General features: G+C 45.3%; 1 protein-coding gene across 1 annotated transcript; it reads left to right on the forward strand.

Moving 5' to 3' along the window:
• The first annotated feature begins 2,489 nt into the window (after positions 1 to 2,489).
• Positions 2,490 to 92,659, forward strand: LOC129696241 (ras-related protein Rab-31-like). Its single transcript, XM_055633947.1, has 7 exons — positions 2,490 to 2,991; positions 34,316 to 34,395; positions 34,495 to 34,576; positions 50,837 to 50,908; positions 60,097 to 60,203; positions 61,294 to 61,403; positions 88,484 to 92,659. The coding sequence occupies exons 1-7, from the start codon at positions 2,905 to 2,907 to the stop codon at positions 88,579 to 88,581; spliced, it is 636 nt and encodes a 211-aa protein (XP_055489922.1). The 5' UTR covers positions 2,490 to 2,904; the 3' UTR covers positions 88,582 to 92,659.
• The last annotated feature ends 21,137 nt before the right edge of the window (positions 92,660 to 113,796 follow it).

Here is a 113,796-nt window from a genome sequence, read left to right on the forward strand (position 1 = left end):
GGCATCCAGGCCATCGCGGACTATAGACCCACCAACACCACCCCCACATCCAGCGACGCCTCCTTCCTTGAGGAGCTTAACCACTTCTATGGCCGCTTCGACAGGGACAATCTAGAGACAGCCATCAAGGCTGTGCTCCCTGCCGATCACCAACCCCTCACACTCACCCCCTACGACGTATACGTGGCACTGAGTAGGACTAATGCACGTAAAGCTGCTGGCCCTGACGGCATCCCCAGGCGCGTCCTCAGGGCCTGTGCTGCGCAGCTGACAGACGTCTGGACTGACATCTTCAACCTGTCACTTGCCCAAGCAGTTGTCCCCACGTGCCTTAAAACCACCTCCATCGTGCCGGTGCCAAAACACTCCACTGCGGCAAGCCTCAACGACTTCCGCCCAGTTGCACTTACTCCCATCATCACCAAGTGCTTCAAGAGGCTGGTCCTGGCACACCTCAAAGGCTGCCTACCCCCACACTGGATCCCTATCAGTTTGCCTACCGCAAGAACAGGAGTACGGAGGATGCCATCTCAACGGCACTTCACTCCGCCCTTTCCCACCTCGACAACAGAGACACTTACGTAAGAATGCTGTTCATCGATTACAGCTCAGCATTCAACACCATTATACCCTCTAAACTGATCACCAAACTCGGTAACCTGGGCATCGACCCCTCCCTCTGCAACTGGATACTGGACTTTCTAACGAACAGACCCCAGTCTGTTAGGTTAGACAAGCACACCTCTTCAACCCTCACCCTGAACACCGGCGTTCCACAGGGCTGTGTGCTGAGCCCCCTCCTCTACTCCCTCTTCACCTACGACTGCACACCTGTACATGGTACTAACACCATCATCAAGTATGCAGATGATACAACGGTGATTGGCCTCATCAGCAACAATGATGAGTCAACCTATAGGGAGGAGGTCCAGCGCCTAGCAGCATGGTGCGCTGACAACAACCTGGCCCTTAACTCCAAGAAGACCAAGGAGCTCATTGTAGACTTCAGGAAGTCTAGGGGCGGCACGCACACCCCCATCCACATTAACGGGACGGAGGTGGAACGTGTTTCCAGCTTCAGGTTCCTGGGGGTCAACATCTCCGATGACCTCTCTTGGACCCACAATACCTCAACTCTGGTCAAGAAGGCTCACCAGCGTCTCTTCTTCCTGAGGAGACTGAAGAAGGTCCATCTGTCTCCTCAGATTCTGGTGAACTTCTACCGCTGCACCATCGAGAGCATCCTTACCAACTGCATCACAGTATGGTATGGCAACTGCTCTGTCTCCGACCGGAAAGCACTGCAGAGGTTGGTGAAAATTGCCCAACGCATCACCGGTTCCTCGCTCCCCTCCATTGAGTCTGTCCAAAGCAAGCGCTGTCTGCGAAGGGCGCTCAGCATCGCCAAGGACTGCTCTCACCCCAACCATAGACTGTTTACCCTCCTTCCATCCGGGAGGCGCTACAGGTCTCTCCGTTGCAGGTCCAGGAACAGCTTCTTCCCTGCGGCTGTCACACTACTCAACAATGTACCTCGGTGACTGCCAATCACCCCCCCCCCCCCCCCCCCCGCCCCCCTAGGACACTACTCCCCCATTGCCGTAAAACACTATGACTGTATGCATGGAAATAGATTTATTTATTGAAATCATATTCTATGTCGCTCTTTCAGGGAGATGCTAACTACATTTCGTTGTCTCTGTACTGTACACTGACAATGACAATTAAAGTTGAATCTTAATCTCAGCCAGAAGACGCGTTTGGTCCACTATGACCCATCAAAGCCGATCTCGATGGCTGTCGATGCATTGCCGTTAGCTCACGGAGATGTGGTCTCACAAACGGCGCCGAACGGCAAGGAAGAACCAATCGCGTTTGTATCCAAAACGCTGACGACCGCCGAGAAAAACTGCAGCGAAGTGGAGAAAGAACAGCATACAGATAAAGCAAATACTGATATCTCTTCAAAAGAGAACTGAGGAAAACTCTGTTGATTCTGAGCCTTTAGCAAGAGTTGTGAAAAGAAATAAAAAGGCTGAAAAAAAGAGAAGCGAGGTCCAGCTAAATGGAGACATACAGACCGAGAAAACGAACACAAAAGGTTCTGATCTGAAACGTTGCCTATCCATGTTCTCCAGAGATGCCATCTGACCTGCTGAGTTATGCTGGCACTTTGTGTCTATCATACTTGGGTCCTCAAGGTATGCCTTCTATGAAGAAATTCGCTCTCCAAAGGGAAATAATAATTCCACCTTCATTAGAGTCATAGAATCATAGAGCATGGAAACAGGCCCTTCAGCCAGACTTGCCCACGCCGACCAACATGTCACATCTACACTAGTCCTACCTGTCTGTGTTTGGCCCATATCCCTCTATACTTGTCCTATCCACATACCTGTCCAAATATTTCTCAAGCATTGTGATGGTACCTGCCTCAACCACCTCCTCCGACAGCTCATTCCATACACCCACCATCCTTTGTGTAAAAATAGTTACCCCTCAGGTTCTGATTAAATAATTTCCCCCTCACCTATACTCGTTCCCCTTGCTTCACAATACACAACGCTTCCATCCTTAACACCTTATCACACACTTTTTGTCCATTCCTCTCTGGCCTTTATCTGCTGAGTTACTCCACCACTCTGTATCTTTTTTCCCCCCTGTAAACCAGCATCTGCAGTTCCTTGTACCTCTGCTATTTGCAAATATGGGTTATCCGCAGTTTGCTTCTGTTAAACGACCTCAACAGATTTATTAAGATGCTCTTAAGTTAACTTAGGAGTGTGTCTGGGGTTGGATGAGAACCACGTGACCGCTTGGAGTTATTGCCGAGTAATTTCCGTTCGCTCTGAGCAAACTAGCTGGTTGGAGGAGGTTAGTTTCGCAGAGAACGCACTTTGATACATGTACTGGACAGATCAGAAAGAGCATGACACAAGCCTCGTAGATCTAATTATGGCGATAAGAGAATTAAAAATCTGCCTCCTTGGGGTAAGTAAGATTAATATAACGGTTCCTATTATTATTTATGTGTAGTTTTATTTGAGTTTAAGTGTCGTTCCTTCCTCTTAGCTGCCACCGGGAGTAGCCGGGCAGAGGTTCAATATGTTTCATATATTCAACGTTTCTTTGTGATCTTTCCCGGTAATCTCCGTCTTTCCTTGTTGTGCTCTAAAGTTACCCGAGCCAGAGCCGTCGGTTCTTTGCTTTCAAAGACTTTCCATTTGGCCGAGACCCGCTGCTCGCAGTTGTAGAGTCTGTTTGAGTTCAATCTTTCAGGAATGTTTGATTCTCCAAGGGGACATTCCACAGAGTCATTTTTCTGCAGCATCAGCTCTGAAAACAGTCACTATCCAGATATTATTTTCCCTCGTTTCGTTCACTACTTCCCGAAAAAAACAGTTCGTGATATATTTTTTTACATGAAGTACGGTTCCTTAAAAAAAGTACCTCCTCTTCTGCCATCCGACCCAGCTAGAGTGGTTGACCATATGTCACAAGTCACTGGGTTAGACGTCAATTTATACTCTGGTGTAACAGATGTGATTTACCTGAACATTTCAATGCAGAAGTGGTGGCCTTAGATTGATTGAATGAAAGAGATAGCCTTGAAACAGGCCCTTCGGCCCACCAAATCCATGCTAACTACCCGTTCACACTTAGCTTTATGTCATCCCACTTTCTCATCTGCTCCCTACGTAATAGGGGCAATTTTACATTAGGAGTCCAATTTAGCCTATAAACCAGCATGTCAGTTGGATGTGGGAGGAACCCGGAGCACCAGGAGGCAACCCGTGCAGTCACAGGGAGAACGTGCAAACTCTACACATAGACATAGAAATTAGGTGCAGGAGTAGGCCATTCGGCTCTTCGAGCCTGCACCACCATTCAATATGATCATGGCTGATCATCCAACTCAGTATCCTGTACCTGCCTTCTCTCCATACCCCCTGATACCTTTAGCCACAAGGGCCACATCTAACTCCCTCTTAAATATAGCTAATGAACTGGCCTCAACTACCTTCTGTGGCAGAGAATTCCAGAGATTCACCACTCTCTGTGTGAAAAATGTTTTCCTCATCTCGGTCCTAAAAGATTTCCTCCTTATCCTTAAACTGTGACCCCTTGTTCTGGACTTCCCCAACATCAGCAACAATCTTCCTGCATCTAGCCTGTCCAACCCCTTAAGAATTTTGTAAGTTTCTATAAGATCCCCCCTCATTCTAAATTCTAGCGAGTACAAACCAAGTCTATCCAGTCTTTCTTCATATGAAAGTCCTGACATCCCTGGAATCAGTCTGGTGAACCTTCTCTGTACTTCCTCTATGGCAAGAATGTCCTTCCTCAGATTAGGAGACCAAAAACTGTACGCAATACTCCAGGTGTGGTCTCACCAAGACCCTGTACAACTGCAGTAGAACCTCCCTGCTGCTATACTCAAATCCTAACATACCATTCCCCTTCTGCACTGCCTGCTGCACCTGCATGCCTACTTTTAATGGCTGGTGACCCATGACACCCAGGTCTCGTTGCATCTCCCCCTTTCCTAATCGGCCACCATTCAGATAAAAGTCTACTTTCCTGTTTTTGCCACCAGAGTGGATAACCTCATATTTATCCACATTATACTGCATCTTGCCATGCATCTCGCCATGCATTAGCCCACGCATGCCTCCGCACTTTGCATAATGACTGTTACCCCATGACACCCCAGGTCTGCGTTGCATCTACTCCTTCCTTCTGCCAGCCAGTTCTCTAATCGGAACCAATACCGTGTGCTGCTAAGTTTGTATACTAATCCTTATGTGGGACCTTGTCGAAAGCCTAAAGTCCAGATACAACACATCCACTGATCCACTCTAGTTACAGAAAAATTTAAGATTCGTCCATGATTTACTTTCATAAATCCATGCTGACTTTGTCCAATGATTTCACCACTAAATGTGCTGCTATCCCATCTTTAATAACTGATCTAGCAGTTTCGTACCGACGTTAGACTAACTGGTCTCCCGTTTTCCCCTCTCCTCCCTTTTTAAAAAGTGGGGTTACATTAGCTACCCTCCAATCCTCAGGAACTACTCCAGAATCTAAAGAGTTTTGAAAAATTATCACTAATGCATCCACTATTTTTGGGGCTACTTCCTTAAGTACTCTGGTATGCAGCCTATCTGGCCCTGGAGATTTATCAGCCTTTAATCCATTCAATTTACCTAACACCACGTCCCGGCTAACCTGGATTTCACTCAATTCCTCCATCTCATTTGACCCCCGGTCCCCTGCTATTTCCGGCAGATTATTTATGTCTTCCTTAGTGAAGACAGAACCAAAGTAATTATTCAATAGGTCTGCCATGTCCTTGTTCCCCATGATCAATTCACCTGTTTCTGACTGCAAAGGACCTACATTTGTTTTAACTAATCTTTTTCTCTTCACATTATCTATAAAAGCTTTTGCAGTCAGTTTTTATGTTCCCTGCCAGTTTTCTTTCGTAATCTATTTTCCCTTTCCTAATTAAGCCTTTTGTCCTCCTCTGCTGGTCTCTGAATTTCTCCCAGTCCCCTGGTAGGCTGCTTTTTCTGGCTAATTTGTACTCTTCATCTTTTGTTTTGATACTATCCCTGATTTCCCTTGTTATCCACGGATGCACTACCTTCCCTGATTTATTTTTTTGCCAAACTGGGATGAACAATTGTTGTAGTTCATCCATGCAGTCTTTAAATGCCTTCCATTGCATATCCACCGTCAACCCATTAAGAATCAATTGCCAGTCATCTTGGCCAATTCACGTCACATACCCTCAAAGTTATCTTTCTTTAAGTTCAGGACCCTTGTTTCTGAAATAACAATGTCACTCTTCATCCTAATGAAGAACTCAACCATATTATGGACACTCTTGCCCAAGGGGCCAAGCACAACAAGACTTCTAACTAACTCTTCCTCATTACTCAATACCCAATCTAGAATAGCCTGCTCTCTCGTTGGTTCCTCTACATGTTGGTTTAGAAAACTATCCCGTATACATTCCAAGAAATCCTCTTCCTCAGCACCCTTGCCAATTTGATTCACCCAATCTATATGTAGATTGAAGTCGCCCATTATAACTGTTTTACCTTTGTTGCACGCATTTCTAATTTCCTGTTTGATGCCATCCCCAACTCTGCTACTACTGTTAGGTGGCCTGTACACAACTCCCACTAGCGTTTTCTGCCCCTTAGTGTTTCGCAGCTCTACCCATATCGATTCCACATCCTCCAAGCTAATGTCCTTCCTTTCTATTGCATTAATCTGCTCTCTAACCAGCAGCGCTACCCCACCTCCTTTCCCTTTCTGTCTATCCCTCCTGAATATTGAATATCCCTGGATGTTCAGCTGCCAGCCTTGGTCACCCTGGAGCCATGTCTTCGTGATCCCAACTATATCATAATTATTAATAGCTATCTGCACATTCAACTCATCCACCTTATTACGAATGCTCCTTGCATTGAGACACAAAGCCTTCAGTTTTTACAACACTCTTACCCCTTATACAATTATTTGGAAAAGTGGCCCTTTTTGATTTTTGCCCTGGATTTGTCTGCCTGCCACTTTTACTTTTCAACTTGCTTCTACCCTCATTTTACACCCTTCGGTCTCTCTGCTCACAAATTTAAGAAACCCTTTCCCTTTAACTCCATCCTCAGCTATCCCATTTGACACCCCACCCTCCTTATTCAGTTTAAAACCACCCGTGTAGCAGTGGCAAACCTGCCTGCCAGAATGCTGGTCCCCCACCTGTTAAGATGCAATCCATCCCTTTTGTACAGTTCCCCCTTACTCCAAAACAGATCCCAGTGATCTAAGAATCTAAATTCCTGCCCCGTGCACCAGTTCCTCAGCCACACATTCAGGTCCCGTATCTGCCTGTTCCTGCTCTCGCCAGCACGAGGAACTGGAAGCAAACTGGAGATAACAACCCTGGAGGTCCTGCTTTTCAGCATTTTTCCGAGCTCTCTAAAGTCACGCTGCAGAATATTCATCCCCTTCTTTCCGACATCTTTTGTGCCGACATGCACCACCACATCTGGCTGTTCACCTTCGCCCTTGAGGATTTTCTGCACTCTGTCCGTGACATCCTGGATCCTGGCACCAGGAAGGCAGCACACCATCCTCGAATCTCGTCTGTTGCCACAGAAACCCCTGTCCGTACCTCTCACAATGGAGTCTCCCACTACAATGGCGTTGCCTGACTTTGGCCTTTTTGGTTTTGGCTCAACAGCCCTATTCGCATCGCAAGCCAGTCCGCCGCTCAGTGTAACAACGTCTTCTGTTCCAACAGCTTCTAATTGGGTGAACCTGTTCACAAGAGGTACAACACATGGGGATGTTTGCATTCCATGCTTCCCTCCCTTTCTCACCGTCTCCCACCTTCTCTCTTCCAGTACCTTAGGTGTAACAATCTTACTGTAGGACTTGTCGAGGAACGACTCCGTTTCTCGGACGAACCCAAGGTCATCCACTTACTTCTCCAGTTCCCCAACACAGTCCTTCTGGAGCTGTACCTGGATGCACTTCTCACATTTGTAGCAGCCAGAGGCACCAGCGGTGTCCTTGACCTCCCACATACTGCAAGCATCACACTGAATCAGCTTGCCTGACATCTCCTTCTTTTGTCTCTCCCTCGCCAGTGTTTTGCGTAGCCTCCTCTCCTAAGACTCGCACTTTTCTCACAAGGCCGCTCACTCACTGCCGCTCTCTAAGAGCCGTCTTGCTTATATTGACTGATAAATTGCCTAATTTACCAATTTACAAACCAAATTCCTCAGTTTTCAACTGTTTTCCCCCCTCTGACTCACTTCTCTCCTCCCACTTGGGCTAGAGCCAATCAGTGCTATCTCTTGCTTATCTGCTCCTGCTGTTGCTTCCAAATCTACAGCAGCTCTGAGTAAAGTCTGCCTGTGTTTGCCTCTCCTTTTCAACTGTTTTCACCCCTCTGACTCACTTCTCAACACCTAGGGTCAGGATCGAACCTGGGTCTCTAGCGCTATGAGGCAGCAGCTCTACCAGCTGCGCCACTCACCACTGTACTGCCCTGATTGAGGGTAGTCTGGTTTAACTAGATTAAGGCATGTTAACCACGTATCTGCACCAACAACTATGGTTGTGGACCTCAGACCAAGAGACTTGAGTCCCACCATGGCAGCTGAGAATTTTAATTCATGTTATGGAATAAATCTGGAATTTAAAATAAAATGCTAGTTTTGTTAATAGCAAGCATGAACCTGGTGGATTGTTTAAAGTTTAATTTAGAGATGCAGCATGGAAACAGGCCCTTCGGCCCACCGAGTACTTGCCAACCACAATCACACGTACACTAGTTCAATCCTACACACCAGGGAATATTTACAGAAGCCAATTAATCTTCAAGCCTGCATGTCTTTGGAATGTCGGAAGAAACTGGAGCAACTGAAGAAAATACATGCGGCACAGGGCGAATGTACAAACTCTGTACTGACTGCACAGGATCGAACCCAGATCTCTGGTGCTGTAAGGCAGCAGCTCTACCGCTGCGCCACTGTGCCACCCAACTCCACCCAGATTCACTAATGTTCTTCAGGTGAGGATATTGACAGTCCCGAGACCTACTGCCAGTATATGATTCCAGCTCCACCAATGTGGTTGACCTCCAGTTGCCTCTTCAGTTCAGGGGCAACTAGGGACGGACAATAAACACTGGCATTTAGACTTCAGTTCATAAATGATTGGAGCAGAATTAGGCCATTCGGCCCATCAAGACTACTCCGCCATTCAATCATGGCTGATGTGTCTTTTCCTCTCGACCCCATTCTCCTGCCTTCTTCCCATGTCCCCGGTCACATGTACTAATCAAGAACTTATCAATTTCTGCCTTAAGAATGTCCATTGACGTGGCATCCTCAGCCTTCTGTGGCAAAGAATTACACAGATTCACCACCCTCTGACTCAAGAAATTTCTCCTCGTCTCCTTTGTAATGGCAGTGAATGGTCTGTTAATGAGTAAACAGAAAGATGATATGTTGAATGTGAATGGATCCCTGTGACAATTTTCCTAAACATCATTGCATCATGAAGTCAATTTGCCACTTGATTTTTTTTAACATGTGGGACTGTTGTGTTTTGCTTTTGGCAGTGGTTCTCATTCTGGATCTTAGTTGCCCAGACAGCCCCTTGCTGTGTGAGCTGGCAGTGCTGTTATCGCACATCTATTTGGACTTCAATTCTAGTTGGCTCCACAGAAGACACAATGTCAGCAAGTCTTGTATGGGAAAAATTAACTTAATTCAACTTTGTATTTGTCTATTTAATGTCGTTCAGACCATGATGTCTCGTTAAGTGGAGAGAATTCTCTGCAGTCCCTGAAAGGGCACAAAAAGGAAATGGGATTGTCTGTAAGCTCAGCGGATATATTCATTGTATGGTAGAATGACATTCATAAATTCATGTGATAGGAGCAGAATTAGGCTGTTCGCCCCATCATGCCTACTCCGTCATTCAATCAAAGGAACGTACTTTAATTCTGAGGCTATGACCTGTGGTCCTGGACTCTCCCGCTAGTGGAAACATCCTCTCAACATCCACTCTATCCAATGAAGAGCAATATTAGCTTGAAGGACACTACTGCCAATAGTAGCGAATCCTGGATGATGAGGGATATTGAGTCTCTGGTCAAGAAAAAGGAGGATAGGTAGACTGCTTTGATCATGTGAATCCCTTGAGGAGTATAAGGGTTATAGGAGTACACTATGAGGAAAATCAGGAGGACAAAAAGGGGACAGGAGATAGCTTTAGCAGATAAGGTTATGGAAAATCCCTAAAGAGTTTCTACAAGTACATTAAGGACAAAGAAGAAAGTAGGAAGAGAGTAGGGCCACTTAACTGCCACTTAAAGACCAAGGCGATTGGCAATGTGTGGTGGTCCAGGAGATAGGTGAGGTGTTAAATGAAAATTTCACATCTGTATTTGCTGTGGAGTATAACGTGGATGCCAGGGAACTCAAGGAGGTTAATAGTGGTGACTTGAAGAGAGTCCACAGTACAGAAGAGAAAGTGCTGGAGATCTTAAAATAAAGAAAAGTTGATAAATCCCCAGGACATGACCAACTGTATCCTAGGTCATTATGGGAAGCCAGGAAAGAAATTGCAGGACCCCGGTGGAGATATTCATACTCCAAAATGCTGGAGTAACTCAGCGGGACAGGCAGCAACTCGGGATAGAAAGAATGGGTGATGTTTTGGGTCGAGACCCCTCTTCAGACTGAATCAGGGGAGAGGGAGATACAGAGTTCTGAATCACCCTCTCCCCTGATTCAGTCTGAAGAAGGATCTCGACCCAAAACGTCACCCATTCTTTCTTAGTTACTCCAGCATTTTATGTCTATCGTCGGTTTAAACCACAATATGCAATTCATTCCAACAATAGAGATATTTGTACCATTGTTAGCCATGGGTGAGGTGCAGAATGTGTGGTGGTTGGCAGCTATTGAGCCTCTGTTGAAGGTAGAAAGCAGGGTGATGTTGGAGCTTGTTTTTCAGACTGGAGGCCTGTAGCAAGTGGTGCACCACAGGGATTGTTGCTGGCTCCACTGTTTAGATTATTGGTTTGAATGTGAATGTAGATAGTATGGTTAGTAAGTTTGCAGATTTTTAGACTTTAGAGATACAGCGTGGAAACAGGCCCTTTTTGTCACCAAAATCCAAGCTGACCAGCGATCACCCCGCACACTGGCATTATCCTGCACATTACGGACAATTTAAAATTTTACCAAAGCCAATGAACCTACAAGCCTGGGGACCTGTCTTTGGAAAACAGAGCACCCGGAGAAACCCCACAGCCACAAGGAAAAAGTATAAATTCCACACAGGTGGAACCTGCAGTCATGATCAAACCTGGGCCTCTTGCGCTGTGTTGCCTGAGACTAACATTAGTGGTATGGTGGACAATTAAGAAGATTATCTATGATTCCGATGGAATCTTGATCAACTGCACCAATGGGTTGAGGAATGGCAGGTGGAGTTTAATTCAGATAAATGCGAGCTGTTGTATTTTGGTACGACAACCAGGGTAGGACTTGCAGAGTAAATGGTATTTATCTGGAGAGTGTTGTAGAACAGAGTACAGGTGTACATAGCTCCCTGAAAGTGAATAGTGAAAGTGGACAGGTGGATAGTGTGGTGAAGAAGGTGTTTGGCATGCTTGCATTGATCAGTCAGGGTACTAAGTACAGGAGTTGGGATATCCCGTTGCAGCTATGCAGCTTTAGAGGGCGGCATGCTGGTGCAGTGGTGGAGTTGCTGCCTTATAGCGCTGGAGACCTGGCTTTGATCCTGACTTCGGGTGCTGTCTGTACGGAGTTTGTAGTTCTCCCCGTGACCTGCGTGGGTTTTCTCCAGGTGCTCCGGTTTCCTCCCACACTCCAAAGACGTGCAGGTTTTGTAGGCTAATTGGCTTGATAAAATTGTAAACCATCCCTGGTGTGTGTAGGATAGTGTTAATGTGCGGGGATCGCTGGTCGTTGCGGACACGGTGGGCTGTCGGACCTGTTTCCGTGCTGTATCTCAAAACTAAACTAAAAACTAAACTATACAGACGTCAGTAAGGTCACAATTGGAGTATTGTGTACAGTTCTGGTTGCCCTGCTATAGAAAGGATGTCATTAAAGTGGAAAGGGTGCAAAAAAGATTTACAAAGATGTTTTTGGGTGTGGAGGTCTGAGTTGTAAGCAGAGGCTGGATAGGCTGGGATTTCTTCCCTGGCACATGGGAGGTTGAGGGAAAAGCCGTATATAAAATCATAAGGGGCATAGATAAGCTAAGTAGCCACAGTCTTTTCCCCAGGGTACGGGAGTCTAAAACTCAAGGGCAATGGTGAGAGAGGAAAGATTGAAAAGTGGCCTGTGGCATCTTTTGGGTGGTGTATACATGGAACAAGTTTTCAGAGGGTGGTAGAGCCTTGTACAATGATAACATTTAAAAATTGCTTGGACAGATATATGAATAAGAATGGTTTGGAGTGTTATGGGCTGGGTTCACTCAAGTGGAACTAGCTCGGTTAGGCATTGTGGTCACCGTTGGATGTTGGGCCAAAGGGCCTGGTCCCGTGCTCTATGCCTCTTTTGGCCCATCATGCCCATGCTGGTTCCTGACAGAACTATTCCATTTGTCCCTGGAGTTCTGCATCTTATTCTCTCCCTCCTATTCATCAACTCCCCTTTGATTCTTTTGCTGTCTATCCAAAGTGTGAATAATTAATGGTAACCAATTAACAAGCACATCTTGGAATGTGGGAGGAAACCGAGGGGCCCGGGTAAGTCCATGTGTTCATGAGGGGGACATTTAAATTCCACATGGGCAGGACTGAAAGTTAGTATTAAACCCGAGTCTTGGAACTTGGAGTTTGTCATCATATGTTGTCTTTCTGACTGGTTGGCATGCAACAAAAGCTTTTCACTGTATCTCAGTACACATGACAATAAGCTGGAACTGAAACAGTGAAGCTGCAGAACACTGACAATATGTACTATACGTACCTTTCTTGGACTCCTGGGATTATTATCTTGCATGCATCTTTTAAATGGTGTTATCTTATCTTGCAGAGGGAAACAAAGAAGTTCCAGAAGAACTCCAGAGGAGTATACAGTTATTGACTGCATGGTGTCTTCCTCTGGAACTTCTCTGCTTACTACGAGGGCCAGAGTGATTGTTTCACCAGGTTTTCTCGCACCTTTTGGGAACTTATCTCTTCACTGTTGTTTATAAAATTGATCTATATTGATATTACCAAAACAGGTATCACAGCCTGTTTCTGCATCTCGGCAGCCCAGGAACAAAGGAGATTACAGAGAGTGGTAGACGCTGCCCGATCCATCACAGGTCCTGACCTCCCCACCATCGTAGGAATCTACAGGAGGGTGATCTCAAAAAAAGCAACCAATGTAATCAAAGACCCGCACCACCCTGGCTACATTCTCATTTTGCTCTTACAAATGGGAAAAGGGTACAGGAGCCTGAAAACCATGGCTACCCGATTCAATAATAGCTTCTTCCCAATAATAGCTTCTTCCCACCAACCATTGAACGATGAGGAAAAACCAGAGAGTTGTGAATCTGTGAAATTCACTGCCTCAGAAGGCAGTGGAGGCCAATCCTCTGGATGATTTCAAGAGAGAGGTAGACAGAGCTCTTAAAGATAGCAGAGTCATGGGATATGGGGAGAAAGCAGGAACGGGGTACTGATAGTGGATGATCTCCAATGATCACAGTGAATGGCGGTGCTGGCTTGAAGGGCCAAATGGCCTACTCCTGCACCTATTGTTTATTGACTACATAGACTACATAGACAACCTCAACTATGAAATACTATTGGTTGTTGTTGGTTGCACTAGGGATTTTGTTTTTTTTGCATGAGTATTCCCAGTAATTGAGTTATTGAATTTGTGTTTATATTTATCTGTGTGTACTGCATTTACAGGCCTGTTAGCTGCCGCACATACAAATGTTACAATGTTGGTACATGTGACAATTAAATACTCGTGACTGTCTTGTATCTCTAGAGTGGGAGATGGAGTTAAAATATCTTTTGCAGGTGAATTGGATATTCATCTGCTGAATCACTCACTGTAATTTGGTTCAGGAGGCCAGATTTATGTGTTATTATTCTCAGTCCAAATCTAAACAGCAGTACATCCTTTACACATGGATATCACTGTAATGTTGAAAGCAAATCAAATGCTTGATCAACAAGACTGTGTGATATTACAGTGATGAGGTTTCTGTAACGGGAACCAGAATGGAGAACAAATTGTTTGTGGTGGGAATAAGGTGCAAGAATTGGTATGAGTGTGTTGAGTGAAGCATAGCATGGTCTCAATGGTTCAATGGTGTACTGTGCACTGCATCATAAAATCCTTTTTGCATAGACCACACATGCTGGAGTCATTGACTTAGATAGCATGGAAACCGGTTCAACTTGCCCAAGCCGACCAAGATACCCCATCTACATTAGTCTCACCTGCCCGTGTTTGGCCCATATCCCTCTAAAACCTCCCTATCCATGTACCTCTCCAAATGTTTTTTAAATGTTGTTATCATTTAACAACCGGTGGGCGGCGCGACTCTGGTCAGCAGCGGCCTCTGCAGTCTGTCCGAGTTTTATTATTTTCTGTCTGTGTTTTAATGTAGTTTTTGTATATTTTTGTTGGGGTGTGTGTGTGTGGGGGGTGGGGGTGGGGTGGGAGGGGGGGGGAAAACTTTTAAATCTCTCCCCTGCACTGGAGACCCGACCTTTCTCGTCGGGTTTCCGTTGTCGTTGGGGCCGCAACGAGGAGCGGCCTCCAACAGCAAGAAGCCGGGGACTCTGGTGCTACGACTCACCGTCGCCGTCGCGGAGCTGGCCGAGTCCGGAGCGGGTGGAGCGGTGGAGGACCGCTGCTGCTGCTGCTGCTGCGGCCCGACCGGAGAGTCGGAGGCTCCAACGACAGGTCTGTGGACGGCGGCACCGGGAGCCCGCGGGTCCCTGGAGGGAGACCGCTTTTCGGGGCTCCTGCAACGGCGGCCTCCCCCGCCCGAGTTGCGGGGTCGAAGAGCTCCTGGAGCGGGGCCTGACATCCCTGCCCCGCGCGGCTTGGAATGGCCGCGGGACTCTGCGAGCGCACACCAGGGGCTCTAACATCAAGAACCCGGTGTGCGACCTCGCACCACCCGGCGTGGCTTTAATGGCCGCGGGACAATCGCCATCGCCAGCCGGGGGCTTTGACTTTGACTCTGACATCGGGGGGGGGGGAGAGTGCAGTGGAGAGATAAGTTTATTAGGCCTTCCATCACAGATGGATGTTTATGTAAATTATGTTGTGTCTTGGGTCTATTTGTTTGTAATGTATGGCTGCAGAAACGGCATTTCGTTTGGACCTCAAGGGGTCCAAATGACAATTAAATGTATCTTGTATCTTGTATCATACCTGCTTCAACTACCTCCTCTGCCAGCTCGTTCCATATATCCACCACACTCTCCGTGGAAAAAGTTGTTCTCCGGTTCCTAATAAATCTTTCCTCTCCCACCTTAAATCAATGTCTGCTGGTTCTTGATTCCCCGACTCTGTGTAATTCTCCCAATGATCTTATCCACCTTTATGCTTCTCAAAGTGAGGTCACATGCAAATTGGAGGAGCAGCACTTCCCAATCAGCCTGTCAGGGACCCTCCTTGGCTGTTGTTGGCCCCAATTTGTCTTGGTTTCTTTTTTCACTTCTAGTCATTTTCTTTAGATTCTGGAGTAATTTTCTTTACATTCTGGAGTAGTTCCTGAGGATTGGAGGGTAGCTAATGTAACCCCACTTTTAAAAAATTGAGGGAGTGAGAAAACGGGGAATTACAGACCAGTTAGTCTAACATCGGTAGTGGGGAAACTGCTAGAATCAGTTATTAAAGATGGGATAGCAGCACATTTGGAAAGTGGTGAAATCATTAGACAAAGTCAGCATGGATTTACGAAAGGTAAATCATGTCTGACGAATCTTATAGAATTTTTCGAGAATGAAACTAGTAGAGTGGATAAGGGAGAACCAGTGGATGCGTTATATCTGGACTTCCAGAAGGCTTTCAACAAGGTCCCACATAAGAGATTAGTATACAAACTTAAAGCACACAGTATTGGGGGTACAGTATTGATGTGGATAGAAAACTGGCTGGCAGACAGGAAGCAAAGAGGAGGAGTAAACGGGTCCTTTTCAGAATGGCAGGCAGTGACTAGTGGGGTACCGCAAGGCTCAGTGCTGGGACCCCAGCTATTTACAATATATATTAATGATTTGGACGAGGGAATTGAATGCAACATCTCCAAGTTTGCGGATGACACGAAGCTGGGGGGCAGTGTTAGCTGTGAGGAGGATGCTAGGAGGCTGCAAGGTGACTTGGATAGGTGGGTGAGTGGGCAAATGCATGGCAGATGCAGCATAATGTGGATAAATGTGAGGTTATCCACTTTGATGGCAAAAACAGGAAAGTAGACTATTATCTGAATGGTGGTCGAATAGGAAAAGGGACGATGCAACGAGACCTGGGTGTCATGGTACACCAGTCATTGAAAGTAGGCATGCAGGTGCAGCAGGCAGTGACGAAAGCGAATGGTATGTTAGCTTTCATAGCAAAAGGATTTGAGTATAGGAGCAGGGAGGTACTACTGCAGTTGTACAGGGTCTTGATGAGACCACACCTGGAGTATAACGTACAGTTTTGGTCTCCTAATCTGAGGAAAGACATTCTTGCCATAGAGGGAGGACAGAGAAGGTTCACCAGACTGATTCCTGGGATGCCAGGACTTTCATATGAAGAAAGACTGGATGGACTCAGCTTGTACACGCTAGAATTTAGAAGATTGAGGGGGGATCTTATAGAAACTTACAAATTTCTTAAGGGGTTGGACAGGCTAGATGCAGGAAGATTGTTCCCGATGTTGGGGAAGTCCAGAACAAGAGGTCACAGTTTAAGGATAAGGGGGAAATCCTTTAGGACCAAGATGAGAAAATCATTTTTCACACAGAGAGTGGTAAATCTGTGGAATTCTCTGCCACAGAAGGTAGTTGAGGCCAGTTCATTGGCTATATTTAAGAGGGAGTTAGATGTGGCCCTTGTGGCTAAATGTATCAGGGGGTATGGAGAGAAGGCATGTACAGGATACTGAGTTGGATGATCAGCCATGATCATATTGAATGGCGGTGCAGGCTCGAAGGGCCGAATGGCCTACTCCTGCACCTATTTTCTATATTTCTATGTTTCTATGTTTCCCCCTAACCCATCACTACAATCAGTCTGATGAAAGGTCCCAAAGCGAAATATCCAATTTCTCCAGAGATGCTGCCTGACCCGATGAGCATTTTACTTCGGAGTCACGCGAGTGACAATGTGAAGAACCCACCAGGACGCATGCGTGTCATATCGCTACACGCATTGCGAAACGACAGGCGGGGTGGAACGACGTTCCCCCGTGGCGGCAAGTTTAAAAGCCGAGACCGACAAGTAAGCGAGTTACTCTGCGGTCGTTGTTATTTCCCATACTGTTTCACAGGTGGGAAAACGATGGATAAAACCAAAAAGTCGACTAGAGCTGCGACAAAGCTGGCTGGGGAGGACCGCGGAGTTGCGGGCAGCCAGCAGCGGCTGATGGCACTAGAATCACCAGTAGTGGGATCAGCTGTGCCCGACTTCGCCCCCGCGCGCCGGCCAGAACAACACCGCGGCCGGGCGGGAAGGCAAAACGGAAAACTAACAGAGCCGTTGACTCTGATGAGTTAGACTTTGAGGAGATGCCGTGAGCGGCCAGTGACCGTGAGCGCTGGAGCCGAATGTAGCGGCTTATGGAGCAGATGCTCCAACGTGACAGACTCCGGGAGATGGAGTCTAGTCACCATGGGTTATACAAAACACCCACAGCAGCACCTTACGTAGGGCTGCACAGTGCATCTCCCTCGTCAGAGGGGAGTACTGGGGGTCAATTCTGGGCTGACCCTGAAGAGAGGTTTGCTGAACAAACAACAAGTGTGCAGGGGGTGCAGGAAGGAGAAAACCTACTGGACATGGTGTCCAAATACATACAGCCAGATCAGACTGGAAAAAATCTAGAACAAAAACTAGCATCCAGCATTGATTTCCTATCATTCAGGCAACTACAGGAACAGGCTGTGATGGACACCACTGCCAAATATTTGGCACCGGGAAATTGTGTATCCCTGAATGTTCCAGTGGTGAACAATTGTATTTGGAAACACGTCGGAGCAGGAGTTAGAAGCCTGGATGTAAAACTCCAGAAAGTACTAAAATTACTGACATCAGGGATCACAGCATTCGATCGCACAGTGGATGAGAAAGAAATGTTGCAAGAACAACAGGATGCACTGGCACTCTTCTGCAATACGCAGTATGAGATCAATAGTATCAGAAAGAATGCCATCCGACCTGCCTTAAATCCAAAGTTTGCAAACCTGGAGACACAAAGCCACCAATATTATTATTTGGGGGCAACCTGTCCAAACAGGTTAAGGAACTCTATGAGGAGGCAAAAACCATGGGGCTCATAAAGGCGACAACAGGAAGGACTTCCTACCCTCAAAGACAGCACCCTTACGCACCCACCAGCAGAGCAAGACAATCAGAAGCTGGTGAAAGCTCAAAGGCCGGACATACAGGACAGCGGTCTTTTTTAGGCCATGGCCCAGACCGGCCTTCGTGGAAAATGCACAAACCACAAACCCCAAACCCAGACACCGGCGCCTCAACCTCCTTGAAGACTACATAGGAAGAAGTAAACTTTCCACTGGTAACCATGGAGGTAGGTGGGTCTGGTCCCTTACAAATTATAGGAAGTGCGGATAATACACATATCAGTGGGAGATTACACTTCTTTTGGGAGGCATGGAGTGCATTAACAACAAACACATATCCTAAACAGTATCCAGTTCAGCATGTACCGAACCGAACTCGTACTTTCACGAAAAGAAATATTGGAAGCACATGCTGAACTGGTGAGACTCCACGCTAAGGGGGTTATTGAAAAAACCCAACACGATTCTCTGGAATTTGTGTCTAATATCTTTACCAAAAACGAAAAAGATGGTGGTTGTCGCATCATCATAGATTTGACCAAATTGAATACATTTGTGCAGTATATTCATTTCAAAATGGAAACCTTTGTTACTGCCAAACAATTGATTTCCACAGGCTACTTCATGGCTAGCATCGACCTAAAAGATGCTTACTATTCAGTGCCTATACGGACCGATCACAGACGTTATTTAAAATTCAACTGGATGGGGCAGCGATGGCAGTATAGAGCTCTACCCAATGGATTAACATCAGCCCCCAGGCTATTTACCAAAATTTTGAAACCAGCCCTAGCGTTTCTTCGGAAACAAAAACATATGGTCATGGCCTACCTGGATGATATATTAATTGTGGGCAAAACTTTGGAATTAGCTAAACTAGCTGTATCAGCCACCAAACAATTGTTTGAGAAACTGGGGTTTATCATCCATCCAGTTAAATCTAAACTAACGCCTTCCACCATAATGGATTATTTGGGGTTCACAATTGACTCAGTTCACATGTCGGTGACTTTACCAAAGGACAAGGCTACAGTCTTAACTGAGGCCTGCAACAACCTCATTGACATCAGTGGACCATCTATTAGATTGGTAGCAAGGGTAATTGGCAAAATAGCGGCTGCTTTTCCAGCCACACATTTTGGACCTTTGTATTACCAAAATTTACAAAGGGCAAAAATACAAGCACCCGATGAGCATTTTGTGTCTATCCCAACTTCTACACTCTCTTCATCTTGCAATGTAGCCATTCCTAATGATGCTGGGTTCCTGTTTCTTGAAGCCATGGGATTGAGAGACTTTGATCACATCCAATGAACTTTGCAAGACTTACGTACTTTCCTGTGCTGTACTCTTCTACGTAGTGCCCACAAGGCACTATTGTTCAAGCAGACTAAAGAGTAACGGAAAGGGAACAAGAGGAGTGATCATGGACACAACAGTGATCACCGATTTATAGGAAATGTAAGCAGAGTAAAGGAAGATGTGGGCCTTCCTATAATGGCAGAGAGAGCAAAAAGCCACAAAGACGTAGAAAGCAAGAATTTTTTTTTCACTCTCAGGATACAGATATCAATAGTGTGGCCATTGTTTGTAGGCTATGACAAAATGAACACTTTGTTAATTCATCTTTAGAGGACAGTTAAAAGTTTATACCTCACGCCGCAAGGACGGCGAGGAGGAAAAACTTTTTAACCCGGAGAGTTGTGAATCTGTGGAATTCTCTGCCACAGAGGGCACTGAAGGCCAATTCACGCAATGTTTTTAAGAGAGAGTTAGATATAGCTCTTTTTTTCAGGGGCCTCTGCCACCTGCTAACGTTAGTTGCTCAAGGGAACCACTGGGAAGAAGGCAGGGATTATCCAATCTGGTTTTTGTCCGCTATTCGGGCGCCTTCTCCCGAACAGGCCACAGCAAAAAAACAGAGCACTGGCCACCACTGAATGGTAGACACTGCACAGTAGGGGTTGACAGATATAGATATAGCTCTTAGGGCTAACGGAATCAAGGGATATGGGAAGAAGGCAGGAATGGGGTACTAATTTAGGATGATCAGTCATTGATCATTTTGACTGACGGGGCTGGCTCGAATGGCCTATTCCTGCATCTATTTTCTGTGTTTTAATGGGTCGCACCCTGGCCACTCCCTCATCTCCCCACTCCCATCAGGCAAAAGGTATTGAAGTGTGAGAACGCACACCACCAGATTCAGGGGCAGTTTCTTCCCAGCTGTTATCAGGCAATTGAATCATCCTGCCACAACCAGAGAATAGTGCTGAACTACAATCTATCTCTTTGATGACCCTTGGATAATCCTTAAACAGACTTTGCTGGCTTTACCTTGCATGAAACTTATTTCCTTATCATGTATCTATACACTGTAAATGGTTCGACTGTAATCATGTATTGTCTTGCTGCTGACTGGTTAGGACGCAACAAAAGCTTTTCACTGTACCTTGGTACACGTGACAATAAACTAAATAAACTAATATACTGAATAAAAAAATCAATGTGACAATAAACTAAGTTAATTGTGCGGGAGGAATCAGGATCCATATGCGGGCAAGACCAGGCAGGTAGGGCAAATTTCCATCCGTGATAAATTAGTAAACCAGATGAGTAATTATGACAAAGATAGGCACAAAAAGCTGGAGTAACTCAGCAGGTCAGACCACTTCTCTGGAGAAAAGGAATAGGTGACGTTTCGGGTCAAGACTCTTCTTCAGACTTAGAGTCATGGGAAAGGGAACAAGATATGTAGACGGTGATGTAGAGAGATATAGAACAAATGAATGAAAGATATGCAAAATAGTAATAATGATATGATAAAGGAATCAGGCCATTGTTAGCTGTGTGCCAGGTGAAAATGAGTTACTGCCAACTTTGAAGCTGGTGCAACTTGGTGGGGGAGGGATGGAGAGAGATGGAATGCAAGGGTTACTTGAAGTTAGAGAAATCAATGTTCATACTGTTGATCTGTAAGCTGCCCAAGCGAAATATGAGGTGTTGTTCCTCCAATTTGCATTTGGCCTCACTCTAACAATGCAGGAGGCTTACACCTCTAGATTCAGGGCAGTTTCTTCCCAGACATTATGAGGCAACTACAGAATGGTCCTGACCTTCCCTTTACCTCATTGGAGACCTTTGACCTATCTTTAATTGGACATTATTGGACTTTATTATACCATTTATCCTGTATCAGTGCACTGTGAACGGCTTGATTGTAATCATGTATAGTCTTTTTGCTGACTGGCATGCAACCGAAAGCTTTTCACTGTACACGTGGCAATAATAAATCACACAAAGCTAACAAGATACCTTTGGAGTGTCAATGCTGTTGCATTGTTGGAAGTGTGGTGTACATTGTGTACATTGCAGATGCCCACAAATATGTGTGACAACCAAACAAACTGCATTAATGAATGATCTTGGATGATCGAGAATGAAACATTGGCCAGCACACCAGAGTTAACTGTTTTATTCCACTTTGTAAAACGTGTCATGTAATTTCAGGGCTGCCAACATTGGGTGAGAGTTGGGAGTGAGAAATTGCGAGAGACCAAGCCCGAGGGAGCGTGGGGGGGGGGGGGGGGGGGGGGGGGGGGGGGGGTGTCCCCCTCCCATTGGTACAGGGCTTTTGCATTTTTCAGCTTGAAATTGTGCAATAATGGTTACAATCCACAGGAGAGCCCAGGCTGTGATCAACATGTGCAGCACATGGCTGACCTTAGTATATTCATGTATGGAAATCAGATTATAATCAAACACGGCCCATGTTGACCAACCTGGGTCCACCTTCTCTCATTCCTGACCATGTGTTCCCCCCCCCCCCCCCCCCCCCCCCCCCCCCTATTCTACCCTGATCATAGCTGCTTACATACTTAGATTCCCAGTGCTGAACACTCCCATTGTCCCAGCTTTGACTGCACACCTCGTACTATTCCAGACCTTGACTCTGGATGCACACTTGGTTCCTTGTTATCTAACATGCTAGTTACTTTGTCAAAGAAGTCATCAATTGGTTGAACACAATTTCTCATCCATAAAATTATACTCACTCAGCTGCATAAGTATTCTGCTACCATTTCTTTCATTTTCCTAACAAACTGTCCTGGTCATTTTCACCCCCAATATTTTCAGTATTTTGCTGTCTTCCTCTCAGTTGGGACTTTTCCGAAATGCCAAGTCCAATAACTATATATTTAAGCTATATTATTCTATTAAATGTGACATTGAGAGTACATCATATTTTCTGTGGTATTCATAACACAACAGTGATAAAAAGATCTTTGTTTTGATTGCACCTACCAACATGCATACATTATTATATTACAGTTAATATGTACTGAGGGGAAATGTTTGTTTCAATGCTCCCCATTCCCAATTACTTTTACATTGAAGTGATTGAAATCCAAGTGAAGATTAAATGGCATCATAAAAGTCAAATCCGGAATGGATAATATTCATTACGTGGTTGGTTGGGGTCAGTATCAGCACAATTACTATATTAAACTTTGAATCTTCAGATGTCCTGGTTCAAGCTAGAACTAAAGACAAATAATGATCTCCTCACACATTCCCCTGCAAGTATCTCTGTCACTCCTTTAAAATATTCCCCTTCTATGAACAAGCTCTTAAATATCACATCTGAATCAGTTTCCATCTGATTACACTCCTTGAGGATGTTCATCTACGTGTTCAATTAATAAAACAACAACGAGATTGGGACATTACTATTCAACCTGTCAAAGGAATTTAGGGGGGGGGGGGATTAGAAATAGTCAGTGAGGTAAACAAACATAATAGTTGAGTGGCAAATGACAATAGTGCTACCTTCCCAATATTTAACTGAAGGAAATAATGGGTTATCATGGCTGTATGTTGTGACAGACAGGGAGCCTGACACCTTGCATGTCATTTTAATATTACACTTATCCCATCCCCCTCGGATATTCCAGATTAATAAATTAAGGTTTTGTCAACTAATTACAAATCAGGCTAATTACAAATCAATAACATTAGCCAATTCCAAAACATGAAGCGCTGAGCATTGGGATCCAGACATCACGGACAACTGGCCTCAGTTCCCCGCTCACATCTGGCAGTGCTCTCCGTTTGAACCACGGGTCTCGGAGCATTTTTGAAAGCGGGGAGGCTGAGCGATCACTGATCACTGGCTTTGGGGGAAACCCGGTGAGGGAGTGGAGCAACCGAGTGGGGAGAGGGTGTGGAAGAAGGGTGTCCCCCCTCCCAGGGTAGGGACTTTTTGAAATTTGATGTATTACAATCATGTTTTAGTGCATTGTAGAAGTATGATTTCAATGTTTTTTGTATGAATTATTTTTAAGAGGTAACTTTTTAAGGGGTAACTTTATCCACAAAAAGGGTGATGGGTGTATGGAACAAGCTGCCAGAGGAGTTAGTTGAGGCAGGGACCATCCCAACATTTAAGAAACAGTTAGACTGATACATGGATAGGACAGGTTTGGAGGTATGGACCAAAAACAGGTAGCGTAGCTAGGACATGTTGGCGGGTGTGGGCAAGTTGCACCGAAGGGCCTGTTTTCATACTGTATCACTCTATGACTACATTATACCTCCACCATGCATGAATGCTTCAAAATCAAGTGATTGAGTTTTATTGCCATATACTCAAGAATAGAAACATAGAAAATAGGTGTAGGAATAGGCCATCGGTCCTTCGAGCCAGCACTGCCATTCAATATGATCATGGCTATTCATCTAAAATCAGTACCTATTTCCGGTTTTCCCCATATCCCTTGATGTCATTAGCCCCAAGAACTAAATGTAACTCTCTCTTAAAAACATTCAGTGAATTGGCCTCCACTGCCTTCTGTGGCAGAGAATTCCACAGATTCACAACTCTCTGCATGAAGAAAGTTTGTCTTCATCTCAGTCCTAGCTGGCCTACCCTTTATTCTTAAACTGTGACCTCTGGCTCTGAACTCCCCCAACATTGGGAACATTTTTCCTACAGTTACAGTAAGTGAAAATCTAGCAGGCAAGCAGGATGCTTTCTCCAACCACCCCCATTTGAAGTCCAATATATTCCACCATTTCTACCCAGTGCTTGGTATTTACTTACAGCAGCCACTGGTTGTCCTCCAGGATGCACCAAGCCGCAGCCTGGTCCATGCCGATTACCTGGGCGAATTCGACGCAATGACTCTCACGGCAGCGGCGCAACGCTTCCAGCAGCCCAGGACTCTTGCACTGAGGGTGCTCCATGGCCGGAGCGGCAGTGAACGACTCGCCAGCCCGGCAAACACTCGCCAGCCCCGCTCCCCATCCGCATCTGTCCCCGCCGCTGCTTCTGCTTCCAACTCCCGTGGCCCATGCAGTTGATATGAGTTTTGAAATTTTCGTTGATCACTGAATTTCTCACAACAGAGCGTGAGAAAATTTGTGATCAGCGTGAGAATTTGGCGAAATGCGACATTCTCACGCTCAATGCATGGATGTATCTCCCCATCTCTCCTCTCTCTCTCGCCTCTCTCTCTCTCTCTCTCTCTCTCTCTCTCCCCCCTCTCCCCCCATCTCTCCCCACCATTTCTCCCTCCCACCTCACTCTTCCCCTTGCTCTCTCTACCCTCTCTCTCCCCTCTCTTTCTCCTCTGTCGCTATCTCCTTTTTCTCTTTTCCCCCCTCTGACCCTCTTTCCCCATTTCTCTCTTTCCCCTCCTCTCTCCCTCTTCCCCCTCTCTCTTTTACCACCCCTCTCTCTCCTTCTCTCCTCCCCTCTCTCCTCCCTCTCCACCCCCTCTCTCTTCCCTCCCTCTCTCTCTTCCTTTCTCCCCCTCTCTTTCTCCCCCTCTCCCCTCTCTCCCCCCCTCTCCCCGCCTCCCTCTCCCACCTCTCTCCCCCCTCCTCTCCCCCCCGTCCCTCTCTCTCTCCCCCCTCTCTCTCGCTTCCCCCTCTCTCGCTTCCTTCCCCCCTCGCTCCCACCTCACTCTCCCCCCCTCTCCTCCTCCTCCCCTCCCTCCCCCTCCTCCTCTCCCTCCCCTCTCCCTCCCTCTCTCTCCCCATTCTCTCCTCCTCTGTCTCACCCCCCCTCTCTCTCCCCCCACTGTCTCCCTGTCGTGAGAGTTGGCAGCCCTGTAATTTTTTAAGCCCATCTGAGAGAGCTGCTGACATAACTGAAAGAATACAGCTTCAGTGCAGCTTTCATAGAATGATACATTGTGGAAACAGGCCCTTTGGCCCAAACTGCCCACAGTGGCCAACATGTCCCAGCTACACTAGTCCCACCTGCCTGCGTTTGGTCCATATCCCTCCAAACCTGTCCTATCCATGTACCTGTCCCTAATTGTTTCTTAAACGTTGGGATAATCCCTGCCACAACTACCTCCTCTGGCAGCTTGTTTCATACACCCATCACCCTTTGTGTGAAAAAGGGGTTCCTTAAGTGTCAGTCTAGATTTTTGTCGTGTGTTCAGAGGGAATTTTGAACTTGCATTCTTCTGCCTCAACTGAGGCTAGCGTCTACTGCGGCATAGTTGATACAACGATCATATGACATGGTAACAACACAAGTGCTGGAGTAACTCAACGGATCAGGCAGCATCTCAGTAGAACATGGATAGGTGATATTTTGGATTGGGACTCTTCTTCAGACAGAAGAAGGCTGCCAAGCTGAAACGTCACCTATCCATGTTCTCCAGAGATGCTGCTTGACCTGCTGAGTTACACAAACACTTAGTGCTATCCTAAATTAGGACCAGGGGTTCTAAGTAGGAAATCGGTCTAAAGAAGGATTCTGACCCAAACCACGTTACCCATCCATGTTCTCCAGAGATGCTGCCTGATCAGCTGAGTTACTCCAGCACTTTGTGTCGCTTTTGATAAACCAGCATCTATAGTTCCGTGTTTCTGCATATGTCATGGCAAATCGGTCTGAAATAATTGAATTCAACTTTATCTGGGAGGAAGACCTCTTTACCACAGAAAGAGCCTTCATTGATAATGTAATTTTCCCAGAAAAGGGATGACAGGCACAAAAAAATTGCAAATCTTTTTTACCCATCACTGTCTCTAATTTTATCTCAGTAACTAAGGCTGTCTCCCATCCGCAACTGACCACAATATTTATCAAAGAAAACAAAGGAACCAAATTATAGAATATACAAAATGGTTCTGAGATACTATAGAAATAACTAATGCCACTTTGAGAAATTGATCCCAAACAAAAATATAGGCATAATCCCCAGAGACAATGTACCATAAACCCTCGTTATTGCTGATTTGGTTATAATGGGATGCCTCTTTAAGAACCCAGGCTGCAAGTTACACTGTGGTGGCAAAAAATCAACACTTAACTCTATTCAACGTAACAAAGAGCCTTTAGTATTTTTAGCTTGCAGTTAAAAAATAATTGTTAAGTGTAGTTTGTAAATCAATGGCGAAGTCCATTGCAAAAATGTATCAATGTATATACGTGAAACATAATGAGTTCAAATAAAGTACCAGTGGTTCATTCTTTTTGTAGATATTCCTGGTACTTCCTTCAAACCATTTTACCAGCTGTTAATGTGACTCAATCTTTAGTCAAAGTCAAAGTCAAAGTAAACTTTATTGTCAATTCAATTATGCAACAGTAGTTACACAGAGGATCAAAATTACATTTCCCCATACTCTAAATGTGCAAGTAATATTAAAAACACAGACAGACAACATACCAATAAAAATAGACAATAGACAATAGACATACATTATTTAAAATATTAAAATATGCACAGTATGCCAAAATGTAGCAAAAACTTTGAGGTATTTTAAAAAAGGTGCAACAATGAAAGGTGCAATATAGAAAAAGTGCAAATTTCGTACTGGAGACATTGAGCCGAAGTTATTTTCACAGTTTGTTTGTCTTTGTTTGGGTAATGTTCATGGAATTTTCTTAAGTGTGTTGAGTAGTCTGATGGCCTGAGAAAAGAAGCTGTTTCTGAATCTGGTGGTTTTGCTCCGCATGCTGCGGTAGCGCTTACCGGAAGGTAGGAGGGTGAACAGTTTGTGTGCTGGGTGAGTGGTGTCTTTGATAATATTGCTTGCTCTCTTGTGACAGCGAGATGGGTATAGGTCCTGGATTGCTGGTTGGGGTGATCTGGTGATCTTCTCCGCTGTCCTCACCACTCTCTGTAGGGCCTTCTGGTCAGCAGCAGAGCAACTGCCATACAACACTGAGAGACTGCTGGTAAGAATGCTCTCAATGGCACCCCTGTAAAAAGTCGTGAGGGCAGAAGGGGGGAGGTCAGCTCTCCTCATCCATCGAAGGAAGTGGAGGCGTTGCTGTGCCTTCTTGACTAGGGAGATGGTGTTGGTGGACCATGTCTGATCATCTGTGATGTGCACTCCCAGGAACTTGGTGCTTTTCACAGACTCCACTGCACTGCCATTGATGGTGAGTGGGGTGTGCTGTCTGTTTCTTCCTGAAGTCCACAGTTATTTCTTTTGTTTTATCGACATTGAGTTGAAGGTTATTGATATCACACCAGTTGATGAGTTGTTGAACCTCCTCTCTGTAGGCTGAATCGTCATCGTGGCTGATTTAACGGGATAGAAACATAGAAACATAGAAAATAGGTGCAGGAGTAGGTCATTCGGCCCTTCGAGCCTGCACCGCCATTCAATATGATCATGGCTGATTATCCAACTCAGTATCCCGTACCTGCCTTCTCTCCATACCCCCTGATCCCATTAGCCACAAGGGTCACAAGGGATATTAGATTAAAGGGGCTGTCCCACTGTACGAGCTAATTCAAGAGCTCCCCCGCGTTTCCCCTGATTCGAACTCGGAGAATTACGGTAATAGCCGCTCGTAGGTACTCGGGGCTCTCGTGGACATTTTTTTGTTTCAACATGTTGAAAAATGTTCACGAGTCTTCACGAGCTTACCACTTTCCCGAGTACCTGCCTTTAGCGTTACAAGGCGCTAAGAGATGTCACGAGCTCCGACGTACCCGCTACGTACGTTCTATGTGCTTACCACAAGTTTGATTTTTTTACAACTCGGGAGAGCTCTTGAATTACCTCGTACAGTGGGACAGGCCCTTTAGAATAAAACACTCCTGATTCTGAACTAACAACTGTTGTCAATTGCCGCGAACCGCAGCCTGCAGGAGAGGGAAGCTTGGAAGCTGAGGAAGGAGCCGCTGACATTGACGGTTGAGGAGGGAGCCGCTGGCATTGAAGGACACGAGGAGTGGGCTGATAGGAGAGGGACCGGGGTATTGTCTCCAGTGCCTTTAAGGTCGGCTGCAGAAGGTACCTCCTGGACACAGAGGCGGTCTTATGAGGAGAGGGACATTGGTTCATGGGCCGAGCCGGTCAAGGGCAACAGAGGATGCCCTGCAGCAGCCTGGGGCTTACTTGGATCGGGAGCCCCTCCAGTACATCAACTGCGTGGACTTTTTATATATGGCACCAAAATATGGCGACACGTGCATGTATGATCTATGCAAAATGAATTTAACTGTGCAGTGCACATGTGACAATAAATCACCTTTGAACCTGGAGCCGGTGGAAGGCAGCGGTGCTAACTATTACGATGCCAGTTTGACCTGTGGGTTTAAGCCACATTTGGACGGTATGTTTCACTCATTAAGATTTCTTATCTATATTACTAAAAATCTGATCTTGACCACTTCCTGTTGTTCTGTATATTGATTTTAGAAAAAAACACTGCTACTTACGGCTGTGATTTTTGGCCATCTTACTCAGTCCCCCTCCGCTGCGCAGGACAAGAGGATTTTGACAGAAAAATAAAAGCGTTATTAGAGTTTAAAAAATGTTGAGATTCTCTCGCCTGTAGGCCATGCCCCTTCCGGAGGAACTATAAAACAGAGAAGTGTGGAGGTGCCTCAGTTCTCTGCAAGATGGGGGAAGCGATTCTGAGCTGTGAATAACACTGAACACATGTCTACTAAACTGTGAGTGGTTTTACTGACCTGTCAGTGCCCTTAATGTGGTTTGAAAATGTAGTTTGAAAATGCAAAAGTGTGTTTTGGTTTGAAAGTGCTAAAGGAAGTTGTATTGCCTTTGGTTTTGAAAGTGCTAAAGTAAGCTGTGTTGCCTTTGGTTTTGAAAGTGCTAAAGCAGGTGTGTTGCCTTTGGTTTTGAAAGTGCTAAAGTAAGCTGTGTTGCCTTTGGTTTTGAAAGTGCTAAAGCAAGCTGCCTTGTCTAATTAGAGCTGCCTTGCATAATTAGAGTTGCTTTGCATAATTAGAGCTGCCGCCTAATTAGAGCTGCCGCCTTGTATTCTCTATAATTAAAACGTATAATCTTGACCACTTCCTGTTTGTACTTTCTATTGATTTTAGTAAAAAACGCTACGACGTACGGCTGTGATTTTTGGCCATCTTACTCAGAGTCCCCCTCCGCTCATATAGGTGCCGAGGATTTTTCGCATTGATGAAAAATAATAGTTATTAGTGTTTATAAAATGTTGAGATTCTCTCTCCTGAAGGCCATGCCCCTTCCGGAGGGACTATAAAACCCGGAAGTGTGGAGGTGCCTAAGTTCTCTGCAAGATGGGGGAGCGAGAGGTCGTAATTCTCAGTCTGAGCTGTGAATAACAATGAACACATGTTCACTGAACTGTGAGTGGTTTTACTGACCTGTCAGTGCCCTTAATGTGGTTTGCAAATGTAGTTTGAAAATGCTAAAGCTGTGTCGTCTTTGGTTTTGAAAGTGCTAAAGCAAGCTGTGTTGCCTCTGGTTTTGAAAGTGCTAAAGCAAGTCCCCCTCCGCTCATAAGGTGCCGAAGGTGCCCATCAATGAAAAATAGAAGAGTTATTGGTGTTTAAAAAATGTTAAGATTCTCTCTCCTGTCAATCATGCCATAAAGGCCATGCCCCTTCTGGTAGGTGGGGGGTAGGGACTATAAAACCCGGAAGTGTGGGCGTGGCTCAGTCTCTGCAAGATGGGGGAGGGAGAGGTCACGACTCGCTGTCTTTAGTGGCCTTGCACCCGGCTTGAAATGGAATTTCAAGGAATAGCCGTGAGTCAACTACGAGCCCACCAGCCGTGAGTGAGTGAGCTGCCAGCACAACAGGCTTGAGTGATTGAGCCGACAGTCCAAGAATCCATTAGGCCCACAATGTCCATACTAGCCCTCTGGAAACCAGTTCCTTCAGCGCACAACACCCATACTAGCGCTCCAGAAAGACCCCCCCACTGGCCACCAATATTGGAATTGGTGGAGTGGTGGAATATTGCGTTCGGGGACCAGCCCTCCAATGTGATGCTGGGACCCAACGGGTCCCACTTTGTCTAGTTTAGTCTAAAAGTTTTTTTTTGTCAAACTGTATTTAGTAAGTTGAACGCTGATATTCCTCAAGTGTCATATTTATCTCAAAAATAAAGAAGATTAACAAAAAAAAAGAAGTAATAGAGATGCTGCCCATCATTTTGGGATATCTAAAGTGCTTTTTATCTAAAGAATCAATTCAATGGTTCTATATTATCACGTACAGAGGTATAGTGAAATAATATATATTTTGCACAGTTCAGTACAAAGTGTTTAGTAATAGTCCGCTGAGACAATATACAAAAGTCGCCAGGATTTGGCGCCATTTTCAAAGTCCAGTCCGGTGGGTGTGCGTGATTTAGTGGAGCGGCGCCCGATCCTTGCAAGGCCCAAGCTGCTGTAGGGCCTCCATTTAGCGAACCGTTGTCCCTTTCCTCACCTGTGCCGCGAGACGCCTCCTGCAGCCAGCCTTGAGCATGCGGAAGGTAACACTCTAGTTCACTCTCTTACCGGTCCTTTGTTCTTGCGTCCGCTGTCGTCTCCTTTCACCCTCCACTGCTGTCGTTGAGGGATGGGCTCATGAGCCTTCCTTTGACCGCGCGGTTCATCGGGACTTACTCCACACCTTGTTGTTTAATTGTTTAAATAGGAACCAATTATCTGTGAATCTGGGATACTTTGGCTTTGATTCTTGGTCTGTGTTGCCTGGCCGTAGCTGGGGCCAAATATTATTACTGAAATGGTTTCTTGCTGTATCTTTTGGCAAGGGGAAACAAAAATCAAAAGGGAAATACATTGATCGTTGCCAGTGACCTTTTAACTCTCTTGGAGGTTGTCCATTTTATTTACATGCTGACCAGGAAGTGGGTGTGAAGTTACCATTGTCAAATCTCCACAGGAATTATTTTTATCTTTGGGCTTAGTCTCAGCCTACACACGGAGGACACTTACTAGATTTTAGTTTAGTTCAGAGGTACAGTGTGGAAACGGGCCCTTCAGCCCACCGAGTCAGTACCGACCAGCGATCCCTGCACACTAGAACTGTCCTACATACTTGGGGTAATTTACAATTTTTTTTACCAATGCCAAATTACCTTAAAAACCTGCGCATCTTTGGAGTGTGGGAGGAAACCCGGAGTAAACCCAGTGTAAGTGTGCATACTCCATACAGACAGCACCTGGAGTCAAATCGAAACCGGGTCTCTGGTGCTGTAAGGCAACAATGCTATTTTTACACACACCTTGCCACTACCTGCTTTTGGTCCATACCTCCAAACCTGCCCTATCCATGTATCAGTCTAACTTTTTCTTAAATGTTGGGATGGTCCCTGCCTCAACTACCTCCTCTGGCAGCTTGTTCCATACACCCATCACCCTTTGTGTGGATAAAGTTACCCCTTAAAAAGTTACCTCTTAAAAATACTTCATACAATAAACGTTGAAATCATACTTCTACAATGCACTAAAACATGATTTGAATACATAAAATTTCAAAAAGTCCCTACCCTGGGAGGGAGGGACATCCTTCTTCCACACCCTCTCCCCATCGGTTGCTCTATTCCCTCACCGGGTACCCCCAAGGCCAGTGATCAGTGATCGCACAGCCTCCCCCCTTTCAAAAATGCTCTAATCCAATTTAAAGCATATATATTGCATTCAAGTGAAGGTGGAGCCATCTTGGGGAACGCTGCTAACCAGCAGCCGTCCGTTTAATTCATTTTTTTAAAGGTTTTTAGTAAGTCTTGCTCTTCGTTTGTTGGAGAAATGGACTTCTTAATGTGGGGAGAAGGAGGTAATTATACTTCTAGGTCCCTACCTGGTCGGTGAGGCAGCTTTTTTCTCCGGGCTGCCCGTCGACCCATCCTCGTGGCCTACCAGCAGGCGTGGAGCACCATTTCCTGGTGGGGACCGCTCAGCACCTCGGCTTCGTTGGCGGGACAGCGCTGGAGTGCTATAGCGGAATGGAGCGGGCGATGCCTTGCCTGGGTCGCCGCGCTGGATCGACGCGCTGGAGCTCCGGTGAGCTGTGACCGCCGAGATCAACACCTCCGGGCTGCGGGTCTGCGGAGCGGAGCGGGCGGCGCCGACTTTAACATCGGGAGCCTGGGAGCTCCAATCTGGCGCGGCCTTGTCGGCTTCGGAAGCCAACAATCCCCTGCTAGGAAGCGGCCGTTCCAGGTGGCCCAGCCGCTGTGAGGACTCTCCCGGCGCCGGGGCAACAGCACCCGGCCAGAACGGCCAGGAACATCGGGCCTCCGTGGGCAATAGCAGCCTCAATAGGCCTGACTTTGGGTGAACTGGGGATGGGGACTGGACATTGTGCCTTCCCCCACAGTGGTATCCATTGTGGGGGGATGATTTTTTGTATGTAAGTTAACATGTTCGTTTGTGTCCAAGATGGCTGTCGGAAGGGAGAGTGTACGCTAGCGCGCTTTAGCTGCCGCTGCTCTCTCTTCACATTGTGTTTTTTGGTTTTTTTTTTTGATTTTGTGTCTTTGGAGCGATTTCTATCTTTAATTTGTGTATTGATGATGTCCTTATTATTTATTTTTCCCCGACTATATGTTATTTTTCTCTTCTGTTAATTTTTGTAAGGTGACCTTGGGTGTCCAGAAAGGCGCCAGCAAATAAAATGCATTATTATTATTATTATTATTATTATTATTATTATTATTATTATTATTATTATTATTATTATTATTAAGTTATGAGACTCGCTACAGTATGCACCATGTTGCACAATTTCAAGCTGAAAAATGCAAATGTTCCGTACCAATGGGAGGGGGCATCATCCTCCCAGCCCCCCACCCCCCCACCCTCCCTCGGGCTTGGTCTCTCGCAAATTTCTCACTCCCAACTCATCCAATGTTGGCAGCCCTGCATACACCCACCACCCTCTGTGTGAAAGATAAAGAGTAGGGGTAAATCAGCAGGTCGGGCAGCATCTCTGGAGGACATGGAGAGACGACATTTTGTTCGGAACCCTTTTTCAGTTGATCTTGTTTGACAAAACTAAAATTCTGAGGTGCTGAAAGTCTGAAATAAATATTGCATATTTAGTATATCAGACTGCACCTAGAGAGAGAGGGGAAACAGATTTAATGTTTCATCAGACCAGGAAGACGAGAGATGAACAGATAATGCATGGAGAAGAGGGATGTAGAAAACTGAGGACAGATCTGAAACAGATTGGAAGGTAGGTTCCGTTAGATGAAGATGACAAAGGGGATGGTGGTGTCGCATTACAAACGTCACGTGGAAATAATTTAAGGTCTCCTTTGGGATATATAATAACTCCCGTAATAACCGTAATGCCTCCATTGCTCCATAGGTAAAGTCAGGGGCAGTACAGTCGAGGGTCGAACTGTAATTTGATTATAATGGAGTTAGTTAATTTGAGAATGTATGTTAAATCCAGGCTCAATAGAGGGACGAGAAGAGAGAGCAGAAAATACAATAACTCAAAATGGGCAGCACAGTGGTAAAGTTGCTGCCCTACCACGCTAGAGACCCAGGTCCGATCCTGATTATGGCTATATCCGCACGGAGTTTGCATATTGTCCCTGTGACCGTGTGGATTTTCTCCGGGTATTCTGGTTTCGTCCCACACTCTAAAGACAGGCAGGTTTGTAAGTTGGCTTTGGTAAAAATTGTAAATTGTTGCAGGTGTGCAGGATTGTGCTCGTGAACGCAGTGATCGCTGGTCGGCGCGGACTCGGTGGGCCGAAGGCCTTGTTTTCACTCTGTATCTCTAAAGTAAAGAACAAAAAGCCCTTGAATTATCTAATGTTGCTCAGCCACAGATAACTGGTTGTGACCCACTCACTAGGAATGGAAATTTATTATCTAGCTTGTGTTTCGCTCAGTTACACACATAATCAGCCAATTCTTTTTTTTTAATGACTCCTGTGATCTCAAGACTGAATTTCTCTCTCTTTAAATGATTTTAGGATACAGGGGTTGGGAAGTCGAGTATAGTGTGCCGGTTCGTCCAAGACACCTTCGATGTCAATACTCTGCCCACAATTGGGTGAGTATGGATGGATTAATGGCGTTTCTCACATTCCTGGATTTTTCATCCCATATTATTGTTGAACTGACTTGTTGTTTCATCTGAATTGCTTTACAGCGCATCGTTTATGACTAAGACCGTGAGTTGTGGGAATGAGCTCCACAAGTTTCTGATTTGGGATACGGCTGGACAAGAGCGGGTAGGTAACTCTGGACTTTTACTGTTTGCGGGTCGGGGATAAACCCCCCAATATATAACACGTTATTTACACCGTGACCCAGGGAAATCTGGCTGTGGATAAGTAGGAAAGACACAAGGTGCTGGTGTAAATCAGCGGGGTCAGGCACCAGCCTCGAGAACATGGATCGGGTCAGGACAAAGGGTGGTGGGTGTATGGAACAAGCTACCCGAGGAGGTGCAGTAGTTGAGGCAAGGTCCCCTTCATTTAAAAAACAGACAGGTACAAGGATAGGAGGCTGTGAGTGAAGAAGGGTTTCGGCCCGAAACGTTGCCCATTTCCTTCGCTCCATAGATGCTGCTGCACCCGCTGAGTTTCTCCAGCTTTTTTGTGTACCCTAGGTACAAGGATAGGACAGATTTGGAGGGATATGGGCCAAACGAGGGCAAGTGGGGCTAGTGTAGCTGGGACATGTTGGCCGATGTGGGCAAGTTGGTCCAAAAGGCCTGTTTCCATGCGATATCACTCTATAATCCTTCTTCAGAGCCTTCTCCCATCTCCAACATCCCACCTCCTCTTGAACTCCCCCTGACGGCCTTTTACCCTTGCTGGACCTTTATATTTCCAACTGCTAGCATGACATTAATCATCGTGACCTCTTCACTTCCCTTCCATTCCTTGCGGCCCCTTCGGCCCACCGCGTACACACTCACACATTCATTACCCATTCACACCATTTCTATATTATCCCACTTTCTCATCCACTCCCTACATACTGGGGGCAATTTACAGAGACCAATCAACCTGCAAACTCGCACGCCTTTGGGATGTGGGAGAAAACTGGAGAACCCGGAGGAAACCCATGCGGTCACAGGGAGAACGTGCAAACTCCACTCAGACAGCACCCAAGGTCAGGATCTAACTCAGTTGCCTGGCACTGTGAGGCAGCAGCTCTACCAGCTGTGCCACTGGGCTGCCCTAATGGATAAGGAGGTTAGGTTTTGGGATTACAATATAAGAACAGCACAATGTAAGGTGTTGTTTCCCACAATGTAAGGGAGGCACAGTGGTGTTGTGATAGAGTTGCTGCCTTACAGCACCAGAGACACTGGTTCGATCCTGACTATCGTACGATCTCTCTGTGGCCGCATGGGTTTTCTCCGGATGCTCCGGTTTCCTCCCACATTCCAAAGACGTGCAAGTTTGTAGGTTAATTGACTTGTGCAAATTGTTACTAGTGTGTAGGATAGAACTAGTTTTCAGGCGATTGTTGATGGGTGCAGACCCTGCTTCCACGCTGAGTCTGTATGTAACATGTACTTCAGACGAAGGCTTAAATATTCCAGGTTTGGAAATGCCTTTTGAGCTAATGTGAGAGCTTTAATTTCAATGCAAGGTATTTTGCTAGTCTCCTTCCCCGTCACATTTTATAAATAACTGCTTTGTCCCTCTTTTCCATCAGGTCAATACTGTCTGGCTTTGCTCCTTGTGGGTGGGTTTTCTTGGCAAGAAACATAGAGCTCAAAATCGAGCTCAGGGCCTCGCTCAGTGATTTTTGCTGGAAGCAATGGTGCAGCCAAAGGGTGACACTTTTCTGGGCATTTTGCCTTGCTCTAGTTGATTTCACAATTTGGGAGAAAACTTAATGTGTTGTTAAATGATAGTGACTTTAGTCTTTAGCCACCCGAAACTCGGTTTGTCAAGTTTCACCCACTCACTCAACCCATTCACACTCTGACGCAGGCTCCAAATAACCTCACTGCACCAGGCCCTCCAAACTATTTTTGTTTCAAACCTCAGGTTGGGTGGCCATCTTCAGAAAACGTTCGTTCAGTTTGCAAGTGTGTGTTCAGTTTCCAGCACAGGATCACTCTGCCTCTGCAGATGCCGCTTGACCCACTGAGTTCTTTCAGCAGTTTGTTTATATCTTTGGTGAACTTCCAGCTGCCTATCACATTAAATCCCTGTCCCACTCCCACCTCGATCCCTCTGTGTTTGGACTCCTACAATGCCTGGCATAAGTTTGAGGAGCTGAATTTCAATTTTAGACTGGGGACACTTTAACGCTCAGGACTTAATATTGTGTTAAACATTTTCAAGTAAACTCCCTTTTATTTACCGAAGATAGACACAAAATGCTGGAGTACCTCACTGGGTCAGGCAGCATTTCTGGAGAAAAAGAATAGGTGACATTCAAGTGCTACAAAAAAAAGTGATTGATCAAGACAAGGGAACATAAAATCTGTCGCCTGGGTAGAATGCACACATGTTTATTTACCGTATTTCCCGGCAATGAAGACGCACCTGCGTCGGAGATGCACCCCCATTTTGAGATGATAAATTTTGAAAAAAGGCTGGCGGGACAGGATCAAGGGTTTGGTTTTGTCAGTAGAAAGGAAATGTGAAACTTCTTCAAGGAGGCAATGAAGACCGGGGAGCCTCCATCTTTGCCTGTCCCACAATGCACTGTGGTTCAGGTCAGAGGGATAGGGACATCTTGGTTCAGGGAGATCACATAATGGGGTGAGAGAGAGAGAGAGAGAGACGGAGCAGCCAGCCTTGCGCCCAGTAGCGACCCGCCAACCATCACCTCCACAATTTTCGCCTGTGCCGAAGGAAACCATTGCTGGCTGGCGGGCAGGTCAGCAGAAGGCGCTGAGGTGGTGGACGGTTCCACTGTCCGGTCCCGGGTACTGAGTGAGTTGCTGGCATGATCCCCGACCCCCTCCTTGTCAACGCTCCTGCCCTCCCCGCAACTTTACCCCTGGCAGCCGAACCAAGTTTACTACTTTGTTCAGCCCGGGCCAGACTCCCCACACACGCTGTGAAAGGAACTATCCCCCCCCCCCAGTGGCGCTGTCCTTTAGTAGCCACTTCCCAATTTACAGCTGCTTCCCATCAGCTGCCAGCAATGAGGGATGGACTTGGCTATCCCTCAGTAAAGCAACATCATTCTTGATGTTGCTATGCTGAGGGATAGCCAAGCCTATCTTTCTTGGCATCTCTCCAGCCATATCTGTAACTGATTTATGTTCTGCTGCATCTTTTGACAACCTTCCTCACTGTCTACAACCCCACCCAATAGAAATGGGTAGAAACCATAAACTAAATAAAATCTAACAAATATTTAATTGTTCCATAAATATAATCAACTGAAAATTATGTGTTTTGACTAAAATTACCAATAAAAACACACATCTTTAGTTCGCTGTTCCCCAGTTAAAGTTGCATATTGAAGTTTCCACGTCTGATAAATTTAAAGGGAATTTGAAAGTCAAATGGGCATTTTACACTCCCTTACCCCCAAAACCACGTGTATTGAAATACAGTGAAAAGCTTTTGTTTAGTTTAGTGTATTTTGTTTAGTTCAGTGATACAGCATGGAAACAGGCCCTTTGGCACACCGAGTCAGTGCCGACCAGCGATCCCCGCACACTAACACTATCCGACACACTGGGGACAAGATACAATTTTACCAAGCAAATTAGCCTACAAAACTGTGTGGGAAGAAACCGTAGCACCTGGAGGAAACACATGCAACGTACAAACTCCATACATACAGCATTTGTAGTCGGGATTGTAAAACGTAACCCCACTTTTTAAGAAGGGAGGGAGAGAGAAAATGGGGAATTACAGACCAGTTAGTCTAACATCGGTAGTGGGGAAACTGCTAGAGTCAGTTATTAAAGATGGGATAGCAGCACATTTGGAAAGTGGTGAAATCATTGGACAAAGTCAGCATGGATTTACGAAAGGTAAATCATGTCTGACGAATCTTATAGAATTTTTCGAGGATGTAACTAGTAGCGTGGATAGGGGAGAACCAGTGGATGTGGTGTATCTGGACTTCCAGAAGGCTTTCGACAAGGTCCCACATAAGAAATTAGTATACAAACTTAAAGCACAAGGCATTGGGGGTTCAGTATTGATGTGGATAGAGAACTGGCTGGCAAACAGGAAGCAAAGAGTAGGAGTAAACGGGTCCTTTTCACAATGGCAGGCAGTGACTAGTGGGGTACCCCAAGGCTCAGTACTGGGACCCCGGCTATTTACAATATATATTAATGATCTGGATGAGGGAATTGAAGGCAATATCTCCAAGTTTGCGGATGACAGTAAGCTGGGGGGCAGTGTTAGCTGTGAGGAGGATGCTAGGAGACTGCAGGGTGACTTGGATAGGCTGGGTGAGTGGGCAAATGTTTGGCAGATGCAGGTTAATGTGGATAAATGTGAGGTTATCCATTTTGGTGGCAAAAATAGGAAAGCAGACTATTATCTAAATGGTGGCCGATTGGGAAAGGGGGAGATGCAGCGAGACCTGGGTGTCATGGTACACCAGTCATTGAAGGTAGGCATGCAGGTGCAGCAGGCAGTAAAGAAAGGGAATGGTATGTCAGCTTTCATTGCAAAAGGATTTGAGTATAGGAGCAGAGAGGTTCTACTGCAGTTGTACAGGGTCTTGGTGAGACCACACCTGGAGTATTGCGTACAGTTTTGGTCTCCAAATCTGAGGAAGGACATTATTGCCATAGAGGGAGTGCAGAGACGGTTCACCAGACTGATTCCTGGGATGTCAGGACTGTCTTATGAAGAAAGACTGGATAGACTTGGTTTATACTCTCTAGAATTTAGAAGATTGAGAGGGGATCTTATAGAAACTTACAAAATTCTTAAGCGGTTGGACAGGCTAGATGCAGGAAGATTGTTCCCGATGTTAGGGAAGTCCAGGACAAGGGGTCACAGCTTTAGGATAAAGGGGAAATCCTTTAAAACCGAGATGAGAAGAACTTTTTTCACACAGAGAGTGGTGAATCTCTGGAATTCTCTGCCACAGAGGGTAGTTGAGGCCAGTTCATTGGCTATATTTAAGAGGGAGTTAGATGTGGCCCTTGTGGCTAAGGGGATCAGGGGGTATGGAGAGAAGGCAAGTACGGGATACTGAGTTGGATGATCAGCCATGATCATATTGAATGGCGGTGCAGGCTCGAAGGGCCGAATGGCCTACTCCTGCACCTAATTTCTATGTTTCTATGTTTTCTATGTTTCTATGATTGAACCCAGGTCTCTGCACTGTAAAGCAGCAACTCTACCGCTGCGCCACTGTTGCGTGCTATCCAGTCAGGAGAAAGACTATACATATAACCATATAACCATATAACAATTACAGCACGGAAACAGGCCATCTCGGCCCTACAAGTCCATGCCGAACAAATTTTTTTCCCCATTAGTCCCACCTGCCTGCACTCGTACCATAACCCTCCATTCCCTTCTCATCCATATGCCTATCCAATTTATTTTTAAATGATACCAATGAACCTGCCTCCACCACTTCCACTGGGAGCTCATTCCACACCGCCACCACTCTCTGCGTAAAGAAGTTCCCCCTCATATTACCCCTAAACTTCTGTCCCTTAATTCTGAAGTCATGTCCCCTTGTTTGAATAATGATTACAATGATTACAATGATTACATGATTACAATCGAGCATTCCAGAGTGCACAGATACAGGATAAAGGGAATAACATGAATAATGTTCACTGCAAGACAAAGTCCAGTGAAGTCCGATCAATGATAATCCGAGGGACACCAATGTTGACTTCAAATGATTTTTACAATGACTTCAAAAAATGGATCTGACAAAAAATCCATTAATTTTCAATTGAGAAAATTATAATGAGGCCCCTTTTGGGCTATGGAGGGCCTCCTGTGGGAGTTTTAGAAAAAATAAGAATGTAGTCCACATCCTTGACCTAAACATAACTTGTGTGCAAAATTACAGGTTTTTAAGTTGTTTAGTTGCTGAGATTTCTAGAGGGTACATGGACATTCCAGTTTCTTATTCATTAGTTTATGGTTTTCTGAGTCACAGTGAAAGACAGACAGACTGGTTTATTGTGGCTTTATGTTCTCTTTCTCACAGGAGGATTGTTTTTGTGGGTAGCTGCTCAACAAAAACATTGAAAGATCTGCCCACTAAGTTGCTGACATGTACTATTGTTTGTCCTATGCCAATTTTGCAATATTCAATTTTCAATATTGCAACTTTTAAGAAAAACATTTGAACAGTTACATGGATAGGATAGGTTTAGAGGAATATGGACCAAGCTCAGGCAGGTGGGACTACTGTAGGTGGGACCTGTTGGTCGGTGTGGTCAAGTTGGGCCTAATGGGCCTGTTTCCATGCTCTATGACTCTTTGACTCTTAAGACATGGACGTTTCACTGTAGTACAGAGGGATTGTGGCAGTGTTGAAAGTGCAGCCTTCCTGGTGAGAAGGGTCTTCAACCCTTAACTTTACTGTTTCACTTTCCATTGATGCTGCCTGACCTCCTGTTTCATGCATTTTCTGATTTCATTTTGGATTTACAGCATCTACAGTTCTTTTGCTTCTCATTTCCTGATGATGATTTATTTATCTTGGAGACGTGCCAGCTTTTTGGGCATGTCCTGGTTTGAAACAATGTACAGTAAAACTGCGCAAACACCATGCAAAATTTAAAATTCTGGTTGCTTTTACACAGGTTTTGCCAATTTTGAGTGAATTCCAGCGAAAACAGGATTATGAGAAAAACAATCACAAACTGTTTTGAATTATGATTTTTGAATCCACATCAGTGTGATTAATTCTTCCCTAACAAAACTCAAGCAGAACGAGCCAACTAAAAGAAAAGGAACCATAATTGATGTTAGTACTAGGGAAAAAAATGTAGATGGATATGCTTAATATCTTGAAAGGCACACAATTTAAATCATTGGTCCATTTTGGTAAAAGTGATTTAAAAATATTTTGCGTTTGAAAAATAGTTTAGTTTGGTTAGTTCATTATTATCACGTATACCGAGCTCCAGTGAAAAGATTTTGTTTGAGTGCTATCCCATCAAACAAAAAACTATACATAATTATAACCCGTCCATCCACAGTGTACAGATAAAGGGTACAACATTTAGTGCAAGTTAAAGTCCGATTAAAGATAGTTTAAAGCTTGGTGTGTTAGATGGGAGGTCAGCACCCCACTCTAGTGATCCTGAAGTATTAAATCAAAATAATTAAATGATTCAATCTTCAAATATTGAATATTTTTTAACCCATTGTGCAAGGGTATGTTCAAGTAATTAAGTTAAACCAGTTCAAGGGTGGGGACACAAGAGATTATAAACTGGCTTTGTATGCGTGTACTCTATGGGGAGAATTAGCCTGTTATCCCTTGCACCCCGCCCTTGCCCTCAGCCATCAGGACAGTCTTAAGGCACAAGCGCAGTTTGCGATTGGCAAATGCACAATGCATTTTTTTTGGACAACTGGTGCAGTTGGCATTTCGCAATGGGGCAGGCGATACTTGGAGTGGAAAATTTTGAAATGGAATTTGCTTTTGGACTTTTCTCACTTCCCTTTTAACTAAAACTTGAGGTTGGGTGCGACCTGCTTTTAGATCTCTGCTTGGTCATAGGTCATAAGGAATAGGAGTAGAAATAAGCCATTTGGCCCATCAAGTTTACTCCGCCATTCAATCATGGCTGATCTATCTCTCCCTCGTAACCTCATTCTCCTGCCTTCTCTCCTTAACCTCTGTGGTATTCCTTGGAAATCTGTGGCTCTATCCATCCTGCAGTTGAGAACTGAGCACTGGAGGCTGGTAGGGGCTGGAGGCTGGCTGTACCAAGACTTTGTTACCGCCAATCTCTCCAAGATGTGTATTGACAAAGGAAGTCAATTTCAGAATCAGGGACAGTTGCTTCCCAGCTGTCATCAAGCAACTGAACCATCCTATCAACAACTAGTGAGTGGTCCTGTGTAGCTATCTTGCCATTTCAACAATGACTTATGTTCACAACATATCTGGAAGTGCACACCATCAGACGCAGGAATAGCTTGTTCCCCTCTGTTTTCGGGCTTCTGAATTGTCCTTCCATAAGGTAGGGTTCTGTCTAATTCACCTCTACCCCAATGAGGACATTGGACTTGGTCTATAGAACTGAACAGTTATCTGAACCACCCTATCACCAACAAGAGAGCTGTCTTGAGCTACCTCATTGGAGACCCTCGGACTATCTTTAATCGGACTTTACTGGACTTTATGTTGTACTATAAAGTCTCCCTCTGGAAGGCGATTGTCAAAGTTACCACAGCCAGACATAAAAACTGTTTTTATCCACGAGTAGTTGCTCTACTCAACAGCCAAAAATCTGTAGCCTCCCTTTGAGTTGGTATTTTGTTGGTTCACATGCTTGATCAATGGTGTTTTATCATTAATGTTTTATTATTATTAATATTTAGTGTTTTCTGAGTCATTCGTAACTGTCACTGTATGTCATGTTGTTACTTGTGGGCGGAGCACCAAGGCAAATATGTGAATACTTGGCCAATAAACTTACTTACTTACTATAAGTTATTCCATTTCCTGTATATATATACTGTGGACGACTTGATTGTAATCACTTATATAGTCTTTTCGCTGACTGGATAGCTCACACGAAAAAGCTTTTCACTGTACCTTGGTACACGTGACAATAATAAACTAAACTAAACTGTGTCCTCTGCTGACTCCAATAGATTTTCTTTGCAGAATTTGTGTTGAGAATATTTTGGAAAATATTGGAGAGAAATATCTAACCATTAATTTTAAATTCAGTGGGTCACTTGCCAAACTTTGCTGAATGCATTTTATGCATTTTGCAGCCAAATGAACATCCCTACTAACATATTTTTGGACTACAAGAGCTCCATGACAGCATCATCCAAAAACTTGGATCACTGTTCTGAAAAGGACATGTGTTTGAATGGGAGTGAACTGCATGGATACAGCTTGGAAGGACCTTAAAGGTTGCAGCCATTGAGGTTACCTAAGGAATTATTATCACTCCCCCCTCTCCCCTCTCCCCTCTCCCACCAGGCAAAAGGTATAGAAGTGTGAAAACAAACACCTTCAGATTCAGGGACAGTTTCTTCTCAGCTGTTATCAGGCCACAGAATCATCCTACCAACTAAAGAGCAGTCCTGAACTATGATCTAACTCATTGGTGACCCTCGGACTATCTTTGATCGGACTTTATTGGATTTACCTTGCACTAAACGTTATTCCCTTATCATGTATCTATACACTGTAAATGACTCAATTGTAATCATATATTGTCTTTCTGCTGACTGGTTAGCACGCAACAAATGCTTTTCACTGTACTCAGTACATGTGACAATAAACAAAACTGAACTAAGCTATTAGAGCTTATTGAAAACGTTTCCTAATACCATGTCTAAGAGCTTGAGCAATAATTTGACTCGGGCAATTTTTGACGTTCTCTGCAGAAGTAAAGCGCTAATGTAGAGGATGAGCTTTCTTGGCACGTCTGATCAGAACAAGTCAAGGAAGGTCATCTGGATGTTGCGTTCCATGAGACAAACATTTCCAACTTAATGGAGGAAACCTCCATGTATGCTGGTCCAGGATGGCCATGTCTAATGAGCAGGAGGCCATTCAGCCCATCAAATCCATATGGGCTCCATGTAAGAGCAATCCAGTTAGTCCCACTCTCTTAGAACATAGAACAGTACAGCACAGGAACGGGCCCTTCAGCCCACAATATTTGTGCTGAACATGATGTCTAGCCGTCTGAAGAAGGGTCTCGACCTGAAATGTCACCCATTCCTTCTATCCAGAGATGCTGCCTGTCTGTCCCGCTGAGTCACTCCAGCATTTTGTCTCTATCTTTGATTTAAACCAGCATCCGCAGTTCCTTCCTACACATTTTGTCTGCTCCACTATGATGTCTAGCTGAACTGCTCTCAGCTGCCTGCACATGATCATTGTTATATTCCGGACTGCAGAGTGAAGAATAAGACTTACACACTGGTTGCCTGGATCACGAGAGAGAGATTTATTACACAGCATTCCCTGCTTATATTGAACACCAACTCATTAACATACACATGAATATGTATGAACCATACATTTCCCTATAATCATTTCCACTTTATTGTCCCTGCAATTTCTAAAAAATGCCCTTTCAAGATAAGAGAGTTTATTGTCACCACTTTGTTCAGCACAACAGAATGTAAAATCCGCAGGTAGTCGCCATCTTCACCACCAACCTGGTGTCAAGACTGGTAATGCGTCAGCCAGGCAACCATCACTATTATGCAATAATAGTGAAGGCTGAGCAGAGGGGCACTAGAACCTTTCAAGCCATTCCAGTAAGAGACTGGAGCCCATGTGTCATGAGTCCCAGATAGTTGATTGTACAATGAAAGGTATACTCTGTGCTTTGCTTCAGCACAAGCAGAATATAGTTCAGTGTGTCGTTCGCAAAAAATGTTGCCAAGAGCGAAGGAACGCAGGTAGCAAACCTCCTATTCACGCCAAGACTCTTAGTAGTTGTTGCTACCCCACAAGGTGTAACCTGAAATCCATATTTGTCAAGACAAAAGTGACAGCCCCAGTTCTCAGGTAGCCACTTTAAATCTTGCCCACCAATGTCACGAGCAAGACCTCAAGCAGGAGATGGTGTTGCAACTTCACTGAAAGTGAAGTGGTACACATACCCCGGAAAATACATTGATGGTGCCGAAATAGAGATGGTCAAAAATCTTCAGCTTTCTAGGAGTAAATATACCAGCAACTTGTCCTGGACTAGCCATATTGTAGTAATGGCTCAGTAAGCACATCAATGCCCCTTCTTGCTAAGAAGGCTAAGGGTCTACCACAGGTCTTGTTTATTGAAGATGGGCATGACATGGCACCTTTAAGACATGACACCCCAGATGCTTCCATCTTTCGGGTGAGTTCATGAATTCTTATTCGACGTACCTCTCAGCCACATTTTGATACATTATTGGTCAGCTTATCTCCCCAGAGGCTTGTTGTTATTGAGCTGTTGGGAGGCCTTTGCAATCTCTTAGTAGCCTGGAACAATGCCAAGATTGCGGTGATTCTGTGGAATGGAGGCTGTGGCAGCCACATCCTTGAGGATGTCCTCAAATTCTGTCTGCTTTTCTGTTGTGGATATGATTGTATCTGCTAATGAACTTCATCTGGTTGTTTGGTTTCAATCTAGTCTCGACAGTGCTGAAGAATCCATGCACATCATGGCTATTAGTTGGATCTCAGGAATTTATTCTCTCCACCATCAGTTTCTTAGGTCAGTATTTTTCTTGGAATTTGGTCTTCAAATAGCAGTGAGCTTGCTGTATTTTTCCCTTGAGACATGAAAATGTTTCCAGTCCAATGACTTCTAGCATTTCGAAGTAATTAAGCCCCAGATCTCTTCAATGTTCTCGGGAAGCCAAGTATCCCTTTGTAGATTTCCAGGGATGGGGGAAGTTGTCAACTGTTTGTGTGCGTGTGGGCACATCGCTTTTTCGGGGAAGTAGGGGGTGATTAGTGACATAGTTGTGTGTCAGGATTCAGATTGCTGAATGTAACATTAAGAGAAAATGAAAGAGAAAAGAAATCTGAAGCAGACAGGAAATATTCCATATCTGGCAAATCATCAGAAAAATCAGAACATCTTGTTTTCTGATGTCAACCTCCATTAACATTTTTTCTGTCAACCTCTAATAAAATACGTTGGTTACGTTAATAAAACCAGCAACAAAAATAAGTCGGTTTCTCAACAGGAAAGTGAGTCATTGCCTAATGCTTCTGCCGATGGAACCACAGGCAGTTGGAAAAGCATTTGCTCTTTACCATTTAAAAGTGTTTATTTCCATCAGCAATGTTTTTAATGCCGAGCACAAGGAATGGGAGGTTGAGGCTGCCCTCGGCAAGTGAAAGGGTAAATGAGTTCAAGGCCGTATCCTAAGGTCACACCCTCACTCACGATCCATCAGGCATCTTGATCTTTTTCCATTTGTGAGAGCTGTTGGATTTACAGATCCTGGGTTTGGGATGAAAGGAATGAAAATTTAATGAAAACATTCAGGAACCTCCACCATCTGTGACTAAACCAGGAACAGGCTGTGCGTTTCATTTCCTATGTTATTAGGAAACATGTCTCTGACATAACAGCATGCAATCCAGCTTCAGTAAACTGTTAACTTCTGGCCCTGTTGATCATGAGGTCATGGTACTTGTGGTTCTTCAGGGGAGGAAGGATTGCTTGAACAGGCTGTTTTGAGCCGAGCCTGGTCTTTTAAATCAGTGTGGCTGTCCTGCCATTTCAACGACGACTTACATTTACAACACATCTGGAAGTGCACACCACCAGACTCAGGAACAGCTTGTTCTGCTCTGTTATCAGGCTTCTGAATTGTCCTTCCATAAGCTAGGGTACTGTCCGATTCGCCTCTACCCCATTGAGGGCATTGGACTTGGTCCATGGAACAGAACAGTTATCAGACAAATGAATCACCAGCTATGGAGCAGTCTTGAGGTACCATCTAGGCTGGATTACTGTAACGCGCTCTATTTTGGAGTTGCTCGTTCTTCACTGGCTCGTCTCCAGTTGGTTCAGAATGCTGCTGCTCGCCTTTTAACAGGGACTCGAAAGAGGGAGCACAAATCGCCAATTCTGGCCTCCCTCCACTGGCTCCCGGTGCACTTTCGAGTTCATTTTAAGATACTGTTATTTGTTTTTAAATCTCTGAATGGGCTCGCCCCGCCTTACCTCTCTGAGCTGCTCCACCCATACGCTCCTGCCCGGTCCCTCAGGTCAGCTGGTCAGCTGCTCCTGGAGGTACCGAGGTCTAGTCGGAGGCTCAGAGGGGATAGAGCCTTCTCTGTTGCTGCTCCAGCACTCTGGAACACCCTTCCGTTGCACATCAGACAGGCCCCCTCACTGTCCATCTTCAAATCCAGTGTTAAAACACATTTGTACTCCCTGGCTTTTGACCATGCCTGAGGCTTTGCTTCTGTTTGTGGTGTTTTTGATGTTTCTTTATTTTACATGTCTCTTCCTACTATTTCTTTTGGTTGTTATTTTTGGTGTGTATTAACTTTTTTGTCAATGATTAGTGATGTACAGCACTTTGTTGCAGCTATGTTTGTTTTTAAAGTGCTCTATAAATAAAATTATTATTTATTATTTTTATTATCTACCTCATTGGAGATGCTCGGACTATCTTTAATGGAACTTTACGGGACTGTATCTTGCACTAAACTTCACTCCCTTTGTCCTGTATTTGTACACTGTGGACGACTTGATTGTAATTATGTATAGCCTTTCAGCTGACTGGATAGCATGCACCAAGAAAGCTTTTCACTGTAGCTCGATACACATAATAAACTAAACTGAACTGATGTGCGACAATGTGCTACAATTCTGATAACTATGTTCTGCACTCTGTATTTTCCTCTTTGCTCTATCTATTGTACACGAGTTTGACTTGATTGTATTGAGATATGGACATAGAGTAATTGAGTCTTACAGCATGGAAAAAGGCCCTTCGGCCCAACTTGCACACACCGGCCAACAAGTCTGATCTATAATCCTATCTGCCTGCGTTTGGCCCATATCCATCTAAACCTGTCCTATCCAAGTACCTGCCGAAATGTTTCTTAATCGTTGCGAAAGTACCTGCCTCAACTACCTCTTCCAGCAGCTCGTTCTATACACCCACCAACCTTTGTGTGAAAAAAATGACCCCTCAGGTTCCTATTAAATCTCCCCTCGCCTTACACGTATGTCCTCTGGTTCTTGGTTCCCCTACTCTGGGCAAGACACTCTGCGCATCTACTCGATCTATTCCTCTCATGTCCCCTCATCACCCCTCATCCTCCTGCGTTTTAAGGAATAGAGACCTAGTCTGCTCAGCCTCTCCCTATAGCTCAGGCCCTCGATTCCTGGCAACATCCTTGTAAATCTTTTCTGCACCCTTTCCAACTTAACAACCTCTTTCCTATAACTAAACACAAGACTCTAAATGTGGCCTCATGTCTTATACAACTGCAACATAATCTCCCAGCTTCTATATTCAAATCTCTGATTGATGAAGGCCAATGTGCCAAAAGCCTTTCCACTCAACCCCATTCTCCTGCCTTCTCCCCATAACCCCTGACACCCATCCTAATCAAGAATCTATCTCTGCCTTAAAAATATCCATTGACGGCCTCCACAGCCTTCCATGGCAATGATCCCACAGAATCACCTCCCTCTAACTAAATACATTCCTCCTCATCTCCTTTCTAAAGGTATGTTCATTTATTCTGAGGCTTTGGCCTCTGGTCCTAGACTCTCCCACTTGTGGAAACATCCTCTCCAAATCCACTCTATCCAGGCCTTTCGCTATTCGGTAAGTGTCATTGAGGTCCTCCCTCATCGTTCTAAACTCTAGCGAGGACAGGGGCAGTGTCGTAAAACGCTCATCACATGTTAACCCAATCATTCCTGGGGTCATTCTTGTAACACCAGCACATCCTTCCTCAGATATGGGTTCAGACCAGTTTGACATTTTCAACCTGGGAAAACAGTTCTGACCGTATGTCCTGTCTATTCCTCTCTTAATTTTGTAATTCATTTTACCTTTAGAGCTGCTGCCTCACAGCACCAGAGTACAGGCTTCATGCTGTCTGCGTGGAGTTTGCATATTCTCCCTGAGGCCGCATGGGTTTTCTTCGGGTGCTCTAGTTTCCGCCCTCATCCCAAAGACTTGCGGGTTTGTAGATCAACTGGCCTCTCGCCTCTCATGTACAGGGAGTGAATGAGAAAGTGGAATAACATGCAACTGTTGTGAATGGGTGATCAGTGGTTGGCGTGGACTTGGTGGGCCGAAGGGCCTGTTTCAATGCTGTATCTCTAAACTGAAAAAATTACATTTTTGTCTAGTATTCCCTCAGGCTCCAAAGAAAACAATCCAAGTTTGATTGTGAATGAATTTGCCATAATGTACACCTACAACACATGGAACAGCATAGTGATAGCTTCAGTGTTTTGGTTATTATATTTTCAGTAAGTTCTGTTTCTTTTACTGATTAAAGGAAGGACATCTCCAGTAATAATCAGATAAAACTTGAAAACATGGTTGATTTTCAGAGATTTGACTTGATTTGACTCTCTGCCAAAAAAAAGCAAATAAATGACTGACTTTTTACATGGGTGAACTACAAGGTTACTGCAGTAAAACGTGTGCTTCTATGTTGATGGGTTAACTTTGGAAATCAGTCTCATGTGGAATGTGGATCTTATTTAATTTGCCTTCTCTATGTTCTCACTGTCTGGGACTACAAATGCTGGCAGATGTTGCAGGAAAACTACTGCACCATTGAGGGGGTTAATATTTGTTGATCTTAAAGGAGATGTGCAGGGCATGTTATTTTTTACATAGTGAATGGTAGCTCCCAACATATATGATAGAGCTGTTTAAGAAGTTTTGGGATAGGCGCATGATTATGTAGGGAAGGGAGGAATATGGTTCATTTGCAGACAGAAGAGATTAGTTTAATTTGGCATCATGTTTGACACAGACGTCATGGGCCAAAATATTTGTTTTACTTGTTAAATAGCCTGCAGAATGCAGGGGTAAATTCATAAGTTCTAGGCACAGAATTGGCCATTTAATCCATCAAGTCTACTCTGCCATTCAATCATGGCAAATCTATCTTTCCCTCTCAACCCCATTCGCCCGCCTTCTCCCATAACCCCTGACTAATCAAGATCTGTCAATCTCCAATTTAAACATATCCACTGATTCAGCCTCTACAGCTGTATGTGGCAATTGTAGTGATATTGTCACAGCATAAAATTTGGTTCCAGAACCAGTATCTGCGAGTGGTTTATAGTTTAGAAAAGAACTGCAGATGCTGGTTTAAATCGAAGGTAGATACAAAATGCTGGAGTAACTCAGCGGGTTAGGCAGCTTCCCATTCCTTCTCTCCAGAGATGCTGCCTGACCCGCTGAGTTACTCCAGCATTTTGTGTCTACCTAATGGTTCATAGTTGTTAACTTAAGCTTCCCAACAGGACAGTACGTTAGTGCAATAATATTTTCATTGGGTGGGATTTTTAGCTTAAAACCAACGTTGCCAACTTTACATCCTTTTCACACGGAGGAAACCCACGCGGTCACAGAGAGAACATGCAAACTACACAGAGACAGCACCCAAGGTCAGGATCTCCAGGATCTCCCTCTGGTGGTGAGATGGAGCGGTTCGGCCAGTTGAGCCTCTGTGCCGCCATGTGTAAGTGATGGAGCTCATTTTATTCCACAAGTTAATCAGAGGTTCAGAATATACTTGCAGCTGTATAAATGGTGGGCATGCAAACTGGCTGGTCTGTGGGAATTCTGTTATACAGTAACAATATTGTCATTCTGAAAATGCATCTTTCATTTTTGCCTCTTTTTTCCCTCCATTAGTTCCACTCGTTGGCACCAATGTATTATCGGGGATCTGCTGCGGCTGTTATAGTTTATGACATCACCAATGAGGTAAACCTGCTGTTAACGCTTGCTGTAAACCCGGTTTCAGATTTAGAAAAAGCAGTTTATGGAGGTAATTGCAGCAGGATCTTGACCAGTGCCATCAAACGCTCATCGTATGTTAAACCAATCATTCCTGGAATCATTCTCGCAAACCACCTTTTATCTCACACATGAAAGTGGTATTTTGAATTAGGTCCCTAACATAGTCCTATGCGAGTATAATCCACTATTCAAATATATATGATCCTAAGGTGGCTCGACAGGGTAGATGTGTTTGAAACATCTCTGCGGGTCGGGCAGCATCTGCGGAGGGAAGTGGTCACATGTTTCCAGTCAGGACATTTTAGTCTGAAGAAGGAGAAGGCTTAGAGAGTCTGTTGGCCCACACCTGATCTTAAGGGCACTCCAGAGATGCTGCCTAACCCATTAAGTTACTCCTGCAACATGTGCCTATTTTGGATCAGACCGACAAAGATTCAACCCAAAACACTGTCTGTCAATTCTCTCCCCAGAGGTTGCTTGTCCTGCTGTGTTCTTCCAGCTGCTTGTTTGTTTTTTGTGTCAAGATTCTGGCATCTGCAATTTCTCATGTCTCCTACTCCTATTTTCCTGTTTGGAACACCATCTGCCCCTCTCTCACTGCTCCCTTCGTGAATCCTGCTGCTCTTAGGCTACCTATTACATGTCAAGCTTTGTCCTGCCTCTCCCCCTTTCCAGCTCCTTTTCTCCTCCCCCCCCTCCCACCTTACAATCAGTCTGAAGAAGGGTCCCGACACAAAACATCACCTATCCATGTTCTCCTGTTCCCCAGAGATGCTGCCTGACCTTGACATTGACCATTAATTCCTGAGCAGAAATAGAGGCAAGGAATTCTGATACATAGAGTCATACAGCATGGAAACAGGCCCTTCGGCCCAACTTGCCCACGCTGTCCAACATCTCCCATCTATACTAGCCCCACCTGCCTGTATTTGTCCCATTCACTCTAAACCTATCCTGTACATGTACCAATCCAAGTTTTTTTTTTTTTGAAACATTGTGATAGTACCTGTCTCAACTACTTCCTTTAGTTTAGTTTCATTCATTCATCATCGTTGAAAACATTAGCGACGCAATGGTGCTGGTTTCCAACGGGAACGGTGACGGACGCACCGCACATCTCTGTCCTCCAGTTCCTGCGGACTTCTGCTGCTGGAAGTATAGGATTTTGGTGTGTGTGCTTTATCATCATTCCTTACAATGCTATGTACGACAGTGATCACAACTTCTACAGAAGTGTGGATGGATCTTGTCTCGCTGGAAGCTCATCAGCCCTTTGACAGGTCTTATTTTTGGTCCTGCTCGGAGTCCACAGCCCCCTCCTCACCTGGCAAACCAAGTGGGGGAGACGGTTTAGTCGCCGACTATCCGACTATGGAGCGGGTAGCACGGGATTACACGGTACCCATGGCAGGGGGAACTCCCCCCGACCTGACTTGTTCTGTGATTTCCCTACCTCTAGTACTCTCCCCCCCCCCCCCCCCCCCCCTTCCCTCCCTACGTTCAGTCTGAAGAAGGGTTCCGACCCAAAACTTCACCTATTCCTTTTCTCCAGAGATGCTGCCTGACTCACTGAGTTACTTCAGCACGTTATGCCTAGTTTGGGAAGGTGAAGTCAGAATGAGCTCAGAAATACCAGAGCCTAAAACAAGCCCGCCCCTTCCAGTTTCCAAACCTCAACAGGACCGTAACGCCATGGACACATCTTGGTGGTTGGTATATAGAACGAGCTGCCAGAGGAGGTGGCGCAGCGGTAGAGTTGCTGCCTTACAGTGCCAGAGACCCAGGTTCGATCCTGTCTATGGGTGCTGTCTGTACGGATGTTTGAAACAATCCACGTATTCATGTATAATTTAATCAGGCTGAAGAAGGGTCTCGACCCAAAAAGTCACCCATTCCTCTCCAGAGATGCTGCCTGTCCCGCTGAGTTATCTTGTGTCTACCTTGTGTCTATCTGGATGTATAAAGTCTGGAAGATCACTTGCAGATGTTCCTCTCCTCATCCTACATCAATTCATTTGTGGTTACTTGGAGGAACCACAGGGAGCCTTTCATGAGGAAGGCTCTGCAGAGAGTAGTGCGTTCGGCCGAACGCACCACGGGAACTACACTCCCCCCCCCTTTCAGGACCTATACACCAAGAGGTGCAGATCCAGAGCCAGCAAGATCATGAAGGACCCCTACCACCCCAGCAATGGACTGTTCCTGCTGCTACGGTCAGGCAAACACCTCCTCTGTCACAGTGCGAAAACAGAGATGATGAGTTGGAGTTTCCTCCCACAGGCCATCAGGACTTTAAACTCTGATCTCACCAGGGCGTAAATACTGTTGTGTCTTCTTTTTTTTTAATGTAAATACTGGTACTGCTCTGCTCTGCTCTGTTCTGTTCTGTTCTGTTCTGTTCTGCACAATCGTGCAAGCATTGCCACTTTCATTTCACTGTACACCTTGTATGTGTATGTGACAAATAAACTTGACTTGACTTGCACCATGTTGCAGGCTACTGTTTTAACCTGCATTGCAATGGGCTGCAATGCAGGTCATTGCATTTGTGTGTCAAAGAAGGGTCTCGACCCGAAATGTCGCCCATTCCTTCTCCCCAGAGATGCTGCCTGTCCCGCTGAGTTACTCCAGCTTTTTGTGTATATCTTTGCTTTAAACCAGCGGTTCCTTCCTACACATACTGTCTTTGGAATGTGGGAGGAAATCAGACAGCACTTGGAGGAATTCTATACAGGCAACTTCCAAATAGGTAACACCAGAGGTTTACAGATATGTGAGACCTCAATACTACCCGCCGAGCCACTGTGCTGCACAGGAACAAATCTCCCAATCTTTAGAGAGATATGTTATTAATAAAGCTTCTCTGAAAAAGAGTCTCGACCTGAAACATCACCTTTCCATGTTCTCCAGAGATGCTGCCTGACCTTGTGAGTTACTTCAGCACTTTGTGTCCTTTTGTGTATTAACCAGCAATTGCAGTTCCATGTTTTTCTACTTTGTTCTCTTTAAAATGTCCAGGAAAAGATTAGCATGCGATCAGAAAGCACCAGTGATTAATTAAGTCTTTGAAATAAACCACATAGCGAGTGGGGGGAAAAAACAACATTTTTAAAGGGATTGAAGATAAATTGAGATATTTTTGTTTACTAATGTACAGTTAGCAAAGAAGATAGCAAACAGGTCCAAAGGGTAGGAATGGAAGTAGAAGCAAGGATCTACAGGTGCAAAGATAGACACAAAGTGCTGGAGTAACTTAGCAGGTCAGGCAGCATCTTTGCAGATAAAGGATGGGTGACATTTCGGGTCGGGACCCTTCTTCTACTGAAGAAGTCTCAAGAATGTGAGGTTATCCACTTTGGTGGCAAATCACATATGAAGAAAGACTGGATAGACTCGGCTTGTACTCGCTAGAACTTAGAAGATTGAGGGGGGATCTTATAGAAACTTACAAAATTCTTAGGGGGTTGGACAGGCTAGATGCAGGAAGATTGTTCCCGATGTTGGGGAAGTCCAGGACAAGGGGTCACAGTTTAAGGATAAAGGGGAAATCCTTTAGGACCGAGATGAGAAAAACATTTTTTCACGCAGAGAGGATGAGTCTCTGGAACTCTCTGCCACAGAAGGTAGTTGAGGCCAGCTCATTGGCTATATTTAAGAGGGAGTTAGATGTGGCACTTGTGGCTAAAGGGATCAGGGGGTATGGAGAGAAGGCAGGTACAGGATACTGAGTTGGATGATCAGCCATGATCATATTGAATGGTGGTGCAGGCTCGAAGGGCCGAATGGCCTACTCCTGCACCTATTTTCTATGTTTCTATGTAAGAAGGTTCCCGACCCAAAAAATGACCCATCCATTTGCAGTCTTCTTAAGTCTGAAGAAGGGTCCCAACCCAGCAGAGTCGCCCATCCTTTTTCTCCAGAGAGGCTGCCTGATCTGTTGAGTTACTCCAGCACTCTGTGTCTACAAAAGGAAAGATAACAGTTCCGGATTGATTGTGAAACTTCAAAGAGAGAGAGAGATCCTGAGCAATGCTGCTTTGTGTTGTAAGAATATGTACGTAAAGTAAAACTTCAAATAGGAGATGGTTTGGACGAATGCTGAGTAGAAAGAATGAAAGGGAGAGATTAAGGTTAAAATGTTAAAACGGCTGAAGGGTCAAATTGGGAATACATCTTCTATGTAGCAACCAACAGATAAAGAGATGTTTTTACAGCTGCAGGAAACATCGTATCTTTCAGTGAACGGAAGAAGAACATGGTTTAAAGGATTTGAAGATATGGTCGGAGGGGAAAATGCTTGTTTAGCGTATTTTAGGGTGAAATTAAGTGTAATTTGAAAGTTGGAATGTAAGTTCATGTGATAGGAGCAGAATTAGGCTATTCGGCACATTCAGTCTACTCTGCCATTCAATCATGACTGATCTATCTTCTCCTCAGATTCAGCACCCGCTGATTAAAGAAGTTCCTCATCTCCTTCCTAAAGGTAGCTTTTTGTTAATGAGAACTTTGAGTTTAGTTTATTGCCACGTGTACTGAGGTACAGTGAACAGCTTTTGTTGCGTGCTAACCAGTCAGTGGAAAGACAATACATGATTATAATGGATTGTCCACAGTGTACAGACATATGATGAAGGGAATAACGTGGATAACGTTTAGTGCAAGGTAAAGTCAGTTTGAAGAAGGGTCCTGACACAAAACACCATCTATTCCTTTCTCCAGAGATGCTACCTGACCTGCTGAGTTACTCCAGCTTTTTTGTGTCTATCTTCTGAGCAAAACACAAGCCACATAGTAAATTTCCATTCATAATGAATGGGTCACAACTTGGTAACTTCTGTACTCAATGCCCTATCTGAAGAAGGCCAATATGGTGAAGGACATCATGACCACACTATCTGGCAACAGCGGCTCGCCTGCAGTCCGTTTGTTTTTTACTTTTTTGTGTTGTTTTTGTTTCGTTTTGTCTAGTTAAGTTTTTGGTTTTTAGGTTGTGTTTATGTGGGGGGTGGTAGGGGGTTGAAACGGGGCTTGCTGTCTCTCCCTTCGGGGGGGATGAGGGTCGGCCCCCTGGCGCCTCCGTCTGGCTGAGACTGGCGACCTCGAGACATCCGGGGCAGAACAGCCACTTCCCTCAGGGCGCTCCCGTGAGCAGTCCGGCTCTGGGCTGAACGGGTGGAAGGGGCTGTGGCGCTTCCCGTCAGGGCGGCCCAGCTCGAGGGAGGAACGGCACTCACGTGAGGGCGATCCGGCTCGGGGCTGGAACGGTGCTCCGGTGGCTGGGACGGCGTTCTGGCGGCGGTGACCTGAGTCCGGGGTTCAGCCGCGGGCCAGCGGCTGCGTCCGTTGGACTGGAGGGCGGCAGCTTCGACCACCCCGGGCCGCGGTGTTTGAGCCGGCCCGTTTGCGGGGTTCGGTGAGCCGCGGGACTGTTTGTACCATCGCCCGGTGGGGTATCGCCTCAGCGCAGAGGGAGAAGAGGAGGGAAGAGACTGCAGCCCTAAGATTTTTGCCTCCATCACAGTGAGGAGGTGCTTGGAGGACTCACTGTGGTGGATGTTAATTTGTGTTTAGTGTTGTTTATTATTGTATTATTGTATGTATGGCTGCAGGCACGAAATTTTGTTCAGACCGTAAGGTCTGAATGACAATAAAGGTAATTCTTCTTCTATCTACCTGTCACTCCATTTTCAAGGAACAATGTACCTGCACTGCTAGATCCCTCTGTTCTACAACACTCCCCTGAGCCCAACCATTCACTGTGAAGGTCCTGCCCTGGTTTGACTTCCCAATCTGCAACACCTCGCACTTACCTGCAATGCTTGACGAAATCTAGTGTTCAGCATCCCAGGACAGCTGGACCACGGTAAAGTATCTCAAATAGTAATCTTTCCAACCTGAATGGTGTCTATTTCTGATTGCATGCGCTGGGGTCAGAGAGAGCCATAATCTCATCTGCAACATTTCCGATATTATACTGGTCCAGATGTGCCGCTCCAGGCAAACAAAACAGACCCCACATCACTTCCCGGTGCAGGGTCATCCTGGTGTGAAAAGCCTGTCTGTCATGTCTGGACCATCTGTCTGCTCCTGATCTGCAGCCTGCAATTGTACAGGGCTCTGGTGAGACCATATCTTGAGTATTGTGTGCAGTTTTGGTCTCCTAATTTGTGAAAGGACATCCTTGCTATCGATGCGGTGCAGCATAGGTTCATGAGGTAAATCCCTGGGATGGCGGGACTGTTATATGAGGAAAGATTGGAAAGAGTGGGCTTTTATTCACTGGAGTTTAGAAGGATGAGAGGATATCTTAAAGAAACGTATAAAAGGACTGGACAAGTTAGATGCAGGAAAAATGTTCCCAATGATGTGGGTCAAAATCAAATCTGGGAAATAAAGACACCTGTTGTAAATCATAAAATAATGGAGGCTTTGGTTTTACCTAACTTTTTGTTTTTATTACTGGGCAGTTAATATTAAAAATATGAACTTCTGGTTTGGGGAGAAATAGACCAGCAACCAGACTGGTTTAAAACTGGAAGGGAAGATTGTTGTATGCCTTAAAGCAGGGGCCACAGTCTAAGAATAAAGGGGAGGCCATTTAAAACTGAGATGAGAAAAACGTTTTCACCCAGAGAGTTGTGAATTTGTGGAATTCTCTGCCATAGAAGGCAGTGGAGGCCAATTCACTGGATGAATTTAAAAGAGAGCTTGATAGAGCTGGAGAGGCATGCAGAATCAAGGGATATGGGGAGACGGCAGGCACGAGTTACTGATTGTGGATGATCAGCCATGATCACAGTGAATGGCGGTGCCGGCTCGAAGGGCAAAATGGCCTCCTCCTGCACCTATTTTCTATGTTTCTATTATGGTTCAATGGTGCTTTATTGTCACATGTGTAAAACACAGTGGAATTATTTTTCGAGTCACCAGATTTGGTACCAAAGTATGATCAGCCTGCTAGGCCTTATTGAGAGAGATGGTTAGTATTATGGTGAGAGAGTTCAATTTGAAGGACATAGAAACATAGAAAGGGATAGTGGTGGGTATATGGAACGAGCTGCCAGAGGAGGTAGTTGAGCCATGTACTATACCAGCATTTAAAGGACACTTGGACAGATACATGGAGAGGAAAGGCTTAGAGGGATATGGGCTAAATGTGGACAAATAGAACTAGTTTAGATGGAGCATCTTGGTTGGCATGGACAAGTTTTGCCGAAAGTCATGTTTCTGTTCTGTGTGATTATGACGATGACGCAACATAAACAAAATAGATGATTCGCCCCATGGAATGAAAACATCTGGTTAGCCCACCAAAGAGGAGCATTGAACAACAAGCCCTTCCCTCCAGAGACTTAGAGTAGGACAGGACACAAACAGACCCTTCAACCATGGTGAACGCCAAGTACCCATCTATATCAATCCTATTTCTCAGCACTTGACGATTCAATTGCTTTTCTTAATACTTCTTAAACTTCCTCCACACAGCTGGACAGTGTTGTCCAGATTACATCCACCCTTTGGGTGAAAAAAATGAACAAGAATAGGTTACTTCTCAAAATTCCAAAATTTAAATGGTGGTTTCTGTCTGAAAGATAAAAGATTGCAGAGGGCATTTTGTGTTATACATATTACGGCGGTTTATAATCCAGAGGCCTGGACTACTGATGATTCATGGAGACTATTGTGCTATTGGATCCAATTATTCTGTGCAATAGAGAGTTGTCGTAAAACACGATCAAGTGAAGAAAGCAAACAGTGACCATTGTAATGGAGAACATGGAAAATAGACACAAAAGGGACTGCAAATGCTGGAATCTAGGACCACAATCTGTTGAATGAACTCAATGGGAACTTACTTACTTACTGCCTATTATGCGTCCTGGCATGTAAGGCAGCAACGAAGGTCCTCCACTCCTGTCTGTTCTGGGCTAGCTTCTGGACACTACCCCAAGCCAGGTCCATTCTCCTTTTCCCCTCCGCTGTCCAGTGCAGGACTATCCTTGGGATGCTGTCTGGTACATTCATCGTAGCATCTGTCGAAAGTCCTGGAAGTCCATCATGCCCAGTAGTGTTGATTCTTTCCGTTGCTGTTTCCGTAACATATTTGTTTTGCGAGACAGGATTGTTTGCCCTGTGCTCAACCTCCAACCTGGAGGACCAGTGGATCACTCTTCATCTCGCCTCTACCCTTCGACCTGTCCAGCATGGGAGACCCTAACAGGAGACGAATCTCCCGCTGGCATAGCTCTAAGGGTCACTGAGACACACAAGCTCCCCGACCACGACAAGGTTGCAATCCAATGGGGTGTACTCAGTGGGAAGAGTGGCAACAATTTGTTGGACACACTAAGTTTCTCCAGTATATTGTTCATTGCTAAAGGAATATGGTGACGGTTAGTAAACATCAACATCATTCTCATTGGTAATTGGTGTGAGATAATGGAAATAAATATTGATTAAATGGTGCAGCTGGTAGAGCTGTTGCCTCAAAGCGCCAGAGACCTGAGTTTGATCCTGAACTCGGGTGCTGTGTGTGTGGAGTTTGCGTGTTCTCCCAGTGACCGCATGGGTTTCCTCTGGGTGTTTAGGTTTCCTCCCACATTGCAAATATATGCGGGTTTGTAGGTTAATTGTCCTCTGTAAATTGCCCCTAGTGCATAGGGCGTGGATGAGAAGATAGGATAGCATAGAACTAGCTTGAACAAGTGCTCGATGGACAGCGTGGACTTAATGGGCTGAAGATAGACAGAAATTGCTGGAGCAACTCAGTGGGACAGGGAGCATCTCCGGAGAAAAAGGATGGGTGACATTTCGGGTCAGGAGCCTTCTTCAGACTGCTAAATCAGACTTCAGACGGATAGGCTGAGGAACCTTTTTCCTGGCAGCATCTCTAATGTATGAAAAATAATAATATAGAATAACCAAATAGACAATGAGAATTGAAAAAAAATTCCCAAAATGGGCAGGAAGTTAAATTGACTTCAATGGAGATGAATTTTAGGAGTTCCTTGCACACGCATCACTGGTTTGCACAGATAGATGAATTTCAGCCCTAACATGTTGTATTTTTATTTCTAAAACCAAACTATTGAACTGTGAGAGAACAATCTGTTTTATTTGGAGCTCTATCAAATTGGCAAATTTTCCCTCAGGATTCGTTCTACACTTTGAAGAAATGGGTGAAAGAGTTGAAGGAGCACGGGCCTGAGAACATCGTGGTGGCGATCGCTGGCAACAAGTGTGACCTGGCAGACATCAGGTTGGTATCTGCACTGCACTGCACACACAATGTTGCTTTGAAAAGAAGATACAATGTAGATTAGTTTTGTCCATGAGAGTCTTGGTATGGCATCTGTGCAAAACATTGCTGTCACTTAGTGTGGGCAGGAACTACAGATGCTGGTGAACCAGCTGGGGTAAACCAGCATCTGCAGTTCCTTCCTGCACATTTTGTCTGCTCCACTGCAAAATCTCCTCGAGGTATGCTGACTTCTCCTCCTCTCTCCGATGGGCGTTCGGCAACATCCTCTCTCGCTGCACCCCCTCTGTGATTCCTCCGGCTCTCCGACCACGTTTTAACCTAGACTCGCAAGGGTCTGAAGAGGGTCTCGAGCTGAAATGTCACCTAATTCCTTTTCTCCACAGATGACTTGCTGAATTATCCAGCATTTTGTGTCTACCTACTGGTGTCACTCTGTTCAGCTCTGTGCCACACTGCCAACAGGTTCATTGTTTTGGAAAATTATAATAAATAAGTTAAAGGTTATAGAGGTGCTGTGGTAGAGTTTCTGCCTTATAGTGCCAGAGAACCGGGTTCGATCCTGACTATGGGTGCTGCCTGTACGGAGTTTGCATGTTCTCCTTGTGACAGAGTGGAATTTCTCCGAGTGCTCCGGTTTCCTCCCACATTCTGAACACGTGCAGGTTTGTAGGTTAATTGACCTATAAATTGTTGCTAATGTGGTGTTCGGGTGAAAGGTGGTCTGATGCCCATAATGGACACGTTGGTTGAATGGGGTTGAGAGGGAAAAATAGATCAGCTATGATCGAATGGCGGAGCAGATTCAATGGGCCACATGGCCTAATTTTGCTCCTATGTCTTATGGTCTATTATTCTGGAAATGATGTGCACAGTCTTCACTATAAGAGGCCGTCATTCAATGTAAGGTAGGTACAACATCATAAGGCAGATAGAATGCGTTTAAAAAGAAAGATTACTCCATATGTGTGAATGAGTAATAACTCAATGTCAGAAAGTTATTCAACCTCATGGCTAGACATTTCCCTGTGTCTAATCTCTCAGTTGCTAATCAATATGTGCTTGACAATGATCCTCTTTCCTGTTGCAGGGAGGTCACGTTAAAGGACGCCCTGGAATACGTCAAGTTCATAAACGCAATTTTTGTCGAAACAAGTGCAAAGAATGCCACTAATATTGCTGAGCTGTTTGAAAGGATCAGTAAGTTATATTTCTTCCTTTGTAATTATACTGCCGGTCAACAAAACTATCGTGTGAACAGCAGTCCTTCCACAAAGCCTTATGTAAACATACTAGAGCAACTGCCTGTGTTAAGGAATATTGGCTCTGCACCATCCTGAGTAACAATGCCGGACGGTGCACACTTGGTGGGTCGAAGGGCCTGTTTCCATGCTGTATCTCTAAAGTAAACAGGCCCTTCAGCCCACGATGACTGTGCTGAACATGATACAAACTTACTGGTTCTAAAAGTTCAATCATGCAGTACCAATCATGCCAGCATGTATTGCCCCTCCACTGACTGACGTATTCAGTTAACTGTCGAACATTTTCTCAAATGCAGCAAATTCAAGCTTCCTATTTGTTGATTTATTTAGTTAACGTCATTTAAATTTATCCAGCTGAAGTTACGGAATTTGAACTTTTATAGCCAGTCATTGGCATCATTGTGGACCGAAGGGCCTGTTTAGTTTAGAGATGCTGCATGGAAACAGGCCCTTCGGCCCACCAAGTCCATGCTAACCAGCATTCACCTGTACACTAGTTCTATCCCACAAACTCAGCACAATTTAGAGAAGACAATTAACCTACAAACCTGCACGTCTTTGGCATGTGGGAGGAAACCAGAGTGCCTAGAGAAAACCTACGCGGTCACAGGGGGAAATGTGCAAACTCTGCACAGACAGCACATGAGGTCAAGATTGAACACGGGTCTTTGGCGGCTACTCCACCAGTGCACATGTGTCTTGCCCCTGCACTGTTTCTGTGCTGTACTGTTCCGTTTTCTATGACTTCATAATATAGGATTGTGGACAGCCGTTCAAAAATTCAAACACTGCTCTACGACATCTTGCAAGTTAATTGATGAAATAGTAATTCATGAAATGGTGATTTTAATGGCTGAGATTTAAATGTTTCAAGAACATATATTACTGCACACTGAGTACATCCTGCATTGTACATGTGTTGTCATCCTGCTGTTACGTTAAGTGGGACAAACAATTTTGAAATTCGAAAGAGGAAGTCGGGATTGCAGAAGTAGAATTGTGTAACAGCAGCTTTGACTTCATGGTGTGGCAGCTTCCAACTCAGAAGAAAGCAGGAAATGAACCCTTGTTCCATGTCAGGAGCAGACACCAGGTATATCGAGCAACAAAGTACCAACCCTGTAAAGCTGCTGTATATTTTCAGCACCAACTTATCCCACAATGAGCAGATCAGAGCATCACAAAGGAATGATTGGGTTAACATAGGATGAGCATTTGACGGCACTGGGCCTGTAGTCACTGTAGTTTAGTTGGTTGAGGCAGAGACCTCATTGAAACTTACCGAATAGTGAAAGGCCTGGTTACAGTGGACGTGTTGAGGATGTTTCCACTAGAAAAGTCCAGAACCAGAGGCCATAGCCTCAGAATAAAGGGATGCACAAAGGAGATGAGGAAGCATTTCTTTAATTAGGGGGTGGTGAATCTGTGGAATTCATTGCCACAGACAGCTGTGGAGGCCAAGTCAATGGATATTTTTAAGGCAGAGATTGACAGATTCTTGATTAGCGTGAGTGTCAGGGGTTATGGGGAGAAGTCAGGAGAATGGGGTTGAGTGGGAAAGATTGAATGGCGGAGTAGTCTTGATGGGCTGAAAAGCCTAATTCCTATCACTTATTAACTTATAAGTGAACAATGTGCATTCCCATACACAATACACAATATCTGTCCGCTTACCCAGTCAGGCCCTTTCAGCCTGGCCGATGATTCAGGCTTCTTTTGTAATAATACAGAGCATTGCCCAAATATTTATTTTACAGTACCAGATTCTTGGAAAAACCCATCCAGTAGAGGTCAGGTTCTTCCCAGTTTTGCCTAGAATATAAATTCAGGAGCAACTAACAAATGTGATTCACTCTTAACAGCTTCCTCCGTTCAGGGTCAAATAGAGATGAACCGTAAATATTGATATTGCTAGTGGCATCCTACATCCTGTACACAAATAAATTTAAAATGTCAAATGCAGTGCTGCAGCTTGTGTATTGAATGTAATTGGGAATTACCACCATGGCTGGGACTTTATCTATGGCGTCAACATCTTAGATATGTGGCTGAGACATGGCATACCCCTTATTCTTAAACTGTGGCTCCTGGTTCTGGACTCTCCCAACATCGGGAGCATGTTTCCTGCATCTAGCGTGTCCAATCCCTTAATAATTTTATATGTTTCTGTAAGGTCCAACTTTCATCCTAAATTCCTGTGAAATCAAGCCCAGTCACTCCAATCTTTCATCATATGACAGTCCCGCCAATCCTGGAATTAACATCGTGAACCCACGCTGCACTCCCTCAATTTGTGGAATTCTCTGCTTCAGAAGGCAGTGGAGGCCGATTCACTGGATAGATTCAAAAGAGGGTTTGATAGAGCTCTTGGGGCCAGAGGAATCAAGGGGTGTGGGGAGAAGGCAGGAACGGGGTACTGATTGTGGATGATCAGCCATGATCACATTGAATGGCGCTGTTGGCTCAAAGGGCCAAATGGCCTACTCCTGCCCCTATTGTCTATGTATCTATGTATAGGTGCAGAGTTAGGCCATTCAGCCCTTTGAGTCTACTCCGTCATTTAATCATGGCTGATTTATTTTTCCCTCTCACCATGACTTGGTCTCCACAGCCATGAAATCCACAGATTCACTACTTTCTGGCTAAAGAAATTCCTTCTCATCTCCTTTCTAAACGTACATCCTTTTATTCTAAGGCACATGCCCTCCGGTTCCAGACTCTCCTATTAATGGAAACTTCCTCTCCACATCCACTCTATCCAGGCCTTTCAGTATCTGGAGGTTTCAATGAGATCCCCCCTCATGCTTCTAAACTCCAGCAAGTATAGACTCAGATCTTTCAAACACTCCTCATATATTAACGCAGTCATCTCCAGGATCATTGTTGTAAAACACCCCTGGACCCTCTCGCGAGACAGTCCATCCATCCTCATGTATGGGGCCTAAAGTTTTTCACAATACCCTTATCACCTACATATAGTCTGGCCATTGTCCAACCATCTGCCTAACAAACACCCCACTCACCTGTATCCACCTATGACATGCTCGACTGTATCCTGTCACAGATAGACGCAAAATGCTGGAGTAACTCAGCGGGTCAAGCAGCATCTCTGGAGCAAAAGGATCGGTGCCAATTTGGGTCGGGACCCTTCTTCCTGTCTGAAGTGAGTCTATCTTTAGTAAAATCCAGCATCTGCAGTTTTTAGTTTCTACAATGTATCCCATCCTATTTCCTTCGCTCCATAGATGCTGCCTCACCCGCTGAGTTTCTCCAGCATTTTTGTCTAACACCTTTCGTTCAGCTTTCTTTCCCCTACCCCACCACATTCAGTTTGATGAACGGTCCCAACCCAAAATGTCACCTCTCCATGATCTCCGGAGATGCTGCCTGCCTTGTGGACTTACTCCAGCACTGTGTCTTTTTGTTGTAAACCAGTTCCTTGTGTCCATGCCTTTAAAAACGGACCTTTTGGTAATTTTGGTGAGTTTGTGAGCTGTTAATCTTTAGAATCAATGTCCCTGAATTAAACATACAATGAATCCACATGGCATATCAGTTTACAGATGGATGATAAGTTTTAATTAGCTCTTGGAGCCTCTTTAGTGAAACACGATCACAACATATTTGAATTCCAAGCACTGGTGTTAGAAAGCAGCATTTGGCCGTCTGTCTAACTAGGAGCTGGACATGGAAGAATCCTAGAGCAGAAAGGTAGTGGATAGAAAGAACTGAATACCTGATAAATAGAAACAGGCCCTTTGTCCCAATTTGCCCACACCGACCAACATATCCCGTCTGCACTAGTCACACCTGCCTGCGTTTGGCTCATAAGATCACAAGGTCATAGGTGATAGGAGCAGAATTAGGCCATTCAGCCCATCGTCTATTCCACCATTCAATCATGGCTGATCTACCTCTCCCTCCTAACCCCATTCTCGTGCCTTCTCCCATAACCCCTGACACCCGTAATAATCAAGAATCTATGCCTTAAATATATCAGTTTTTAAGAAAGCAGGAGAATGGACTTGAGAGGAAAAGATAGATCAGCCATGATTGAATGGTGGAGTAAACTTGAAGGGCTGAATGGCCTAATTATGCTCTTTCTGTAGCTTAGATAATACTTAGCAAAAGGAAAAAATACAGCATTTTAAGTCGGTAACCTCTAATGAGAAAGTTCTGATCCTTACTGACCAACTGAGTAGAGTTATAGTTTTAGACTTTAGAGATACAGCCTGGAAACAGGCACTTCAGCCCATCATGTCTGCTCCGCCCACCTCATACACTACACACAAGGGACAATCTACAATTTACAGAAGCCAAATAACCTACAAACCTGTACGTTTTTGAAGTGTGGGATGAACCTGGAGCACCTAGAGAAAACCCACATGGTCATTGGGAGAATGTACAAACTCTTTACAGACAACATCCATGGTCAGGATCGAACCTTGGTCTCTGGCATTGTAAGACAGCAACTCTACCGCTGCGCCGCTGTGCTGCCCAAAAACCATAGAGTCTTATGGCACAGAAACAGGCCCTTTGGCACAACCCATCCATGCCAACCAAGCGGTCCCAGATAAGCTTATCCCAATTGCCTGTACCAGATCCCTCTTAACCTTTCCTATCCATGTACCTGTCCAAGTATCATAGAGTCAAACACTAATATATGTTGGGAATACTGTTAAAGTACCTGCATCAACGACTTCCTCTGGCAGTTCATTCCACGTATCCACCATACTCTGAGTGAAAAGTTGTCCCTTTGGTTCCTATTAAATCTAGCCCCTCTCAGCTTAAACCTGTGTCCTTTAGATACATAGAAACATAGACAATAGGTGCAGGAGTAGGCCATTCGGCCCTTCGAGCCTGCACCGCCATTCAATATGATCATGGCTGATTTAGTACCTGATTCCCCAATGTTGGATAAAAGACTGTGTGCATTTACCCTATCTATTTCCTCATGATTTTACACATCTCTATAAGATCACCTCTCAGTCTCCTGCACTTCAGGAAATAAACTCCTAGCCTGACCAAACGTACCCTCTACCGTAGACCCTTGAGTCTTGGCAATCCTCGTAACCCTTCCTCTTTCCAGTATTTACTGCTTTTATTTCTGGTTGTGGTATTGCAGTTTCTTTTCAGAAACTTTGAGTCAGGGAGAATTCATAGTGATAGAAACGTGTGGCGATGGGCCATTATAGCAGCTGCCTCACAGCACCAGAGAGCCAGGGTTCAATCCTGATGTCAGATGTTACCTGTGGGAAGTTGGCACATCCTCCCTCTGATCGAACGGGCTTCACCTGGTTGCTTTGGTATGGAAACATAGAAAATAGGTGCAGGAGTAGCCATTCGGCCCTTCGAGCCAGAACCGCCGCCCAATATGATCTGGCTGATCATCCAAAATCAATACCCTGTTCTTGCTTTTTCCCCATATTCCTTTGATTCCTTTAGCCCTAAGAGCTAAATCTAACTCTCTCTTGAAATCTTCCTGTGAATTGGCCTCCACTGCCTTCTGTGGCAGAGAATTCCGCAGATTCACAACTCTCTGGGTGAAAAAGGTTTTTCCTCATCTCAGTCCTAAAAAATGTATTTCCTCATCTCAGTCCTAATTGTATCCTCCCTCGCCGAAGGTGAGCAGATCAGTAAATTAATTGGTCATTGCAAATTTTCCTTAGTAAATGGCAGAATCTGGGAAGGGTTGATTGAATTTTGGGTAGACAGCCAGAATCTTTTTCCCAGCATGGAAATATCAAATACTGGAGGGCATGGCTTTAAGGAGAAAGGAGTAAGTTTAAAGGAGACATGCAAAGCAAGTTTTTTTCATTCAGGGGGTGGTGAGTGGCTGAAACATGTTGCTGGGGGTAATGGTAGAGGCATATACATTAGTGCCATTTAAGAGACTTTTGGATAGACATATAGATATGTAGGGAATGGCAGGGTATGGATTATGTAGCCCAGGGTTTGCCAGGATCGTGCACCGCTCAAATTCACTGTTCCTAATCTTCTTGCATTTGAGGCAGCAGAAGTCTGCGGCAGGGTGATGCCATCTGGTTCGACATCCTTAGGTGCCCGCCCTCCAAAGGGCACATACTCTGGGTTGGTGCCAAGCTGCAGCGCTGCTGCTGTCTCTGTTTGTTGTCGTTCGCCAGACTAAGGTCAGTTGACAGGGCTCACCACGACAACATGAGCCCCAACTATTCCTGATGTATTCTCTTGAATACACGTTGATGTATTTAAGAGCGAGTTAGATGTAGCTCTTACGGTTAACAGAATCAAGGGATGTGGGGAGAAAGCAGGAACGGGGTTACTGATTTTTGGATGATCAGCCATGATAATATTGAATGGCAGTACTGGCACGAAGGGCCGAATGGTACCTATTTTTTAATGTTTCTTTGTTCCTATAAGAACTAGAGCGTGGACTGAACTTTGAAAATGGCGCCAAAACATTGTGCCTTTTGCATGCGGGCTCATTAGACTCTCTCTGTACACTTGCTAATCAAAGATGTGCTTAGCTATGGGAATACTGTACTGGACTGTGTGTAAGAAAAAAAATCCACTGTGCATTTGCACGTGACAATAAAATCACCATTGAACCATGTGCAGGCAGATGAGAGTTGGTCTCGACATCATGTTTGGCACAGAAGGGCCTGGGTTGAAGGGCCTGTTCCTGTGCTAAGTGTTCTAATGGGATTAATGCAATATTAGCATAAATGGGGTGGTTGATGGTTAGTACTGACCTGATGGGCCAAAGGGCCTGTTTGAGTGCTATATTTCTCTCTGCCTCTCTCTATACAGGTGAATTATCAATCTTATTGATAGTTCTGTCAGACATTTGACAGGAGCAGTTGAACACAGTGCTGGAAATGTCAGCCATTTGCTGAAAAGATTTGATGAATCTGTGTTGCAGGTATAGTGAATTCGCTTGACATTTTCAAGGTTCACAATGCAAAATGTTACATGAATAGTCATTTTCATTACATTTTGCATTTAAATTGCAACTGCGGCTTGCTGCAATACTTGGTGTCGCGCAATTTAGAATTCAATACCTTCTTAAAGCAGGATCGCAGCGAATCTGAAAATGATTAACCTTCACACTGCTCAATAAACCAGATGGTGCAGGAAATGGAAAAGCCACAGCGTGTGCAGGAGAGGGCTCCAGAGACTCCATTTCAGGCAGATGGCTGCATCCAATTGACCTGCTAATGCTGACTGTGGCCATCAGTGCAAAAGTGGAAAGAAATGGCTCACTTTAACAACCGTGAAATCCCTGATCCTTATGTGCATACGTGTGCATGCAGATGTGTTCAGGAAAGCAGGTTTAAAATATAAACGTACATATGATTTCTTCTGAGGAAAAAAAACTGCTAACTTGTGCTTCACATGCCTGACATTTACTTCAAAGGGGATGCCTTTTTTTTTCAATAATCTTCCTTTTAAACATTTTTGTGCTCTCGGTTGAGTTGCCAGTAAAACACAGAAAGAATACTGTAACTGACACTGTAACTCCTGAGGCAGAGAATCATATATGCCATAGAAAATGTCCTTCTGCTGAGCAGAAGAAATTGCAGAGAATTGTGGACGCAGCCCAGGCCATCACACAAACCAACCTCCCTTCCAGTTACTCCATTTACACCTCACGCTGCCTCGGCAAGGCCTCCGGCACAATCAAGGACATTTCCCACCCTGGTCACTTTTTCTTCTTCCCTCTCCCATCAGACAAGAGGTACAGAAGTGTGAAAATACGCGCAGGTATCTCCAGGTTTAGGGACAATTTATTCTCAACTGAACCACTCAACAACTAAAGAGTGTTCCTGAGCTACTATCTACCTAATTGAAGACTCTCTGACTACCTTTAATCAGAATTCACTAGATTTTATCTTACACTAAATGTTATTCCCTGTACTCTGTAAATGTACACTGTGGATGACTCGATTATAATCATGTACAGTGTTTCAGTTGACTGGTTAGCATTCAACGACCACCCGTACACTAGTCCAATCCTACACACATGAAGGACCGATTAATTTACAGATTAAACTACAAACCTGCACGTCTTTGAAATGTGTGATGAAACCGGAGCACCCAGAGAAAACCTATGCAATCACAGAACGTACAAACTCCATACAGACAGCATCCGTAGTCAGGATGGAACCCAGGTCTCTGGCGCTGTAAAGCAGCAACTCTACCCAGTGGCAGACTGGGTCTAAAAATATTGGTTGCCAGGAGACAAAGGGGGCCCACTTCATCAGGGGCCCACTTGCCATCGGGCAAGCTGACACCCAGGCCAGTCCGCCACTGACTCTACCGCTGCACCACTGTGCCCCCTGGCCTGCCAAATTCTATCAACTATCATTGTTTTTTTGCATTTGTTTGGTTAGTTTTCCCAGCATTGTTTAACAAATGAATTAATCCTTGTGATATTTTGATGAAGTGAGTAATAAGAACAGTGTGTTCAGTTCCTCAATTCATACGGCACAGAGGAGTAAGGAGCATAGATTTATTAACGTGCTATCAGTTGTAAATCATTAGAGACATTTAAGGAGGAGTGATGTAAGCAAACTGGGAATACATATGTTAAAATTATTCCTTTTGATTGTAATGGCATATAGGGCAGGTGTAGGCTAATTAATCTCAAACCATGCTGTGAAATCAGGGCTAATTCATGACCTGTTTACCTGTTTTTTCTCCAATTCCCTTAGCACACAGGTTAATATAATCCCATAATCCTAGATCTAAACTGAAGAATTGACTGAGTGTAGGAAGGAACTGCAGATGCCAAAGATAGACATAAAGTGCTGGAGTAACTCAGCGGGTCAGGCAGCATCTTTGTAGAAACGGAATAGGTGTCGTCTTTTAACCATATCCAAACTTCTATCACCCTCTGCATATAGAAATGTTTAGTTCAGTTTAGTTTATTGTCATTGAGGTACAGTGAAAAAAGCTTTTGTTGTGTGCTATCCAGTCAGCAGAAAGACAATACATGATTACAATCGAGCCATGAATCCTTCAATCCTGAAAGGCCTGGCTTTAATTTTGTAATCTCTAATCTCCTGTCCCAGACTCCCCAATCAGCAGAAGCATTTATCTTCTTCTACCCTATCACTTCTACTTAACACCTTGAAGATGTTTGTCAAATTAACCTCTACCCCAACTCCCAATGTGCATGTGAGACTGCAGTGACTTGACCCTGAATGTCAACAATGCCTCTGCCTCCGCAGATGCGGCCTGACCCACTGAGTCCCTTTAGCAGTTTGTTTTGTCCTAGTGAATACATTACTGTTTAATAAAATACCTCTTCACAATTTAATCCTCTTGATATGTATGCTCTGTCCTCTCAAGTCAATGAACGGTTCCATGGTATGGTACTCATGATCCTAGTATTGTATCTACATATACTGTCTAATTGTTCTCCAGGGAGCAAAGGAGACAGGACAGATGTAGGTAGACATAAAATGCTGGATTAACTCAGTGCATCAGGCACTTCTCTGGAGAAAAAGAATAGGTGATTTTTCGGGCCAGAACCCTTTTTCCAGAATTTATCCTTGCATGCTAATCCCAAAAGAATGGTTCACAAACCAAATTATGAAATCCATGAACTGACTCATCCTACCTTGAATCTGGTGGCATCCTAGAATGAATGCCCCTTTAACTTGTTTGCAATTCAATGAACTTAATGGGAAGAGAGATCAAGTGGTGAGCTGCAACAGGTTGTGGGACTCATTGCCAGAGAAGGCTGTGGAGGCCAGATCAATGGTTATTCTTTAAGGCGCAGATTGATAGATTCTTGGTTAGTATGGGTGTCAGGGTTAGGAGGAGAAAGCAAGAGAATGGGATTGAGAGGAAAAGATAGATCAGCCATGATTGAATGGAAGAAAATATACTTGATGAACCAAATGGCCTAATTCTGCTCCTATGATTGATGAACTTTTGATCATCTGAAGGTTGTTAGGAATCTCCTTGGCTGATGGTTTGGTCCATTTGGATCATATTGGTTGAATGTGATTGCATGCGGCACCAACATTCATGGACGAGGAAGCATTGGGATGTAGTTCATTGGGTGTTAAAAGGGTCAAGCCTTATCTTGTAGTGAGATTATTTAATGAATATTTTTGTTTCAAGCTTTCCTATTTTACTTTCAATAAACCACAGTAGACTGTGTGTTTGGCAATCTGCTGAAGGAATGCAACAGGTTGGGCAACATCTGTGGAAGGAGATGGACAATCAATGGTTCGGGTCAGAACCCTTCACCTGGGCTGAGAGAGTAGAGGGGAGACAACCAGCACAATGAGGTGAGGGGGTGGAGAGCAACAGGAGCTGCCAAGCAGTGGATGCATTTAGTCGAGAAGGGGCTGATTGGCAGATAGTCAGATGTGGGGGAGAAAGGTGGAAAATGCAACGGGTTGGGAGGTAGCAGGTGGGGGAATGGCTGCATTTGATGGAATCAGATGGGAAAGGGAAGTGAATTCTCTGCCACAGAAGGTAGTTGAGGCTAGTTCATTGGCTATATTTAAGAGAGAGTTAGATGTGGCCCTTGCGGTTAAACCTTGTGGCTAAACCGGGTCCTTTTCACAATGGCAGGCAGTGACTAGTGGGGTACCGCAAGGCTCAGTACTGGGACCCCAGCTATTTACAATATATATTAATGATCTGGATGAGGGAATTGAAGGCAAGTTTGTGGATGACACTAAGCTGGGGGGCAGTGTTAGGTGTGAGGAGGATGCTAGGAGACTGCAAGGTGACTTGGATAGGCTGGGTGAGTGGGCAAATGTTTGGCAGATGCAGTTTAATGTGGATAAATGTGAGGTTATCCATTTTGGTGGCAAAAACGGGAAAGCAGACTATTATCTAAATGGTGGCCGATTGGGAAAGGGGGGATGCAGCGAGACCTGGGTGTCATGGTACACCAGTCATTGAAGGTAGGCATGCAGGTGCAGCAGGCAGTAAAGAAAGCGAATGGTATGTTAGCTTTCATAGCAAGAGGATTTGAGTATAGGAGCAGGGAGGTTCTACTGCAGTTGTACAGGGTCTTGGTGAGACCACACCTGGAGTATTGCGTGCAGTTTTGGTCTCCAAATCTGAGGAAGGACATTATTGCCATAGAGGGAATGCAGAGAAGGTTCGCCAGACTGATTCCTGGGATGTCAGGACTGTCTTATGAAGAAAGACTGGATAGACTTGGTTTATACTCTCTAGAATTTAGGAGATTGAGAGGGGATCTTATAGAAACTTACAAAATTCTGAGGGGTTGGACAGGCTAGATGCAGGAAGATTGTTCCCGATGTTGGGGAAGTCCAGGACAAGGGGTCACAGCTTAAGGATAAGGGGGAAATCCTTTAAAAACCGAGATGAGGAGAATTTTTTTCACACAGAGAGTGGTGAATCTCTGGAACTCTCTGCCACAGAGGGTAGTTGAGGCCAGTTCATTGGCTATATTTAAGAGGGAGTTAGATGTGGCCCTTGTGGCTAAGGGGATCAGAGGGTATGGAGAGAAGGCAGGTACGGGATACTGAGTTGGATGATCAGCCATGATCATATTGAATGGCGGTGCAGGCTCAAAGGGCCGAATGGCCTACTCCTGCACCTAATTTCTATGTTTCTATGTTTCTATTTTCTATGTTTCTAAAGGGATCAGGGGGTATGGAGAGAAGGTAGGGATGGGATACTGAGTTGGATGATCAGCCATGATCATATTGAATGGGATGAATGGCCTATTCCTGCACCTATTTTCTATGTTTCTATGTTTCTATGAAACATAGAACCAAATAAGGGAGGTAGAACAGGTAGACACAAAAAGCTGGAGTAACTCAGCAGGACAGGCAGCATCTCTGGAGAGAAAGTATGGGTGACGTTTTGGGTCGAGACCCTTCTTGGTCACCCATTCCTTCTCTCCAGAGATGCTGCATGTCCAGCTGAGTTACTCCAGCTTTTTGTGTCTATCTTCAATTTAAACCTGAATCGGCAGTTCCATCCTACACATGTTGAATGGGCAGATGGGAACTGGGAAGGGAAGTGGGGGTAGTAAGAGGGTGATTTCCCTCCGGGGATGAATAAAGTTCTATCGTATCTAATTGTATCGTATGGACATGTGGAATGGGTGGGGGAGTGGAAGGAAACTGGATGATAGGGTTAACCAGTATCCTTCTGTAGTTGTTTATTTCTACATGGTTTCTAAGAAGGAGCATGGAGATGTGGTTCAAAAGATGTTTAGTTTATTGTCACGGGTACAGGGAAAAGCTTTTTTTGTTGCATGCTATCCAGTCAGTGTAAATACTATGATTGCATGATTACAATCCACAGTGTACAGGGTAAAGGAAATAATGTTTAGTGCAAGATAAAGTCCAATTAAAGATAGTCTGGGGGTCTCCAATGACATAGATAGTAGCGCAGGACCACTCTCTAGTCGGTGATAGGATGGTTCAGTTGCCTGATAACAGCCGGGAAGAAACTGTCCCTGAATCTGGAATGTGTGTGTAAGTAACAGGATTGATCAGAAGGAGAGAGAGAGGGACAGGGGGAGCAGGTTAGAGTAAAGGGTCTGTCCCACCAGCATGCGACCTGCATGCAGCGAGCGCGACCAAACTGGAAGCGGGGGCTGCGCGGAGGTCGAGTGATCCCCGTACAGGGCCGGTCCCACCAGCATGCGCTTGCATGCAGCGAGCGCGACCAAACCGGAAGCGGGGGCCGCGCGGAGATCGAGTGAGTGACATGAAGTTCGAGCCAAGTCCGCGGGAAGTTCGCGCGTGACGTACGCCGTCAAGATGTGCGTACGGCATTGAGATGCGGTGCACGCCCGTCGAAGCGGCTGGGGGCCGACAGGCCGTTGCCGCGCGGAATTTTTGAACACAGTCAGTTTTTCGGAGTCCCGTGCGATGTCGGGATCAGCTCCGCAAAACTCCATACGGCTCCGGCGAACGAAGTGGGACGGGCCTCGCGAGGCCGTACGGCTCAAGCGACCACGTTAGGTCGCGCTTGCCGCATGGAGTCACATGCTCGTGGGACAGGCCCTTCATAGAGTGATATAGTGTGAAAACAGGCCCTTTGGCCCAACTTGTCCACATCGGCCACCATGTCCCAGCTACACTAGTCCCACCTGCCTGTGCCTGGTTCATATCCTTCCAAACTTGTCCTATCCATGTACCTGTCTGACTGTTTCTTAAATGTTGGGGTAGTCCCAGCCTCAACTACCTCCTCTGGCAGCTTGTTCCATACACCCAGCACCCTTTGTGTGAAAAGGTTACTGGGTACTTGAAATTACAGAACTTAATGTTCATGTCATTGGGTTGAACCCATGCAGAATATGGTTTTTAAAGGTGTTACTATTGACATCTCTGGGCGATGTAGTGCTATACTGCCATCTGCTGCCGATGTGTGGTCTCACAGTCTGAAGTGAAAGCTGTTCTGTATTTTGAACCGGACGGACATCAGTAAGTCCCGCTTTCTTGTCCAGAGCACATGAGATGCAAATAACATTTATTTTGTGTACACATATTTGGTTAGACCGAAAACAAAACGTAAAGTCATTTTTCAAACATTGGAAGAGTGCAAAGAAAAGAACGTACAAGGCATGATTAGCAACTTCTTTTAGTTTGGTTTATGGAGATACAGCGCAGAAAGGGGCCCTTCAGCCCACCGAGTCTGCACCGATCAGCAATCCCCCACACATTAGCACTTTCCTACACACACTAGAGAAATTGACATTCATACCAAGCCAATTAACCAACAAACCTGTACATCTTTGGAGTGTGGGAGGAAACCGAAGATCTCGGAGAAAGCCCATGTGGTCACAGGGAGCACGTACAAACTCCGCACAGACAACACCCAAAGTCGGGGTCAAACTCGCGTCTTTGGCACTGAAAGCGCTATAAGGCAGCAACTATATTGCTGCACCGCCGTGCCGACACTTGACACACATTGGCACAAAAGTGAGTGGTATTGTACATAGTGAAGATGTTTGTCAAATATTGCAACAGGATCTTGATCAGTTGGGCAGGTGGGCTGAGGAATGGTTGATAGAATTTAATACAGATTTTGGATTTTGGGAAGTCTAATATGGGCAGGATCTGCACAGTGAAAGGTAGGGCGCTGGGGAGTGTTGTTTTGCAGAGGGATCTGGGAGTGCAAGTACATTGTTCCTTGAAAATGGCGTCACAAGTAGATAGTGGTCAAAAATGCTTTCGCCCATTGAGCTTCAGCAGTCAGAGTGTTGAGCATATAAGTTGAGAGGTCATGTTACAGTTGTATAATACATTGATGAAACCACGTTTGTGTTCCATTTTGGGTACTATGTTATTAGAAAATGTGTTGTCAAACTGGAAAGGGTGCAGAGAAGATTTACGAGGATGTTGCCACAACTTGAAGGCCTGGGCTATAAGGAGAGGTTTAGCAGCCTGGGTCTATATTCCACACAGCGCAGGAAGATGATGGGTGATCTTATAGAGATGTACACAATCATGAGAGGAATAAATCGAGTAGGCACACAGTCTCTTGGCCAGAGTAGGGGAGTCAAGAATCAGAGGAGATTGGTTTAAGTTGATGGAGGAGTGATTTAATAGGAACCTGAGGGGTGACTTTTTTTACACAAAGGATGGTGGGTGTATGGAACGAGCTGCCAGAGGAGGTACTATCACAATGTTTAAGAACCATTTAAGCAGATGTATGGATAGGATAGTTTTTGTGCGATGTGGGCCAAATGCAGGCAGGTGGGACTAGTGTAGGTGGGATATGTTGGTCAGTGTGGGTAAGTTGGGCTGATGGGCCTGTTTCCACGCTGTATGATTCTATGACTCTAAAAAACGTCAATTTCTTTTATAACAATTTTTAAAAATCGGATTCATATTTACTCACCCCTCAGAATATGTTTCTCCAATCATTGGCAACAATTTGTGCCAGATTAAAGCAGCTGATCAGTCTGCCTGTGTTATTTTGAAATTTGAGACCAGTGATTCAAAAATTTACTGCAGACTTCAGTTTTATGATCCTGAAATTGAGTTCAGTGAATTATAGCACTAATACCTGCCCAGTGCCAGGCTTAGTTTTAGAGATACAGTGTGGAAAGAGGCCCTTCGGCCCGTCGGGTCCATGCTGCCCAACGATCACCGTACACTACTTTATCATATACTTGAGGAATAATTTACAGACACCAATTAACGTACAAACCTGCATGTCTTTGCAATCTGTGAGGAACCTGGAGCACCCAGAGAAACCCCACAGGGTCACAGGGAGATCGTACAAACTCCATACAGACAGCACCATTAGTTTGGATCGAACTCGTGTCTCTGGCATGTAAGGCAGCAACTCTACTGCTGTGCCACTGTGCCGCCCTTAATATGTACTGATGTGTATATATATGGTTATATATAGAGTTTAATAGCTCTTGAACGTCAGAGACCAGTTGGACTGGATTTTCTTTCAATAAACTGACCAAACGTCTATTTCTCATTAAAGACTGACTGTGACAGGTGTAGCTAGAACTGCAGTACAAGAGGCCAACAGTTTCAATGTTAAAATGGAGAAGAGGATTTACCAGATAGGCGAGCGAGTGAGTTGGCAGGCAGTGGATGGAGAAGAGCAATGAAGCAGTGTTGTGCCCTCGCTACAGCTGCTCCAGCTGCTTGTGGCTCTGGGAGGGTGGCCAAGCGGGCAGAGACTATTTGAAGCTGTCTGGAATGAAACTCAGCAGTGCTCTGAGACTTCCTGCCTCTCTTTGTTTTTATTTCCACAAGCGAGATGGGCCAAATCAGTAGTGAATGACAAACTCCTGAGATATGTTAACCACCTGCCAAAAGTAAATACAAATCCTCACCCGCTGCCAGTCGTTGCGTTTCAACGTTTGTTTTAACTTAGCTGGAAACCATTTGAAGGATGCACGCATCAAATGACAGGAAGAAGAGAAGTTTCAACCAGGACGTTCCAAATTGGCCCATGATTATGAAGTCATTTAGAGACTGCAATTTCTTCGAGAAACAGATTTCAAGATTAGAGACAGAAGGAACTGTAGATGCTGGAATCTGGAGCAAAGCAAAGTGCTGGAGGAACTCAACCGGTCAGGCAGCATCTGTGGGGGGAATGACTGCTTCCCCTCTGTGATTCACTTCCCAGGCTTTGTCCTGCCCCCACCTCTCTCTTCCAGCTTTCTACCCCCTACTATAATCAGTCTGACAAAGAGTCCCGAACTGAAAAGGCATCCGCTCATTCCCTCAATAGATGCTCCCTGATCCACTGAGTTCCTCCTGCACTTTAAGTATGCTCAAGATTCCAGTTATCAGCAGTTTCTTGTGGCCCCATTTTACTGCAAAATCTTCCTAAAACAAAGCTACTTAGAAGAAGCTCACCTTCTCTCTCTGACGGGAATTCTGTGACACCCTCTCCCATCGCTCCCCATCTCTGATTCAATTGTTAGGCTTTATCCTGCCCCAGCTTTCATTTCTAGCTTTATCATCCCCCACTACAATCAGTCTGAAGAAGGATACTGAGCCCACCCATCGCCTATCCATGTCCTCCACAGATGCTGCTTGACTCACTGAGTTCTTCCAGATTTCAGGATTGGTTGTTTTAAAACTCTGCATCATGAATAAACTGCTGGTCCATGTAGGAAACACTTCACCCCAGGTCCTCCACCCCAGCAAAGTACCCGGCAAATCACACTGCCAGGTGGCACCCTTGGCTAAAATACTTCACACTCTGACAAAGGAACTGCCAGTGAAAAGAGATTTAAACCCTAAAGTTAAAATGTAAACCACCAATAAACATTTTTGCTGTAAAGTTATGGTACCTTCTCTGAACCTTTCACATCTCAGAGCGAGAAAGAGATACAGCACAGAAACAGGCCCTCTTTAGCCCACCACATCCATGCTGACCCTGTTTACACTAATGCTACGATAATCACATTTTGTTTTTCCCCCCACATTTTCCTCAACTTCCTTCTGAATCTATCATTGAGTGATACAGAGAACTAGTTTAGTTTAGTATATTATTGTCATGTGCACCAAGTTACAGTGCATTGGAGCCCTTCGAGCCAGATCTGTGATCACTGTGATCATGGCTGATCATCCACAATCAATGCCCCTTTCCTGCCTTCTCCCCATATCCCCTGACTCCGCTATCTTTAACAGCTCTATCTAACTCTCTCTTGAAAGTATCCAGAGAATTGGCCTCCACTGCCTCTGAGGCAGAGAATTCCACAGATTCACAACTCTCTGTGTGAAAAAGTTTTTCCTCATCCCCATTCTAAATGGCTCACTCCTTATTCTTAAATTGTGGCCCCTGGTTCTGGACTCCGGAACATCGGGAACATGTTTCCTGCCTCTAGCGTGTCCAAACCCTTAATAATCTTATATATTTCAATAAGATCCCCTCTTATCCTTCTAAATTCCAGAGTGTACAAGCCCAACCGCTCCATTCTGTCAACATGACAGTCTCACCATCCCGGGAATTAACCTTGTGAATCTACGCTGCACTCCCTCAATACCAAGAATGTCTTTTCTCAAATTTGGAGACCAAAACTGCACACAATACTCTAGGTGTGGTCTCACTAGGGCCCTGTACAACTGCAGAAGGACCTCATTGCTCCTATACTCAACTCCTCTTGTTCTAAAGGCCAACATGCCATTCGCTTTCTTCACTGCCTGCTGTACCTGCATGCTTACTTTCAGTGACTGGTGAACAAGGACCCCCAGATCTCTTCCCCTTTTCCCAACTTGACACCATTTAGATAATAATCTGCCTTCATGTTTTTGCCACCAAAGTGGATAATCTCACATTTATCCACATTAAACTGCATCTGCCATGCATCTGCCCAAGTCACCCTGCATCCTCATAGCATCCTCCTCACAGTTCACACTGCCACCCAGCTTTGTATCATCTGCAAATTTGATAATGTTACTTTTAATCCCTTCATCTAGATCATTAATATATTTTGTAAATAACTGCGGTCCCAGCACCGAGTCTTGTGGTACCCCACTCGTCACTGCCTGCCATTTTGAAAAGGACCCGTTAATCCCTACTCTTTGTTTCCTGTCCAGTCAAATAAAGGACTATACATGATTACAGTTAAGCCATCCGAAGAATAGATAAAGGGTACAAAATTCAGTGGAAGATAAAGTCCAGTTATGTCTGATTAAAGCTGGTTCAAAGGTCTCTAGTGAGGTAGATGGGGAGGACCAGACTGCACCCTAGCTGGTGAGAGGATGGTTTAGTTGCCTGCTAACAGCTGGGAAGCAACTGTCCCTGAATCTGGAGGAATGTGTTTCACTGACCATATCTGTTGAGCTGCTGCAAAAAATGAATGTAATTGTTTTGTTTCAGGACATAACTAAAACTCTGATATTGTGCTCTTCGGGGATTTTCTATTTGTGCAAAAATGGTACGCGATAGCGCTATGATTTTTCGCCAGCTCATTCACCGTTCTCCTGTGCTCCACACACCCCCCTCCCACATACTGGGGCATATGAGCCGTGCCTGCGCAGTTAGGGGCTTTGGGTGATTGGTGGAATATTGCGTTGGGAGAATGGGTGAGTGGTGGAATATTGTCAGATTTGAACTCAGGTCTCTGGCGCTGTGATGCTGTGGCTGTACTAGCTACACCACTGTGCTACCCTGAATATTAAAATTAAAACATTCCAAAGAGGTATATTGGTTTTCTTGTTACTGTAATTATTAATTTAAATACACAAAAATTTGATCACATTAAACAAAACTCCAGATGGCAATTCTGTTGCTATGTGTAATCGGTGATATGCTCTCTGTTTTACTTCTACATCTGTTTATATTTTAGTTCGGATACACAAGCCAGATAATTGATTAATAACCTGAGTCATTCACAGACTTCAACAATCACAGGAAAAAACAATTTAAGACATTCTCATCCAAACAAAACCACATGATTTTCCATTTAAAATTTCAAAAAACAATCAGATATAAACACTGTGAACACGTCAGCCATCCAAACACGGCATCGGAATAAAAATACTACTGTAATCTTAATGAAGAATAGTTTTCCCTGCTCAAATACATTTCTCAAATACGACGCATAATGGCATTTACAGACCAAAATTATACCTAAAATGGAGGTTGCCTGAATCTATCCAACTAATGTCAGACAAACGATCCTTCAAATATAGAACATAGAACAGTACAGCACAGGAATAGGCCCTTCAGCCCACACATAGAAACATAAAAAATAGGTGCAGGAGGAGGCTATTCGGCCCTTCGAGCCAGCACCGCCATTCATTCTGATCATGGCTGATCGTCTCCAATCAATAACCCGTGCCTGTCTTCTCCCCATATCCCTTGATTCCACTAGCCCCTAGAGCTCTATCTAACTCTCTCTTAAATCCATCCAGTGACTTGGCCTCCACTGCCCTCTGTGGCAGAGAATTCCACAAATTCACAACTCTCTGGGTGAAAAAGTTTTTTCTCACCTCATTCTTAAATGGCCTCCCCTTTATTCTAAGTGTGGCCCTTGGTTCTGGACTCGCCCAACATTGGGAACATTTTTCCTGCATCTAGCTTGTCCAGTCCTTTTATAATTTTATATGTTTCTATAAGATCTCCCCTCATCCTTCTAAACTCCAGTGAATACAAGCCTAGTCTTTTCAATCTTTCATCATATGGCAGTCCCGCCATCCCAGGGATCAATCTTGTGAACCTACGCTGCACTGCCTCAATCACAAGGATGTCCTTCCTCAAATTAGGAGACCAAAACTGTACACAATAATCCAGATGTGGTCTTATCAGAGCCTTATAAAACTGCAGAAGAATCTCTGTACTCCTATACTGAAATTGTCTTGTTATGAAGGCCAACATTCCATTAGCTTTCTTCACTGCCTGCTGTACCTGCACGCCAACTTTCAGTTACCGGTGTACAAGGAGGCCCAGGTCTCGCAGTACCCCCCCCCCTTACCTAACCTAACCCCATTGAGATAATAATCTGCCCCCTTGTTTTTGCCACCAAAGTGGATAATCTCACATTTATCTATATTATACTGCATCTGCCATGCATCTGCCCACTCACTCAACCTGTCCAGGTCACCCTGCAACCTCCTCTTCACAGTTCACACTGCCACCCAGCTTTGTGTCATCCGCAAACTTGCTAGTGTTGCTCCTAATTCCCTCTTCCAAATCATTAATTATATACGGTAAACAGTTGCGGCCCCAACACCGAGCCTTGCGGCACTCCACTCGCCACTGCCTGCCATTCTGAAAAGGACCCGTTCACTCCTACTCTTTGCTTCCTGTCTGCCAACCAATTTTCTATCTACATCAACACCCTACCCCCAATACCATGTGCTCTAATTTTAGTCACCAGTCTCCCATGCGGGACCTTATCAAAGGCTTTCTGAAAGTCTAGATACACTACATCCACTGGCTCCCCTTCATCCATTTTATTTGTCACAACATCAAAAAATTCCAGAAGATTAGTCAAGCATGATTTTCCTTTCATAAATCCATGCTGACTTGGACTAATCGTTTTACTGCGATCCAAATGCCCCATTATTACCTCTTTAATAATTGACTCCAGTGTAGCGGCACCAAACGTGGTGAATAAAGCCAGACGTCTGGCAGGTTCAAACAGTCGTTTATTCTGGTTCTACATGTTAGGTTGGTGCGCTAACTATATTATCATTGCTACTGTAGCTGAGCGAGGTTGTTCTCTCGGGCTCAGCTACCTGTTGACTGCTAAGGTCTCGAGGTGAGATAACGTTAAGTAGCAGGACACTCCCTCTAGTCCATGACGTCATGTGCCAGCCCTCATATCTACTGACGAGTGTTTGACCATAAGTGGCCCGTGTATTAGCTGACGCCACACCAGCATCTTTCCCACCACCGAAGTCAGGCTAACCCTAATCCTACTTAAAACAGAACATGACAGACCACCTCTTGTACTATCATGGCCAGATTTCTTTCTCTATTTGTGTTGTTTACTAAAGTCTTGGGGTTTTTTTTACACAGACTTCTTCTTGCAAAATGCTGTGTGTAATTTATGTATAATTTATGCTTTGCGTTTTTGAGTCTATGTGACTGTGATGCAGCTGCAAGCAAGATTTTAGTAGCTGTATCTCATTGTACTCATGCATGTGACAATAAACTTGACTTGACCTAAGAAATGAATGGGGAATTGTAGGTGCTGGAATCTTGAGTAAAATACAAAGTGCTGGCGTAAGTCAGCAGGTCAGGCAGCATTTCTGGAGGATATGGATATGTGAAGTTTTGGGTCAGTGTCTTCAAGAAATTAATATCTTAGTTTAGTTTAGTATCATCATGTAGTGAGGTGCAGTGAAAAGCTTTTAGTTGTATGTTATCCAATCAGTGAAAAAACTGGACAAGGTTACTATGAAGCCATCCACTGTCCAGGTAAATGGGGATAAAGGGTACAATGTTTAGTGCAAGATAAAGTTGAGTAAAGTCTGATTAAAGACATGGATTCATGGTATGATTAGTGTAGATGGGGGTTGCTGGTCAGCATGGGCAAGTTGGTCCATGGACAAGTTGGCCAGATTTAAAAATCTATTTTTCGAAGAAATTGCAGTCTGGCAAGAGGAGATACTCCTGGCTAACTTAGAGTCATAGAGTCATACAGTGTGGAAACAGGCCCTTCGGCCCAACTTGCCCACGCCAACCAATAGCAGGTTGGCTGGATGGCGGCAGGCAAAGAGTGGGAATAAAGGGTTTTTTTTCTGGTTGGTTACGTGACTAGCGGAGTTCCGCAGGGGTCGGTGCTGGGGCCGCTACTCTTCACATTGTATAAATGATTTGGATGAAGGGATTTAAGGTTTTGTGGTCATGTTTGCAGATGATACGAAAATAGGTGGAGCAGTAGGTAGTGCAAAGAAAGCAGGGACTCTGCAGAAAGATTTGGACAGGTTGGGAGAGTGGGCAGAGAAGTGGCAGATGAAATATAATGTAGCAAAATGGGGAGTCATGCATTTTGGTAGTAGGAATAAAGGCGTACACTAATTTCTAATTGGGGGGAGAATCCAAAAATCGGAGGTGCAAAGGGATTTGGGAATGCTGGTGCAGGATTCCCAAAAGGTTAATCAGCAAGTCAAATTAGTAGTACAGAAGGCAAAGCAATGCTAGCATTTATTTCAAGAGCTCACAGAGGGTGGTGGGACTGGGTGTATGGAACAAGCTGCCAGAGGAGATAGTTGAGGCTAGGTGGGATTATCCTATTGTTTAAGAAACAGTTGGACAAGTACATGGATAGGACAGGTTTGGAGGGATATGGACCAAATGCAGGCAAGTGGGACTAAAGTAGCTGGCCCATTGTTGGCTGGTGTGGGCGAGTTGGTATTTCCACACTGTATCACTATGACTCTATGACTAGAATACAAAAACAGGGATGTAATGCTGAATCTCTATAAGGTGCTGGTCAGGCCATATTTGCAGTATTGTGATCAATTTTGGGCGCCATATCTGAGGAAGGATGTGCTGGCCCTGGAGAAGGACCAGAGGAGGTTTATAAGAATTATCCCAGGAATGAGTGGGTTAACCTATAGTGAGCATTTGACAGCATTTGACGGAGTTTAGAAGAATGAGGGGGGAACCTCATTGAAACGTACTGAATAGTGAAAGGCTAGGATAGATTGGATGTGGAGAGGATATTTCCACTAAATTAGAGGGCGTTCCTTTAGGAAGGGGATGAGGAGGAATTTATTTGGTCAGAGGGTGGTGAAACTGTGGAATTCTTTGCCACAGAAGGCTGTGGAGGTCAAGTCAATGGATATTTTTAAAGCAGAGATAGATTGATTCTTGATTAGTACAGGTGTCAGGGGCTATGGTGAGAAGGCAGGCGAATGAGATTAGGACTGAGAAATATACCAGCCATGATTGGGCTGAATGGCCTAATTCTGCTCCTATCACTTATGACCTTATGACCAACATGCCCCATCTACAGTTTAGTCTAGTTGAATTTATTGTCACATGTACCGAGGTACAGTGAAAAGCTGTATTCCTAGTACTGAGGTGCAGTGAAAAGCACCCCTAGTCAGAATCAATCTCAGGTCTCTGGCACTGTAAGGCAGCAACCTTACCGCTGTGTCTCCATGCCGCCCACAGTTGTGGTCAACTTACCAGACATCCAGCCAAAGTTCCAGATCATTAACCCAGTGACATAGATTGGAATCCTACCACAGCAGATGGACAATTTAGAAAGCAGTAATTAAATAAATCTGGAATGTTAAAAAATAACTTTATTAACCTTGCAACTTCCGTGTTGTGGTAAAATCCATCTGGCATGCTAATAAAGCTACCATCCTTTGTGTAAAAATAATTGACCTCGGGTTCCTATTAAATCTTTTCTCCCTTCAATTTAAACCTATCTCCTCTGACTTTTGATTTCTTTTGCAGTCTTTTCCCCACTCCAGAGAAAAGACTGCATTTACCCTCTCTGTTCCTGTCGTTATCTTATGCACCTTTGTATGATCACCCCTCATCCTTCTACACACCAAGGAATAAAGTCCTAGCCTGCTCTACCTCTCCATGTAGAAAATAATTTGCTTAGCTAGTACACAACCCATCAGTATGAACATTGAATTCTCCAATTTTGTGGAACTTCATCTCACCCCCTCCTCCCCCCCCCCCCCCTTCTTGCCCCCTTCCTGCTCCCTAGTCATTTTACCAGCTGCACAGATCTCCACATTGTTTCTCTCGAGATCACCTTCCCTAGCCAATAATGGACCTACTATGCACCGCCCTGCCTGAGGTCATTTGTGGTTGGCCCTGATTTGTTCTGCTCTTTTCTTGCCTCCAACTCTTCACTTTCCCTCCCCCCCTCCACTATATACTTTCAGTCTGAAGAAGGGTCCCGACCCAAAACGTCATCCAACCTTTTTCTCCAGAGATGCTGCCTGACCCGTTGAGTTAGCACCTTGTGTCTATCTTTGCTCATGGTGTTTGACAACAAAACTCCATCTTCCCCTGGTTTTGAAAATGCTGGGAAATCTGTCACATGCTTCGTCACTCTATTCATTAACATAGAAACATAGAAAATAGATGCAGGAGTAGGCCATTCGGCCCTTCGAGCCTGCACCGCCATTCAATATGATCATGGCTGATCATCCAACTCAGAATCCTGTACCTGCCTTCTCTCCATACCCCCTGATCCCTTTAGCCACAAGGGCCACATCTAACTCCCTCTTAAATATAGCCAATGAACTAGCCTCAACTACCTTTTGTGGCAGAGAGTTCCAGAGACTCACCACTCTGTGTGAAAAATGTTTTTCTCATTTCGGCCCTAAAGGATTTCCCCTTTATCCTTAAACTGTGACCCCTTGTCCTGGATTTCCCCAACAACGGGAACAATCTTCCTGCATCTAGCCTGTCCAACCCCCTAAGAATTTTGTAAGTTTCTATAAGATCCCCCCTCAATCTTCTAAATTCTAGCGAGTACAAACCGAGTCTATCCAGTCTTTCTTCATATGAAAGTCCTGACATCCCAGGAATCAGTCTGGTGAACCTTCTCTGCACTCCCTCTAAGGCAAGAATGTCTTTCCTCAGATTTGGAGACCAAAACTGTACACAATACTCCATTTGTGGTCTCACGAAGACCCTGTACAACTGCAGTAGAACCTCCCTGCTCCTATACTCAAATCGTTTTGCTATGAATGCTAACATACCATTCGCTTTTTTCACTGCCTGCTGCACCTGCATGCCTACTTGCAGGTGCAGCAGGCAGTGAAAAAAACGAATGGGGATGGAGGCCAGCAATGGTGAAAAGTACGTTGTAGATTTATTTATTTTATTTATTTATTTTATTTATTCCGAACAAGTAAAGACATTAAAGACATTAATAGTAACAAAATCGAAATTATCAAACAATTGGACATTACAATCAATATTTACAAGCAATGAAAAGAACAAAAAGCAAATTTCCAATGTCCAACTCTGTGTCTGTACAAGCTCGAAAAGGAGTGAGAAAAAGAATAACTTATTAAATCTCACCCCTTTTCCCCAACACTTCTACCATATTTAAAAATCAATTAATTAATAATAATAATACTACCCCAAGTCAATTTCCCATAATACCTACAGACATATATATACATACAACTATTATACACATACAAACTTCATATATGAAGTAACCAAACATAAGTAAACAATTGTAAAGCAATAGACAAACATTAACCCCCACTTGTCAACCATAGATGACACATACTTACACTGTGGCTGGTTTGTTTTCTCTGGAACATCGGAGGTTGAGGAAAGACCTGATAGAAGTATATAAACATGAGAGATGTAAATTGTTTGGACAGTCAGAGTCTTTTTCCCAGGATGGAAATATCAAATATACAAAAAATGGCATAGAGTTTAGTTACAGATACAGTGTGGAAACTGGCCCTTCGGCCCACCGAGTCCGTGCCGACCAGTGATTCCCCCGTACACTAACACTATCCTACACACTCGGGACAATTTACAATTTACAATTTTATCAAGCAAATTAACCTACATACCTGTACGTTTTTGGAGCGTGGGAGGATAGCGGAGCATCCGGTGAAAACCCACGCTGTCACGGGGAGAACGTACCAACTCTGTACAGAGAGCACCCGCAGTCAGGTTCGAATCAGGTCTCTGACACTGTAAGGCAGCAACTCTACCGCTGTGTCATTGTGCCGCCTTGTAGCTTTAAGCTGAGAGCAAGAAAATGTAAAGCAGATGTGTGGGATATGTTTTTTTACACAGAGGGGGTGAGTGCCTGAAACAAGCTACCAGGGATGGTGGTGGAGGCAGATATTATTATGGCGTTTAAGAGGCTTTTAAGTCAGTGGTAGGAGAAGAATTAGGCCATTCGGCCCATCAAGTCTACTATGCCATACAATCATGGCTGATCAATCTCTCCCTCCTAACCCCATTCTCCTGCCTCCTCCACATAACCTCTGACACCCGTACTAATCTAGAATCTATCTACCTTTGCCTTAAATATATCCACTGACTTGGCCTCCACAGCCTTCTGTGGCAAGGATTGGCACAAGGATATGCAGGGAATGAAGTTTTAAAGATATATCTCAGCTAGGGCTACTATAATTTATTTTCTATCTTCTCATTGTGTCCTTGGATGTGCCTGATCAGGCCCAGGAGATTTATCTACCTACATATGCCTTAGGACATCCAATCATAATACGGACGCTCCTCAAGATATCAGGAATGTAGTTGCGACAGTTATGACAGCATTTAATGGATACTTGGACAGGTACATGGATAGGAAAGGTTGAGAGAGATATGGGCTAAGTGCCGGCATATGGGACTAGCTTACATGGGACATGTTGGTTGGCTTGGTATGATTTTCCATATATCGTTGCAACAGTCGAGAGTTTACTGCCTTGGCTACAGGCTGATCGCCGTGTAACCGGAACTAGAAATACTAAAGAACTTGCACAGTAGAGCTACTGCCACACTGCCCCAGAGACCCAGGTTCGATCCTGACCTCGGGTGCAGTCTGTGTTGAGTTTGCACGTTCCCCCTGTGACCGCGATGGGTTTCTTCCCACATTCCAAAGGCATGTGGGTTTGTAGGTTAATTGGCCTCTGTAGGTTGCCCCTAACGTGTGTAGTGGGATAACTAGTGTGAAGGGCAATCAATGGTCAGCATGGACTCGGATGGCGAACGGACCTGTTCCCATGCGGTAGCTCTCGACTAAACTAAACTCAATTACATAAATCTCTTAATGAAAAGGGAGATGACATTTCTACACAAATGTTGTATATGAACATATCGTCTCAAGATGGGTTCTGACCCGAAATGTCACATCCTTTTTCTCCAGAGATGCTGTCTGACCCACTGAGTTATATCAGCACTGTGTCCCTATCTGCTACATATGAGAGTTCATGAGCTATTATTCCAGTAAACCCAGAATCTGTGAGATGTTAAAACTGTTTGTACCATGTGTAACAAGTCATAGAGACATATAGCACAGAAACAGACCATCGGCCCAACTTGCCCATGCCGACCTTCACTAGTCCCACCTGATAGAGCCACAGAGATCTTTAATCAATGATCAGTACTAATCTTACTCTGCCTTTTCAGGTCAGCAAATTCCACCTCTGGATCCCGCTCAGATCAGCAGCAATGGAGCATTCAAAGTCGGAAGGCACACAGTACAATCTAGTAAGCGTTGCTGCTGAGTTTTGCTGGAGAACAAGGCCAAGCAGCAGTATAGAATCATCACCCTCGGACCAAGCAGTTAAACGGGGGAAAAAAAGAAAAACAATACTTGTTTTTGTGTTATTGTTTGAATTATTTCGCAGTCTCAAGGTCAGTTGCAAATTGTTGGACTGCTGGCTCTTTCATTCCAGCACACTGTTGACCTGCTTTCATTAGGTTCCTGTAAGGAGTTCCACAGAGAATAGATGCACTATGAATGCCAGCATTAAAATGCCAGTTATTCCCTTTGTTCATCTTCAGATTTCTTTTCTGGACTTTCTGCTTGCTTTCTGAGTGCAGTGATTGAAGTTTTTTTTTAATCCACTTTGCAAATATCCAGACACAAATTATGTTTTTCATTTGCTATGATACTAATTAATGTGCCTGATCTAAAGGTAAATACTTTATCTGTAATGTTAACCTCAATTTTAAATGGCACTTTTTTAAGATTTTCAAGAATTACTAACTAAATACACTGTCAAAGGCAAAAACTGACTTTGAACCTTTCTTAATTAGTACAGGTGTCAGAGGTTATGGGGTGAAGGTAGGACAATGGAGTTTAGAGGGAGAGCTAGATCAGCCATGATTGAATGGCGGAATAGACTTGATGGGCCGAATGGCCCAATTCTACTCCTATTCCTAATGACGTTCCATATTTAAAATCTGTTAAGATGCATGGCCATATAAAAATTAAAATGTATCCTAAAATAATCCAGAGATTATTTGTGTATGGCAATGTGGTATGAATTTCATAAAGATGGAACAATTACTTTTACTGCAATCTGATTTGAACTTGAATGTGAATAGGCATCTGGAGAAATTATGTCAGGATTTTTACTAGTAAGTGATTCCTATTCAACAGAATGGAGTTTCGTTGTTAGTAAGGATACATAGTTTGCCCAACTCATTGAATATGTTCCTATACTAGAAGTGGCTGGTCGATCCCCAATATGTATCAGTGGCTTCAGAAGAGAAGTTTAGAAGAGAGTGTGGGTGGGTAGGTTGATGGAATATAGTATTAATGGACACAGTCTTTATGAATGGGAAAAATAATCACATCTTAATTTACAAAGAAGTAGTAGGTTCAAAAGATGAAACAAATAATGCTCTAAGTACAGATGGCTCAATGTGTTCCATATGTTAAATCCTGAACCATCTTCCTAACACCAAAGAAACATGTTCCCGATGTTGGGGGAGTCCAGAACCGGGGGCCACAGTTTAAGAATAAGGAGTAAGCCATTTAGAACACAGACGAGGAACCACTTTTTCTCACAGAGAGTTGTGAGTCTGTGGAATTCTCTGCCTCAGAGGGCGGTGGAGGCCGGATCTCTGTATACTTTCAAGAGAGAGCTAGATAGGGCTCTTAAAGATAGTGGCGTCAGGGAATATGGGGAGAAGGCAGGAACGGGGTACTGATTGTGGATGATCAGCCATGATCACATTGAATGGCGGTGCTGGCTCGAATGGCCTATTCCTGCACCTATTGTCTATTGTCTATTGAGGCAGAGGATTCCACAGATTCACAATTCTCTGAGTGAAAACGTTTTTCCTCATCTCCATTCTAAATGGCCTATTCCTTATTCTTAAACTATGGCCCCTGGTTCTGGACTCCCCCCACCATCGGGAACATGTTTCCTGCCTCTAGCGTGTCCAATCCCTTAATAATCTTATATGTTTCAATAGGAATCCCCTCTCATCCTTCTAGATTCCAGAGTATGTAAGCCCAGCCGCTCCATTCTATCAACATATGTCAGTCCCACCATCCCGGGAATTAACCTCGTGAACCTACGCTTCACTCCCTCAATAGCAAGAATGTCCTTCCTCAAATTTGGAGACCAAAACTGCACACTATAACTGGCTATTCTTGAGGGCCAGTTGAGTATGACTGCTGATTTTGTCCAAGTTGGTGTTGAACTATGAATAGATTATTGATGCAGACCTATATTTGGATCTGGATTGAAACTGCTCCAAACTGATTTTGCACTTGGCCTTTATCTTGCTAAAACTTGAAAGAACCATTCCATCCTACAATCCAGGTCCTTCCAATGACACTGAATGGTTTGCTTCTCAAAGGTAACTGGATGAAATTTTGGAATAGCTAGGTAAGTTTACTTTCAATATCATTCTACCTTGAATCATTACTTTAATTAACATAATATAATGGTCCTACCAGTTTCTGAATCATCGTGGTGTACCATAAATGCCAGCCATTAAATTATGTTAAATCAAGTAATGATTCAAGGTAGAATGATATCGAAAGTAAACTTAACTAGTTATTCCAAAATTTTATCCAGTTACCTTTGTAAACTGGAGAGTGTAAACATATCTCCTCCCTTTTCTGTTTAATTTCCATTAGCTTTCGCTAAGTAGGCGGGTGTGAATCAGAGATTGACACCGTGCAACACCTTCTAGAGATCATTTGGTCATTGAAGTGATTGTAGATCTTCCTCAGCATTTAAACTGGAGATTTGTTAATGAACTCTACAGACCCTGAACCTGGAAATGTGAATTATGTTTGCAAGTTATACAGGTAAGAGCAAACTATGTCCTCTAATTCCTGATTCTCCACACTGGGAAAAAGACTATGCATTCACCCTATCTATTCCCTTCATGATTTTATGTACCTCTCAGTCTCCTGCACTCCAAGGAATAAAGTACTAACCTGTCTAACCTCTCCCTACAACTCGAGCCCTGGCAACATCCTCATAAATCTTCTCTGCACCCGCTCCAACTTAATGGCATCTTTCTACAGCCTCATTGATGTGTTGTATAACTGTAACATAAATGTATACTGCAACATATCTTGTTGTATAATTATTGAATCTTTGCTGCCTTTGATTTCTTTAACTGTCTTGATTTGATATCATGTAGTCTTTCAGAATGATGACTGAATGTTATGGTTCTCTGGTGTAACTTTGTATAAAAACATCCCAACTAAATTTTGATTTTGATGCATTTGTAATTATATAGATAGTGCAAATGAATCTGCATGTTGCTCATGTGACATTGGAAAATGTGACTACCATTGTAAAGGCAAATCTATTCTCCGAATCAATCAGTTGCGATTCAAGAATTTATTTTCACATACGTCTTCACCAATAGGAACAACAATGTTTTTGGTGACTTGACACAGCTGGAATAGTTTAGGTATTTTGTCATTCAAGTGTATCTTATTTTATGCCAAATATATTTTAATTTTTTTTAGATTGGGCTGGCCCCATGTAGAACATGCCGATTGAATGGGTACAATGTCTGTGTTACTCTCTACTAATACTGTATAGTACGACTATTGAAATAATGATGTGGCTTAAGAAATGGTGCCTTATGGCCAGATAAGCAGTTTTAATGTACCTTTAATAAACAATATTTCATAACAATCAAAAGTAAATGCTTTATTTCATCACCTTCATTTTCTAGATGATCAATACACTACTATATGGGAAGAAAGTTACGAATCACCAAACAGGTTTAGAAATGTAATGATAATTATAAATCCTTACCACACCTGGATTATGACACTTTCTATTCCAAAGAAAGACTTGTCTACTGGAGGTCAAACAAATTGATCCCTGAATTCAAAGGATAAACAGAACAGATGCCTTCGCAGGAAGCTAATGGTCTTATAAGGAGAAGACTGGAGAAAAAAACCCTTAAACTCTGCGAATAGTTCGGGTTTAGCAGACACAAGAAACTACAGTTGGTGGAATTTTGAGCAAAACACAAAGTGCTGGAGGAACTCAGTGGGTCAGGAGCAGGAACTCGGTGGGTCAGGAGCAGGGTTTGGGAACAGCTCCATCCTGGAATGCCAGAAATTGCAGAGAATTGTGGACGCAGCCCAGTCCATCACACAATCCAACCTCCCTGGCATTCACTCCAACTACACTTCATACAAGGCTACCAACATAATTAAGGATGAGTCACACCCCAGACACTCCCTCTTCTCCCCTCTCCCATCAGGCATGAGGTACAGAAGTGTGAAAACGCACATCTCCAGATTCAGGGACAGTTTCTTCTCAGTTGTTATCAGGCCACCGAACCATCCTTATCTCACCAACTAGAGCAGTCCTGACCTACCATCTGACTACCTGGATGAGGACCCGGTAGGCGGCATGACTCTCGTCAGCAGCGGCCTCTGCAGCCCGTCCGCGTTTTTATTATTTTTTGTCTATGTTTATACGTAGTTTTTGTTATTTTTTGTTGGGGTGTGTGTGTGGGAGGGAGGGGGCAACTTTTAAATCTCTCCCTGCACGGGAGACCCGACCTTTTCTTGTCGAGTCTCCGTTGTCGTTGGGGCTGCAATGAGGTGTGGCCTCCAACAGAAGAAGACCGGGGACTCTGGTGCCGACTCACCTCACCGTCGCGGAGCTGGCCGAGTCCAGAGCGGGTGGAGCGGTGGTGGAGCGCCGCTGCTGCTGCTGCTGCTGCTGCTGCTGCTGCTGCTGCTGCTGCTGCTGCTGCTGCTGATGCTGATGCGGAGGCTGCAACTGCGGGTCTGCGGGCGGCGGCACCGGGAGCCCGCGGGTCCCTGGAGGGAGACCGCTTTTCAGGGCTCCTGCAACGGCGACTTCTCCCGCCCGAGCTGCGGGGTCGAAGAGCTCCTGGAGCGGGGCCTAACATCACCGCCCCGCGCGGCATGGAATGGCCGCGGGACTCTGCGAGCGCACGCCGGGGGCTCTAACACCAAGACCCGGTGTGCGACCTCGCACCACCCGGCGTGGCTTTAATGGCCACGGGACAATCGCCATCGCCAGCCGGGGGCTTTGACTTTGACTCTGACATCGGAGGGGGGGGGGGGGGGGGGGGGGGGGGGGTGCAGTGGGGGGATAAGTTTTTTTTTTGGCCTTCCATCACAGAAATGTGATGGATGTTTATGTAAAATGTAAATTATGTTGTGTCTGGGGTCTATTTGTTTGTAATGTATGGCTGCAGAAACGGCATTTCGTTTGGACCTCAAGGGGTCTAAATGACAATTAAATTGACTCTTGACTCTTGACTCTTGATCTACATTGTTGGCGACCCTCAAACTATCTTTTATTGGACTTTACTGGGCTTTATCTTGCACTAAACATTATCCCCTTTATCTTGTATCTGTACACTATGGATAGCTCGATTGTAATCATGTATAGTCTTTCCACTGACGGGATAGTATGCAACAAAGAGCTTTACACTGTACCTTGGTACACGTGACGATAAATTCAACTAAACCAAACCAAACCAAACTTCTGGGGAGGGAATGGACAGGCGACGTTACATGTCGGGACTGAAGAAGGGTTCCGAGCCGAAACGTCATCTGTTCACTCCCTCCATAGATGCTGCTGACCTGCTCAGTTCCTCCTGGATTTTGCTGGAGTTTAGAGTATCTGGTTGTTAGAGCTGTTGATCCTAAACCAGCCCTGTTTTGAACCAGACTTTGGGTACATCTGGTTTGTACATTCTCCCAGTGACTGCACAAGCTTATTCTAGGTGTTCCAGTTTCCTACCATATCTAGGCCTACTGGTTGTTGTGTTGATCAACCACTGTTAATTACCCTCAAGTGACTGATAGGAGAATCAGATTCAGATTCAGATTCAGATTCAATTTTAATTGTCATTGTCAGTGTACAGTACAGAGACAACGAAATGCATTTAGCATCTCCCTGGAAGAGCGACATAGCAAACGATTTGAATAAATAATAATAAGTGTCCGGGGGGGGGTGGTGATTGGCAGTCACCGAGGTACGTTGTTGAGTAGAGTGACAGCCGCCGGAAAGAAGCTGTTCCTCGACCTGCTGGTTCGGCAACGGAGAGACCTGTAGCGCCTCCCGGATGGTAGGAAGGTAAACAGTCCATGGTTGGGGTGAGAGCAGTCCTTGGCGATGCTGAGCGCCCTCCGCAGACAGCGCTTGCTTTGGACAGACTCAATGGAGGGGAGCGAGGAACCGGTGATGCGTTGGAGTACGGTGTTAATGTACATGAGAGAGAGAACAGATCACCGTGACAAAAGTGGATTCTCCCGAGAGCTGGCATAGACTCAATGGCTTGAATAGCCTCTTTAATGCCATTGTGTAATCATTAGCTTTTTGGTATATGAAAGAACAATGATTTTGTCATCTTTATAGGTCATTGTGTTTATTGACATATAAAGCCTGGAAAATGAACATGAATAGATTTTTAAATGATTACAAGAAGGACTGCAATGTATGATGCTTATAGATGGTAAGAAGGCAAGTAGTCTCTCCTATAGAAATAAGGAACTACAGATGCTGTTTTCCAAAAAAAAGACACATTGCTGGAGTAATTCAGTGGGGCAAGCAGCATCTCTGGAGAACATGGGTGGGTAACATTTTGGGTTGGACCCTTCTTCCAATTCCAAGATTTTAACATTTCAGAAGAATGATGAATTTTATTGAGAATCAGCAATTATGGTAAAACTCATGGGATTGTATCAAACTGGGCCTGGGCATGCAGCAACAGTGAAGTGTAGCATCTTAACAGTCCAGAACTGGGTCGTTTCAATGAACATCTTGGGACAATCAGGACGTGAAGTCACCAGAGGGAATGAAGGTTTCCTTTTCAATCCTCCCCCAGTCTCCAGATGTGGATCTCACTTGCGGTCACAGTCTGAAAGCCCTGTCCCACTGTGCGAGTTCACCCAAGAGCTCTCACGAGTTTAAATAAAAATCAAAGTTGTGGTAAGCACGTAGCTCGGGACGTCTCTTAGCGCTAATACTCGGGATGGAAAAATGTGATACTTTTTAACTCCTAGTTATACCGTAGTAGCTCGTGAGTTTACCATAGTAGGACCTGGTGTCCTATATCACTATTGAATGTTCATGATGGAAATAAGAACACTCTGTATGACAAAATATAGAATGTAGGTTATTTGTAATCAGTAGAGCCAGGACTTTGCCATAAATGCCATGTGCCTTTTCATGCCTTTTTTGATGATTTCAGGATGATTATGCTTTTTTCACGATTGAGTGCCTAATAGGCCATTCTCACGGGGCGACTTGACGCAAGAGTTAACCAGAGTTGAACATCGTGGGAACCTCGTGCGATAACCGTATGGCATTCGTGGACCACCGTGGACCACCGTGGCGCTAACGGCAGGTACTCGTGTAACTTGGTGACTAGGGAGAAAATTCAAGCAAGCTTGAATTTCTCCAAGAGTGACTTGTACACTTGTGGTTGAACATTGCAACATTATATGCACGTAGTGGCCAGTACGATATCCGGAAGCTGGACAGAGGGGACAGAAGGTGAGTAAAAATTGTCTTCTGTGGGATTGAATTAAAAAAATAAAGATTTGCATCCGCATATGGACATCAACTTATTCATGAGTTATGTTAAGTAAATAACTATAATCTTTAAAATGGACTTTACTGAAAGGTTCCGCATTTTTATGGTCCATGAGAAATTTTTCACATGTACTTCTTTGAGAGATACAGCTCGGAGTCCTCGCCGACTAGCGATCGATGCCTTTCCGAAGCAGTGTCCGGAACGCTACCAATCAATGTTCTCCAGAGACCCGTGTAAGGAGTGAACTGCACATGCTGGTTTAAACCGAAGACAGACACAAAAAGCTGGAGTAACTCTGCGAGTCAAGCAGCATCTCTGGAGAAAAATAGGTGATGTTTCGGGACGAGACACATCTTCAGACTCAATTCCGATTAGGATGTCTGAAGAAGGGTTCCAATTCGAATCGCCACCTATTATTTTTCTCCAGAGATGCTGCCTGACCCCATGACTTACTACAGCTTTTTATGTTTTTCTTCCCAGATCTGACTTACCTGCTGAGTTACACCAACATTTTGTGTCCTTTTGTGTGTATTAACCAGCATCTGCAGTTCCTTTAGACATTACCTGAAGTAAGTCAGCGGAACCTTTCAGTAAAGTCCATTTTAAAGATTATAGTTATTTTCTTAACATAACTCATGAATAAGTTGATGGTAGGCGGCGCGACTCTCGTCAGCAGCGGCCTCTGCAGCCCGTCTGCGTTTTTATTATTTTTTGTCTATGTTTTTATGTAGTTTTTGTTATTTTTTGTTGGGGGGTGTGTGTGTGTGTGGGGGGGGGGGGGGGGGGGGGGGGGGGGGGGGGTGGGGGTGGGGGGAACAGGGGGGGAAACTTCTAATCTCTCCCCCTGCACGGGAGACCCGACCTTTTCTTTGTCGGAGTCTCCGTTGTCGTTGGGGCTGCAATGAGGAGCGGCCTCCAACAGGAGAAGACCGGGGGCTCTGGTGCCGACGACTCTCCTCACCTCACCGTCGCGGAGCTGGCCGAGTCCGGAGTGGGTGGAGCGGTGGTGGAGCGCTGCTGCTGCTGCGGCCCGACCTCCGGAGATTCGGAGGCTGCAACTGCGGGTCTGGCGGACGGCGACACCGGGAGCCCGCGGGTCCCTGGAGGGAGACCGTTTTTCAGGGCTCCCGGAACGGCGACTTTTCCCGCCCGAGTTGCGGGGTCGAAGAGCTCCTGGAGCGGGACCTTACAGCACCGCCCCGCGCGGCTTGGAATGGCCGCGGGACTCTGCGAGCGGACGCCGGGGGCTCCAACGTCAAGACCCGGTGTGCGACCTTGCACGACACCGGCGATGGCTTTCCCAAAGCAGGGTCCGGACGGGACCAATCGCCATTCGCCAGCCGGGGGCTGTAAGGAGTGAACTGACATGCTGGGGGGGGGGGGGGGACAGGGGGGGGGGGGGAGTAACTCAGCGAGTCAAGCAGCATCTCTGGAGATAGGTGATTTTTCGGCCATCTTCAGACTCACAGCGAAGAAGGGTTCCGCCACCATTCGAGTGATGGATGTTTTATGTAAATTATGTTGTGTTGTTGTGTCTTGGGTCTATTTGTTTGTAAGGTATGGCTGCAGAAACGTCATTTCGTTTGGACCTCAAGGGGTCCAAATGACAAATAAATTGAATCTTGAATCTTGAATCTTGAATATTACCTAACTTCAGATTTTAGAGATATAGCGCGGAAACAGGCCCTTCGGCCCACCGAGTCCGCGCCGACCACCTATTCTTATACACTCCAGGGACAATTTTCCAATGTTACCAAAGCCGATTAACTTACAAGCCTGTAATCTCTGGAGTGTGAGAGGAAACCGGTGCACTCGGAGAAAACCCACGCGGTCACAGGGAGAACATACAAACTCCATCCAGACTGCACCCATGGTCAGGATCGAACCCCGGTCTCTGGGGCTGTGAGGCAGCAACTCTACCACTGTGCCGCATGTAGTCAGATTTAATAAATTGCTGTCTCCTCCCCTTCCTCAGCTCCCCTGCTGTCTCCTCCCACCCTCCAGCCTTCCGGCTACTCCTCCTTTTCCCTTTCTTGTCCCCACCCACCCCCACCCCTGATCAGTCTGAAGAAGGGTTTCGGCCCGAAACGTTGCCTATTTCCTTCGCTCCATAGATGCTGCTGCACCCGCTGAGTTTCTCCAGCTTTTCTGTGTAACCCTTAATAAATTGCTGGTGTTGCTTCCAAAGACAGAGGCATTGATAATATTAGATCAGAATTGCATCTTTACGCTAATAGAGTCAATTATTAGTCAATTAATAATAGAATCAATTATTGTTGGTGACATTTCACCTACAAATATCAGACTATTTTCGCAGAGGTAAGGGCCAATTAGGCATAGCAAAAGGTATGAACACTTTTAAACATTTTTTTCCGACTATTTTGTCAAATGCAAATACAGGGAGAATGATCAAAGTGCTCACATGGCTCACTCTGTTAGAAGCGTTCTGAGTTTAAATGTTCCGTGTATTCCTTCTTAAAGTATAAATTTTTGTGTGGCCAGGGGTGCGATTGAGAACAGCTGGGAAAGGGCGGAGGGGTGGCGTCACGAATAACAGCGTTTCCCTGGCCATATTATGGCCCATTCCCCAACCGTAACATTAATCAAGCTCTGTCTAACTCCGCCTTCACACCATCCCCCTGTGACATGGGTTAGTCATCGCTGGGCGGGCTGTGGGCCGAATGGCCTGCCAACGGGAGTCAGAGACTTGACACTGAGATCCATTGTGCAGGAAGGAACTGCGGATGCTGGTTTTTACCGAAGATAGACACAAACGCCACCTGTTCATTTTCTCCAGAGATGTTGCCTGACCCATTGAGTTACTCCAACATTTTGTGTCTGTGTTCACTATGAACATTGAATTATTTAATTTTAGGTAACTTACACTCTCTCTCTCTCTCTCCACCTCCCTCGCCCTCGCCCCACCCCCCCCTCCCCCATGCAGTAAATGTCGGTTAACCAGTCCAAGGTTTGCAACGATGGTTCCCTCTTGGGATCACACTATCCCTAGCCAACAATTGGCCTATCAGGGAACCAAATATAGACATAAAGTGCTGGAGTGACTCAATGGGTCAGGCAGCATCTCTGGAGGAAAGGGTTAGGCGACATTTCAGGTCGGGACCCCTCTTCAAAGTACCCTGCTGAGGTCATCTGTTGTTGGCCCTGATTTGTCCCGGTCTTTCCTTGCTTCCAGCTCCCCCCTACAATCATCCCAAAGAAGGGTCCCGACCAAAAATGGAATCTATTCCTTTTCTCCAGAGATGCTGCTTGGCCCGCTGAGTTACTCCAGCATTTTGTGTCTAACTTGCTGATTCAGACAGTTTTTGATTATCAAGGATTCTGCGCTGACTCTTTACTCTGAAACACACGTCGGAAATTTAAACTTGGGCGCAACTAACATCGTCTAAGTAATGTGGCATCTTCCTGCAGTAAAGTCACGGCATTAGTACAGGCATGTCTCCAAATGAGCCAATTCAACCAAGGGAGGATATTTATAGTGTGTGAAAAAAAAGTGACATCATTTGTGCCACGTGACACTTCACAGTTCGCAATGTTCATTCAAGATTTAACGGGAAAGCTCGGGAGACGGACAAGTCACTCAGACCAATAACAGAAATGCCAAGTACCGTGGGAACTCTTTATCTACCCCCCCCCGTTATATTGTGTGATATCGTGCTACACCACGACCACTTCACTCTGGTTACATCTTGCGTCAAGTCGCCCCGTGAGAATGGCCTATAAATCAGCCTTTTTTTTTGCCATTTTAACATAACATTACAAGAAATTTTACAGCACCAGGGTGAAACCCGGCTGTAAGTGGGTGTTAAGTGGTGTTTGGAGAGGGATGGGTGGGAAAGGGTCCAGTCTTTGCAGACTGGAATCATGCTTTAAGTAGGTGTGAAGTGGTGATTGGGGAGGAGTAGGTGGGGAAAGACCTAGTCTATTCAAACTGGAGTCAATATAACCATATAACCAAAGTCTTTTCAAACTGGAGTCAAGCCTGTGAGTAGGTGTGAGGTGTTGGTTGTGGATGGGGTGTGGGGTACCAGGGTTAAGTTTCTGTTTATCGAACCTGCAGTAGAACGCGTTCAGGTAATTGGTCAGCTGACAATTGCCCAAGGAGCGGGGGGGTTTCCTCTTGGAGCTTGTGATTTCTTGCAAGCCCTTCCACAGTGAAGAAGAGTCATTTGCTGAGAACATGCTCCTCAACTTTTCAGAGTGCCTTTCCTTGGCAGCTCTGTCTCCTCTTCTCAGCTTGTACTTGCTTGTCTGTAGAGGTCTGCATCCCTGCTGCTGTAGGATCTACCCCTGCAAGCGTCAAAATGCCTAAAGTCAAGTCAACGCCTTGTAAAAACTGAACAATTTGGTGAGAGTGTACGGGAGTGATATATTCTCTCCAGACAACTGTGTGCAGTTTTGCACAATATGTGAGAAAGCAGTGAATCACGAGAAGAAATATTTAGTCTTCCAGCATGTACAGACAGCTAAACACAAGTCGATGGCAGAGAAATTGAAGGTGGGAAATACGCAAGCTTGTCTCCTCACAACATTTACTGCTGGCTCCAATCGCAAATCTGAGTTTTCAAGTGATCTGTGCAAAGCATTCATTGATGCTGGAATTCCACTGTGGAAATTGGAAAACAAATCTCTCAGAGGTTTTTTAGGGAAATACACAGAGGAACCTATACCAAGCGAATCATCATTACAGAAAAATCATGTTGACAGCAATTGTGCAGTATGTTGTGCAGAAAATTATAGACGAAGTTGCATGCATCAAAATATGGATCTCATTAAACGAGACAATCAATGCTGTGGGGAGATATGTTGCCAATGTGGTCATCGGTAAACTGGAGGCAGGTCAACCATCAAAGAAGTATTTCTTGACATTGGAAGTATTGGAGAAGTCATAAAGCACAACTATTGTTCAGTTGTCTACATCTTCACTTGCTGGACTTTGTACTTAAAGTTCCTGGCGATGTAGGTAAAGACATACAAGGAAAATGTGAGAGGGGGATTTTAGCTAGCAAAGATCTTGAAGAAGTACAAAACATAACTAAATTTCTCAAAGGTAGTTGTAATGCACAAGATATCGACATGAATGTAGAGTTTGTAGCTTGTTTCAGGAATGCACCAGTGACCTCAGCTGGGGTAGAAAGAAGTTTTTCACAACTGTAGCATATTCTGTCTGACAGACGGCATAGTTTAACACCAGATAATTTGAAAAAATGCTGGTAGTTCTGTGCAACCAGGCAACTTTGGTCATTTAATGTAGTATACCTTTGTAATTATCATTTTTAACCATATTTTGGTGGTGGAAATAAATGCCTCTTTATGCCTTTTTTGTCAATAAATGCTTTTTTCAGGCCTTTTTTGTAATTTTATTTTGCCTTTTTGCCTGCCTATTACAGAGATTTTTAGCGCCTAAACATCCTGGCTCTAGTAATCAGTCACCCCATCCCAGAAACAACAGTACCTAAAGAAGAACATTTGTTTTACTAATTTACAAGCATGTACAGCCATGATCATATGCGGTGCAGGCTCGAAGGGCCGAATGGCCTACTCCTGCACCTATTTTCTATGTTTCTATGTACCATACATAGTCATTTTATCCATATCCAGCATAATGTTGTGATAATTGCATAAACGGTCTAAGAAATATGGTGTGGAATGATAATCCATCTCAGTACACATTTAGGCAAGTCTCAAGCTATAGATACTTTTCCCCCACCCCCAATCCCCCTCGCCCGATCTTCATTGAACCTACCATTTGACCAATCTTTTACTCAGTCGCTGTAACGTTTCCTTCCTACCAAATACTGTTTTATAACTCTCCCACCTGTCCACGTGGAAAGCTTGACTGGTTGGAGACGCTATCTAAATGCAATTTCTTGTTATTGACTAAGACATAGAAACATAGAAATTAGGTGCAGGAGTAGGCCATTCGGCCCTTCAAGCCTGCACCGCCATTCAATATGATCATGGCTGATCATCCAACTCAGTATCCTGTACCTGCCTTCTCTCCATACCCCCTGATCCCCTTAGCCACAAGGGGCCACATCTAACTCCCTCTTAAATATAGCCAATGAACTGGCCTCAACTACCCTCTGCGGCAGAGAGTTCCAGAGATTCACCACTCTCTGTGTGAAAAAAGTTCTTCTCATCTCGGTTTTAAAGGATTTCCACCTTATCCTTAAGCTGTGACCCCTTGTCCTGGACTTCCCCAACATCGGGAACAATCTTCCTGCATCTAGCCTGCCCAACCCCTTAAGAATTTTTAAGTTTATATAAGATCCCCTCTCAATCTCCTAAATTCTAGAGAGTATAAACCAAGTCTATCCAGTCTTTCTTCATAAGACAGTCCTGACATCCCAGGAATCAGTCTGGTGAACCGTCTCTGCACTCCCTCTATGGCAATAATGTCCTTCCTCAGATTTGGAGACCAAAACTGTACGCAATACTCCAGGTGTGGTCTCACCAAGACCCTGTACCAAGACCATTTCTTTGCTTTTGCAGAATATTTGTTCAGGCTTCTGAGAAAATTTGAAAGCAACACAATAATCAATATACTAATCGCGTTAAAAAGGTTGGGGGAGGGGGATTGAGGGTGGGGGAAAATTATTTATAGCTTGGGACTTGCCTAAATGAGTACTGAGATGGATTATCATTCTGCAGAAGCCAATTAACCTACAAACTTGCTCATCTTTTGAATGTGGGAGGAAACTGGAGCACCTGGAGAAAACCCATGCACTTACAGGGAGAACGTACAAACTCCTCACAGCCAGCACCCATAGTGAGGATCAAATCTGGCTCTGTGAAGCAGCAACTCTGCCAATGTGCTGCTATGATTTTCTCATGATTTTTTTTCTCTCAAAATGATTTTGGTGTAATCAGTGACCGACAAAATCAAAATTAGTAAATTGGTAAAAGGGCTTATTAAAAAAAAGCATTTACCTGTAATTTCCAACAGCAGCAACTGCAAGGCTTACAGATGCATCATTGTCACTGCAATGTAGGGGAAGGCCGAACTGTGTCAGATCTCTCTCCATGACAACTGCAGAGCAAATGCAAGGTTGCCATGGAGATAAGGGAACATTTAGAAAATGCTGGGGAGGGGCAGGGGGCAGGGGGAGCTTGGGAGGATGGGGGAGAATGTGTCTCACTCCTACCCTGCAATCATCGACACATATATGACGATCATTCTGCAAGTGTGGCCCCCAAACATTGCAAGACATGGTACCATCCATGACTCTTGTAGAGATCTCTATGTTATCCATATTAATGCGTATTAGGGCTTCAACCAGCAACTCTGAGCAGTAGAAGCTGTAGCTGAACGCAACAGCCTAGAGGAACTCAGCGGATCAGCCATCGTGTTTAGTTCAGAGATACAGAAGGATATCAGGTCCTTCGGCCCACCGAGTCCATGCTGGCCGTTGATCACCTGTTCAACCTAGTTATATATTATTCCACCTTCATATCCACCACCTCCACACTAGGGGCAATTTACAGAGACCAATTAGTTTTCAAACCTGCACGCCTTTGGGATGTTGGAGGAAACTGGTGCACACGGAGGAAGCACACGCGGTCACAGAGGGAACGTGCACGCTCCACACAGACAATAACTTAAATCAGGATCGAATCCAGGTCTCTAGCACTGTGAGGCAGCAGCTCTACTAGCTGCACCACTGCCGCACTAATTTCCCATCTGTGGACAGGCGACGGGTTCTTCGGACTTATAGTTGAGGCTGGCAGATTTAGGGAGCAGTGTGTTTGTGTCTTTGCAGAGCTGCTGTTGGGTTTGGTCTTCGTGTTTTTATGATTGCAGGTTTTTTGAACGCACCTTTGAAGTCCAATTTCTGCTGATAGTCACAAAATTGCAGCTCTCCAGGTGATGGCATGCGATGCCGGGCATGTTTCAGGTGGGAAACAGTGAATGTGCTTGGATCAATTTCTCAATGATCATTACTACAAATTTAGATGAACAAAATGATTCTAAGGTGCAAATTGGCCAGTAAAATTTCCTGTAATTTGGTCCAATGTTCCTGCGTGTGATGAAGCCGAATATTAGTTAAAATATAAGAAGATATTATTAAATTGGCTTCTGGGCTAGCTTACAGCTTATATTTAGTCTCAAATTAGGCTTGCCTCAGGTTGCGGTGTGTGAGGTAATAAATACTATAACATTGTCTCCCAAGTGAGGTGGTGACAGAGAGGAAGAGAGAAAGAGCTGAGTCATCTCTTTGAAGTAAGATGCCGTAAACCAAGTGTCCTATGTTTATGAGGGAGGAGGTGACAGAGAGGAAGAGAGAAAGAGCTAGAGTCATCTCTTTGCAGTAAGATGTCGTAAACCAAATGGCCAATGTTTTTAATATATCTTGTACCATGTGACAAAATGCCTTTGATGTGATGCATTCTGTAGAAACCTTTTCCTGTACCTCTGACCATGACTAATGTATGTGGAATGTGCTAAGGTGACAAAGAAACACTATAAAATGCAATGTAATTTTGTTGTTCAGGGAAGTGGACTGAGGACGGTCAAGTGTCTATAGTGGTCACTTGACTGGAGTACTCCCTCCCTTCCAAAGGGGGGGGTAGGGGCAGGGTAGGGGGGGTAGGGGCGGGGTTGGGGCGGGGGGGGGGGGGGGGGGGGGCAGGGTAGGGGAGTAGGGGGGGCGGGGTTGGGGCGGGGAAGGGGCGGGGAAGGGGGGGCAGTGGAGAATGAAAGCTGGAAGTATGGACGTCTGGACAAAATCTGTAGGTAATCGATTGAAAGTGTAGAAAGGTACTGCAGATTCTGGTTTAAACTGAAGATTGACATGAAAAGCTCGAGTAGCTCAGTGAGTCCCGAAATATCACCTACTCCTTTTCTCCAGAGATGTTACCTGACTTGCTGAGGTTATAGGTTGATACAGGTGAGGCTAGTTTTTGATCAGCATATGGTAAGCAAAGACCAGAGTTGCAAAGAGTTACTCCAGCACTTTGTGAGTTAATATTATCTACTGTTCCTTGTTTCAAGACAAGTAGGCAAACACTCAACATTAAATTAATACTCGACGTTAATAAATGTAGAATAATCATAGTGTAGCGGCGCCTGCTGGTGCACGCAGGTATCGAACCCGGCGCTCGGAAGCCGAGGTCACGTGGCTCGGGAGGGGCTGCTTGTTTTTGCGTGGTTTTGCTTTTGCGCGTTAGTTCAGCACTGATCACAGATGTGGCCAGACGTGTCTAGAGAACCTGTGTACTGAAAACCAAACTTTCGATTAAAGATCCGTTTGAAACTTCAGTTGTCGTTCTTGAGACCGCCAAATTGGTGACACCGACCTGTCTAGCCATCGTTAGACAAGAGAATTATGCTGGAAGACAGCGTTCCCGCAGAATGAGCCAGCACGCGGCAGGGCTCACCGGCCTTCAAACTCCCAGCCTTTTGGCCTGAACAACCTCAGGTGTGGTTCGCCCATGTTGAGGCACAGTTTCACCTCCATCGCATCGTAGCGGACAACACAATGTATTTCCATGTGGTGGGGGCACTGCCGCAGGACTGTGCCTCGAGGCTGTTGCCCTACATCAGGGACCCGCCGTCCATCGGTAAATACGAAGGGCTGAAGGCCCTGCTGCTCCATGCTTACAGTCTCAGCCGCAGAGACAGGGCAGCGAGGCTGCTGCACATGGACTGTGTCGGCGACCAGTGGCCATCCACCATCATGGTGAAGATGTTAGCCCTGATGGACGGGCACCGCCCATGTCTGCTTTTCGAACAGGCGTTCCTGGAGCAGATGCCTGACGGTCCAGCTAATGCTCGCCGGAGCCGATTTCAACGACCCGCAACAACTCGCGGAGAGAGCTGATGAATTGTGGGCACAGTGGGAAGTGTTTGCTTTCGCCCGCCCCCTGGTCACTCAGCGGGTGCAGCCGAGCCGACATCGGGAGGAGGAAGAAACCCAGCCCAGCGCCGAAGAAGCATCGCCGCGGCCAGTGGTCTACCGTCAACACTGATGGTGTTACTACCATCAACGATACGGGCCCGAAGCTCAAAGATGTCAGAGCCCCTGCTCATACCAGGGAAATGCCTCGGCCGATCGTCCATAGAGGCAAACGCGATCAGCCCAAACAAACTCCTCTACCTCTGCGATCGCTATTCCGGCCACCGTTTTCTGGTGGACTCCGGTGCCCATGCCAGCATCCTGCCTCCGAGCGCCCAAGATATTCGCGCCGGTAAAGTAGGACCCGTCCTCTCGGCTGTTAACGGGAGTGACATTCGCACTTACCGTACGCAGACCCCGGACTTAAATTTCGACTCCCGCCAGTACAGGTGGAAGTTTATCGTTGCTGACGTCGCCCAACCGATCCTGGGGGCCGATTTCTTGCGCGTGTTCTCCGTTAGTCGATGTTCGAGGCAGACGCATGGTCCCTCTGTTGGACCTGTGCCCTGCCAAGCCGCTTGTTCCGTCCACGCCCCTACAGCAACTCAACGAGGTAGCTGAGATCCAGCAACCTTTCGCAGCCCTGCTCGCCGACTTCCCAGGGTTGCTCACGCCCCAGTTCGACAGGGCCGCGCCCCATCATGGCGTGGTCCACCACATTCCCACCGAGGGCCCACCGGTACACACCCGCGCGCGCCGTCTCCCGTCCGATAAACTGCGCATTGCACGAGACGAGTTCCAGCTTATGGAGGACATGGGGAATGTCCGGCGGTCGGACAGCCTTTGGGCTTCCCCGCTACACATTGTGCCTAAAGCGTCCGGGGGTTGGAGACCTTGCGGTGATTACGGGCGTTTGAATGTGGTAACCACAGCCGATCGGTACCCAGTCCCAAACATCCAGGATTTCTCGGCCAATCTGGAAGGCACAACCTTTTTCTCGAAGGTTGACCTTATTCGCGGGTATAATCAAATTCCGGTTCATCCCGCCGACGTCCCTAAGACGGCCATCATCACCCCTTTTCGAATGGCCTACACTGTCTTTTCGTCTGAAGAACGCTGCTCAGGCGTTCCAAAGGTTAATGGATCAGGTCGGTCGGGGTTTGCCGTTCATATTCAAGTACCTCGATGATATTCTGGTGGCCAGCAGCTCACAGGCAGAGCACGTCAGGCACCTCCGCCTGCTTTTCGAATGGCTGCGCAAACACGGGTTGGTGATCAACCCCGCAAAGTGCCAGTTTGGATTGCGTTCCATTTCATTTTTGGGTCACAGCATCACCTCCCTAGAAGGTCGACGCTATCTGTCGCTTCCTGAGGCCCCTATCGGTCAAGGGTCTACAGGAGTTTATCAGGATGGTTAATTTCTGCCACCGATTCATCCCATCAGCAGCCGCCATCATGCGGCCGTTGTTCCAATGTCTGGCCGGTAAGCCTAAGGACCTGGTCTGGTCCAAGGAGGCGCAGAAGGCGTTCGAGGGGGCTAAGACTGCATTGGCCAACGGCACTATGCTAGAACACCCTAGGGCGTCAGCCCAAACAGCCCTCACCGTGGACGCTTCCGACGTCGAGGTAGGCGCCGTCCTCGAGCAACGCGTAGGTAGTCGCTGGGTGCCGCTGGCATTTTTCAGCAGGCAGCTACGAGCCCCCAAAGTTAAGTATAGCGCTTTCGACCGGGAGCTCCTTGCACTCTACCTAGCGATCCGCCATTTTCGTTATTTCCTGGAGGGGCGCACTTTCACCACATTCACAGACCACAAGCCACTCACGTTCACCTTGATCAAAGTATCTGACTCCTGGTCTGCCAGACAGCAATGGCACCACCTACATTTCCGAATTCGCGTCCGATATTTGGCATGTGGCAGGGAAGCTGAACGTTGTGGCTGACGCGTTGTCCCGTCCAGCGCTGCCCGAAGTTTCAGCGCTATGTCTAGACGTAGATTATGAGGAGCTGGCCGCTGCCCAATAGGCAGATGCCGGGGTATGGAGGTTTACCGCAATGCTGGATTAGGTCTCAAGCTGGCTAAGGTACCTTGCGGCGCCACTGGCATGCGAGTCCTTTGCGATATCTCCACGGGCATTGTTCCGGTTGCTTGGCGCCGTCGGATTTTCGACGCTATCCACAGCCTAGCACACCGTCCATTCGCGCCACCTCTGCCTTGGCTCATCTGGCCGAAGTTCATCTGGCATGGGTTGAGGAAGCAGGTCACAGCATGGGCTCGTTCCTGCATCCCATGCCAGACTTCCAAGGTACAGAGACATGTGCGCCCGTCGGTACAGGATTATAGGCTGAACCTGACCACACAGTCATGTGTGTACAGGGAGTACAGTAGAGGGCTAAGGACGCAACACTGGGGGATCCCGTGTTCAGGGTGAGGGGGTTGGAGGTATGCCTCCCCAACTTGACCACCTGGGGCCTGGCGATGAGAAAGTCCAGGACCCAGGCACACAGGGGAGTGTTCAGCCCCAGTTCCAGCTGCTTCTCAGCAAGTCTGGTGGGGACTATTGTATTGAAAGCTGAACTGAAGTCAATGAACAGCATCCTCACATGGTCCTCCTTCTGGCTGTCAAGGTGAGAGAGAGAGCAGTGTGCAGAACCTTGGAGACCGCATCATCCGTGGATCTGTCTGGACGGTATGCGCACTGCATGGGGGGAGGGGAGGGGTCAATAACGTATGCGTGCAGTTAACGGGAAAGAGTGTCAGAAAGGTCACGTTTAAACTAACTGGGCAGGGGGATGGGAACCAATGTAAGGAGACAGAGGGCCATAAAAGGAGGGCAGAAGCGAAAGATAGAAGAGAGAAAAGAAAAGCAAACCTGAAAGCTTTGTGCATTAATGCGGGGAGCATATGTAATAACGTCGCTGATTTGAATGCGCAGTTAGTAGTTAAGGAATATGATATAGATGGAATTACGCCGACATGGCTCCAGGGTGACCAAGGCTGGGAGCTAAACAGGCAGGGGTATTCAATATTCAGGAAGGATAGAAAAAGGAAAAGGAGGTGGGGTGGCATTGCTGGTCAAATGGGAGGTTAATGCAATAGCAAGGAGAGACATTAGCTTGGATGCTGTAGAATCGGTATGGGTAAAACTGCAAAATAGCTGGGCAGAAAATGCTTGTTAAGTTGTATACAGACCACCAAACAGAAGAAGGGAGGTTGGGGATAGCATCAAGCAGGAAATTACAGATGCATGTAGCAAAGGTACAGCAGTTATCATGGGTGACTTTAATCTACATATAGACTGGGCCCACCAAATGGGTAGCAGCGCTGAGGAGGAAGATTTCCTGGCATGTATACGGGATGGTTTTTTAAGCCAATATGTAGCGGAACTGACTAGAGGGCAGGCCATCCTAGACTGGGTATTGTGTAATGAGGAAGGATTAGTTAATGGTCTTGTTGTGCAAGGTCGCTTGGGCAACAGTGACCATAATTTGGTGGAATTTTGCATTAGGATGGAGAGTGATACGGTTAATTCAGAGACTAGGGTCCTGAACTTAAAGAAAGGAGACTTTGAAGGTATGAGATGGGAATTGGCTAGGATAGACTGACAAATTATATTTAAACGGTTGACATTGGACTTGCAATGGCAAAGACTTAAAGATCGCATTGCAATGGGAAAAGACTTTAAGAACTCCATAAATTGTTTATCCCTGTCTGGCGAAAAAATAAGATGGGGAAGGCGGCTCAACCGTGGCTAACGAGGGAAATGAAGGATAGTGTTGAATCCAAGGAGGAGGAATATAAATTGGCCAGAGGAAGCAGCTAACCAGAGGACTGGGAGAAATTTAAAATTCAACAGAGGACAAAGGGGTTAGTTAAGAGGGGGAAGAAAGAGCAAGAAAGAAAGCTTGCAGGGACTATAAAAACAGACTTTAAAAGCTTCTTCAAATAAAAGCTCTGTATGTAAAAAGGAAAAGATCAATGTACGTCCCTTACAATTAGAGACAGGTGAATTTATCATGGGTGACAATGTACGTCCGTTACAATTAGAGACAGGTGAATTTATCATGGGAAACAAGGAAATGGCAGAAATGGCAAACGAGTACTTTGGTTCTGTCTTCACTAAGGAAGACACAAACAATCTCCCAGAAATACTAGGGGTCAGAGGATCTAGTGGGAGGGAGGAACTGAAGCAAACCCACGTTAGTCAGGAAATGGAGTTAGGTAAACTGTTGGGACTGAAGGCAGATAAATCCCCAGGTTTTCCCAATGTTCGACAGACACTGGATCAGTTCCTGTGGACTGAAAGGTAGCTAATGTAACACTGCTTTTTAAGAAAGGAGGCAGAGTGAAAATGGGGAATTATAGACCAGTCAGGCTTATGTCGGTAGTGGGGAAGTTGCTTGAGTTGATTAATAAAGATGTTATAGCAGCACATTTGGAAAGCAGTGACAGGATTGCTCAAAGTTAGCATAAACTGTTGGGACTGAACGCAGATTTACGAAGGGGAAATCATGCTTGACTAATCTTCTGAATTTTTCAAAAACCCTTAGCCCTAGCCCTAGCCTTAACCCTAACCCTAGCCCTAGCCCTAACCCTAACCCTAACCCTAGCCTTAACCCTAGCCCTAGCTCTAACCCTGGCCCTAAAGATGGTCTTAGTCAGCTCCGTCACGCGACACTCCCGAACTTGACCGTTTCCATCACATTGAGTCATATCCGTCACATTAGTGTTTTATGCTCATAATATGTAAAATAATACAATGCCCATAATTATCAATTGTAATTGATAAATTAACAGTATGCTTCTGCCTATTCATCTGAAGTTAATACTGTTTTAGAGGAGGTACACAAAAATGCTGGAGAAACTCAGTGGGTGCAACAGCATCTATGAAGCGAAGGAAATATGCAACGTTTCGGGCCAAAACCCTTCTTCAGACTGATGGGGGGGGGGGGGGGGGGGGGGGGGGGGGGGGGGGGGGGGGGGGATGGGAAGAAGAAAGGAAAAAGGAGGAGGAGGAGCCCGAGGGCTGAGGGAGAGATAGGAAGGGGAGGAGACAGCAAAGGCTAACAAAAATGGGAGAATTCAATGTTCATGCCATCAAGATGCAGACTCCCCAAGCGGAATATGAGGTGCTATTCCTCCAATTTCCAGTGGTGCTCGCTCTGGCCATGGAGGAGACCCAGGACAGAGAGGTCAGATATGGAATGGAAGGGGGAGTTGAAATGCTGAGCCACCGGGAGGTCAGGTTGGTTAATGCGGACAGAATTCAATGTTCATGCCATTTTTGAGGAGGTTGGTGAAAAGTTGACAGTTAACATCATAAAATGCGACGGATATGACTGAATGCAATGGCCATCCTGGAAAACGAAGAGGAAAAATTCTCTAAAAGATTGCGCAAAACATATTTTTCCCATAGTAGAGATGCTCATCTATGCGAAACAGCATTCAAAGTTGCAAAAATTTAAGTTTTATAATCGGATTTCCAGAAACTTAAAAGGAGACAGTTACTGAAGAATCACCCAACTATGGGCACGCAAATGGGCCCCAGCTATGCCTGCCTCTTTGTGGGATACGTCGAACAATCCTTGTTCAAGGCATACTGTGGCCCACTCCCCGAACTCTACCTCCGCTACATTGACGACTGCATTGGTGCTATCTCCTGCACTCATGCACAACTCACTGACTTCATCCATTTCATCACTAACTTCCATCCGGCACTCAAATTCACCTGGACCATTTCCGATATCTCCCTACCGTTTCTAAACCTCACTATTTCCATCGCAGGTAACAGACTACTGACTGATATCTACTACAAACCCACTGACTCCCATGCCTATCTGGACTACACTTCTTCCCACCTTGCTTCCTGTAAGGACTATCCCCTCCTACCAATTCCTCCGTCTATGCCGCATCTGCACCCAGGATGAGGTGTTACACACCAGGGCATCGGAGATGTCCTCATTCTTTAGGGAACGGAGGTTCCCCTCTTGTACTATAGATGAGACTCTCACCAGGGTCTCCTCTATATTCCGTAGCTCCGCTCTCACTCCCCATTCTCCACTCGTAACAAGGACAGAGTCCCCCTTGTCCTCGTCTTCCATCACATACATCAGATAATCCTCTGACATTTTCGTCACATCCAACGGGATCCCACCACTGGCCACATCTTCCCATCTCCTCCCCTATCGGCTTTCCACAGAGACTGCTCCCTCCCTAACTCCCTGGTAAATTTGTCCCTTCCCATCCAAACCGCATCCTCCCCTGGTATTTTCTCTTGCGACCACAGGAAATGCTACACTTGTCGCTTTACCTTCCCCCTTGACTCCATCCAAGGACCCAAGCAGTCTTTCCAGGTGAGGCAGAGGTTCACCTGCACCTCCTCCAGCCTAATCTATTGCATCCGCTGCTCTAGGTGTCAACACTTCCGCTCAGTTCGCATTTTTATTTCAAAATATACTTTATTTGAGAAATAAATATATACAATACATGATCCATACAAAACTCCATCTGATGTTCTCGGAGGCTGTACATACATTCAATACAGTTTCCCCAAATCACAATTTTACCCCACGCCATTGCCGCTCATGTGGCCCACTGGCATGGAATCCCTTCCCTTATTTTGAGGGCATCTCCACCACATTCTGCCCCCCATGTCCAGCAGTGGAAGGATCCTAGACTGTGGTCCTCCCCCACCGAGCCTTGGCGTTGGCTGCACCAAGCTTCAGTGCGTCCCTCAGCACGTACTCCTGCAGTCTGCAGCGGGCCAGTCGGCAACATTCCCCGACGGACATCTTGCTCTGCTGGGTGATGAACAACGCTCGGGCAGACCAAAGAGCGTCTTTCACCGAGTTGATGACCTTCCAGCAGCACTCGATGTCAGTCTCCGAGTGCGTCCCTGGGAACAGTCTGTAAATCCCAGAGTCCTCTGTGACGGAGCTGTTCGGAATAAACCATGACAGGGACCCCCGCAGACTCTATTTGCGAATCCACACTCTGCAAAGCGGTCAGCAACCGTCTCCTCTCCATAGCAGCCGTGCTGAGAGCAGCGTGCGCTGGTAGTGAGGTTCTGATGGTGCAGGAAGGATCTGACTGGGAGGGCTCCCCTCACCGCCAGCCAAGCCAGGTCTTGGTGCTTGTTGGTGAGTTCTGGCGATGAGGCATTTCCCCAGACAAGTGGGCAGTCTGCTCTGGGATCCACGCCACAGGATCCATGGAGACATTTCCCTGCAGTGCCTGCAGGACGTTCCGTGCTGACCACTGCCCATGGACTTGTGGTCAAAGGTGTTGGTCCGGAAGAACCTTTCCACGTGGCATCTGCGCCAGGCCCATCCTTCACAACACCGGGGACAGGTGGAACCTCAGCAGGTAGTGACACTTAGTGCCCACGTGCCTTGGCTCTATGCTCTGACTGATGCAGCCATACACGAAGGTGGCCGTCAGGGTGAGGGCGACGTTGGGCAAGCTTTTATTTCCGTTATCTGCCAACGTGGATTGTGGCACGTCGCACCTGGTCCATCCTCGACCCCCAGATGAACTGGAAGACGGTCCGGTCCTGTGGCATAGGAGGGAGGGACAGGCCACACTTGCGCCAAGTACAGCAGCCTCGAGAGCACCTCACACCTGATGACCACATTTTTCCCGTTATAGAGAGGGAGCGCTGCTTCCACAGCTTCTTCCCCACCTTGGCTATCCACTCCAGCCAATTCTTGTCACCTGCCTCAGCCCCCCCGAACCAGCACCTTCAAGAAGTCAGGCTTGATGGTGAAGGGGATGGAATATTGGTAGGGACATTTGCTAAAGAGCATGGCCTCGCTCTTCCTGCGGTTCACCCTGGCTCCCGTGGCCGACTCAAACTGGTCGCAGACGCTAATCAATCTGCGGACCGACCTTGGATCCGAGCAGAAGACGGCGACATTGTCCATGTACAGGGATGTTTTGACTTGAATGCCCCCACTGCCTGGCAATGTCACTCCTCTTATGCTCGCCTCCTTCCTGATGGACTCGGCAAAAGGATCAATACAGCAGACAAACAAGACAGGGGAGAGGGGGCAACTCTGCCAAA

Source organism: Leucoraja erinacea, chromosome 4 (genome assembly GCF_028641065.1).
Source record: "Leucoraja erinacea ecotype New England chromosome 4, Leri_hhj_1, whole genome shotgun sequence".
Lineage (NCBI taxonomy): Eukaryota > Metazoa > Chordata > Chondrichthyes > Rajiformes > Rajidae > Leucoraja > Leucoraja erinaceus.

Excerpts from the sequence above, each read along its gene's own strand:
- LOC129696241 (XM_055633947.1), top strand. The coding sequence starts at position 2,905 with ATGTACTGGACAGATCAGAAAGAGCATGACACAAGCCTCGTAGATCTA. Across the intron at positions 34,577-50,836 it reads ATACGGCTGGACAAGAGCGG|TTCCACTCGTTGGCACCAAT; the intron begins GTAGGTAACTCT and ends TCCCTCCATTAG. Across the intron at positions 50,909-60,096 it reads TTTATGACATCACCAATGAG|GATTCGTTCTACACTTTGAA; the intron begins GTAAACCTGCTG and ends ATTTTCCCTCAG.